This window comes from Miniopterus natalensis, chromosome 22, assembly GCF_054644295.1.
Source record: "Miniopterus natalensis isolate mMinNat1 chromosome 22, mMinNat1.hap1, whole genome shotgun sequence".
NCBI lineage: Eukaryota > Metazoa > Chordata > Mammalia > Chiroptera > Miniopteridae > Miniopterus > Miniopterus natalensis.
Window position 1 is genome coordinate 12,012,913 of NC_142102.1, and position 120,776 is coordinate 12,133,688.

Genomic DNA, 120,776 nt, shown 5'->3' on the forward strand with positions numbered 1-120,776 from the left:
GAGCAGCTGCCGGTGGTCCCGTGGGCCCTGGTCGCCCTCTGCAGGCTCTGGCATGGGGGACACAGTCACCCCGGGAGGAGGGGAGGTGTGCAGAGGAGCATGGAGCTCGGCCCTTCTTGCTCAGTGCAGGGGTCTCAGGGTTCAGTGACCGTGACCAGGAGATCTGGCTCCCAGGCCCTTCCCTGGGCATCCCCCGCTCAGCCCCACTGGCCTGGCCCGGTCTTCACAGTGTCCGGGGCCAAGCCTGAGACACACCGTCCCAAAGGCCCTGCATTTGAAACCTCTGGTCCCTTCCCCTTGGGTCTTTATCACGGAAGGATCTACCCTATGTCATTTCTTACAAATCCGGTGACTCCCGTGGCCAGGAGGCAACTCTGCGTCCTGTGTGTGTGCCCTGGGTGCCTCTGGTTTAGGAAATCCTGGGGCCTTAGGGTGAAGCATTGAATGCCCAGATTCCTTCTCTTGTCCCTTCCCTGTCAGGCTCCGCATCCCTGGTGGCCCCTCTCGCTCTCTCCCCCGGTGTTCAGGGACCTCTGGGGTTACCCTTGGGGTGCTCAGTCCAGACGGAGGCCTTGGGCCTTCCCCCCAGTCCTCATCTGCCTCTCCTCACAGGACCCCTCCGCCAGTCCCCCACCCGGTGCACTCCCCCCTTCCGTCCTGGCTGCCCCTCCTGCTCTCCCTGTCCACCTTCCACGCCTGTGCCTGGGGCCTGACCCCTTGCCCTGTCCCCCGGCCGCTCCTCACTTCAGCCTTGGATCTGGAGAGGACTTCAAAGTTCAATGAGGAAAAGAGTATGGAAGTTAGAGCTCAGAGCAGGGCCCACAGTAGGGCTGCAGCCAGGCAGGGCAGCGGGGCCTTGGGAGAGCTGCCCAGGCTCTCCCAGCCCCTCCCCAGTCCCCCCCCCAGGGTTTTAGCTGCCTCAGCTGTAGCCCCGAGCCCCTTAATCTGGTGATCAGCGTGGTGCTGGGGGGCGGGCTGGCAGCGGCTTTAGGAGGTGACAGGGGACCTGGGGAGTCGCACTCTGCTGACAGAGCGTCACGCAAAGCCAGGGAATCACATTCCAGGCGCGCTCCGGGCCTGAGGCTGGACCCTGCTCAGCGTGGGTGGTGCCGGCGGAGGGCTGGGGCCCCGGCAGCCCCCCTCACTGCTCTTTGTTCCCCCCGGAGGGACCTTCCCAAGACTGAGGCTCCCCAGCCCTGTCTGCTGGGCGAAGGGTTTAGTGCTGGGCCCGAAGCCTCGGGATGCCGGGGTTGGTGCTCAGCACAGGCCTGTTTCCTGCCTCCCTGGGCTCTGTCCAGGGCAGGGGAGGCTTTGGCATTTTCCTGGGGGCAAGGGGGGGGGTCACCTGCAGCTTATGCCAGTTTTCTTCTAACTGGGTAGGGAGCCAGAGGAGTTAGGGTGGGGAAGGGTGTGAGCGGACCCTAAAACCGTGAGGGACTAAGAGCCGGTGATGGCGGTTGGGATTGGGGCTCATCCTTGGCCCCCGGTTGGGGCAGATGTGGGAGGCAACTGATTCTCTCTCTCTCTGTCCCCTTTCCGTCACTCTCTCTAAAAAAAAAAAAAAAAAATCAATGGAAAAAATATCTTAGGGTGATAAAAAGAGAAGGTGTATTGGAAGGGAGGGCATCTAAGGCCCCCTTTAGCTCTGGCATTTTATAATCTGGAAGTTCTGCTTTCCCCCCCCCGTCTGTCACCTGCCAGGAACCCCCGCCCCGGCTCATGGGAAATACAACCGGCTTTGTGCCCGTCAAGCTGCCCCGGAAGGCAGGGAGGCCCCGTCCCCCGGAGGCTACAGAACTGAAAACCCAGCTCACTGCTGGCAGGTGCCACGAGGCTGGGACATGGGTCACCTGCCCAGAGAGCACAGGTCTTAGCTGACTTTGCTCCCGGCCTCTGATCTGGAACCTTCCCCTGGGTTCCCTTTTGCCCTGGTGGCTCTGTTTGCCACCAGGTGGCCCCCAGGGGGCATTGGCGGTGTTGTCCTCAGGACTTGCCCAGTCCCACTGCCCTGGGCTGGGGCCTTTAAGCTCCAGCTGTAAACCCCAAAAAGCAGTCCTGGCGTTGGGGGGTGGCGAGGGAGCTGCTTCTTGGCGCCCGGCCCCTCTCCCAGCACCCGGCCAGGTGGCTGTGCCTCAAAACAGCTGACATGAGTCCAGGCCAGGGAGTCAGGTGGACGTGGGCTCAGGTCCTCCTATGCCCAGCGCGACCTTGGGCCGACCCTTAGCCTCTCCGAGCTCCTATTTCCCTGTTTCTAGAATCAGGATATGCGCACCTGTCTCATAAAGCTGTGGCCAGGCGTAGAAGTAATACAGGAGAAGTAACTTGAACTTATGTGCTCGCTGACTCTCCCCTCCTCTCCCCAGCTGGACCCGGAGGCTCCGAAGGCCACAGACACGACCGGGCCTCCTGCCTTGGCCCCTGGGCCTGCTCTGCTGGGCAGGTACTGACACAGCCTCAGGTGAGCTCCTCCCCCCAGCTCCCCCTCTCCTTCCCCGGGGAGCAGAGATACCTACTTTCCGCCCTAAGAATACCTGAATGAGATTTGTAGGGCACCTCCCTCCCCAGAGTGCAGAGCTCCTCGTGTGTCCTTTCTCTTAAGATTGTCCTGGGAAGCGTGAGGGGACAGCCTCTCTTCCACGCCTCTGCAAATGGAGCCGGAGAGGCGCTGCGTGCGGGTCTCGCCAAGGGCACAGGATTGGAACACAGAGCCCTGCGGCCCCAGGACGCTGCAGGTCATCGCGAGGGAAGGGCTGTCGCTGTCCTGAGGCTCTGGGACTCGGCCGATGGCAGATGAGCACCTGGGCAGAGGGCAGCCTTCAAGCTCCGCTCCCATCCTACCCACCTGGAACTCAGCAGGCGACTGAGGGGAGCACCCCCAACCCATCCTAAGGGGGGCTCTGCACTTGGCCACCGTTTCTCCCCTTGACATGCCATGTGCCTGCTCTAGGCCCCAGGTGCCCTGGCCAGGCCTCTGGACCTGCAGCTCTTCCCCGGGCACATTTCCTCCCCAGGGGACCGGGCAGCACACTGGGAGGTGGCCAGAGCGAGGGGCCCCAGGCTGGAGGAGTTAAGGACGCCCCCTCCCCAGCTGTCGCCCCCCTGGTGCTCGGCTTCCTCCCTCCCCTGCCCGCAGCGGCAGGGCGGGGACCTGGGAGCAGGCTGTGCTGTTGCCAGGGGAGCGGGAGGCAGGCCTGAGCTATGCGGGGAAGGGCCGGCCTGTCAAAGTGTCTGAGACTATCCGCCGCGGTCCCCCTGCAGCTGGGCTGGGACGCGTCTCGGCCCTTGTTCTGTGCCTGAGAATAGTGGAGCCCAGTGAGGTTCAAGGGCAAACGCACCATTCATTACTCAGGGGTTCTTGACGTCCCCTCTCACCCAGGCATGGGTCCCCCCCCCTTCCTCTCTCTCTCTTCCTTGTGACACATTCCTGGGTTCCTTTGGTGAGGACTACACACCCTCCATTCCTCCTGCCCAACCCCCTCTCCAAAGGCCCCTGAGTAAACCCCCCAAGAAGACCAGGCAGGACAGAGACAATGGCCGCAGGAAACCATTCAGGCGGGACCCGGCCGTGCTGGCCTGCCCTCCCCTCCCCTCCCAGCGCCCCTGTGGGCCCCATGCACCTCTGACTAGGGCACCCCTGGGCCACCTGCCTTTGTGGGCCCGGATGGAGGAGACCACTGGGTGCTGCTCTCCAGCTACCAGGCCAGTCCAGTGCTGCCCTCAGGACTCCCTGATGCCTCCACGGCCTCTATGGCACCTGCTGGCCACCTTGGGGCCTTTCTCCATCATCATGTGTATTTTAAGACACTCAAACACTGTTGGTTGGAGACTGTGAATTATATCATATTTTCTGGAATGGAGCAATATCAAAATGATGAACGCACAGAAACTCGGTCACAAATTACACTGTGGTTCTTTGTGTAAAAGTCCCCAGAGACGTAGACAGGGGGATGCTCAGCAGAGCTTTTCTTTTTAAGGACATGAAGAAATGGAAGCGAAGCCGCGGTCCATTCCGAGTGTGGAGTACTATGCAGCCGTGAACATGGACGTGGCGGACCTCTCTCTAAGCTGTTGTGGAAGGTTGGCCAGTTATACTGTTGGGCGAATGGGCTAAATTGCAGAATGGGCTGTAGAGTATGGTCTCATTTGTGTGTGTTTAGAAGTCAGTTCTAAGTATACTGATATCTGAAGAGTTTCTGGGAAAGCATATTGGAAGGCTCTGGGAGTGCAGATGATGCTTTAGAGCTTCACGGACTGTGGGTGCCACTGGTGCACCCATTTTACAGATGAGGAAACTGAGGTCCTGAAAAGTTACATTACAGATGCCTAGTCACACGGCTGGTGAGTGCCAGAACCGAGATTCAAAACCAAGCCTCTTTGGAGTCTGTACTCCTAACCCCAAGGAGATCCTGTTTGGCTTGGCCACTTGAAGGAGGTCCCCACAGCTGCACCCCCTCCTCACAACCCCATGCATAGAGACAGCCCATCCTTTAAAAGGTCACCCCACATAGTCCCTTGCCTGGGGTCCTTCCTCGATGCACCTAATGCCATCAATCTCCTGCTCTGTGCCAGCTGGACTGGGCAGTGGAGGAAGGTGACAGAGCCTCTTACTGACTGGGGCCTCTCCTCCAGGGTTGTCCACATGGGCTTCTTCGGAGTGGTGGCCTGGAGACGGATGCAGCGCAGCTGATCCAGACAAGCCTGAGTGAACAGTGAAGAGCAGGGGGCCAGGTCCTGGGGAAGGCCTGGGTTTCCACCTGGTGGGAGGTGGGAGTGGGTGGGGTTTGAGGGTCTTGGAGGTCCCCTGGCTGCTGGTCACCTGCATTCCTGCAGACTCTGCTGCTGCTTTGGGGCTTGGCAAGAAGACAGGACACTCCTGGGCCTGCCCCAGCGCATCCCAGAGGCGGTCCGATTGACGGGGGCTCTGGGAAGACTGGCGCTGCAGACGCAGAAGTGGGAGAGCAGAGATCTCCCCAGGCCTCCTGAACCATCGGGACTCATCCAAGGCCAGTGGGTCCCCCCACCCCCAATGGTCCTGAGAGAGGGCAGGGCCGAGTTCTGGGACCCCACTGCTTCTCTCTCCCCAGCCCACAACAAATAAAGTTTCTTTGCAAAGCTATCCATGTGTCTCTCGTCGATTTTTCTGGGAAGACATGGGTGAAGGGAATGAGACTCAGCTGCTAGCAAATATAACTCATGGCGTGTCGACGTGGTGGGGACCCTGGCAAGGATGCGGAGGGTAGGAGAAGATGCCCCCCAAGGCCTTGGGAAGTCTGTCTCCCTGACCTGGACTAAGGTCCTTTGGGTAAGAGGCCGAGGGTCGCTGGCCGGGTGGCCTAAGGGCTACTTCTGGCCTTGAGGGTGACAGTCACAGGTGTCCTGCCCACAGCAGAGGGGCTCTGGAGGCTCTGGACTCTGGGGCAGCCCCCAAACCCCTCTTCAAGCTCCATTCAGCATCTTCTCGCTTAATCTTCCCAGCGACCTCATAAACCCTAGTCCCGTTTTACAGTCTAGGAACCGGAGGCTTGGAGAGGCTAAGACATAGCAAAGCCAGGGGGCTGGGGAGGTGGAGGTGGGCTCCAGCTGTCCCCTCTGACCAGGATGGGATGGGGGGTGGCGGCTAAATCTCCTGAAAGCGCCCGACAAGTTTTTTCATGTTGGTTCAAAAATCACAGCGTTGGTTCTCACGAGGCCCTGAGACACCCCCCACCGCGATTGATAATAAGCACTTTCTGGTGCCAGGCACTTCTAAGTGCTGGTTCCTGTCCTAAATCGTGGTTTAACCTTCAGGCATCCGAATGCGTAACTGGGCACTATTCGTACTTATAACCAACGGAGAGAGCAGGCCTGCGGGTGCGGGTGCGGGTGCGGGTGCGGGTGCGGGTGCAGGCGCGGGTGCAGCCAGGGTGCCAGCGCAGGCACGACTGTCCGGTCGCCAGGCACCTAAGCGCTGCCCACTGCGCCTCCCCGCGAGCCTCTCGCTGCCCCAGGACCCCCGCGAGAGGCCCCGCACCCCCGCCCCGCGGCGGTCAGGTGGCGTTTGGACACCCCCGGCCGGCAGGCGGCGCTGTCCGGGGCGCCCCGCTCCCCCCGCGGGCCGCGCTCCTCCTGGCAGCGCGCTCGGGCCCCAGGTCCCCGGCGGGAGAGAGAAGACCGAGGGGCGCGCGGCACAAAGAGCTTTTTATTTAAATTTGTTTAGAGTTTCGCGAATTTGCATGAAAAATGCGTGAGAAAAGCCAGCTCCGGTGACCTCATCCGCACCTGCCATTAACGTTCAATTAGCGGATGAATAGCGGCCGCCGGCGCGACGTGCAGAGAATCCGGGCGGCCCCGCGCAGCGCCCGGCCCGGGGTGGGTTGGGAGTGGGGGCTGGGGGCGCAGACCCCGCGGCTTCGGCAGCACCCAGACTCTTCGAGGGGCCGCGGGGACCCCAGAATCCTGCAGCCCAAAGCAGGCTGGTGCGCACTGGGGCCCCCCCACCCCGAGGATGCCCGGCTCCCTCCCCGCGCGCAGGCCCGTGCGCGCGGTCCCAGCGCCAAGGGGCGCCCTCGCCACCTTCGGGACAGTGTCAAGTACAAGTTCAAGTTCAGGGCCAGGCCCGGGAAGGGGGGGGGGAAGCGCCGAGCCTTCCCCAGCCGCCTTTGTTCTTCAAGATAATCGCTCCCCACTCCCCTCCGAGCGGCAGACGCCCCCGCCCCGCGCGCCCCGTGCGCCCCGCAGGAGCCGCCTCCTCCCGCCCGCGCGGCGCCCCCGCTCGGGGCCACCGAAGGGTCTGGGGGCTCCGGTGGAGGCCGGCGCGACCCGAGCCCGTGGGAGCCTCCCCAGCCCCGCAGTCCCAGCTGCAGACCCAGCTCGGCCGGTCGGACGGACGCTGGCGCCGAGGTAAGAGCTCTTGGCGGGTCCGCCCGCACCCCGGTGCCCCGCCCCGCCCCGCACGGCGCGACCTGGGGACTCGCGCGGAGGGCGGCGCGCTGCGCGGAGGCGGGGGGCTGGGCGGCCCCGCCGGGCCTCCGGGGGGCGCACTGCTGCTCGGCGCGTGGGGAGGAGCGCACGGGGCCGGGGCGCGCAGAGCTGAACGCGCCCAGGGCCGGCCTTCCCCGCGGGCGTCCTGCGCCCCCAGCTCTCGTCGGTGAGCCTCTGGGTCCCCACGTCTCTGTCGCTAGTGCTGGCTCTGCTCCAACTCCTTTTAAATTCTGGCTAGAGGGGTCCCCAAGTAAGAAAGCCGAGGAGAGCTGGAGGTGCGTGTGTGGCCGAGCTCTCAGGAACCTGAGCTATGGGGCATCCCCCGCCTGCCACCATCCCCGGCACCTCGGTTAAGGCCCTGGGATAACAGGGTGGTAGCTAAGGTAGGGTGGGGGCCTTAATGGGTCCCTGTTTCTGCCCACAGGGCCTCTGGCTGTTCCTTGAGGCCTGGTTTCCCCATTCTGTGTGGGGACAGGTGTGTTAGCTTGTATCTCACCCAACCAGCCCGCTGCCAGGCTGAAAGGGGGCACAGAGGGCTCCTTCCGAGTGGCCCCAGCCTTGTCCCCGTTCCCGTCTTTCACCTGAGTACGCCTGAGTTACACCCAGTTGTAAGATCCATGATATCTGGTTTCCAGATTCACCGCAGATTAGAAGGAGCAGGTTTGAAAGGGGGAGATGGCCTTTTTCCTGCAGCCACACTGCTCCCCTTTGTGTTCCTTCCCCTCTTCTTTCCCGTGTGGCCCCCGAATTTCTCTTTTTCTGGGGTTTTACTCATAATGAAGTTTCTGCCTTCAGGAATACACTCCTTCCCATCTCCACTTGGCCAAGCTTGGGCAAGCGTTTCCTCCTCCAGGAAGTCTGCCCAGATTCCCCCCACATCTCTCCCTCTCTTAACACTTTGAGCTGCACCGCCAAAAGTGCTCAGTAGACAATAAGTGAAATAGTTTCTGGATGAAGTAGTTTTTAAAAAATCAAACACACACATAACATTTCAAAACACTGAGGGGTTTTTTTTGTGTGTGTTTTTTTTTAAACATTGGCTGCAACTGAGCTAACATCTCCCAGGTGCTCCTCCCTCAGTTCCAGTATATGCAAGGTCTCATTTACAAGCAAGAACCAACAAGAAAAGGCTGGTTCCAAGATAAAAGAGAAAGGTCTGCTCTTGTAATTACTTTAAAATTTTTTAAAGAGAAAAAAAATGCCAGCAAAGAGGCCATCAGTCTCTCTGAGGCTACCCCTCAATCTGACGGGTTCCTCCGGGGTTCCTGGAGGGGCTGAGCTTTCAGGCACCGCATCAAACCTCGGGGTCCCCCCTGCCAGGCCTCAGCAGGGCCGCCAGGAAGTTGACTATAAGTGGAGACCGTGACCTACCTAGTGCTGCTTGTCTTTCCCCTGGAGATGATTCATCACTGACACGCTGATGTCACAGGAGCCCGGGAAGATGTTTCCATCTTTTTAAAAAGGGAAACCAACCGAAATGATTTTTTTTTTTTCCTGCAAAACCATCTGCAAAGGACGCTCTAGACCCTTCCCCTCCCTCGCGGGGAGATTCACCATAGGTTATTGTGACATCTTGGACAACCCACAGTTGTCCCCATAGCCACGGCTCCCAACTCACAGGTGGGTAGAAGGTCGAGGGATTTTAAGGCGGCAAAGGGCGGCGTGAACACCATTCTGTAATAGAGTGAGAGAGAAAAAATATCAATATCGATTTAGTCTTCCCAACGGGAGACAGATCTTGTCTTTAACTCCTTTTGCAGACATGGAAATGGGAGTGGAGGGGTTAAATCGGTGTCAGCGAGAAAGCGGTTCAGGGAGCTCTGACCTGGCTCTGGATATACCACACGCTGGCTTCTAGCTTCATCCCTAAGCCAGCGGTTGACGACACTTCCCAAATCCCATTTCCGGTGGCTCCTCTCGCTTTCCTTAGGGACAGAAAGAGGGAGAGGGTGGGGGTCGGCCAGCCCAGCCTTTGGATTCCTGGGCTCAAACCGTGGCCCCGTCCCTTACAAATCACACAGGGCTTTGGCCGAGCCTCATCTGTTAAATGGGCTTGCAGATCAGGTTCATGGGCTCGTCATGGCGATAAAGAAAGATGCGGTGCTCCACCCAGGGCCCGAGACCTTGTAGGGGATCCACGAGGGAATGCCATTATTATTTTTGTACCAGTGACTACCTCTAGGGACAATGTTGCTGTCGCTTTGCATTTTCAAAACACAAACACACAAACACCGCTCCCCCCTCCCTCAGAAAAGAAACACTGAACCCAGTTGGTCTCCACAGGCTTTATTGAACCAAGCACCTGGAGAGGTCGGGGCCTGAGCCGTGGAGAGATAGCAGCTCCATTTAGTAGGCAGATAACCCAACCCCCAGGAGGAACCACGGACCCCCAGGGTCCTCGGAGGTGATGGATTAAATGCAGGCTCTCGAAACCTTGTCCGTCCCAGAGCCTGACCACTTAGAGGCCTATGTGTGTGTGTGTGTGTGGGGGGGAGGTGGAAGAAAGACCCTGAAGCTAATTGAGAGCTAGAGGCTGGACGGCTCTATGAAGGAGAGAAATCAGAGATGTGTTGTGTTTGGTTTTTTTTTTTTAGCTCTAAAACCTGACCATCACCTTCTGATGAAAGTAAAGACTAGACGCGCTACAGGAGCAGAGCCGGTGAGTGGACGGCCTTCCTCCTTTCACAGTTAACGGTTGTTTACTGAATGCTCGTTCTGGGCCGGGCATCGTGGTTTTTTTAGGCGATGGGGGTACAGCAGAGAACAAAACAGAAAAGCCCCTGCTCTCAGGGGGGCTGCTGTGTGTGTGTTGACATCTGCGTGGACGCAGGAAGGAAACGAGACAGTCAGGAGCCCTGTGCCCTGTAGCCCTGCGGGCCTCTGAGCGGGATCCCTGGGGGTGGGGATGGATCAGGTGGAATTGAGGAGAGAGAAAGGGAGAGAGAGACGGACTCAGCTTCCTTCCATATGAGGAAATAAGGAAAGGGCTGAGGCAAAGAGATTCCTCAGGCAAAGTGCTTGCAAAACGCAGGCGGTGGGCCCTCCTCAGCGCCTTCCTGGGGTGCTGGGACCTAGGAGCCTGTGGGAGTCTCCTTGCTCTGTGCCCCCCCCCCACACACACACACTCCTTGGAGCGTCTGGTTAGAGATGTTAGGAATCTTCTTTTACAATCTTCCACCCTTGGCAGGTGAAGGTGGGGCTGGGCTTCCCCCAAGGTCATTGCCAAAGTGGACATCAGAACCACTGTCTCTCTTGGCAGAGCTCAGCACGCTCACTGCCACCTTGGGGCTGCGTGTCAGGGTCTTGGGGTGAAGAGCTGCTTCCCTCCCTGGACACCCCTCAAGGGTCCCGGGTTGGAGAAACCCCAGTCCTATCATCAGGGACCCAGAAAGAGGATCGGAGAGGATCAGGGAGGGGCGGGCTTCCTGTGAGTTCCCAGACGAGGCTGCACTTTGAGGGCCTGTCTTTGTGCTCTCTTTGGGGGTTGGGGTGACTTGCAGCAGCGAGGAGGAAGCTGGGGTGCAGGTGGGTCAACACAGGCCAGGCCAGACAGGCCAGGGAGCCAGGGAGCCAGGGAGCCCGCCCTCTGGTCAGAACTTGAATTTGCAGCGCCTGTTCTACCCGGCATTGGGCTGGCAGTGAGCAGGGTGCCAGGCTGAGAGTCTGTCACCTGAAATACGGGTGTAATAGCTGGAATAGCAGAACCCACTGGAGATCTCTGCCCCCACTCACTCCAAAACCAGATAAGGCTCTGGATGGGTGAAAGGAAGCTGCACCTGGTGGGTCTGAGGTCGGGATTAGGGGCACTGGGCTGCCTGAGGGGGGTGCACAAATCAGGGGCCCGGATGCCCGCAGGGGCCCAAAATGCATTTGCCCCAATGGCTTCCTTAGAAAAGTAAAACGTTTAGCCCCCGAAGCCCACCTGAGGAGCCCGGGGCCAGAGATCACACCCAGCCCGACCTGCTCTCCCAGGAATCGTATTTGTTATGTTTTTATGATTTATTCTAAATTTGTAACGCCACGAGAATCAATCGTGGGTGTTAGTACAGATGGCCCTCCTTGGCCGGACGTCCCCTGCCTCTTCTGGGTGTGCCTTACCGGTCCTGCGGGTGGGAACCAGGAAAACTGCTTTGTGATGAGTCTTTAGTGTACCCCCTACCCGGCCTGTTCCAACGTATCTTCCATTTCCTGCCTGAATTTGGGGCTCCATGATGGGCTGCGGGTGGGGACAGGGGAGCCTCACCCGGTCAGTTCCAGGCCCTCCGCGTGGTGCCCCTCCAGCGCCTGGCAGTCCCGGCTTTGCGCCTTTGGGGTGCGGGGATTGGTGAGACCCTGTCTCGCGCTCACTAACCTCCTGGTGACATTCCCCAAGGCCCCCTTGCTATGAGGCTATTTGCGGGGTGCTGGAAGCCCCCCCCGCAGTGCACCAGAGAGGGTGGCACCCGGCTTCTTGGGCCTCGGTGGGTAGCCACGTCCTGTGTCTTCTTGGAGCAGCTCCACCCTCCATCCCTAGCTCAGTTCCTGGGAGAAAACGCCAGGGGATGACTCGCTTCCCTGGCGATCTCTTTAAACTAATCTCCACCACCCGCACCTCCGGCGCCTGGACCCACCGGGCTGGGGGTGGTTGTGCGCCACACAAGCGGGTGGTGGGGCCAGGCCGTGGGCACTGGGCCGGGTTACCGCTTTGGATCCACGTTCACACCCCAGAATCCGGATTATTGTATCTACAGTTCACTCCAACCCCAAGGTTCCTAGACAATCTGTGAGTGCGGATATCTACAGTCTCCTAGTCGGTCCGCGTGGAGCAGGGGAACCCGCCGGGGTTTCGGTGGTGAAATGGAAAAGGCGCCTGGCGGTGGTGGGTCACTCCAGGTCCCTGCCCCTGGTAAACCGTCCTTCTCAAAGGATTTTCTCCCCAACGGGAGTCGCGCTTGTTTGAAACACAGATGTCTCCTCTCTGGTTCTGCGGACTGCAATGATCTTGGTCTGTTTTTTGAAACAATTTCAAAAGAGAGACAGACAGACAACCTGGGCAGACCACCCCCCCCCCAAAAAAAATAAATAAATAAAAAAATCAGGTGGGGAAAGGTTTCCCCGCCGGCTCCCAGGAAACCGTCCGCCAATGCACGTTCCTAGGCTCAGAGCAAGGCCCCTGTGCTGGGCCCCCCAAGGCCCCTGCGCTGGGCCCCCCCAAGGCCCCTGTGCTGGGCCCCCCAAGGCCCCTGCGCTCTCTCCGCACGCTCGCTTTCTCTCTCTCCGTGTACCCAGCCAAGGCAGCCGATCGATTGTGGGCTAAAGCTGGGGGTCCCTAGGGATTCTGGAGCCACTCCGAGGGCAAGATCTGGTTTGTCCCACGACCTTGGCCCCAGGAAGCCGTGGAAAGAGACAGACCCCAATTTTCTTCCCTCGGAGTCGAAACAAAACCTGAAAGCCCGAGGTTACCCGCACCGCCAGAGGTGGCGCCTCGACGGCGGGGGTGGGCAGCCCCGAGCCTCGTGCCCGCGCGGTTCCCAGGCCCGGTTCCGTTTCTTTCCTGGCCGATGAGTTAGTTACCTAGCTGGTTAGCTCATAGCCGGCTCACAGGCGGCGGTTACGCAAATGCCAGCAGGGTCTCACGCTCAGTCCCCGCGCCTGCCAGACCCGGAGTTGCCCGGCTGGGCTCCAGGAGGAAGGGGAATTCTCGGTCATTAGAGGGGAGGTTTCTCCCGGGACGCCCCTGGGTGAAGCGGTCTCGGTTTCCGAGGGGGAACAAAGGGCTAAGGTGCCTGCGAGCTGCCCAGCGCCCCCCAGGCCGGGCCCGGCCGCCTCCACGCCCCTCCCCGCGCCATCCCCGCCGCTGCTGCGGGCTTTGTGCGCTCCGGAGCCGCCCGCTGCACCTGCCCGGCTTCAAGTACCTCGGGGAGGCGGCTGTTCCAACCGCCGTCTCCAAAGTACCTGCTCATGAATAAACACCAGTCCCATTTATCAGGTACTTAGCGCGCATTGTGGAGGGGAAATTGGCCCTTTTCTGAAAGTGTCTGCCCTCAACCCATCTGCACAGTCGTGGATGCAGAATCCCCCCCCCCCCCAACACGCACACTTGGCCACACATGCTCACGCGCTGGGCTCCTCCAAGGCTAACATGAACTCGCTCTTTTCCCGATAAGCGCGTGATTGAACTGTGACCATAGACGGACGAGTGGAGGCCGCTGGATCAATAAACCCACGTCTCTCCCATTGATAGAAAAAGTCAGCAAGGAGAACACACGGTCTTCGGAAAGCCTTGCCCTGTGTCCCGGCCCCAGGGGTCTGTTGCACGCACTTGCACGAAGCCCCGTGGGTTCCCCCAAACACTGGACAAAAATACTGGAAACGGTGGCCCCTGGTGCCTGCCAACCGCCGCGGGGTAGGCCCCTGCCATCCAGCTGCACCCTCCATCCCAGCCCTGCCCTCTCCTGGGCCACCCTCTCTCTCCAGGTGGGTCCCACGTCTGGGCCTGACTCTTAAGGCGTGGGCATGCAGGATATAAGGATTGGGCAAGTCGATTTGCAAACCCTCAGGCCAGAGAAAGTGGCTCCTCCAGGTTCTGGCTGGGCTGAAAGGAGCTTTCCCAGGCAGAGACCCCACGCAGCTCCCCGGGGGTGGGGGTGGAGGGGGGAGGTGTTCACGTGTAAGTTTGTAGGTGCCAGTGAGTTTTAAAGGGGTTTGCGCCCTCGGGGCTCGCCTGTCCGCCCGCGACTCGCCATCCATTCCTTCCAAAAGACAAACAGGGGTGCGCATTTCCAGGGTCCCGTTCCCTGGGTAGGATTCACCCGGAAAGACTATCGATTTTCTAGAACTGAGTAGTCAGGGAGGGAGGGCCGCGGGCAGTTCTGGAAATGAAAACGTTGGCTACGTGTAGAGAAATGGCTTTGTTTCCATCGAGCTCTCCCGCTTGCTTGCGCCAGAAGCCCGGAGCCACGGCGAGAAGTCCGGCTCTGCGGCGCTCGGGCCCCTTGCAGGGCCCCTGGCGGTGGTGGCACAGGGATCCGGAATCCCAGATGTTTGGGGAATCGCTGCGTATTGGGGTTTCCTAGCCTCCCCCCTCTACAATGAAGGCAGCCGGCCTCAGAAAACCCAGCCTCCAGTCTTTTGCCAATGACCGGGTAGGACCTTTGGGGTCCTGCTGTATCTGGTGCCCGGCTGGCTTGTGCGGGCCCAGGAGGCCTTTGTGGGGACCCGGGTCCCTCCCGGAGACACTGGTGGGCGCAGGAAGCTGAGCGTGAGGACCCGAGACTGTTGCAGGGTAGCTGCGGGAACGCTGGGCTGCGGGTTCGCCAAAGAAATGCTGGTGGCCTGGAGGCCCCCCGTTTCCACACACATCTGCACCCCTTCCTCGCCACGGTGCAGGCGCCAGGCCCACGGAGATCCTTCCCGAGCCCCGACAGTGCCATTGTGCCCAAGAAAACAAGCTCAGCCCCGCTGGAATTCGCCCAGACATCACTGCTCTTTTTTGGGGAATATTCTAGGGGGGGGGAATCCCATTTTTCTTGGCGATGGAAGGGAAGTCATTGATGGGATGGGCCATTTGCATCAGGTCAGACGCTCGGGGATACACCAGTGTCAGGCTACACATCGGACTCCGCTGCTCCTGTGCTGGGAAAACCTGGGCACTTTTGCGTCCCGGCTCCTGGGCCTCCTGCAGCCCACATGGGCTCGTCTTGTGGCCCTGGAGTCAGCCGGGTGCCTTCCTCCCCCAGAGAGCGAGAGGGCACCAGGCCAGGGAGGGTTCCCTCCAGCCCCGCAGGGCACCCAACAAACCCCTCCTCCTCTGGCACCTACTCCCCAACTCAGGCTCTAGAGGCTCAGCGTCGCCTCCTGAAGCTTTATTTTATTTGGAGGAAATTCTAGAATTCGAGTTTGCTGCTCTTGTCCGCGTTGAATGAATGCCCTGGCAGCCTGGGCGTGTGCGTTTCCATGGGAATGTATGGATCTCATGGCGCTGGCGGGTCAGGGGTTCGAGGGACAGGGGCAGAGGGCGCCTAGGCATCCTGCCCAAGCACTGGGACCTGTCACCGAGGCACAGCTGGAGCTGGGCAGCATCAGTAAGGGCGTCTGTTCTCTCCAGGCGATGCCCCCCTTGGTTCAGTCCCTGCTGTCCCTCCGGCCCTGGGGCTGGCATGCTCACCCAAGGCCTGGATAGCCGTTTGGGAAACGCTGGGGACTCGGTGGGCGAGGCCCTCAAGGCTAGTCGGGTGTCCTCTCCACACAGCGTGGCTGGCCCCCAATTTCTTCTCCGCCCCCCCCATTTCATCTTGGTCCTTCCAGGGGTCTCTCTGTCCCTGTGGCAGGAGTGTGCAGGGTCCAGCGCAGATCAACCGGGAAAGGAAAGCTTGGTGGGGAGAGTCCGGCAGGTCTGGGGCTGGGGAGGGAGCCGGTTGAGGGCCTAGGTTAGAAGGGAGCGTTGAAGGCGCCCGAAGCCTGTTATTTTATCTCACAAGTAGCCTTCAGCGGACCCATCCCCCCCCCACCTCGGGAGTGCAAATGGCCCTTGGGTACTTTCACGTTGCAGATACCCCGGGCCCCTTGGATCTCCCCCACGCCGGTTTGTCTACAGAAACCTCTCATTCATTGAAACAACTCAGCCCACAGACACGCCTTCTTCGTCTTAAAGCCGTGGGCCTTTCGTCCCCCAGCTGTGCCCCCACGATGTGGGCCACCGGTCAGCGCGTCGGGGTGCCCAAGCCTCGAGGGTCGGGGGTTGCACTCCCTTCAGACCACTGCAGCTGGGGATCGTGCCTCCATCGGCAGCCCTGGCCTTGGCGCCACGGTCCAGGGACAAGGGTGGCATGTGGCCTTTGCTCACCCTGGGGCCCCCAGAGTGGTCTTCTGAGGATTTGGGGATCCCTGCCTTTTCTGCTTAGGGTGGGGTGCACGGTGAGGAAGGTTCCAGCCCTTGCTGGGGCTCTTTCTGGCACTTTTTCTGCCCACGGCACAGATGGAAACGCTGAGGCTGATTGGCTCAGGTTGGCCAGCAGCTGGTGTGAGCCCCTAGGTGTGCCCACCCTGACCCTGGCCCACACACGGTACCCACTGGCTGTCTGCAGGGTGCAGGAAGAGAAAGGTGTTCCTAGAGCCTGAGAGGGGGAAGGGACCGCGGCGAGGTGGTGCCTTGCTGTTCCCACACTCCCTCTGCCCAGTTTACACTCGCAGTCTCTGTTCCAGCCTGGCAGTGCGTCCCTGAGTCCCCCCCCCCCCCGCAGCTGAACCGAGCACCCCGGCTAGTAATTTCCACTGCGGGGATCTTTGGGGCAGGTCTGGGGTCACGTGGGTCAGATCTGAAGGTCAAGTGCATTCATTCCTCCGACCTCTGGAGGCACCTGTCGCCTGTTCCAGACCCGCCAGCAGGGGGAGCTCTGGGCCGGGTGCCTCTCCCGCACTGGGGAGCCACACTGTGGGGCTCAGTGGTTCACATCCACACCTGACTCCCCCGCGTCCCAAACCCAAAAAATCCAGCCGACAGAGCCACAGATGCACACGGCTTAAGGAGGGACACGGGGGCACCTGCAGCGGGAGCCGAGAGGGTTCAAGCCACCTGCGAACACGGGAGGAAATCAGCGTGTGCGCTGTGCAGTGCGCGTGTACACACGCCTGAGTGTGTAGAGGCAGGGAAGGGGCGGGGGGAGCCCCGGACCCCCGGCTCCTCATTTCTAAGCTGGAAAGGGTTTTCTCGAGCATTTAGTCCAAGCATCTCGTGTTAACAGTAGGAAACAGACTCAGGTGGGGAGACGGAGCCAGCCAGGGCCTGCAGCAGTTGGAGACGGGGCTGGCTCCCCGCAGACTTCTCAGCCTGTTTTCTTTGCGGTCAGATGTTGAAACTGCACTAGATCGGGGTTGTGGGGGGCACATCTGAAGGGTTACACGTCCGGGGAGGAACGTGTGGCCACGCGTGGGCGCCGGTGAAAGTGTGGGAGGCCTGTGCGTATTGGTCCATGGAGAGGTACGAGTGGGTCTGCAAATTTCGCGCCTACAGAAATGTGTGTGTGCGGGGGGGGGGGGGGTGCGGGAGGGAAGGGATATTTGTGTCTGTGGATGGGGGGGTGTGTACCTATAAAGGGGGTGAGTGTGGGTAATGGCACCTTCGCAGGAGGCGAGTGTGAGTGTGCGTGTGCTCATGCACCCTGGCACCCCTCCCCCCTGCACTGGAACCCCGAGGTCAGGCCCTGAAAAGGGAAGGAGGGGTGAGAAGGCCAAGGGACACAGGCTCCAGGGTGTGGCCCCGTCCCAGTGCCCAGCAGGCTGTAAGGGGTCGCAATTAGGCGATGCTTCTGGGCTGGAGCGGGGGAGGAGGAGTGTTATGGCAAATTCATTTCTATTTTCCAGCTCGCTAAGCCTGCAGTGTGTCCGGGTGTTAGCATGAGAATGGGCCCCGGGCTCCGTGCCCCCCTCCCGACCTTCCCGACCCCCTCCCCACCCCGCGAATGGCGGGGCTCCCGGCCTCTCCAACCACCTTCTGCAAAGCCACGACTCCTAATCAGGGTAATTTAATATATTTTAAGCCCCTGGTGGCTTTATTTTCCCTCCTCTTCGAGTTTGTTTTAGGCATTCACAGTTCTCACCCCGTCATTAGACGGCCTTATTTGACGGATGGAAGGAGCTGCTATGAGACCACAGCTCTTTGTGTCCCCCACATAAGCTGGGCTTCCCTGTAATTAGAATGGTATTCCCAGCCATTGAGGCTTTTCACGAGGCGGAACAAAAACTCCCCGAGATGAATATCTCCCAACTCTCAGCCCCCCTGGCTGAGAGAGGGGCTGCGAGTTAAAGGGACTCCTCTCGGGGGGAAGGCGGTTGGGAGCAAGGATAGCCCAGGCTCTGCCAGGGTGAGGGATTTAGAGGCCGTGGGGAGTGGGCGCCAGACAAAGGCTCTCGAGGTGGCCCGTCAACACCGGTGACTTACACACACTCCGCACACACGCTCAGCCAGCCCCAGGACGTGCCTGGGCTGGGCCTCTGTGGTCAGGGCACAGAAACATGCCCACGGGGGTCGGGGGACATGGAGCCAGGCTGGGGAGGGAGGTGCATGCGAAACCCGCGCGCACCCACCGAGTCATCAGGACCCTGACTCAGATGTGGCTTCTGGACAGACCAACACACCCTGTCACTCGCATCCAGCCTTGGTGTCACGCAGGCAGGCTCAGACGCGGGGCCACAGTGTCACAGAGCCAGGCCGGTGACCGCTCCATCAGTATGAGCCAAAGTGACTCATATCAAAAGTCCTCAGTAAATATTTGTTGGGTAAATGAGTGCATTTTTTTTTACCCCACTTTGTTTGCATTTCGGATAAAGTTATAGGAACATAAGATCTCCCGGGAAGCCTCTTGAGTTAACTTTGGCAGGAGGCGGGGATGGGGTCCGACTGGGCAGAGGAGAGGGTGTTTGGGGAGTCGCCTAGAGCTTAAAAAAACAAGCTTTCCAGCATTTCCGAGCGGGTCCTGGCTCAGGTCGCTACCCTGGGCGCCAGCAGGGGGAGCCCGAGTTGTCACAGCGAGGCCGCTCCCCCCAGCAGAGCAGGAGGAAATTAACACTTGACAGAGCACCTACTATGTGCAGTGCACATGCTGGGCAATGCGGCAGCACCCGCAGGAAATTGGGGGTGCAGGTGGAGCAGGCGGGTGCCCTGGGACCAGCGCAGACGTGGAAGCCAGACTTCTACAGCGGGAGGAGACCAGGTTTGGGGCCTGGGCTGGGGGAACCGGTTCCCAAAGGGTCACCCCGCACTCTGCTTCCCCGATGCACTCTCAGCACCCATCTGGGACCCACGGACTCAGACCTGCCCTGTCAATCAAAACTATACAAATTGCGTCTTCATTTGCATCTATGCTGACCAATCAGAGCTGCACTGTTCGGAAACCTCATTTACATGCACTGTGGGTGGGGAAATTTCTCTATAAAAGGCGGCCTCTCTTTTCCGTTTCTAAGGATGCCTCTTGTCTCCTTGGTTTGCAAACTGTTCCCACGACTAAAGCATCTCTGTTTTGTAACCCTCTTTGGGGAATTTTTTGTTGTTGACACTTGACAGAGCACCTACTATGTGCAGTGCACATGCTGGGAGTTTCTGAAATGGGGGGGCAAGGGAGGGAGGAGAGGCATTTAAAGTAACTGGCTGGGGGCCAACGCCCCTTTCCCCCAGGGTCTGGATCTGAGGCACTGAAGTGCGGAACCTGGCAGGGCAGGTCGCCTCGCTTTTCCCACCTGTGTAATGGGTGTGAACGTGTCCGCCCACCAAATCCTCAGTGGAGGTGGCCAGTTGCCCTGGCACAGACATTTGAATGCCATTTGACACAGGCTGTGGGAAGGTGCCAAGGCCTCCATCCTGGAGGGCAAAGGATGGGAAGGGAGAGGACCAGGCAGGGCAGGCGGGGTGGCCTGGGACCTGGGCAGCGGCCGGAACCCCAAACCTAAAGTCATCTTAGAGAAAGAAATCCCGCCTCTTGCGGGCCTCTCTGACCCAAGACCCTGCCTTCAGGAGCCTAAGGGGACACAGCAAGGTCCCTTCCTCCTGGGGGCCCCAATTCCAGGGGAAGGCGGGTTGTCCAAAGCTCCAAGTGAGAAAAAACAAACCAGTTCCTACCAGCTCCAGAGAAGCCAGATTTGGTTGGCTGCAGGAGGGCAGGGCCTGGCGGGGCCACCAGGGGGTGCTGAGCTCGAGCTCCAGCCACCCCTCCCCGGACAGACGGGGCAGGAATAACTGACACTGACTGTCCAGCTCTTGGAGAAGCTGCACCTTTCTCCAGAGATGTGACACGCAGGGGCCCTGCGACAGGGTCTGCGTGGGAAACACGTGGCCATTAGGTGCCAACAGCCCCTCCCCCCTGCGTGTTTAACTCTCCAAAGTCAGGGCCATAAAGTCAGAAACTGCGACAGCAACTATTTGAAGGGGGCAGCTCCGGGGCAGCCCCTCCCGTAGGTGTCCCCAAGCCCGAGGTGGCGGGCTCCTCCGCGCTCACAGCGGCCCCGTGTGGCGGCGCCTGGCATTGCCACCTGCCCTGGCGAGGGAGGCCACCGAGGTCTCCAAAGGGAGCGCGTGCGCCTCCTCCCGGCCAGACTGTGAAGGTGACAACGTGCGGAGCCCTCAGCACAGGGTCTCCTCTCACTGCTATTATCGCCGTCGATGTTGTTGTTATTGCCAGTCGCTCTCAGAATCTGAGAATGGGGAGGTGACGGGACAACTGGGGCTGGGAATTTTCTGCGCCATCACCTGCGTGCGCCAGGGGCCGTGTGACTGCCCCCGGGCTGGTGGGCAATTTCCTGGAGGAGCTGGTTAGGTGACTCCAATTCCAAGTTAATTAAAGACGGCCGCTAGGGGTCATTGCCATGGCGACAATTAGGCCAGGAAAGAGCCTCATGAAGGAGCAGTTTTCACAAGGCCTGTGGTTTTTGGCCACGCCACCCCGAGATCCATGCAGAGGAGGGGTTCTCCTTGGGGTAGCTTCCCATTCGCCCTTTGCTGCATTTTGGGTCCATTTCTAGGGAGGTGCTGCCCAGCCGGGGTGGCTCAGTGGTTGAACATAGACCCATGAACCAGGAGGTTATAGGTTCGATTCCCGGTCAGGGCACGTGCCCGGGTTGCGGGCTCCTTGATCCCCATTCGGGGGCATGCAGGAGGCAGCCGATCAATGACTCTCATCATTGATGTTTCTCTCTCTCTCGCCCTCCCTTCCTCTCTCTGAAATCAATAAACACATATTTTTTAAAATTAAAGAAATAAAATAAAATACATTTCATTTTCAAAATTGAGCTACCGGCTGTTAAAGTGTGTATACATCTTTAGGGGGATGGCCCTGTGCAAAAAGTACCTTTCTGTTTATACATAAAGTGGGATTCGATTCTAGGCTCAGATTTTTCCTAAAAAAGCATACAACAGAATGTCTGAGGCTGCCTTCCTAGTGATTGCCAGTCCTCCCAAAGTCCCCGCTAGCCCTGCAGCTGTCCACTGACACCCTCACACACACACTTGACTGTCAGGAGTGCACAGCAGCGACCAAGCTCTCTCCTGGTGACCTCGCTGGTTCACCCCTCACACGGAGCTGGGAATGTAAGTCCTTAGAGCAAATGGCCTTGGAGAACAGAGCACTGCAGTCCTGAGCCGGGCCCTGGGGACCCCTCTGCGCCCCTCCCCTGGCTTGTCAGTCACCTCTTTGGATCTCAGTTCCGTTACCTTCGCTCCTTCCTCCCTCCCTCCAAACGCAGCCCTTTGAGGGCTCAATGCGAGCCCCTTTCAAGGCCACAGGAAGAGCCCTGTGGAAGGTCTTCAGAGCCCCTCATGAATGGGTAGGGGGTGCAGTGGGGGCTGGAGGCGCTGAGCCAGGCCCTGGGATCAGAGGCAGGAGGGAGCGGGCCTGGCACCCGGCTGCCTGGGACACAGCGCCCAGTGTGTGGCTGCAATGGGCATTCAGAAGCCAGGGCCCTGGCAGGCTCTGCTCAGTGCTAGCAAAAGGGGGCATTATCCCAGCCTCCCCCCACCTCAGCCGATGGGGCCTTCCGTCTGCTGCTCGTGGGGGCCCTGCAGACTCCCTGCTCCCAGGGTGGGCTGGGACCCAGAGGTGCCCGCAGTCAGGGGCCAAGACCGGGCTCTGAGCTCAGAAGCCTTAGTCTGAGCACTGCTTTTGATGCTCAGACTAATTTAGAGCCAATGACACCCCACCCCACCCCCCCTGTTCAAACAGGGCCTGAGAGATGCAGCTGCAGTTTGTAGAGAGCACAACCTGTGTCAGGGGCCTGACGGCCACCGTCCCGCGTAAGGCCCATGGTTTCCATACAAGCGTCGCTTAGTGCTGAAGACACTGTAGCTTGGGGTGTCAGGAAGCTGCTGAGGTCACCCGGCCAGAGCTGTAGCACCCAAGCGTGCTGTCTCCCAAGTCTGGGCACTTCCTGGGTGCTTTCCACGGTGCCAGGTCCCTTGGGTGAGGTTCCATCTGGCATCTCAGTTGGCTAAGGACATGGATCTTGTTGATGTGATTGGCCAGTTGTGTGTATGGGGGGGATGCATCTAAGTTTCCTGAGCTGCCCCCTGTTTGGGGACCAGCCACCTCTTAGGAAGTCAGTCCCTCACCAGATAGATGCCTGAGGCCTTTGGGAAACCCGCCCTCATCTGCGGGCAGTTCCTTTTGCCCTCCTGGGAAATAAGAGAGCAGCATTCTAGCTCCCCCACCTGCCCCGGCCTGGGGGGGCTCTGCTGGTGCTTTCCGGGGGCCCGGGGGCCAGCTGGGGGGGTGTTCTCCCTGTTTTCATTAACTCTCAGCACAGCTGTCCAGGCCGGGAGTGGCTGCGGCCCAGCTGGCCCCTCGTGGCGGGGTGTTGAGAGGACGCCTGGGTGGGCGGCCAGGGGGAGCTGGCTTCCTGGGGCCTCCCCGGGTGCTGAGCAGCGTGGCCACTTCCGAAGGCCCCTTTGTCTGCCCCTTTATCCAGAAGAGCGGCTGCGATTGTGCAGGATACAAAGCCCCCCGTGGCCCTGACTTCCCACCCCCGCCTGTGGCCAGGCAGGGAGAGGGTTTCCCAGGCTCCCCAGGAACGCAGCCTCCGGCCCCTCCCAGGCAGCCAGAGACCCAGACCCTCCACTTCTTCTGGACCCGGGACCCGTTCATCCAGCCCACAGCTCCCCCGCCCCCCGGGGACCCGGCCATTCACACAGGCCACCGGCTCGCTGCTACTCCAGTGCCCATCCCTGGACACAGGGCAAGCGGCGTCCACACTAAATGCTGGGGGGAGACTCCGGGAAGGTGCCGTGTGCTCCATGCACCTGCTGCAAAGCATTTTTAGAGGATCTGCTGACATGCGGGCAGTTTAGGGAGCGCTGAGCGTGAGCCACCCTGAGAGGCAGCTGGAAAGCGGGGCAAGGCCAGGGAGTGGGCAGGAGGGCATGTCTGCAGGTCCTTGTGCCAAAGGAGGGAGGAGGGAAGAGATGCAGGGAGGGGCTCCTTCCCCCCCCCTTTAAGCCCTTTATATGCTACAGGTGTGCTCAGCCCTGTGCCCACATTATGGCTTTCAGTGTCACCACGTCCGACGGTGGAGAGAAGTCCATGACTTTCTCAAGGTCTCACGGTTCATACGTGGAATTCAAGACTTCTGGTCTCTGACCCCCAAGACCATGCTTCTAACCACCCTTCAGGAAAGAGGGCGGCAGACTTCGAGGCCAGGACCCTGCAGGGAGCATCCTGGGAGTGCACCAGTAGGGGGCCCGGAGCCTCCCCTCCCATCTGTCCGCCCACCCGGGAGCCCTCCCTCTGAGATGTCACATGAATTCAGCTTTGACAAAAGCCCGGGGCAGAGGTGGGAGTGCAGCCACAGCTGTGGGGATGAGGCAGGCAGGAGGGAGGCAGCCAGCCAGAGATGGCCCCAACCCCTGGCTGCCCCTAAATTCACACAAGACTGTCTAGGCCGGCAGCTGGGACGGACGCAGGCCTTGCTTGTCAGGAGAGAGGATGCTGGCACCCCAAACCTCCAGGGCCCCCTAAGGTTGGAGCACTTTCCCAGGCATGGGCATTCGGCAGGTCTCGAAGGCAGGCAGGGCAGGGTCTCCATCCCCTGCGGCCCATGAGGGACCTGGGTAGGTGACGTGCGTGGAGGTGTGGCCGGCGGCCAGGCCCTGGGCTGTGATCCGCAGTCACCTGCCGTCTGAGCACCACCTGCAGAGGTGGCTTCGGGTGCCGGGCCTTCCTCTCCACGCTCCAGCCCCACGTCTCGGTCTCCTGGGAAATGACAAACAGATAACAAAGTTCTCATTTTCATCACATTTGCCATTTCCTGGTCGAAGTAAAGAGTGTCAGGAGAGTGACAAGCTAAAAGCTGCTCATTACTGTGGCTCCAAGGCAGCCGCCAGTGAAAAGAGCCAGCACCAGAAATGATGTGGTCCAACCTGTTTTGGGTGCCTCACCCTGCAATTAATCGGCATTGGGGGGGCGGGACTGTGTGCTCCCCCCCCCCCCGGAAACTGGCAATTAAAGAGACAGACACCCTCTCCTCTCTGGGGGATGGTGGTGGGGGTGTGAGGATGCCTTGAGGCAGGGGCCAGAGGAGAGTCACCAGGAAATCAGCCTGGTTATTATTTTTTTTTTTATGTGTAATTTTTTTAATTGAGAGGAAGGGAGAGGGAGAGAGAGAAAAACATCAATGATGAGAATCATGGATCGTCTGCCTCTTGCTCGCCCCCTGCTGGGGATCTAGGAGCCTGCAACCGGGGCATGCGCCCTGACCTGGAATCGAACCGAGATCTGCTGGATCTTAGGTTGGTGCTCAACCACTGAGCCACACTGGCTATTTTGAATTCAAACCCATCTTGTGAGTCTGTGGCTTGGGTCTCCTCGCACCGTCCCCCAGAAATCCCTGGGATTACCCTTGAACTGATTTAGCCGCCTGCCCTCTGGAGGCCTGAATGTTAGAACAGAAGAGCCTGAGGCGTGCGCTCCCCCCCCCCACACACACACACAGAGGCATTTAATCCATCTGGCAGGAGGGACTGTTTATAGAAGGGATCTTATTTTGTTCCCAGCGTTAAGCAGGCTTGGCAGGGAACACACCTTTTCCCTCTGGGTTGGCTGGTAAATGCTTGTCTCAAGCCTTGGGCCGTAGCAGCAGCTCACACTGACCAGTTTGATTCATCCGAGTTATTGACTTGGATGGTGAGCGTGATGTCAGGCTCACTACCGTCTAGATCCGGGCTTCCTGCGTCCCCAAGGCCGGCCCTGCGCTCCTGGCGCCCCTGTGTTGCTGGGCTCTTTTCTGGGATTCGGGAGCTGCCAGCCAGGGCCCAGGAGGCGGCTGGGAGCCACAGATCGATTCCGGCCCGTGGGGCGGGCAGGGTGCCCTCCTCCGTGGCAGGATTGTGCCCAGGCCTCCAGGTGGAGGGAGGCCTCCAGATCTCTCACCACAGAAGCCTCTGAGGCCACAGGCTCTTGTTCTTTTGCCCCCAGGAGGATCAGTAAATTAATCCACTAAAGAGGGCTGGGCTTTTTTTGTTTGTTGTTGTTTTTTTTTTTTAATCTCACTCCTAACACTCCCCCACCCCTACCCCCGGTCCCCTTTGTACACCCTGGGGCCTGAGAGACTGGACAAGACTAAAACCCACAGAGGGGTCAGAGGGGAGGGCCTGGCAATTAACCCCACATCCTGAGCAGGGTGGGGTCAGGGGTCATTGGGATGGAGGGAGGAGCTGACCACCAGCTGCCAGGCCCAGGAGGAGGCCTCCAGGGGCACCCACAGGTGGGATTCCAACCAGGCCCAGAGCTGGGGAGAGAGAGGGCAACGAGTTCCTGCTCTGGCACCGCCTCCCTGCACCAGCCCCAGACCCCTGAGAAGCCTCCTTGTTGGTCCCCTCTAGCACCATGGCCAGCGCCCAATGTGCTCCTGCCCAGGCCTCTTCTGGGGTGGGACCCTGCCTTCCCCCCCATCTCTGAGCAGCAGCTGACTCTCCCCCTCCCATCTCCCCCCCCCCTCTACTTTTGGAAGCGAATAACCTGTGATAATTTTTTTTCTTCTTCTTTGTGGCAACTAATGGACTCCTTAAATAGCAAAAATTGCGGCCTGTAATTAAGATCTTGCTTTTTAAATGATTAATCATTGTAACCCCTTTGAGCAGCATCCTAGTTTCCACTCTTTGCACATTGAAATGCAGATCGCTGGCAAGGGAGGGAGGCAGCTCCCAAGCCACCGAGGAGCAATTAAACCTTCCCAGCTGTCACTCGTCCTCGGCTGCCTCCTGGCCTGTCCAGACGCCGGCGTGGAGAGAGAGACCAGGGCCCCTGCTCTGCGCCACACACTCGCCGGTGGCCTGGCCCCAGGGGCGGGGTGGGAGGGGCACCGGCGAGGCCCCTGGTTCTTGGAAACTCCTGGAAACACAGATAATGTTTGTCTGTTGAGCACTTTCTACGCACCCAGCACTTATAGTAATAAGATCTCTTTCCATGGCCACAGTAGCCACCTGGGGGGAAGTGTGCAGGAGCCTCATTTCTACAAAGGGGTGGACAGAAGGTGCAATTTCACAAAATGAGTGAGCGGGCCCAGCAGGATTTCAAAGAAGGTCGAGCTGATCCCAAACCCAGGCCCCACTGACTCCTACTTGGTGGGTGGGAGGCCCCGGGGCTGTCTGCTGGACACACAGGCGGGCACACGCACAGCTCCAGCCCGCAGCGGCCTCTGTGGCTCGATCGCCTTTAAGACATTCTTGCAGCCTGGCCGGTGTGGCTCAGCGGTTGAGCATCGACCTAGGATCCAGGAGGTCAGGGTTCGATTCCTGGTTAGGGCACAGGCCCAGGGTGCAGGCTCCACGATCCCCAGCAGGGGGCGAGCAGGAGGCAGCCGATCAATGACTCTCATGGTTGATGTTTCTCTCTCTCTCCCTCTCCCTTCCTCTCTCTGAAATCAATAAAGAAAAAAAGAGACATCCTTGCAAACAAGGGCCAGCATTTAGCAGCCCACAGCCGTGTTTCCAAGCCTCTCCTCCCTTGGATACAGACGCGGACTGGCAACATGATTTTGAAATAAGTCTGGTCAGAGCTAGGAGGGGTCTTGAAAACCCCCATGTCCGCACCCCTCTTCTTACTCTAGAGGACGCTAGGGCCCAGGGGTTTGGGGACTTGGCCAAGAAAACATATCCCATATCCACCACTTAGGCCAGGCCCATCTCGGGTGCTCAGATTCGTCCAACGAGCAAACCTGGGGAGACACGCGTACTCCTTCAGGGCCCCGCTCTGTGTTTCCAAACGGCTTTGAGTGTGTGTTCATGAGGTGGTGATGCTGGTCACAGGGAGCGTCCCCTTAGAAACTGTCCCAGAGGAAAAGGCAGGAGAGAGAAAACAGACCCAGGCGTGAACAGGGCCACCAGGTGCCCCAGGCTGGGCCACACCGAGACCTGTGTGGCCAACCAGGCCTGGGAAGGAGGCCTGGCTGATTCCGGGGGTCGAGTGGCTCCCGGATTGCCTCCTTCCCATCCCCATGCCTGGCCCAGCCTGGGGGAGAAGGGAAGGGAGGTGAGTCGCTCCTTTCTCTCACCTCCCAGCCCCCCCCCCGCATTCCTGGACAAAGGGGGGGGTGTCAGACCAACCCCACCCCTTCCCATCTTCCCCAGGAGTGATGAAAGCCAGGGCCCCTCATGGAGAGAGTCACAGTCACCCGAATTAGGCCACCAAAGGCATCCCAGGCCGGGCCTGGAAACACCTCCCCAGCTGAAAGGAGGCGCGTCTGGACCAAGCAGACGTCTTTATTCAGCTGTAATTGACGTTTCACAGACGTCTGTACCTCCGTCTGGAGGGACACAAAGCGCCCCATGCTCGCGGGGCCCCGGCCGGGCAGCCTCTTTATGGCATCACCCCCTTTCATCTGGCAGTCAAAGTGTACGAGCCGAGGAGCCGCCTGGGCTGTCCCCTGGGTCCCCAGGGCCCCAACAAAGGCTGCACACAGAGGCCTCCTGGTGGCCCTGTACCTCCCGGGGCGCCGCATGCTGATCCAGCGCCAGCCCGACCCCTCCTGCCAGCCTCGGGGGTGGGAGAGTCCAGCTCTCCCAGAGACAGGGTGGCCCTGGGCAGCCAGGTCTGAGCGGGTGGGACCCCCTGAACCCAGGCTCGGCTGATTGAGGCAGAAGAGGGAACCTTGGGGCCCAGGAGGGGCTCTTGGTCTGGGGCCCTTGGCCTCCAGGGGGAGGGCATGTGACTCTCGCATCACATGCAAATCCACGCCCAGGGCCTCTTTTCTAGGAGGAGGGTCCGCAGCTCTAGCCCCAGCCCCAGCCTCCCTGGGAGGGTTCTGGAAGGTTTACCTCCGTCACTCACAGAAACCCCCGTCAGTCCCCACATCGCTGATTGCTTTAGGCGTCAAAATGGGTGGCACCACAGCCCAGTTCTCTATTGATACCAAACCACCCCAACCCTTCAAAGCAGCACCAGCCATTTGTTTTGCTTGACAATCTGCAGTTGGGGCAGAAATGAGTGGGGACCCCTTGTCTCTGCTCCACGTGGTGTCACCGGGCAGCCCAAGTGGGGCTGGGGGTGCATTGCTAAGAGGGCTCGTGCACACGGCTGGGGGTGCCGGCTGGGGGCCCAGGGCCCCGTGGCTCCTTGCTTGGACATCCCCTGGCATGGCAGCTGGGTTCCTAGGGCAGGTGTCCCAAGAGACAGGAAGGAGAAGCTGTCAGTCTCCTAAGGGCCGGCAGCTCAGTGGGTTAGAGCATCTTCCCGATACGCCACGGTTGCGGGTTCAACCCGCGGTCAGGGCACATACAGGAATCAACCAGTGATGCATAACTAAGTGGAGCAACAGATTGATGTTTCTCTCTCTCTTCCAAAAAAATCAATTAAAAAAAAAAAAAGAGCCCAGCTGGTGTGGCTCAGTGGTTGAGCATTGACCTAGGATCCAGGAGATCGAGGTTCGATTCCCGGTCAGGGCACAGGCCCAGGTTGCGGCCTCCTCGATCCCCAGCAGGGGGCGTGCGGGAGGCAGCCGATCCATGACTCTCATCATTGATGTTTCTCTCTCTCTCTCCCTCTCCCTTCCTCTCTCTGAAATCAATAAAAATATACTTAAGAAGAAAGAAAGACTATCCCAAAAAGAATAAGCTTGACCCTTTGCAATTATGTTCTTAGTTTCATAAAATTCGGGGCGAGGAGGAGACCATTTTAATATCTCCTGCAGCGGTTGTATTTGGGATCATAGCAAAGCTTGCCTAAATTATACGTAATTATGCGAATTATACCTAAAACCCTGTAGCATTTCAATATTTGATGGGAAAACCCGACACTGTCAAGATGTCAATCCTTCCTAAATTAAAACACATAGCACAGTGCCATCGAGATGGAATTTAGGTGCCGATTCTAAAGTTTGTTGGAAAGAGCAAATGTGGAAAGTTAGCCAAGAAAATTTCGAGAGTGAAGACATGTTCTCACGGGGCTCAAACACACAGATAAAGGGACGTATGGTAGGGGACCTTTTTGGTTTGTTTGTTTATTTTTAAAATATTTTAATTTATTTTAGAAAGAGAGGAAGGGAGAGGGAGAGAAACGTCGATGTGAGAGAGAAACACCAACTGGTTGCCTCCCGTAACCACGGACTACAGGGGACCGAGCCCACAACCTGGGCCAGTTCCCTGATTGGGAATCGAACCGGTGACCTTTCGGTGCAGCCAACTGAGCCACACTGGCTACAAAAAATTGGAAACACGTAGAAAGTCCATCCCCAGGGGAATGGTTAAATAACTTAGAGGGGCGGGTCTCAAACTGGGTTGGGCCCAGGAGAGACTGCCAGCTCCGTGTCTGATCAGTAGGCAGGGGGAGGAAGGACCCCAGGATTGTGCATTTCTAACAAGTTGCCGAGTGATGGCAGTGCTCCCGGTCCTGACCACACTTTGAGAACCATCCATTTAGAGACTCTACTAGAAATACTCCGGGCCTCATACACACCTGGGTCGATGGTCGGGTCCCCGGTTGCTGCCTGGAGGAAGGGGTGGGCAGAAGGGGCAGGGGATCAGAGAGAGCTGGGCTCCCGTTTCTGCTCCTCGCCAGCGGCTGGCTGTGTGTCCTTGGGCAAGTCACTCGGCTCCTCTGAGCCTCACTTTCATCATCTGTGCAATTGAGAGGCCCAGGACCTGCCTCCCCGGGTTGCTGTCAGGTTTTGCAAGCTGCTTGCTGTGTACAAAGTCCAGTGTCGCAGGGGCTGGTGCCCACGGAGAGGCTCAGTAAACTGCTGAGAACTTTCTCCGGCCTCCGCACATCCCCGAGTCCCTGCAGGCTGTGACTCTCCCCTTCAGGACCCCATCACTTGGGCACCTCCCAGGCTGCTCCCAAATTGTTCAAACCTGGGGGGACCAGGCCTGGGGACAGAGAGCTGCTGTCTTCACTCTGAAGGAGTCTGTCCTCTCTTCCCATCCTTCATCTTGACAGGCCCCAAAGGACATCCCAGAGCACAACCCAAGCTGGAACTTTCTGGAAATCATGGGAAAAAAAGCCTTACACTGGGGGGAGGATTCCCCAGGCCCAGGCGCCCCACTCCCTGGCCTGCCTGCTCCAGGGAGAAGGGTCCCAGTACCTCTAGTTTTCCCAGCCGGGAGGCCTGCGGTTCTCACATTACCACATGAATGGGGCACCAGCCCCCCTGTCCACTCGAGCAAACAATTTGGCTAGCAAATTGACATAATTACGAGAGACAGAGAGGGAGGAGAGCAGCCCCCACCCCAGGGCCCCCCGGCGGGCTGCTCCCGCGGAGCTCCTCGCGGGCTTTGTGGGCCAGGCGCCCCGGGCTGATTAGAAAGTCTTGTGGCCTTTTCAAGAGCCCTAAGTGATTGGCCCCCTTAATCTGATTACAATTTGCAGAGCCCCTCCAGCCGGCTCTGAAGGGCCGTTCTCAAGCACCCTGCTGGATGGTGCGTGCACCAGAGTGAGTACACACACACACACACACACATACACACACATACACACGAGCACGCACAGCACCCACTGGGCCTGCAGCTGGAGGCTCCGCCTCTTTCCTCCACAAGCCAGGGACCTCTGAGTGGTCCTAGTCGCTGCCCTCAGGTCTCTCAACTTCAGACACATGCAGGGGGCCCCTAGCACCCTGGGTCACCTACCCTCAGAGTGTCCCACGGAGACCCACCACCCAGGCCAGGGGCACAGATTCACACCCACCCCCGTGGGCACACCTCCCCATCACCCAGCTGGCCTCAGAGCTGCCACTTGAGCATCCAGGCCCAGCCACCCCGCCCCATCTTGGGCAGCCCTCTCCCCACAACAGCCGTATTTTTTTGTACTTTTCTGGGGCTCCTCCGCCTGCAGCTCCCAGGGGATTAGGTCCGGCAGGCAACCTGGATGCAGCTCAGGCACATGCTGCTCGGGCCACCCCCCCCTGGGAACTCAGCTCCCGGGGGCCGCCATCAATGGCCTCAGCCATCTTCATCCACTTTGTAGCTCTTAATCCCCGGGGCTCAGCCGCAGTGGCCCCCTTTCCCATGCTCGCTTCTGGCTCTCAAGGGCCCCAGCCTGGCCTCCCACCCCGAATGAGCAGGGCCCTCCTGGGGAAAAGCTCAGGATGCCAGTGGGGCGGGGGGCAAGTCTGGGGCCAACACACAAGGGGGCAGAAGAGGGAGCTCTGCCCCTGCTAGCTAAGCACCCCCAGCCCAGGAGATGCAAGGGACCCCCAGCCTGCTGCACCCCCTGGAGGCCCTGAGGAGGGCTTCTGCACTTAGCAACCCACTCTTTTCGGCCTCAGGACCCCCCTCTCCTGGCTGGGCTGCAAACCAGAGAGCAGGGAGCAGGGAGCCCAGGTTCAGACGCTGGAATCAGAGGGGTCTGGGCTCCCCCTGGAGCCACCCCGAATAACACTGTGACCTCGGACTGTTATTTGTTTTCTCTGGGCCTGTGACATGAGTGCGTACGAATGCTCCGGCTCCCTCAGGCTGGCTGGGAGGTTCCGTCACCGGGCTGGTAAGGCGCTCAGCGTGGTACCCAGCACGTCCTCTGCGAGTCAGGGATACAGCCGTCCAGCATGCAGACGGGGGGGGGGACACACAGTCTCGGGTGCCCCCCTGCAGCCCTGCTGGCAACTCCAAGCTCTGCCAGGACCTCCGTGAGGACCTTTACAGCACGTTTGCCAAGACAAGCCTGCCAGTCGCTAGCATTTTCCAGATCTCAGCTCCCTGATCAAGCAGCCCAGAGAGAGTTTGGGCAACCGGGGCCCAGATCCGGGTCTCTCCCTCTGGAGGGCTTCCCAGGGCAGCCTCAACATTGCCCCCAGGGGTGATTACCCGGCTCCTGCCCTGGGTGCCCTCCTTGCACAGCCCCCCAAGACTCAGATCCTGTAATCATGTTGGAGGGGGGCTGTCCCTGTCCCAAAGCCTGGTCCTCGGCTGTGCCTAGTATTACTGCCTGGGGTGGGCCGGGGGAGGGGGCACTGCTGGCTGCCCTGGCATGCAGGCTTGGGGGACCTCGCCCACCCTGCACCCCTCCCACGCCCCCTCGGGTGGGCGAGGCCGGAGGCGCGTCGGCTGAAACGCAAATCAAAGCGCGGCCCCTCCCCGGCGCGCCCCCCGCGGCGCCCCGCGCGCCTCCTCTTTTGTCACAATGTTTTTCAATCCCCGAAGCAAACTGTCCAATTAGAGCCGGGGCCTCCGGCTTCCATCTTTGCCGACGTTTAATTAACATGCTCCTCTTGGCAGCTGCTGACAAGTTCCAGAAACAGGCTGTAAAGGGTTTTTGTCTTTACCCAGCATGGAAAATGACGGGTGTTCCCTGCGCGGGGAGCATGAATAGGTTGCATTTCAGCGCCTTTCTCCACCCCTCTCCTCCCGCGAGGGGCATGAAGGCCCGAGAGTGTGTGTGTGTGTGTGTGTGTGTGTGAATTGTGATGGGGGGGATTTGGAGGCAGGACAGGCCGTCTCCCCTTTCCATCACCCCTTCTTTCTCTGGAGTCTTTGCTCCTCAAAGGGTCTGCATTCCCATCCCGGGATCTCTGCCCATGCTGTCGCTTTGCCAGCCTTCTGGTAAACTCCTATTCAGCCTCCAAAACCCTACTCGCGTGACCCACTCTGGGAAGCCGCCTGGGCACTGAAGGCCTGTCTAGTTCAGGGTAGATACTGGGTGTCAGGTGGTCCCCCAGTTAGACTGCGAGTCCCCCGAGGGCAGGGACTGGGTGTTATTCTTCCCCGGGGTGGTGGCAGGACTCATTAAGTGATGGGAAATCTAAACTGATGAAGCCTTCCTCTACTGTGGAGGGAAAGCAGGGCTGGCTTGGCAGGGAGGAAGACAGGTATGGTAGGGGAAGGAGATTGGCCCCAAAGAGTCCTTCCTGCCTACTCCCCTGCACCCCCTAGTGCCCTTGAAGCTTGGGGTGGGAGGTCAGGACTGGGGCAGGAGCCAGGTGTCTTGGGTCCTGTTCTGCCTCCAACCATTGCAGTGTCCGCACCCGTTTTACAAAGAACAGCTAGAATGTTTATTCACAGAGGCTGCCGTCTGCATAAGGCACAGAGAGGTCTGGGGGACCAGGGAGCATGGGGCGTGCAGGCCGAGAGCCCAGCCGTTGGTGGCTGGCAGCCAAGTTGTCACCTAGGAGGCCTCGGGTCCACTTCCAGGCCCAGCCCCCGAGCCTGCCCGCTCTTCTTAGGATGAAGCCACTGAGACCCCCGGGGGCAGGCCTCCTGCAGCCAGAGCCCGGCCTGGATGCCCACTCTGCCTGCTGGCCTCCTCCATTCTCAGGCAGGCCCCCTGGGATGGAGGGGGAGGGAGGGTGGCGGCACCCTGGGCTCCGCCAGCAGGCGGGGTGCTGCTCCCCTTGCCCCTGGGTACCCAGCTCGGCCGGCACCGGCTCCTTCTGGAGCACCGGGGCCGTCTGTGGAGCCTGCAGGGAGAGAGCCGAGAGCAGGGGCCGCCGTCAGGTCCTGCTGCAGCCCCGTCGGGCATCTTTCCCTCTGGGTAGGGTGAGCGTTAGAAGCAACCGGTCACGGCCTCACTTTTCTCTCTCCTTAAGCCCCAATGTCCTCTCCTGCCACGTCATTCAGACTTTTGCCCCAGACACAGCTCTTTCCAAGCGCTGGCATCCTGGAGGTCAAACAGTGATGATGAAAGTAATGACAATGACCCAGAAAGATCCCAGTTCCTCCACTCGCCAGCTGTGGAACCTTGAAACCCCAAACCTCTCTGAGCCGTAATTCCCTGACCTATTAAAAGGAGGGACGTGCCCGGCCGGCGTGGCTCAGTGGTTGAGGGTCGACCTATGAACCAGGAGGTTGCAGGTTCGATTCCCTATCAGGACACATGCCCGGGTTGCAGGCTTCTCAATCCCCAGCAGGGGGCGTGCGGGAGGCAGCCCATCAATGACTCTCATCACAGATGTTTCTCTCTCTCTCTCTCCCTCTCCCTCCCTCTCTCTGAAATCAATAAAAAATATATTTAAAAAATAAATAGAGCGAGGGAAGTAATTGCACCTGTTTTGTAGGGGTCTCTGGAGGGTTAGATGCAGGAGGCATGGTGCATTCCCAGAGGGGCAAGGAAATGTGAGTTGACAGAAGAAAGGAAGGAAGGAAGGGTCTTGCTCGAGTTGATCAACTGAATAGAGCTGGCCCTGTCCTCTCCACTTTTATAAATGAGACTCAGTCCCTGGGGGGAAGAGATCCTCAAAGTCACTCGCTCGATCAGTAAGCAGTAAAGCCAGGTCACCTTCCGTCTAATGCCCGTGTCTGTCTGCCCAGCACGCACGCGGTCTGACTCTGAGCGTCTCCCCCACCAATGCCAGGCAGGAGGGGTGGAAGCTCACCCCCCTCATTCCTTCATGCTTTCTGTTTGCCCCTTTGCTGGTGGTATCTGACTCCCAAGGCTCGCTCCCCCCCATTGGGAGAACCTGCCCATGACCCCCCCCACACTGGCAAGCCATGCTCACGCTTACCTGCTTCGGACCTGCCTTGGGAGCTTTAAGGTTCTGGTGGCTTGAGGGTAGAGTCCTCAGGATGCGAGGCGTGGTTCTTCTCCTCCTCGGGCACCTGCAGAGAGAGGAGGTCACTCAGCTGGGAGGGCCCTGTCCCCTGTCCCCTGCCCCCTGCCTGGGGCTGGGCTGGTGTCCCTGGGCAAGTCGGGAGCCGCAAATGCTGTGTAGCGGGCGGCACCTAGTGGGCACCGTGCAGATCGCGCGCCTAGGAGCAGGGCAGTCCTTCAAACTGTGTCACCCGCCTGCTTCACGACCGCCACTGTCCAGGGTGCTGGGGCAATGCCAGGCCCAGGCAGAGCCCTTGCCCCACCAGAGGCAATGGGAGGGCATTCAGGTGTTGTAAACGCGCACAAGTGGCTGGTAACCCAGCCTGGGGGGATTCTGGTGCTGCTGAACCCACGTTTGAAAGGCGTGTAGTAAGTTGTGTGCCAGGTGAGAGGCAAGGGAGCGGGGTAAGCTCGTGGGGCTGCAGGCAGGTCCAAAAGTGGGGGGGGGAGGCGGGGGAGCAGTAGGCTGTGCTGAGTGGAGGGATCGAGGATCAGCCGGGCCTTGGCCTCAAGGCTTAGGTTTAATCCCAAAGGTTTGGCCTCACCCCCACCCTGTGGGAAGTCACCTTCCAGGTAAACCACCGAGAGGCGGGGGCGGGGAGGGGGGGACATGGACAGACAGACAAGGGACAGCCTGATGGTGGCTCGCTTCCTCCTGCACAGAATTATATTACTCAAAACAATGTGCTGCCGAAGGGCACAGAGCAGGGAAAAGGTGTGAACTCAGAATAAATTATACAGATCAAAACAGAACCTGGAGCGACCGTCTACGTAAGGGACTCACCTCCCAGTAAATGGCATCCTCAAAGCAGTTCTCATCAGCAGCTTGTCCCCAGATTGGTAATTTCAAAATGACTCCTAAAGAAAGTTGGAGGTGACAAGGGGTCAGGACCTACTTCCTCTCTGCCTGCCCAGCCCTTTCCCTCAGCTGGGACAGTCTCCAGTCCGAAGGCCTGGTGGGCAGAGAAAAAGGACCCCTGGTGGCCCCTGGCCCCGCCTTCTCCGCACCAGCCATTCCCACTTACCCACAATGACGCCGCCCACCAGAGCCATGGCCAGGGACACGAAGATGCCTGCGGCCTGGAAACAGCCCTGCAAGCTTGGGGACCAGTTACCGTTGAAACCTTCCACGTTAAAGGCATGAGCAAGCCTGGGGTGGAGACAAGGGGCAGGTCAGGGCCCCGCAGGAGGCCAAGAAGCCATTTGCTGCCACCCCACAAATGTGAGCAGGCACCAGTGTTTAACAAACCCTGGGCCTCAGCCTTGCCATCTGCAAAATGGGGGCGTTGGATACATCAGATGGCTTCAGACTCTTGTGAAAGGGCAGAGGCTGGGGAGAGAGTCCCATGAAAAAACAGTCCAGTTGGGGAAGGACCAGGTTAGAGACACAATCTTGGACCCCAGAGGAGCAGCGGGGAGGAGAGGGGAAGGAGGAAGGAGGGAACTCCCCTCCCAGCATCTCCTCCATACGTACCCTTCCTGTCCATAAATTTCACTGTTGGCGCAGGCCGCCGTCACGGCACCCACGATGCCACCGATGATGCCCGGGATCCCATGCAGGTTATGGATGCCACACGTGTCCTGGATCCGTAGGTGGGACTCCAGGAATGGCTGGAGAGGGGAGATGGGTGCTGCTAAGACTGGGGTGTGGGGAGGCCAGGATTCTGGAAGCCCCAAGTAGAGAGACCCAGGATTCTCCAGCCCTTAGTCTGGGGCTTGGGGCCTCACCGTCAGGTACACAAAGCCCAGGGTGGAGACGATGCCGCAGATGAAGCCGACAATGAGCGAGCCGTAGGGCATGAGCATCATCTCGGCGGCGGTGCCCACGGCCACCCCTCCGGCCAGCGTGGCGTTCTGGATGTGCACCTGGGCAGGGTGGGCAGAGCAGGCGGGGAGTCAGGCCTCCCACGGAGCAGGGGCCTGGAGGCACTGACCCGGAGCCCACGTGGACCCGCGGTGCATGGGCCTGGAGCTGGGGCTGGCTCAGGGAGCCCCTCAGCGAGAGACTACAGAGGGCTCCAGCCCGGGCCAGTCGCCCCTGTGCTCTCTGCACACGTGCCATGCACACCAGCACTCGGGGCATTTTCCGTGTGCACGGATCAGTGTACTTGTGTCCACGCTGGTGAGCCCTGTCGGCATATCCGCTCGTTCCCTTCATATCTGAGTGCCCTGTGTGTCGGGTTTGCGTGCCTGATGTTCAGCGCCCCAGGCTCATCTAGAACAACCTGCCTCATGGAATCTCCGAGCGTCTGGTTCTGGGCTCTGCTGAAAGCCAGCGATGCAAATGGGACGAATCATTTCTCACTGAGCCTCAGTTTTTTCACAGAGTTGCTGGCAGGGCATGGGGATTCATGCCCACTGGGCACAGACGGTCGTAGTTGTGCCTCTCCCCAGGTCCCCGCTGCCTCCTCCCCCCCCCCCCCCCGGCCCACTGCTCACCATGTCCAGCTTGCCCTTCTTGTGTAGGGCGCTGGACAGCGCCACCGCGGTCAGCACGCAGGCTGCCAGGGAGCAGTAGGTGTTGATGGCAGCTCGGTGCTGGGCATCTCCGTGACTGGACACGGCTGAGTTGAAGCTGGGCCAGTACATCCACAGGAAGAGGGTGCCTGGCAGGACCAAACAGGGTGGGGGGGCCCGGGAGAAGAGATGTTAGATGGGTCCCTTAGCGCCAGAGATGTTAAAGGACTCCCATGCCCAGCCGTTTCCCGCCCCGGTTACTCCATTCACACTGGGGCTCTTCCTTGAAGCCCTCCCGCCCCGCCTGGCTCACTCCCTCAGTCCCACTTACGCTCCCACCCGGCTCCCACAGCACCACCAGGGGGAGCCTTTCCCTCCACTGTAGGGAGGTTATCTGGTGGAGCTCCTCGAATGCAGAGCTAGGTTTTAAGAGACCAGAGTGAGTAGCTGATTTGTGTTTTCTGGAATGAATGGACGCAGGAAGTAGGATGGCACACACTGCCCTAGCCCCGGAATGGGTACCACTGTGTCTGCCCCTGGGCATCCTAGGGAGAACAGAGGGTGACCGACCAAGCATCAGGGATCCTGGAAGTTTCTCTGGGGAACCTCCCTCTGCCCTTCCCCCAAGGGGAACTGGGAGCCACCTACTGGACCACCTGGGGATCAGTGTGAGTGTGACCATCGTGGTGGCCTGAGCTCCTCATGATGACCCTCACCCATCACGGTGGCCCTCGGTCGCCATGGTAGCCCTCAACCCTTATAGCAGCTCTCACCGATCATGGCAAAGAGGTCCGAGTGGTACACAGGACTCTGCCTCTGCTTGCTCTGGTACAGGTTGGGTCGGTAGAGGATCCAGGCCACTGTGAGCCCAAAGTAGGCACCGAATGTGTGGATGGTCATGGAGCCCCCGGCGTCCTTCACCTTAGGCACAAGGGGGCCTGTCAGGCTCTGACACCGTCTCTCCCCCCACCCTCCATGCTACACACAGACAGTGTCCAGCTGTGTCTGACTTTATGGGCTATGGAACGGAGCCTGGGGCCTCCGCAGACCAATCCGCTGGGAAGGGTTGAAAATGGGGATCCCCGAACCCAGGCTGTAAGCCTGTGGGCAAAATGCCAGGTCACCCTCACCCAGCAGATGGGATCGAGCCCAGGTGGGGAAACCCAGGCTTGCAGAGCTAGAGTCCCCAGGGCAACACCCCATCTAGTTTGTCTCCCACTAGCTTCTACCATGTCTTAATTCCGGGGAGCTCTTCCCCTTCCCTCCGGTGTCCCCTCTGGGTGTCCCCTCATACATAGTACTCCTGCTCGACACCACCCATCCAGGCCGCGGTGACCCACATCCCTGCGTCCTGTCACACTCCTTGCCCTCCAGCTCCCAGCTAATGTCCCATGGCACCACGAGGGGGAGCCCCTTCCCCCCATCATCCTCTCCCCATTGCCCCCAAACTCAGAGGTCTCAAGAAGTGACCTAGCAGGGCTGTCTGGGGAATTAAACTAGACAGCTCGTATAAAGCATAGGACATGCAACAGGTGCCTGACTGATTTAGCTTTCCTCCCCTGTCCCCCCACATCCCTTCTCTTCGGCCCCCTCTTCCTCCCTCCACTCAGAACAATCTCTAGACGGGGGAAAATCAGCCAGAGCAGTAAACATGTCCTCGAAGGTCGTGGAGCTAGTTGTTGACACAACTGGTGGGTGCGGCCTCTACTAGCTGTGTGACCTTGGGTGAGCCCCCTAACCTCCCTGAGTCTCAGCTTTCTCATCTGTCAAATGGGGGTGATAATTGTGCCTCCCCCAGAGGTAAGCGGCCTGAAGCATGCCCAATAAACCGCGCCCCCCCTTAGAGATGAAGGGAGACACTGGGGTCCAGAAGGTTAAGAGACTTGCCACGGTGGAGCTGAATCCAGGTGGCATGTCTCCCCAGCCCTTTCTCCATCCCCCTGCTGACCCCCCCAAGCGTCCCCTCCACCTTCACCCCCATTCTGATCCCTGCTCACCTCAAGCAGGCTCAGCAGGATGAACTCATTCACCGAGAAGAGGGTCACTTGGAAGAGAGTCATGATGAGCAGCTGGACAGGGCTGACTTTGCCCAAACTTGCCCCAAAGGCCACGCAGACGGAGCCCACACAGAAGTCCGCGTTGATGAGGCTGTGGGGAGACAGGTCCGGGAGGGGCCCATGGGCTGCGGTCTCTCAGGGCAGTTTCCATGGGTCAGGATGGAGGACCCAGTCCTAGCCCCTGGAAAGGAGACACTGAGGTGTCCCTGCAGCCTCGGACTTAGGGGGAGGGAGGCCCTTGTCCCGCACGCGGACCGCGTGGGCATGGCTGGACCTCCCGTCCTGGAGGCTCGCTGATGGGGGAGCGGAGGGTGCGGGCGGGGCGCCCGTGATGTCCGTCACAGGCCCCGTGTCTCCTGGTTGGACGATGAAGAACGGGCTCCAAGCCCCAAAGCCCCAGCTCCGCCCTCGGGCCCGCCCCTTCGCTCAGGCCCCGCCCCCTGGACCAAGCCCCGCCCCTCACCCAGGCCGGGCCCGCCCACCACTCAGGCCCCGCCCTAGGTCCCACCCCTCAGTCAGGCCCCGCCCCTGACCTGCCCTCACTCAAGACCCACCTGGACCCGCCCCCTCGCCTAGGAGACACCTTGGACCCGCCCCCTCTCCAGAGCCTGCCCCAGGCCCCGCCCCTCAGTCAAACCTCCCCGGACCCGCCCCTTCTCCCAGGCCCCGCCCTCACTCTGACCCCGCCCCTTCGTCCAGTCCAGGCCCCGCCCTCACCTGGGCTCAGGCCCCGCCCCGACTCTGGCCCCGCCTCCAGACCCGCCCCTCACTCTGGCCCCGCCCTTCACCCAGGCCCCGCCCCTGACTCAGACCCCCGCCCAGGCCCCGCCCCCACCTGGGCTCAGACCCCGCCCTGGGCCCGCCCCCTCCGCCAGGCCCCGCCCCGCGCTCACTTCTCCACGCCCACGAGAATGTAGCCGTCGTGGAAGGAGTGAAACCAGCCCTGCATGAGCAGCGCCCACTGGATGCCGAAGGCCGCCAGCAGGAAGTTGAAGCCCACGGAGCTGTAGCCATAGCGCTGCAGGAAGGTCATGAGGAAGCCGAAGCCCACGAAGATCATCACGTGCACGTCCTGGAAGCCTGCGGGGAGAGGGCAGCCAGGGGAGAGGGCGGCTCCCCGTCTCCACCTCGCCCCGGGTGCAGGGCTCTGGGAACTGGGGCCGGGCTGTGGATTGCACCCCAGGTCCGGGGCCTTGCCCTCTCCGTCTGTTACTGCGGAGGCCTTGGGCTCACCTGGGCCAGGGGTCCTTGACCCCCCAAGCACACCTGGAGGAAGGAGGCCCGACTTCGCATCTCACCCCCACTCCCCGCAAGCGCAGCTCCCAGCCTCCCGACAACCTGAATCCGGACCCCACTCCTGCATCTGCCGGGTGGACGACTCTGGACAGTGACTGACCACCCTTGGGCCTCGGCACCTTCTTCTGCAGTGCGTGCAAACGCTGCCCAGATTCCCTGCAGGCGTGTAGGTCAAGCACCTAGCAAAGCGACTGTCCCATCACAGGTGCTCAGGTGTCATTGTTTGTTGTAACTCCAATTCTGAGCTCTGAGCCAACTCCCCTGCCAACGCGCAGTGTGGCCTTGACAAGCCACCTCCCCCTCCATGGTAAAACTAAAGGGAGGGAGCCGGAGTGATCTCAGCTGTCCCCCCAGAACTAACATTGTGTGGTTCTCGGTTTCCGGAAGGCAAAGAGCTTTGAGAAGGGAGGGAACCGGAGTGATCTCAGCTGTCCCCCCAGAACTAACATTGTGTGGTTCTCGGTTTCTGGAAAACAAAGAGCTTTGAGAAGGGAGGGAGCCGGAGTGATCTCAGCTGTCCCCCCAGAACTAACATTGTGTGGCTCTCGATTTCCGGAAGGCAAAGAGCTTTGAGAAGCAGAAAGTTACAAAAATACACAGCATGGCCGGGCAGATGTGGCTCAGTGGTTGAGCATCGGCCTACGAACCAGGCGATCGCGGTTTGATTCCCGGTCAGGGCACAGGCCCGGGTTGTGGGATGGATCCCCAGCAGGGGGCGTGCAGGAGGCAGCCGATCCATGACTCTCATCATTGATGTTTCTCTCTCCCTCTCCCTTCCTCTCTCTGAAATCAATTTAAAAAAAAATAAAAAGTACCCAGCCCTGAGCTCTGAGCATCTGTGTGGAGACCCTCGCGAGTTTACACCGACAGCAGGTCCGCTTGGGTGTCACAGCGGGTGTGGCTGATTCGTGTCTCACCGCGTTTCGTGATTTATCACGTTTCCGACTGTTGTGGGGACACGGAGCTAATGCATGGGAGCAGCAAGCTTGGCAGTGGTTATTCTTGGGAAGGAATTCTGCTGGGTGACAGACTGGAGGAGGGGTGTGAAACGGAGGGAGGTGACACATTCAGACTGTAATTCCAGAAGCAGGGAGGGGAGCTGGTGGGATGGCGGAGCTGTTGACAAACACAGGGACTCGGGAAGAGGTTGGGAGGGAGGTGCTGGGTCTAGAGCTGGCCCTGTGGGGGTTTGAGATGACCTGGGGCAGGAGTGGAGGGTGGGGGGCCAGCCGGGCTGCATGGGGGAGTGGAGGCGGGCTGTGCGGGTGGGAGCTGGGGTCTGAGGTGGGGCAGGCCTGCAAATCGAGCTGTGAGTCAGAGAGTAAAAACAATGAGGGGGAGTCAGAATGGGAGACCTGCCTGGGAGGTGGGAGGAACCCTGGGAAAAGGGCAGCCTCACAGAAGGCGGGAGGCCTTTGGAGGAGACGTCAGGTGTCAGCTATCTGGGGGCATGGAGCAACCATGGGGGCAGGAGCGAGGTTAGGAGGACTTGGGGGGGCACCCTGCTGGGGAAGTGTTTGCAGTTTCGGGGCTGCCTTGGTTCTCCCTGTAGCCTGAGAGCAGGAACAGGGAGCCCTCTCCTTCCCAGTGCCTCCCCCGCCTGTCCCCCTGTCGCCTGCCTTTCTCCCTGTCTCCGTGGGTACCCTCCCCTCTCTAGGGCTGTCTCTTCTCCCCCGCCCTCAGGCACACAGACACCAGCTCTCCCCCTGCCTTGGGCACCTCCCCAATTCATTCTCTTGCTCCCTTTATCTCCTAAACTGGTCCTAAAGTATAACTAACACGTACCAGTTTATTAATTTATGTTTCATAAAGTTTGCTGCTACCTAAATTGCTTTAAAAATAAATAAATAAATAAATAAATAAATAAATAAATAAATAAATATATATATATATATATATATATATATATATATATATATGTTTTTACTGATTTCAGAGAGAGGAAGAGAGAGAAATAGAAACATCCATGATGAGTCATGGATCGGCTGTCTCCTGCACTTCTCCTACTGGGTGGGGATGGAGCCTGAAACCTTGGCATGTGCCCTGACCGGGAACCCAACCGTGACCTCCTGGATCATAGGGAATCGAACCGTGACCTCCTGGATCATAGGTTGACGCTCAACCACTGAGCCATGCCAGCCGGGCCTCAAATGCTTTTAATAGTAATGGTGTGAAGGTCCAGACTGTACGACCTTCAAGGACACAACCTCTCTGATGTGCTGTGTCTTTGCCCGTGAAATGGGGAGTAGTGACCGAGCTCAAGTAGCACTGACCTTGCTCACCAGGCATGGGCCTGGCTCTTCAGCAACTGCTCGATCCTATTAGCTTACTGTTTTTCTTTTTCTCTTTCAGGACTGACCAGATTTGTTTGCTGAAGGTCAGCGGAAGTTGGTAAGACACGCCCTCCCTTCCCTCTCTTTCCCCAGCCTGGGGTGACTGGAGCGGCCCAGCCCAGAACCCACTCTGTCAACCTGCGGGCCCTGATGGGGCCGGGTGGCACGCTGGCTGCCATCCTGAGAGCTGCCAAAGGGGGCACCAGAGCACAGCTCTTGTCACTCCCACCATCCCCGCCCATTCCTAGCTCACTTTCCTCCCAGGATAATCCTCAGAAATCTCCAGAGTCTGAAGACAAAGTTTCCCACCCGGGTGGGCCGGGGAGGGTCCTTCCCTGCTGCTGCATGGGAACAGCCCAGCCTAAACTCTTTCCTTGGAGGACTGCTAGCCAAGGCTCTGTGCCCATCTCTCCCACAGCTTGGAGCTGTCCCCAGAACCAAGCCATCCCTGCAAAATCTCTTGGGGACATGGTCAGGGGCTAGTAATGCCACAGAGGCCTGGCAAAAGCAGGTAGGCTGTGGGGGAGGGGAGAGCATGGCTCCATCCCTGCAGGTGGCACTGACCAGCTGGGAACCTTGGGCAAATCTCTTACTCCCCTTCCCTGCACCACAACCTAGAAACAAATAAATGCCATGCCCGGCAGTATTTACAATGCAAAAAGCCCTTGTAAGTGGAGACGGCCCAAAGGAAGTGAAATGCTAGAAGAGTTGAAACTAATATCCAGGGAGATATGCCTTGGTCACTACATCTCTAAAGAGATGCTGAGCCTCCGCTTAAATACCTTCAGCGACGACGGAGCACTCACTCCCTTACGAGGAAAACCCGATACCGGCGTTTACTGTCCCCTCACTTCGCGCCATGAGATGTGCCCTGCCAGGCACCCGCCACCTCGCATCTTCCTAGAGAGCCTGCGCTTCAGATAACATCCCCGCTTCACAGATGAGCATACTGAGGCTCAGACTGGTTAAGGAGCTGGCTCACTCCAGTTAGTGATGGACCCAGGTCTGTTTAATTCCAAAGTCCAGGTTACACTGCCCTCTGCTGGTGGGAAAGCTTGACCAGGGGGCTCAGTTTGCCCAGCTCCTGAGTCCTAGGGCGACAGGGCTCAGTTTTGTGCCCTTGGATTGGTTTTCCAGTGAGCGTTCCATGCCCAGCACCGTCTCCCCCCAGCCTCACCCGTCCCCGGGGAAGGGAGGGAGGTCCAATTGGTTATTCTCATCCCGCAGGCGAGGACAGAGTTTCCACACGGGTGACATTTGCCTAAAGCCACCCACCCGGAGGATGGCAGAGCCACGACATGCTCTTTACCGCAGCATTTGGACACCTGAGAATCTGGGGGTGCTCCTGCTCCCTCCCCCAGCCCGAGAGGGTGGCGCCAAGGTCCCACACACACCTCTGCCCCTGCGGGAGGACTGGCATGCCTTGACATGGCATAGCTGGACAAGGGAGCCAGGGTCACCGGCGGGCTGGTGACTAGAGATGGGTCTTTGGAGGACATCACGCGGGAAGGGCTCCGGGACAGGGGGGCTGGGGGTCTCTGATGGCACCTGATGGGCTCACCCAGGGGAGGTTTCCCCTGGAGGCTTTTTCCTCTGGGGCGGGGAAAGGGAGTTTGCGGGCATCTGGCCATTTCTGCAGCGGGATTCCCCAGACACTGGCGAGTGCCTGAGCGGGGCAGGGCAGAGGCTGTGGGTGGCATCTCCACCTCCCTGGCTCGCCAAGGCGAGGGGACCGGCCGGGATGGGCCGCGGGGGGGCCTGCGGGGCTGGCGGCGGGACTTACTGGGGTAGCGGTAGTAGAACTCATTGTCCAGGTCGCTGGAGAGGTTCCTGCGTTTCAGATCCTCGGCCCAGTGGGGGTCGGCGTCGGGCTGGTAGCGCACGAACACGCCGAAGAGGACCACCATGGCCACCTGCAGGAGCAGGCAGGCCAGCGGCAGGCGCCAGCGCAGGTTGGTGTTCCAGGCCATGCCTCGGGGGCCGCGGGGCTGCGGGGCTGCGGGCGGGGCGCGCTGCGGCCGCGATCCCGCGCTCCCGGGCCGACGGGCTTATAAGACCCGGGCAGGGGCGGGGCGGGGCGGCGGGCGGCGGGCGCGGAGAGGCTGACCCGGGTGCGCCCCAGCGCGCGCGCGCGCGCCCTACCGGCCGGGGGGACCCGCAGCCCGGCTCCCGCTCCATCCAGGCGCCCCCCACCTCGTCCTGCGCCCCCAACCCCCCCCCCCCCCCCAGGCGCCGGCTTTGGGAAAGGGGTTGGCAACCAGGGCGGGAGCGAGGAGCCCGAGGGGCAGTGAGTGAGTGGGTGGGGGCCAAGGCGCGCGGACCTGTGCGCAGGGACCTCCCACCGGAATCAACAGCAAAAACCCAAAAAACCGAAGCAGTTTCATAAATCATCATCATCATCATCGTCGTCGCAGTCACGACGATGTCACCCTTGTTTTTTCTGGTTATACAATTCACACGGGGAGGGGAGGGGAGGGGGTCCATGCAACACCAGGGGAGCTTGGGGACCTGCCCCAGACCAGAGAGGAGGCGTCTGTCTCCATGGGGGGGGGGGTACCCAGGTTGCTTCCCTGAACAGGGGGAGGGTGTCAGTGGGAAATGGGGTGAAATCCAAACAAAAGCTGAAGTTCAGTTGGTAGTGATGTGCCCACCACCTGGGTTTCTCAGTTGTGACTGATACAGGCCGGTTATGTTAACAGTAGAGGAAACTGGGTGTATGTATGTGTGTGTGTGTAGGGGGGGATAGTAGAGTCCCTATATTATCTTTGCAACTTTTCCATAAACCTAAAATTATCCCCAGAGATAAGGGTATCAAGGGGAAATTGCATAAAAGATTTTAAGAAGCTTTTAATAAGAGTTTTGTGTGAGTTCCTTGAGCTGTGATCCAGAATTAGCTAGTGGTGAATGTGTATGATTTTTTTTTTTTTTTTAATGTTTCTATTGAATGGAGAGAGAGAGAGGAAGGGAGAGGGAGAGGGAGAGAAACATCAATGATGAGAATCATGGACCGGCTGCCTCCTGCTGGGGATCGAGCCCGAAACCCCGAGCGTGTGCCCTGACCGGGAATCTCCTGGATCCTAGTTCGATGCTCAATGGCTGAGCTGCGCTGGCCGGGCTGTGGCTGGACTCTTTAAATATAGTCTAATGGTCAACAACCTTTGCAAGGTGGATATTGGTGCCCATCCTACAGATGAAGAAACTGAGTTCTCAGAGGCCAGGGATGTCCAGTGCTGGGCTGTCCAATCTCACTACACCGTGCGTGGCCCCTCCACGGGGAGCCAGAAGGAAGGTCTGACTTCAGGTTCGTGCACGTTCATCCAGAGAAAGACACCTAAGCGCACAGTGAGGGGAGCGAATGGAGGGCAGGGAGGGAAGGGCTGCGACCTTTGGGGATGAAGCGGGTGGTGGCACACAGGCCTCTGGAGTCACCCATTCCCATGGGGGCCAGGAACTCCTAGAGGATGGGGTGATGTCTGATTTGTAACTCTCTCCCCTGCCCACTGCACAGTGCAGGCGAGGAGCAGGCCATTAGGGTGGGTTTGGGTAGGATGAAGGAAGGGGTGAGTGGTGTTCTTTGAGCACCTACTATGTGCCAGGCACTGTTCTGGGTGCTGGGATGTACCAGTGAGCAAAAAAAGGCAAAATGCCTGTCCTCGTGGAATTTGCGTTCGTTTGAGGCGGAAGGAAGGTGACAAAAAGCAAGCAAGTGGGTAAGTTAAGTTTGTAGTATTTTAGAGGGTGACAAGTACCAAAAGAAAAAATGATCCCCCTGCCCCAGCTTGTCCTATACAGGAGAAGCCTTAAGTAATTTCTCCAGTGGCGAATGCAGAAGCTAGCACTTCCCTAGGTAGTTGAGAGCTTGGGGGGCACTGGGTGATCAGGGTGGGCTTCACGGAGGAGGTGAGCTGACCTAGGATTTGCAGAGCGGTTAAGAGGTAGACCTTTCCCTTCTGCCCTCTGGCTTTTCTGGTCTCATCCAGCTACCACTAGAGGATTCTAGGTCACCTCTCCACCCCAGCTGCATAATTCTGCTGAACATTAGAAGGCTGGAATTCTGGGTTTGTACTCTGAGACCAGGGTTCAAGAAACCGGTTACCCAGGTTGACAGGGCTGGGCAGGGATTTCCCCCAGAAGCCAGCCATTTCCTCCCAAGCGTGGGTGCCTGGATGAGCAGAGATGACAGAGAAGGTGACTGGGACAGGGTGGTTCTTGCCCTCTCCAGGGGGCAGAGGCAGGGTACCGCAGACATATTGGAAGGCAAGGGGGTGGGGGTGGGGTGCTGTGGGTTGAGAGTCAAGGTGATTCAAATTGTCCTGCTGTGAGGCGGGCTCTCCCTGCTCCAGGCCTTGTGGCCACAGCGAGGGAGGCGTGCAGGGACAGAGCCCGCGCCCTCCTTCCCTCTGCCCATCCCTCTTGGCAGATCACCATCAGCACACTCGGCCTCCTTGGCTGCCACCCCGTGGGCAGCCTGAGGTTGTGACAAGGTCACTAGGCGAGGGCTCAGAAGCTCCTGGGGCTGGTCCCAGGTCTGCAGATTTGGTCAGAACGCAGAACCTCTGCAGGCTTTATTCCTTCTGCCTGCAAATGACCATCTCTGGTGGGCCCTGCCCACTGCCCTGACCCGGCCGAGAGGCTCCAAGGACAACACAGAGCCTGGTACGTAGCACCTGGGCACCGAGGTTCTCAGGGGCCGGGGTTCGAGTCCCAGCTTTGCTGCTTCCCAGCTGGGCGACCTTGGGCATGCTGCTTAATGTATCTGGGCCTCCATTCCCCATTCAGACCATGGGGTGACATAGCATCTGCCCCCCGGGAGGGGGGTGAGAACCAGATGACGCTAAGGCAGCTCACAGATGTCACCGTGGGAATGGGTGACTCCACCTGTCTCACTTCCCGGGTAGCTCGGATGTGCACGCGGAAATGAAAGACGGAAATGAATGAATGGGAAAGTCTTTTTGTAAAGTGCCGGGAGTGTAACTGGGCTTGTTTCCATGATGTACAGGAATTTTCAACAGGTGTGTCGCAAGAATTTTTAAGCCATGCATTAATACCTGACTCTCTTAGTCAGAGGCACTGACCTCTTTTTTTCCAGAGACTGTCAAATAAAAAAGTGTCAACAGCCACAATAGCTGTACGGTGTGAAATGAATCCAAATTATACCTTTTTTTTTTTTTTTTTTTTGGTGAGATTGACAAAAAAATGGAATATATTTTTTGGTAATTAGTTTATGTGCTATGAGATGAAAAGGTTGAAAATTGCTGATGTAGACAATGGCACTCTTTTTTTTTTCAATCCTTACCTGAGGACATTTTTTCCATTGGTTTTTAGAGAGAGTGGAAGGGAGGGAGGGAGAGGGAGAGAGAGAGATATCAATTAATTGCCTCCCACACATGCCCCGACTGGGGCCAGGGATCCAACCTGCAATCAAGGAATATGCCCTTGACCTGGAATCGAACCTGAGACTCCGGTGCTAGGACTGGCTCTCTAACCGCTGAGCCACACTGGCCAGGGCGACAATGGCATTTTTAAGGTAGAGCTCAGGAGTAGAGCCCCAGGCCCTCCCCAAGACCTGTGTGGCTGGCCTGTGGGGTGAGGGGAGAGGACACAGGTCTCTAGGGCAGCTCATGCCCACCCCAGTGGGAACCAGGAGGCTTAGTAGTACCTTGGTGAGTTCCGGCCATGAGCTGTGTGAACATTTTCCCTGATCCTGCGAGAGTGACATCCGCATCCCAGCGAGTGTGACAAGTGGAAACGCAGTTGCAGGTTATGATGTTATGTGTCCCAAACATCACCCAGCGAGTAAGTGCAGATTAAAGGGGGAGAGAGGGAGAAGGCAGGGTGATAGGTGGTGGTGACATCAGCTGAGCGCCCCCGTGCACTGCGGACACAGGGTGCAGGTCCTGGAGGAAGAACTAGCAGAATGTGGGGTCCCCAGGGGCCATGGAGTTAAAGCTGCTAGGGAGGAGCCCCGCCAGGGTGGCTCAATGGTTGAGCATCGACCTATGAACCAGGAGATCTCGGTTCAATTCCCAGTCAGGGTACAGGCCCCGGTTGCAGGCTTCTGGATCCCCAGCAGGGGGCGAGCAGGAGGCAGCTGATCCATGACTCTCATCATTGATGTTTCTCTCTCTCTCTTTTCTCCCTTCCTCTCTTTGAAATCAATAAAAACATATTTTTAAAAAAAAAAGCTGCTAGGGAAGGAGCAGTGCCCTCACCAACCTATGGAGACCCCAGGGACCCAGGTCTCACATTCATTAACCCCCCACTAGAAGGGGCCCGTCTGATCCAGCCCCTCCCATTGAGACGACACGCCTGCAGCGCAGAGGACGTGCCTGAGGCCCCCGGTGGGGCACCGGTTGAGACAGGGGTTCATGCTCTCGCCTCCTAGACCAGCTCTCGCTCAGAGTCACCTTCTTTTGGTTCTGGGGATCAAACCTGGGCTATAACCAGAGTGACCCTTTAATGTACCATCCAGGCCAGAGTGAGAGGGGGCATTATTAATAATTACACCAGGACAGCAGGTGCAAACAGGACTGCCCTGGGCTAATGGGACATATGGTCACTCTAGCATGACAGCTGAATGCCACCCACCTGCCCCCTGGGAAAGCCTCTCGGTGGCGGAAGGGACCTGAGAACTTGTCAGCACCCTCCAGACCCAGCGAGGGGCCAGGGGACCAAGCAGCCTTGAGGGTCCAGCCTCCCCGGGGGTTTTCAGGGTGCCCAGAACCGGCTGCTCTGTACCTGGCCTCCCTCCCTCCCCACCTGGAGCTGTATGCACACAAACAGAGGCCCAAGTGTATTGTCCCAACCTGTCAGAGGACACGTGTCCAGCCCAGCCCGGCAGAGCTCCGGTTTTGGGTGCTTCCCTCTGGGTGGTAACCACTGAACCGAAGCTGTCCCCAGCACAGAGCTGTGACATGGGCCTGCTGTGGGCCACAGGGCAGTGGGTCTCTCTGGCCCGGTAGCCAGGTCCTACTAGAAACTTCTAGGATGCAAGGAGCACACCTGAGCCTGGGGGATTAGCTGTGCCATTTGCTCCCCCCTCTCACACGTCTGCCCTCCCCCTGATAGCCAGGAGCTCCTTGGACTTCACTGTGCATGGGTGCCCCGGGGATCTTGTTAAACTGCAAATTCAGCTTCTGCAGGCCTGGAGAGGGGCCCCCGGTCTGCCTCTCTGACAGGTCCCAGGCAACACCCAGTGGCCACTTTGACTCACCTGTCCTCATGGCTGTCCTCAGAGAGGCCTTCCCTGAGCACCACCCAAAGGAAGCTCATTGCCCTCACAGCACCCTGCTCACATCTTTCAGGGCGGTCACCGTAACTTGTCACTGGCTTCTTCTGAGTTTGCTACCGACAGTGGGGGATGTTACAGTCCGCCCCCAACTGAGTTTTTCAGAGAGAATGGGAGGGGGAGAGAGAGAGAGAGAAACCTCGATGCGAGAGAGACATCGATTGGTTGCCTCCCGCATGAGCCCCCGACCGAGGTACGTGCCCTTGGCCGGAATCGAACCCGGGACCCTCCAGTCTGAGAGCCGATGCTCTAACCACTGAGCGAAACAGGCCAGGGTGTAGTTACACTTGTTCATGCTTTCACTGGTTGATTCTTGTATGTGCCCTGACCGGAGATTGAACCCACAACCTTGGTTTTTTTTGGGACAAACACTCTAACCAACTCAGCGTCTTGGCCAGGGCCAAGACACCCCATTTTCAAAAGCTCCATTGTTCTGTGCCCTGTCAAAACCGAACCCGGGGATCCCTCCCCCCTCCTGCTCCCGCCTCTGCCCTCCTCCTGTCTCCCCAGGTATTGGTTTCATCTTGATCTCCTCTCCCCACTCTTGGCCGAACTGTCGCTGGGATCCCTTCCTGGCTGGGGACAGGGTTGCCAGTGTTTTTAATATTTACGTATATGCCTGTCACAAACCCAACACTGCAGTGCAGGGTACGTATGTAGTCACACGCTCCTAGAAGGAAAGGATGATCTTAGAGAGTATCTGGTCCGGTCATGCCCTTTCCGGTTGAGGAAACTGAAGCCTGGAAAGACGACGTGACTAGGCCAAGGTTCTCGAATGAGCCTGGGACCAAACCCTCCTCTTCTGGCCCGAAGCCCGTGGTCCTTCCCTCTCCCCATTTCCCTCTGACTTGGTCCCCCCCCACCTCCTGGCGTGGAAAGTGGCCTGGTAGCCAGGCAAGGACCTGGTTCTTTAAAACCTGCCCCCATGCCCAGGCAAGGCAGAAGGGGGCCTGTGCAGTGAGCAAGCACTGGAACCAACCCTCTGGAGGTGACCTTGGGGGTGGGGGGGTGTGGCAACAGAGATCGATGGCCCTAGATAAGGGAGATCTGCGAGGGAGGGGAGGCAGCCAATTGAGACGATCGCTGGGGAGAGCAGCCAGCCCTGTTCCCAACCACCCACCCACCTGAGGGGGGTAGAGAGAGGAGGGTGAGTGGGGTGGGAGGGAAGGGGAAGGCAGGGGGCAGGGACCAGCAAATAAGGAGCCCCCTTCCCACAGCAGGACACCCTCCCCCAGCTGACAGAGAAAGATCACAGTGAAGGTGACCACGTGAAATCACAGTGCTTCCCGGTCCTGGCTCCCTCCCCACTGCCCCCCTGAATTACACCACTGCCTTCCCACGATGCCTGGTGGCCAAGCTGGGCCACGTCCTGCCATTTACTGCAGTAATTCTGAGACTTGAGCGTGTGAGATTCCGATTCCGATTTGGCAGGTGTGGGGTGGGGCCTGATGTTCTGCATTTATCACGATTTCAGGCTGTGCCCATGCTGCTGGCCCGAGGACCACATTCGGGGCGGCATCATCTGGGAAACCATATATGGAGCCCCTGAGATATGCCAGGTACCATGCTAGCTAGCTTCTGTACCTTTCCCAGCGTCATCGTGACAACCACCCTCTGAAATGGAACTTACATTTCGTATTTTTCAGCATAGGGAGGAACTGAGAGTCAGGGAGATGGGTTCTCCTTCACACTTGGTTAAAAGTAGCAGAGCTGGGCTTTGAACTTGGAGCTGGGTCTGTTTGACCCTACAGCTCATACTGGGCCTCCTGGTCCAGAGGGGCTGCTATGGACTGAATTGTGTCCCTCTTCAGCCCCAAATTCATATATTGAAGCCCTAACTCTCTCTGTAGCTGTATTTGGAGTAAGGAAGTAATTAAAGTTAAGTGAGGTAATAAGGGTGGCTCCCTGATCCAGTACTATTAGTGTCCCTATAAGAGGAGACATCAGAGAGCTCTGTCTGTCTCTCATGGGGCTCTGCGAAGATTTGGGGGTGAGCCAAATATTCTTGATCTTAAAAGAAACACTTTTTATTATGAAAAACTTCAAACGTACAGTCCATACAGCAGAATCAGGTTCTTTGCAGCTTCAGAGAAAGAGTTTGATCTTATCAGGAGTAACAGCCCCCGTCAGTGGCTGGGGCCCTCATCTGCCTTAGTTCCAGCTCCTGATGGGCTTCCTCAAGGAGCCTGGGCTGCCTCCCTGGGGGACCTTCCTTTCACCCTTGGGTGCCCACATTAGTGAATGGACCCAGTGTTCCAGACCATTTCCACAGGACCGAGGTGAGGGGTTTCTGGGCTCTGTACAGCCCTGATAAGGCAGGCCTGGGCCATGCCTCACTGGCTTCAGCCACAGCATGGCTCCCCCAGACAGAAAAGGGAGGGCTCTGGGATTGCTCTGGCCGGCCTTCAGACACTATTTGTCTGGGGAGCACTGCTGGTGGGAGTCAAGTGGGGTGGGGACAGGAGAGTAGGCTCCTAGGCCTCAGGCTAGCAGGGTCCGAGACATGACGGGGCAGGAAGGAGGCGAGCACCACCCAGGTTTTTACCTGCATTCAGTCCCTGACTCTGAACCAAGCAAGCCCTGCCCCTCGGTAAGCAGAGGGATGTGCAGCAACTGACTTAACCTTTCTAAGCTGTAAAAATGGGGATTAAAACAAACAAAATACAAAAAACCAGCCTGGCCGGTGTAACTCAGTGGTTGAGCTTCAACCCATGAACCAGGAGGTCACGGTTCGATTCCCAGTCAGGGCACATGCCCAGGTTTTGGGCTCGATCCCTAGTAGGGGGCGTGCAGGAGGCAGCCAATCCATGACTCATCATTGAAGTTTCTATCTCTCCTTTCCTCTCTCTGAAATCAATTTTAAAAAAGTATTTAAAAAATAGATTTTTAGAGAGAGAGAGAGGAAGGGAGAGAGGGGAAGAGAGAAAACCATCGATATAAAAGCAGAGCATCATCCATGGGCTACCTCCTTGAAAGAAACTCCTATGCGTTAACTTGGGCACAGGGAGTGAACTTTTATATTTTAATAACTTTACTTAAATAACACACAAAGTCCTCGCCTCTGATTCTACTCCATAGACACTCTAGGGTGGCTTCCACCCAGTTGCACTCAAACCCTCCCACATTCCCTCCCCGTGCAGTTTCCCTGGGGAATTGGTAAACATCTCCTATCCGCCCACCGCGGCCCTACGCACCATATCCTTCGCGGGCCCGGAAATTGACAGACACCGCCCTCGCGCCGCCTCTTTAAATTTTAAAACGAAGCCTCCCGGCCAATCAACGTTCAGTATTTCCAAGCGCACAGGGGCCCGCCCACAGGCACGCCCTCCACCAATCAAGCAGAGGCGGTAGTTTTTTTGTGTGTTGTTTGTTTGTTTCCGCCCCCACAACCCAACTCCCTTCCAATCAGCGCCGAGCGGGGGCGGGCAGACGCTCACGTAAAGTTACGTAAGGCGAGGGACCAATAGGAGCTGGGGTTGGGAGCCGGCTCGGCCAATGGTAGTGCTTTCTGGGGAGCGCGGGAGCCTTTCGAGCAGGATCCCTGGGAGACGCGAATGGCGCCGCTTCCCTGAAGCTGGGGGTCTAGCGGGGGAGCCCGAGCCCCCCGGCAGCGGCGGCGGAGGCGGCGGCGGCGGACATGGCCTGTTGTTGTCGCCACGTGGTGCTGCTGCTGGACACGGCGGGCGGCGCGGCCGGCCGGAGCCCGGTGCGGCGGGCGGCCCTGCGCCTCCTCCTCTACCTCAGCGGCCGGTTCGGCCTGGCGAGGGTCCGCTGGGCCTTCCGGTTCTTCGACTCGCGCGGGGCGCGCGGCCGGCCGTCCCGCGGGGCCGACTTCCGCGAGCTGGGCGCCCGCTCCTGGGAGGACTTGGAGGAGGAGCTGGAGGCGCGGCTCGGGGAGGCGGCGGCCGGCGCCCCCCTGCCGGGCCCGGCGCCGCGGGCCGCGCACCTGCACGGCGCGCTCATGGAGACGCTGCTGGACTTCCCGTGGGACCGGCCGGAGATCACGTCGCCCGCCAAGCCCGTCCTGCGCTCCAGCGCCCGGAGGCGGCTCCTGGACGTGGAGGGCGAGCCCGGGGAGGCCGAGGCGGCGGCTGCGCTCGGGGGCTCCGGCAACGCCGTCTTCCTGCTCGGCCCGTGTCCCCACTCGCAGCGGGAGCTGCTGCGGTTCGTGTCCGGCTGCGAGGCCCAGGCGCGGAGCCCGCCGCCCGCCGCCAAGCAGCTGATGGAGAAGCTGCTACCCAGGAGGGTCCACGAGGTCATGGGCACCCGGAAAGTCGCCTGGTACTGGGTGGATACCACCGACAGGGCGAAGGTAAGGCTCCGGGGCGCCGTGTCCTCTTGGTTAAGCGGGCGTGGCAGCGTCTGCGGGGGGCTCGGGGAGGATCGGGGGGACCCGTCTATACAGTGAAATAAATCGGTAGGTCCTCGGTACCTCCCAAGTCAAAGCGTTGGCGCCCAGAGAGCGGGCACCGGGTGTCATACGCGTGGGGTCAGACCTGGGCCTTGGTTCAGCTGTATTCTGAATGCCTGCTTTATTTTTATTTTTATTTTTAAAAGTACATCTTTATTGATTTCAGAGAGAGGAAGCGAGAGGGAGAGAGAGAAACATCAATGATGAGAGTCATTGATCGGCTGCCCCCCGACTGAGGATCCAGCCCACAACCCCGGCATGCGCCCTGACCGGGAATCCAACAGCGATCTCTTGGATCCTAGGTCGATGCTCAACCGCTGAGCCCCCCCCCCCCCCCCCCCCCCCCCGCGGGGCTATTTTTATTTTTTAAAAATATTGCAAAGAGAAGAAGGGAGAGGGAGCACGAGAGAAACATCCATGATGAGAGAGTCGTGGATCGGCTGCCTCCTGCACCCCCCTTGCTGGGGATTGAGCCCAAAACCCCAGGCACGTGCCCTGACCAAGGATGGAACCCTGATCTCCTGGATCCTAGGTCGGTGCCCAACGGCTGGGCCACCCCCACCAGCCTGAATGCCTACTTTAGAATAACTCGAGGTTCTCCCTCATCTCCTTTTAGCTGTGGGAGTCCCCAGACCACATTGGGTACTGGACTGTCTGTGACCTGCTCCGGCAGGTGGGAGGCACCGTCCTGCCACCGGAGGCTTTGAGCCTGGAGGCTGCGAAAGCTGGGGAGACGCTGCTGTCACGTGAGCCACACCTCTCTTCGTGGCTTTCGGCTCTGCCAACCGATTCCATTTTAAACTGTTTGCTATATAACGCTCCCAAATACAGAGCCTCGTTTCCACGGATGGAAGGGACGTTATTTCTCCCCGTTGAAGGTAAGCAAATAATGTTTGGGTGGTGTACGGTGGGGGGGGTCTCAGCTATATTCATTCCTTCAAGGAATGAAGGTTTCAGCTTCTTTAGAATTAAAATATGTCCAGGCCAAGTCAGAAGTGCCTCAGGAAAATACAGCACAGCTGTACTGAATCCTTATGGTTCATGCAGAAGTAATACTATACAGAGGTGTGGACATAAAACTGATACACTATGTGCAGTCTAAGGAGATTTCAGGAGTAGTTTTGTGTAAACCATTTCGTCTTCAAAATTTAATCTCCTTGTAAGATGTGCCATGCACTGTGTTTATGGATTTAAGAAGCGGTGTCCTATTTTTTTGTACATAGTGAGCATTGCTTGAATGTTTACTTTGAAGTCATCATTGCCGAGAAGCTCTGATCTCCAGTCGTGCTCTTGAAATTCTGTGTGTGCACAGCTTTTCCTGTAGAGCTGCGTGAAACTGCTGTTGGCAGTGGGATGAGGGTCGGGTGTGAACTAAGTGGTGATACTAGTACCTCAACTGGCAGTCTAAATTTTTTTTTTACTATTAAGGCTATTTTTAGTAACCGTCTACTACACTAGAATTTTAATATTCTTTATGTCTAACAGGCAAAGAGATTCAAGAGACATGGACGGTCATCCTTGAGCCCTTGGCCATGCATCAGAGACATTTCCAGAAACCAGTCAGGATCTTTCTAAAAGGCACAGCCACCCAGTGGTCCCTCCCAATGAGCGGCACTCTGGGCACCGATAGCTGGATGCTCCAGAGTCCAGAGGAGAATACGTCAGCTCACAGGATGTTATTTCAGCAGCTGGTAAACAGGCTGATTGCCGAAGAATTGCATCTGGTACGTGTCTTCCCCACGCTCAGTAATAACACACCTATAAAGGGAAATAAGTGTGTTTATGAAACGCCAAGGATTGTCCTCCATAGTATAGTCTCAGTGAAACATGATGTTTTTGTACAGGGCTCTTCCATAGTTTTTTATATTAAAAATCAGCTGGGGAAACTGTCACTGCCTTTTTACTGAGCTATGCTCTTCTTGACACATACGCCAGCAGTATTCTCAGCTAACTAGAACTTCTCATGTAGGTTGCCAGTGTGGACCCTGGCGACGGCTGGCCCCCCATCACAGGAGTTATTTCCCCTCTCTCTACCAACGCTACGATTCTCACTGTGTTCCGCACCGAGGAGGCTGAGTTTCAAAGACATTTTCTCCAAACAGCTGTGGCAGAGGACCCCCAGGACACAGCGTCCCTTTGTTCCGATGTTATGGGCATCGTTTTGAGTCAGACACACAGTTTACTGGAAGACGCTGCTCCCTCCAGTAAGTTCGGAACCAACAGCTGACACACTCCAGGGCAGTGGGTTGCAGTGGTTTCCAGGATCAGGGTTTTTTTTTCCACTCTGCTCTCAGTAGAGCCCCAGTATCTGTTATTAAACAGGTAAAAGCAAACTGTAGTACTTCAATTTAAATCATTATTTATAGAAATCCCAAAGCATTCTGAGGAGGCCCAAGGCTCTGTGAAACCTGGTTTTTAACGTTTTTCTTAAAGACTAAATGTAAAACTGTCTTGATTCTGCCTGCTTTCCAGTTTGTGGCATTGCTGTTATGCTACGTCGATGACAGAGAAATTAATTTAGTAGTTCTTCCATTTGTTCATTTATTCAAGAGACTTAGTGCCCGCTATATGCCAGGCAGCGTTCTAAGTACTGGGAATACATCAGTGACATTAGTGATCAAAACAGACAATGGCCTCTGTCCTCATGGAGTTTACCATTTAGTCAGGAGATAGGACAGTGAGCTAAATAAGGGAATTATATAGTAAATTTGAAAGCAATAAGTGCTATATAATAAACAGGAAAGAGGGAATGGGGCATTTAAGGGGTGGGAAAGGTGCGATTTTAAACAGGCCTTGTTGAAAAAGTGGTGTTTGAACACAGACTTGAAGGAAGGAAGTGGCAGGGAGAGAACGCTCCTGAGAGAGGCGCTGGGACTCTGCCTGCTGTGTTTGAGGAGCAGCGAGGAAGCAGTTTTCATAGACACAGGCCCCTCACAGTTGGTGTAGATGGAGTGTAGTTCATGTTGCCGCTTTGCATGTCCTTGGCGAGAAGGCGGTTGGAGCAAGTGCGGGATCTCCGCTTTGGTTCTCATGCCCTTCTTCCTCCCCTCTCTGCCCTGTCCCTGTAGCTCCTCCTGGTCCAGAGTGGGCCCAGCAGGAGCTCGGCCGCACTGCGCCCTGGAGAGCCGCTGTTGCCGAGAGCTGGTTTCCCTGCTCCAACCTCAGTGGCGCCAGTTCAAATCTGATGGAGTCATTTTGGTAAACCTGTTTTTATCTCTCTGGGTATTCATAATTGGAATCAGCTCTCAGTTATCTGAATGTGGGTGCGTGTTTTTTAACAGACCACATTTTATGAGTACAGTTCAATATTAAAAACGAATTTCATAACCATGTATGGTGTCAGATGGGTACTAGATTAATCAGGGGGATCACTTCATAAATTATATAAATGTCTATCCACTATGATGTGCACCTGAAACTAATATAAAATAACATTGAAGGTCAACTGTAATTGGAAGGAAAAAAAAGAATTCTGAGAAGCAAATTTAAAATCAGTAGGATCATATTAAAAACCACTTCTACTGAAATTAAGTGAATTTCAGTTAAAAAATAAATAAATAAAAACTCCAAATGGAGGGTATTGTTTAATGAGTATACAGTGTCAGTTTTACGAGATCAAGAGCGTTCTGGAGATGGCTGGGGCTGACGGTAGCACAGCATGGTGAGTGTGCTTAATACCGTGAACTGTATACTTAAAAGTGGTGAAAATGATGTGTGCATTTTACCACATTAAAAAAATGGAATAAATTAATTACAAAAATAAAATGTTTTCTTATATTATGGGTGAGAGAAAATACTTAGTATTAAATCTCTATGAAAAGTAGCAAACTTGTATAATGCAGCTAAATTTATACTTAAAACTTATAGACTTAAACTCTCTTTTAAAGAAGAAAAATTAAAAACCAATTTAGCTAAATGTCCAACACAGAAAATAATACAAGAGAGTAAACCCCCAAAATAAAGAAGGCAGGCACTAGGAGAGATAAGAAAAAGCTGCCAGAATGAGACAAGTGCCCAGGATGTGGAGATCTGGTTAATAAAAGTCTCTACTGTGGGTGTATATTTGTGGTCCTGTGAACTGGTAGCTTCGGCCGTGAGTTTGTTCAGATCAAGAGGGACCGTTTCCCTCCTGAGAAGGAAGAGTTTTCAAAGGCATCTCGCGGAGACGTCTTTGGTTAGCTCATCAAAAGAGAATGAAGTTTGCTCTCGTTGCCGTTTTGTCTTTAAAGCATTTTGGAAACTCGGAATTTCCGCCTCATTTAGACACCTCGCCTTGCCCACAGGTTGCTGCAGGCTGCCTCCCCGAACCAGGAGGAGTCCTCCAAGACCGAAAGTGAGGTCACGTGCTGCCTGTCCGAGCTCTACGTGAGGAAGTGTCGCGAGGAATCCGCTGTGTCCACCCAGGCGGACGGCAAAAGGAAAAGTAAGCTCGCGAGAGGGAGGCTTCCCAGCAGCCTTTCCTGAGACTGGGCTTTAAAAGCTCAACATCCCTTAAAACGAGGTGGAAATGCTACCTGCACAAACAAGGACAAGTTCTGACATTTCAGGTCTGAAAGTAATGACATCAGTGCAATAGGGTTTAGAAAATCAGCCGCAATCCCGCCTTCTCAACGCACAAACCATTTTCAAATTCAGTTATGACAGAAATTTAAGCGGTTTTGTGTGCCGCCTACAGAATTATTTGTTCACCTGCCGCCTTGCCTTTTCAGTTACTCTTCCACCTCACTGCTTACCAAACGTAGACAGTCCGTATGTTGTTGAGCATTTAGGTTGGTATTTTTATCAGTATAAATAATACTTAGTGTGCGTCATGCATGTGACTTGTTCTTTGGTGATTTCCTCAGCATAAGCTTCCAGGAGGAGTTACCACATCATAAAGTGGGAAAAGTAGCTCTTGGTGCAGAATTAAAGTAGTGGGTCTGTGTGAGTGGTAACTAAGGTAGTTCTTGGATCCACAGGGTAAATTTATTTTGCTTTTCTTCCCATGATCGGGTAGGAGGCATCCACTGCACTCCAGTGAGGCAGAAGATGAAGACCATGTGCCGCTCCTTAAAGATGCTGAATGTCGCGAGGCTGAACGTCAAGGCTCAGAAGCTGCATCCAGATGGCAGCCCGGAGGCCGCTGGGGACAGGGGGACCCAACAGACGGCCGGTGGGAGGACGGGAGGTAGACTGGAAAACAGAGCAAGGACACGAAGGAGTTCTAAACCTAAAGGTACGCCTCACTTCCCCAGCACTGGGAGTCTGAGTCCAGCTGTGCCCTTTTATACCCTCATATTTTTATAAGTTTCAGTGCTGGCCGGTTTGGCTCAGTGGTTAGAGCGTCAGCCCCCAGACTGAAGGGTCCCGGGCTTGATTCTGGCCAAGGGCACATGCCTCTGTTGCAGGCTCGATCCCCTGCCCCAGTTGGGGTGTGAGCAGGGTGTGATGTGTCTCTCTCACATCAATGTTTCTCTCTCTCTCTAAAAGAAAAAAACTTCAGTCATATCCCTCAGTTAACAAACATTTATTGAATATTCTGTGCCCACAAGTGTGTTATGGGGAACACGGTAACTTAGTAAGGTAATATCCTCTCGTTAGATTTATGGCCCAGCTGCAAAGACCAGTAATAAGCAGGTATATATTGGTTATATATGTGATGAACTAATAACACTAATACATGAGAGCCAAGAGTCCACAGCAGAAAAGACTTGCTCATTGGGGAAGTAAAGAGATAATGGAGTCGAGAGAGGGTAGGTGGCGGGAAGGGAAAGGAGTCTCCAGTGGCTCCAGTGTGTTCTATATCATTGTAATTTTGGTGTGGCTGTGGGAGGGGCAAGCACAGCCTTTACCTACTCTGCCATCTTGATCAGAAGTCCTCAATTTAACTTCTCCCCCCCACACAGATTTGAAAACAGAAGAGGAGCTACAGTCTTACATGTGCGAAAGCTACCGAAGGGCTGTGGCCACAGAAGAGACCGTGTTGTGCTCGTGTGCTCAGAACATGATCTCCACCATTAGAGCTTTCCTCAAGGCCAGAGCCCCCCGGGACGCAGAGGTGAGGGAGCCCCGAGGGCACGTCATAAACGCCTTCATTGCTTGTTGGTGGGTTTGGTTCGTGTGTTTATCGTGCAGAGACGGGGAGGAGAGCAGGGAGGGGAGCTCGAGTCCAGATCCTGGAAGTTGAGCCTAGAGACCTAATAATGCAGAAATGAATGGAAGCATCTGTATATTAAAAAGGTTCTTAAGCACAAGCGATACTGCAAAGCACTGTGTAGACCAGTATTGCTTCTGATCGTGGCGAGTGCAGCCAGGCTCCTTTCAGCAAACACGAGGTGTTTGGTCCTTAGACATGTCGGTCGCTGCTGCATGGGATCTTCCTTCTAGAAAGGTCCAATCTGCAGGCTTGTGCATCCATGCCCACGTCCTGTGGTTAACCATGCTCATTTTAGAGGTCAGAAAGGACATTCATTGCACCATTTCTCATTCAAATGCAGGAAGGGGGAATGGGCGAGGGAGTGTCCCTCCATTCTTAGGGCGTTCGTCAGTTGTGAAGAAATTAGAAATGACAGAGAGGAATGTCACAGTCTCCTATGTGGTACTTTTGTATTTTCAGATGAACTGCCTGCGTCACGTCAAAAATAACCTCTTAAAAACTAGCAAAAGTCTTAGGCAGAATACAGGAGAAAACCTGGATAAAGAAGACAAAGTCCGAGAGTAAGGAACTGTTTTTGTTTTTTTAACCATCGCTCCTAAACAAAGCTCTGGGATTTGCTGGTATCTGTTTAGAATAGACGGCAAGTTGCTGGAAGAGGCTTCTGTAGCTGGTTCTTTATGGTCTAATACCCAGTTTGAGTCACCTGTTCACCTGACAGGCATATCGTGATGTAGAGAAGGCAGTGGCTCTCCTTTCTGCTGTTTTGCATATAAGTAGGTCCACGACTGAGGAAGGAGCTTGTTCAGCGGGATGAAAAGCAGCCATAACCAAGTCTTTCTTCTCTCAAGGTGCCAGCTTCAGGTGTTTCTCCGTCTGGAGGTGTGTCTGCAGTGCCCCTCGATACAGGACAGTGTAGATGATGCGGAGCAGCTGGTGGAGGAGGCAAGTACCCTGCGCAGTGTCGCCTGGATTGTGCGCGGACGGTCCCCTGCAGAGGCACGTGGTCATTTTGTACAGTCTCTTCCAGGTGGCGGACTTGCTGCGTGTGGTGTGTTTGGCTGAGGATTCCGCATACCTGGCCACGTTTCTGGAAGAAATTTTGGCATTGTAAGTTCGACGACTGCTAGCCTGACTTTAAAAGTGTTTTACCAAGAACTGCGTATTGCTGCAGAGTCAGGGAATTGGAAGGACCGCTCCCCATGCTGGGCGAGGGAGCGAATGGAGGGGGGCCGTGGTGCCGGACTCTTCCAAATGTAGTTCATCTGCCCCGCAGGTACATGGACTCCATCCCAGAGACTCTCGGAAAGCTGTACCACAGTCTGGGCTTTGAGATTCCTCAGAAGCTGGCCAGTGTCCTCCCGACAGACTTTTTCAGCGATGACTCAGTGACACAGGAGAGCACGTCACCACTGACTTCCGTGCCCCTTACAGCAGGTGCTTGCAGGCCGGCGTCGGGTGGCGCTGACTCCGACCAGCTGGAGGAGCTGCGCACCCGCTCAGCTAAGAAGAGAAGGTAGGAGCCCGGGGAAGGGAAGGGGCTCCTGGCCTGTGATAGTTCTGACGGGCAGGTTTGAACCGCAGTCTAGGCGTCTTTCTTTGTAATTCATTGAGTCCACTGTGCCCTCCTGTCAGAACCACAGAGGCCAGTCACTGGGGCTCCTGCTCCATATTCCTGGGTGTTAGGAAGAGAGTCAGGAGCAGGTGGCACCATCATCCAGGGAACGCACAGTGTTTGCCACCTGGTCCACAGTGCCCTTGGTGTCCATGGGTCTCTAGGAACCAAGATCACTGACCTTTATTTAGATGATGTTTTATTTTATACTAGTCCCAGTCCAGCTTAATTACGCGTAACCACTATTGAGTGTATATTGATTGTTTCTATTTTCAAAAGGAAACACGCACTGATAAGACACAAAAGCATTGCGGACGTCTCACAGAATCTTCGACAAATTGAAATCCCCAAAGTGTCCAAGAGAGCTGCAAAAAACGTAAGTCACTTCCTAGGGACAGGAAATGGCGCTGGCAGAGCTGTTCCCTCTGTGTGAGCCACACAGTGTCTCACGTGTGGGGAAGGAGCACTGGAGCTCATAGAAGTAACGCCAAATGTCTCTGTGCGTGTGTACAACTGTAATCCACGGAATAAAGATGTATACACGTGATAAAGATTCACCCTCTTACCCAAAAGTGTGACAGTCAGAGGCAAGCCAAAGTTAGGAATGGGTAGGCTAATTAAAAATCTTTAATGTACCTAAGAATGTTCATAAAATGATGACTGACACAAGCAAAGAGGTCACTGGAAAGTAGTGTACACTCATTATAGGACTTGGGCTGTGTACCAAAAGGTACTTTTCAGTATGTGTATGTTTTATTTCCATCACAAGTTTAAAAAATGGGTGGGGGCAGGGCCTCTGTTGTCATGAAGCCAGATGGTAACTTTTTATATGTTTTTATTGATTTCAGAGAGAGGAAGGGAGAGGGAGAGAAACATCAATGATGAGAGTCATTGATGGGCTGCCTCCTGCGCGCCCCCTGCTGGGGATCGAGCCCCCAACCCAGGCATGTGCCCAACCTCCTGGTTCATAGGCGGATTCTCAACCACTGAGCCACGCTGGCCGGGCTGTGGACGTTTTTTTTTATTTAGTATAGACAGGTCCTCCTTTATTTTTACAGACCTTCCTAATTCTTTTAGTGTCTGTATTGGATGGATGAGCCATAACTTATTTGCTTCTCTATGGATTTTAGGGTGTTTCTTAGTTTGTGTTATTACAGTGCAGCCTTCAGGGTCCTTGGAACATGTATCTATTTTTGTTTCTGTTGTGGATCCTTCTAAGAGAACTGCAAGGGTCAAAGGTTTCAGGTGGAATTTTATTTTATTTGAAATGCATGCCTCTCTTCTTACTGGGGCCTCTCTTTCAGGAGAACTCTCACCCCCCCCTCCCGCAGCCTCCACGCCCAGGGAAAGACGCAGTACAAGGTACGCTTGGTGCTCTCGGCACCTGTACGCTGACTGGAGGGACACAGGGATTCGGCTGCATGTATTTAAGCAGCTGCCTAGTTTGGGGTACTTATTGGTTAATGAGATCTGTCCAGATGCTTAATGTGGTAGGAAAATACAGGGTTCACGTGGTCTCCAAACTCTGCAGAACAGCTGGCCTGAAGTATTTTTAGAAAACACCGTCATTGTGAACGCCAGGAAATTAAAGGGCACAGTGAGACTGGTTTCTGTGACAGGAGTTGTGGTGTGGCAGTGAAATGCACGCCACAGGCCCTGCTCGGATCTTAAATTCAGGAGGAAAACAGACCACAAAGAATACAGAGACAGTGAGGGAGATTTGAGAGTGGGTGAGGCCTGTGCTCCTAGGAGACAGGTGCCGAAGTTGCGGCCGAGGAGCCGTGGCATCCGCAGCTTCCTCTGCTGGGGGGTGGGAAATTGTGCAAATCGCGGGGAGCACAGCACTGACAGTACATGAATCTGAGCGACGGCTCTGCTTAGTGTGTTAACCTTTGACATTTTCTGTAGGTATTAAACTTTTCCAACACTAGGGAGAAACAGAAAGTAACACATCCAGGTTAGCCGTCAGGCCATGAATCGGGCTCCTAGTCTAAGGCAGGTAGCAGGGCTCTCACCTGGAGGTACAGGAACGTTTCTGTACCTTCGGGTGTTGTTGGTGTCCTTCCATTAATGTGTGTGTCACTGATGGGAAGACAGAAGGGCTCCTCCAGTGAGTGGGTCCCGCTTTCTTTGGTTTTCTTTCCATGCTTGGCTCTGAGAAGAACTGGCAGCAGGTGAATTTTTTAGTAGCCCCCACTGGGCCATTTTAAGAGGAAGATGCCGTTTTCCTCGCTTTGTCAAGTCTTTCTTGACCCTTCAGCTCCCCCTACCCCCAACTTTGAGTCTAGATGGTCACAGCTTTCATGCTCTTGAGTCAGGAAGAGAATTTAAAATAACCCAAAAAACTAGTACAATAAGATTAAAATCTTTGGATTGGAAAGAACAGCTTCCCTCTAAGTGTCACTATAGTAGTCAGTCTGCAAAACAGTTTCCTTAAGTGGCTCCTCTCGGTTTTGGGTAACTTTTCCCAGATGTGGCCTTTGTTAGTGATGACATTTGCTTTCTATTTATTTATTTATTGTTTTCATGCTTCCAGAAGTGACCAAAGTTCGGAGAAACCTCTTCACCCAGGAAATCTCTCCAATGAAGTCAGCGAAGCGGGGGCTGCCGAGGAGCCACTCGGTGTCGGCTGTGGAAGGCGTGGGGTGTAATCCGGCCGTCGGCAGGACCAAAGGTACGCTTCCCCGTAGCTGAGAGAAGGGCGGCTCGGGCCCAGACCCATCCCCAGGCTCGCTCTGTTGCTGCAGTGAATCACTCATCTGCCTTCCTCTCTGCGGCCACCTTCTGTTTATTTTCCCCTCGCTGCTGTCAGCACCGGCTCATACTGTATTTTATTTAGTCGTAAATACAAGAGCCACCAACTAGGTGCACAGGTGTGTAAGCCCTAATAGGTGAGCGCTGTTCATTCTCAGGACTGCTGATTGGACAAAGGTTTCGTGGGATTTTACATTGTAACCTCCGATAGGCCTCAGGCCACAGACCCTGAGGTCCCCTCTGGCTGAGTAAAAGCCGTGTGTGGGGTCCCGCTGCTCCCCTTGCAGGTCTCCCCAGACTGCTGACCAGGAGCGTGGCGGAGACCCCAGAGCACAAGCAAATCTCCCGGCGGCTGCTGCACAGACAGATCAAGGGCAGGTGAGTGGCTCCCTGGCCGGCGCTTCACACACCACACAGCTCTCCTACCTCCCCACGTGCTTCAGGACTCAGATCTCAACTGTTTCTTACAACCAGAGCTCACCCTTTCATCCTGAGGGCTGAGAACCTGCGGGAGGTGCTGTGTCTGGCGGCGCTCACCTGGTGCAGTTGTTTTGAGATTGACCCATGTGGTTGATGTGTCCGGAGCTCATCTCTTTCTGTTACTGAGCAATATTCTGTTGAATGGATCTTCCACAATTTGAAAATCCATTTGTGTGCTGACACGGGGAGGAGGGGTCTGCGCGTTAGCCAGGCAGGGCTGGGGTCTGGGACCCCTGCTTCCTGGTTTCCTGGGGGCAGTTGTTGCACCTCTTGGTGTATTCAGGTTGTCAGCTTCTCCGGCACCCATGGGACCTATGAGGCAAAGAGAAAATCCTGGGAGCTCACCACCCTGTCTCTCGGGTCCTGAGTCCCAGCCTGGCAGCCTCTGCTCTCACCTCTGAGAGTCTTCCCGACATTTGCCACGTGTAATGACCAGGGAGACAGTGTGTATGCTTAACAGGAAGACGGGAGCACGCCCATGTGTCCTGTCATTACTGGTGTCTGTGTTCTACACACTGTGCAAGCTTGTCTACAGGGTAAATTGTAGGAAGTCAGGTCTGTGGGTATTAGAAGGTATTTTAATCTCCATGTTGCAAGGTGACTTTCCAAGAAAATTAAAAAATATATATATATCTTTATTGATTTCAGAGAGAGGAAAAGATAGGGAGAGAGAGAGAGATAGAAACATCACTGATGAGAGAGTCGTTGATCAGCTGCCTCCTGCACACCCCCGACTGGGGATCAAGCCCGCAACCTGGGCATGTGCCCGACCGGGAATCGAACCCCGATCTCCTGGATCCTAGGTTGATGCTCAACCGCTGAGCCACGCCCGGCCGGGCCAAGAAGATGTTTTAACTCTGGCAGTAACGTGAGAAAGCTGCCGCCACCAGTGCTAGCGAGCACTGTGGTCCCTGTTACCCTGTGGGGCGAGAAGCTGGCTCTTTAGTGTGTTGATTGTGATTATCAGTGACTCTGAATAACCCTTGTGCTCTTTGTCCCCCCAAGGTCCTCGGATCCTGGTCCTGACGTGGCTGTGGTGGACGAGTCCCCAGAGAAAGGTACCTTTCTTTGGGTTTGTTTTGGGGTTTGCGTGTTTCACCTGCTTTCTGGGAAACCCTCCTGTCCTGGTGTCGCTCAGCCTGTCACCCCAAGTTGCCCACAGGCACGTGACAGCTCGGCTCCCAGCCCACACCAGTAACCTTGAGTGGTGAGTGGCCTTTTTAAAAAGTATATATGATGGAGTTTCACAAAATAACTTTAATAAAGAAATTTACTTGTAGAAAAATCAGAATAGAGAAGCCAAGATTTTAATGGTCACTTGGTGGTCCCATAACTCAGAAATACTGTCAACATTTAGCTCTAGTAATACTCTTATAGGCATTACTTCTATACAAATATACGTAATATACACATGAAAACTGCAATTTTTAAATGTAAAGTATTTTAGAAGGATCACTAGGCAGTGGCCGGGCATGACACTGTCTGCAGGTGACAGTCTAGCGGGTCCCTATTTTTGTACCTCCGGTCTCTGCTACAGCAGCGGAGTGGTCTCAGCCAGGAGCCTGTCACACTTCTGTCTTGTCTTTGGTCTCACGTCAGCCTTGCTCATCTCCTACAAGGGAAGTGGCCACCTGGCATTTCTCCCTGTCTACTGACTGCTTCTGGTTTTGTAGAAATCAGTTTGAGGAGAAGTCCTCGAGTCAAGTTGTCACTCAGCAGGACAAGTTCTGGTCCCTTCTGTTCTGCGTCTCAGCCAAAGTCCCGAAGTGTGCAAAGAGTTCACTCGTTTCAGCTAAACCAGCTGGGTGACGTCCCTGCTGGTCGTCCACACCGTTCCTGTAAGTCACACATGCATGGGACAGGAGTTTACCTGGGGTTCCCAGCACAGGTCCATATCCCACCCACACGCGTCCCAGGTGGAAGGCGGTACCTGTTGTCTTTTTTGCTTGGACTGGCTGTTCTGTTACTGTTGGGAGGGCAGAAGCTGAAAAAGAATTAAACGTTCTGTTTGACTTGCAGACCAAAGAGGAAATTCTCCCGCCCAGAGCGTTCGGTCTCCTAAGACGCTGCTTTTTGGGGCCGTGTCCGAGATGGTCAGTCCCTCAGTGAAGGGTGCGGCTCGAAGTAAAAGGCCTTCGGGAAACACAGAGGATTCCGAGATGCCTGCAGCTTATCGGGTAGGACATTTCTGCCGTGTTTAAAATAGTCTTGCACAACACACACACGTGGCCGGGGCAACCCACTGAGCAGTAACCAGTTGAAAATGGAAATTCCGAAAGGCAGTGTTGGGTTGGCAAAACTTGGCAGGACAGAGAGAGATGAGCTATTCCTATATTTATGCTCACAGTTCCCAGTGTCCCACTTCCAACCCTTTTCCCGTCACCTGCTGCTGCATGTTCCCCTCCCGCCCCCTGGCCTCCGGCTTTTACTGGTGTAACAGCGCGCATTCCTGGTGTCCCCATTGCCACACACACTCCTGCCACTGTATTGTCCACACGTGTTACCCTGTCCATCCCCCAGCGAGCATGAACCTGAGCACGAAGGACACCAGGCAGTGTTCTCCTGACAGGGTCTCATAAGGGTCATGTAACACCGGTGGCAGCTGTGAGGCGTGGGCTCCTTACCTGGAGGCAGCGCTTCTGCACAGAGGAGGGGACGTCTCTCATCAGGGATGTTTCTCGTAGTGCCCTCTATATGTGTGTCCCACACTCCCCACCCTGTGCATGTGTGTGCACACTCTGTCATCGCACATGCGTGTGGGTGAGTGGTGGCTGGTCTAACACCCAAAGCTGCTTCCAGCAAGGTCAGAAACAGTGTCATGAAGGGAAGGGCAGCTGGGCGGCTGCCGAGGGAAACAGTTAGAGGCCCAGCGTCGCTGCCTTATGCAAGTTATTTAAATTACCCGTCTTAGGGAAACAGGCTGCACATGTGCTTGCTGCTAGAAAAAGTGGCCACGTTGCACCAAGTCCTGCTTTGGACATGGACATGTGTCACTGTTGAGATGAGGCCTTGGGCAGCCAGCAGCCTCCCACTTGCCCTCTCATCCTAGAGTGTGGGTTATGATGTTCAAGCCCTGAAATGAGTTTTCTTTATAGACGCCTAAAAAGAGCTCCTGGAGATCGCCTGGCTCTACCAGAGCTACGCCCAGACGGCTCCCGCGTGCCCTGCAGACCCCATTGTGCACCCCTGAGAGGCAGCAGAAGCCCCCTGCGGCCCAGACAGATGCCCAGCAGGGGCTGTGTCAGTCCTGTAAAGACTCATCGCACGGCCTGTACTCACCTTCTCCACCATCCATCACTCCACAGAAAGGACGCCCCCTCCTAGGAGGGACCTCCCCCCTTGGGGAGATCCCCAGGACCCCCAACAGGCCCAGTGGCCAGCCCCTTGAGTTTCTGCAGACTTCTACCCGGCTCCGTTCAGTGAAGTCCAGTCCAGCCTCGTTGTCACCAGGCTCCTGGCCCAGTGGTGGGTGTCTGAGTCCTGGCAGACACACTGTTGGATCTGTGGGAGCGGCAGCCTCAGGGGTGCCCAGAGAAGCAGCCTGCGTGGGCACAGCTCCAAGTCAGACACTCCAGCATCCCCACCCCCTTGGAGCCTCTCAGGGTGAGAAGCCAGCACAGCAATGGAGGGTTAAACCTTCCGGAACCCCAACGCGACCCAGGGACACAGCCACGGTGGCTTCCCACCCCGTTTCTCCAAAGGAACCTTTCCCCTCTCCTGTCGGCCAAGTCTCCGAGAGTCCCCTTAGGACAGCAGCAGCCGAGTCCCCACCCCCCGAAGAACTGGATGGGAAGGAGCCCCTGAGATCACCTTGCAGAGCCCTGTCTCGCTCCTGTCCTGCTCCTTCAGCGCCTCCCAGGACCCCAGAGAGCGCCAAGTCTGACGTTATTCCCCGACCACCCCCTTCTGAAGTTGGGACAAGGCACAGAAACACCTCCAGTCCTGGGAGAGGCTCCCTGGAGGGCCAGCCCTACACCACCGCAGGCCCTGCTGCCAGCACAGCTGCCAAAGAGCAGCAGCAGCAGGAAGGGGACCCCTCCCCTCGGTCCTCTGCAGGGCACAGCGACCCTGGGCCTGACTTCAGGAGTGACTGGCACATGGCCTCCCCTTTGCTGATTGTAAGTGACACGGAGCCTCTCCCTGTCCTGGGTGAAGCCGAGGACGAGAACAGCCAGGCTTCTGTGGGAGGAGGCGAGGGGTTAAGGCCGGTGGGTGCTGGTGAGAAGCCTGTTCTGTCTGACCCTGGGACTCCTCCATCGCGTTCTTCCTCTGGGCCTGGCTCTCCCCCGATACCCTCCGCCTCCCTGCGCTGTGCGGCCCACAGAAGGCAGCTCAAGAGCCTGCCCGCATCTCCTCGGCTTTCAGAGGCCCCTGCCCAGCTACAGGCCTACGAGGTGGAGCTGGAGATGCGAGCCTGTGGCCTGCCTAAGCTTCGAATCAAAAAGGTGGACACCAGCCCACAGCCAGAACCTGAGCCCCTGAGAAGGGATCAGAGTGTGCCCCCTTGCCTGGGCGCGCCTAGGGGCAGCAGGTCCTCTGGGAGACCCGACACCTCCTACCTGTCCCCCCCGTGCCTTCGCCCTGCACACGGCAGCCCCAGCAAGGGCGGCGGACAGACCTACATCTGTCGGTCCTGCACCCCCACCCACTGCCCCTCCAGCACCCCCAGTCCGTTCCAGACGGATGTTGGGGTTCCTTGGACACCATCTCCCAAGCACAGCGGGAAGACAACCCCTGACACGATCAAGGACTGGCCGCGGAGGAAGCGGGCCGTGGACGGGAGCTTGGGCGTCGCCATGGGCACAGACCTTGCTGCCTGTGGGTCGCTGCTCCGGCCAGAGGGCAAGGAGCCAGGCCTCAGCAGGACTCCCGTCTTGGGGGACTTTGAGCTTGAGGGAGTGTGCCAGCTGCCAGACCAGTCCCCTCCGGGTGACAGTGTGTCCGAGGCCGAGGAATTCTGGGCGCAGCCTGCGTGGGCCTCCAGGAAGAGGCTCCTCTCTGGCGAGGAGGAAGCACAGTGTGAAGCCAAGAGAGTCTGTGACCAGCAGAGGGAGGACTCAGGAGTTCCGAGCGAGGCCAGGTCTCCAGCTGCGGGCGCGTGGCAGCTCCTGTCCTCGGGGGAGGACGAGGCAGGCGCTCCAGGTGAGTGGTGACCGTGCCTGGCCTGCCCGGGCCTCCGTCGGGCTCTGCTGGGCCGTGCTGACCGTGTCGTTCCTGCAGGTTCCACGCCGCCTCCCGGCCACACCGTGCGGAGCTGCCTCTCTGCCCGTGGGCTCCAGGCTCTGACCCAGTCTCCTCTGCTGTTCCGAGGGAGGACACCCTCCTCTCAGGGCAGGGACGCCACAGGTATGTCCTGGAGGGTCCTGGAGATGCACCCACATCGGACCTGTGTCCTTCCGGCGACTCCCCGGAGTTAGCTCAGGTGCCAGGCAGTCGGAGTAGGGGGGACTGTTCAGCTGTGGGACAGGACGTGTGCTGTGCTGCGCCCCCCTCTGGAAATGCCCTGTTAGAACAGAAACCCCACAAAACCCTACCAAAACACTTGAGGTTCCTGAAGAGGTGACAGGTGGGCACTCGGTGTGGTCCCTGGGGTCGGAGCAGTTCCCTCCATGTGACAGGAGCGGCTGTTGCCGTCAGCCTCTGACTCTGGGCCCCCTCCCTCGTCCCGCAGGCAGAGGACCAGGCTGAGCCTGAGCTGCTCGGGTTAGAGGGTTTCCTTCCTCGAGATCGGAGGGCAGTGCAGGAGGCGGCCCTTCGGTGGGTCTGTCCCCTGGAGGCCATGACAGAGAGCACCCAAAATAGCCTGAACCCCACAGGTCTGAGACAGAACGAAGGCGCAGGTGGTGAAGGGCGGCAGGTGCTTTCCTTGGTGCGGGCGACGTTCGCAGGAGATCATGCAGCCCTGCGGTCCGGGCCCCGGCCTCTGCTGCCCCCTCAGCTGCCCCCTCTGTCTGCCTCTAGATGAGGAGGGGGATGTGTTTTCCCCCGCGGCCGAGGACTCTCCTTTCAGCCGAGCATTTTCCCGGACTCGCCCCGTCAGCAGGACTTACTCACGGAAGAAACTGATCAGCTAGCGGGATGGACCGGACGGGACTTCCAACCGCAAACACTACAGAGCCTGTCCGCAGCCCCTGCTGCCAGACAGTGCCCGGGGCTGTGCCCTGGGCGTGGCGGGCACAGCAGACGCCTGCCTCCCTTAGGGATTCCCAGCGGCTCGTGAGCCAGGGCCCGCTGCACGGGAACAGGGATAGCTGGGGCCTAATGGAACTGGGCAAGTTCAAAGGTGAAGGTAAGGGCACCGGTCCCGAGCCTCCACCCACCCAGGCCCTGGCCCTTGTTGGGAGGTGGGGCACCTAGTGCGGTACCAGGGCAGCCTGGGCCAGGAGCCCACCCCAGCCCCACCCTGACTGGGACCAGGCCTCCTCCCTTGTGCAGCTGCTCTAAGGCTGGGCCCCGAGGCTGACGCGTGGCAGGCGGCAGGGCGAACCTGAACCTTTCCCTTTCCCAATAAAGTTTCTTCTGGCTGCTTGGAGTCTGCACGTTTCTGTGTCGTGTTCTCGCCTGAGGTTCACTGTGGCCCTGCCCGGCTCTGCTTCCTGGGGAGCTGCGCCTCAGGGTCTGCCCAGGAGCCAGCCCCGGGCACCGTCCTCGCGGGGCGGGGGAGACTCACCTAGTCGGTCTTGGCCAGGCCTGAGCCACAGCTGTCCCGTGGCCTCTGAAGAACCCTCAAGCCTGCTGTGTTCCCAGGTCTGGCCCCTACTACTGTCAAAGTGAAAATTCCCACTTGTCATTTATTATAAAAAAGTTTTACAAAATTTTAAAAATGTGATGTTTCCCAATTCCCGCCATGTACACGACCCCATAAACCACAGGCTGTATTATGAGCAGCCTGGGCCGAGCCCCAGGACTCAGGCACACACAGAGACCAGAGCTGTCCTGAAACAAGCCAGGGGTGCCCGTGGGCACCTCCGCTTAACGGAAGCGAGTGGTGGGGGGTCTGCTTTAAAAAAAAAAACACAAAAAACAGTCCAGTTCATGTGGGTTGACCGGTCGTGTGAAGCTGGCCTGGAGTGGGGCGAGGTGAGGACTCCCTCGCAGAATGGACGCGCACCGTCCCTCGGGGGGCTCTGCCCGGCTAGAGGGGGTTTCTCCTGACGTCGATCATGCCCGGGCTGGGCCTCCGCAGCTCCCGCCGGGGCCTGGTCACAGGCGCGGACCCGAGGTTCCAGGGCAGACCCGCCTCCCCCACAGACAGCACTCGCCCTGCGGGAGGCTCCTCCGGGGAGCCCTGCTCCTCGCCGCCCAGGCTGGAGCGCTTCCACGTCTGCGGGAGCGGGGCGTGCACCAGGTCCCGCACCTCCTCCCGGGCACGGGGGGCGCCCTCGGCCTGGGGCGGCTGCCAGAGCGGCTCGGGTGCTGCGTGGAGCTCCTCGTTTCCGGGGGGCTGTCTGCTCTCCGGGCACAGGGGCTTCTCCCCGCCTGCCAAAGGGAAGGGACGCCCGGGTCAGCAAGGGAGGCGGCAGCCCCCTCCCGGGCCCCAGCACAGTGAGCAGCGAGGGAAGTGACCCAGGAAGGGCCTCTCCCCACACAAGGCCAGGGAGCCCGAGCCCAGCCAGGCGGGCAGGCACCCGGGGGTGCGGGAGCACTTACCCCTGCCCGCACCCGGGGCGCTCGGCCCGCCCAGCCTCTGCCGCAGCTCCTGGTTCACCCGCACGGCGCGGCCCAGCTCGCGCTCCAGGGCCTGGATCCTGCTCTCGTACTGCCTCCTGCTGTCGGCCAGCCCCTCGCCCAGGTGGTCTAGACGGGAGGGAGAGGAGGGCGGCGAGGGGGGGCCTGCGAGCGCGCACAACCGGGCGCCGGGGCAGAGCGCGGGGCGGGCCCGGCCTCACCTCGGCTCTGCTGCAGCAGCAGCTGCACGTTCTGCTCGTGCTCCTTCTGCTGCAGCGTCAGCTGCCGGTCCATCTCCAGGCGCTGCCGCTCCAGCGCCGCCTCCAGCCAGAACGCCAGGCGCTGCTGCTCCTCCAGCTGCATCTCCAGCTCCGAGAAGGCCACCTGCTGCTGGTGCTGCTCCTCCCGCAGCGTCACCACCTGCGTGCAGGTCGCAGGCTTAGGCCTGGCTCCGCATCCCTCTGCCTGGGAGCCCGCACTCGGGCCACCACTGCCCGCCCCATGCCAGACGTCGCCAGGAAAAACGGGGGCCCTCAGACGCCTTCTCAGGGGCGTCCAGGCGGCGATTTCCTGGGGCTCCGTGGAGGCCCAGGCTTCTCGGCCTCCACACTGACGGCCTGGGCCTGTCCTGTGCGTGGTAGGATGTGGAGAAGCATCGCCGGCCTCTGCCCCTGCCGTTGTGACAACCCAAAGTATCTCCAGACACGGCCACATGTACCCCGGGCCAGCACACTCATCCCTGCTGAGAACCACCGATGGGGACAAGGGCCACCCTGGAGGTGCCAATCAGCCCGGAAGGCGTGGTGGACATGGTCTTAGCTTTGCCGAGTAGAAAAGGCTTCCAAGAGAGACCGAGGCGGCCCTGGAGCTCAGGGAGGAGGTGGCAGGGCTGGGGGGGGCGGTGACACAGACACACCTTGTCGAAGTACTTGCAGAGCAGGGCTCTGGTCTCCGAGGACGACAGGTAGCTGAGCTTGGCCATGAGGTTCATCTCGCACTGGGACAGCAAGGAGGCCGAGGCCCGCAGCACCCGCTGGCGGCAGGTGATGGCCTCGTTTTTGTACTCGATGGCAGCGTCCAGGGCCTCGATGGCCTCGTCCAGCTGGAACAGCGTCCGCTCCTCCTGCGGGGCACGCACGGGGGTCACGGGTTCCATTTTCCTGAATGACTAAGTCCTAGGCCCACAGCCACAGTTGACCCCTAAGTGTCCCCTCGTCCTGGGCTGTCACAGCCCAACCCCGGGGGGTTGGGGGGAGGCGGGGGCTCTGCTAACAGGCTGCTCTCTGCCCCTAGAGGAGCTCAGAATACCCTACACTGAAGGGAGGGCCAGGCGGGACCCCCGGGGAAGAGACACAGGTGTGGTCCCCACACTCAGTCCCACACTGGAGCCGAGATGCTGGGCCGGGGTCAGAGCAGCACAGGTCAGGGTCCGACTCCAGCTGGAGGGGAACCAGGCCCAGCCCGTGCGTCCCAGACAAGAGGCCAGAGCAGGGGCCCGCCCAGCGCGCGCTCCAGCCCCAGCCCCCCCTCTGCGGGCGCACCTCGGGGGACAGCAGGCTGCCCTGCCGCAGCTTGCCATCAATGTCCAGGCGCTGCTTCAGCAACGAGTCCTTCTCGTGGCGCAGGGCGTCGATCTCTCTGCGGATCTGCTGCTGGCTCTGGGCACTGCCCTGGCGCAGCTGCCCGCTCTTCTCGGACAGCTCCTTCTCCAGGTGCTCCAGCCGGCTGGACACCCGCACGATGTCCTCGGTGAGGGCCTGGGGCAGCACCCAGGGCGTTAGGGGAGGGCAGGCCCCGTCCTGGGGTGTATGTAGCCCCGACCCAGGGGGCGGCCCCCACCTGGCTGGACCGCAGGCGCTTGCTCTCCAGCCCCGTCTTCTCCTGCATCAGGGCCTCCTTCTTGGCCAGGATGGCCTCGCGCTTGCGCAGCTCCTCCCCCAGCTCCTCCAGCGCGCGCCGCTGCTGCAGGACCTTCTCCATCTCCTGGTCCAGCCACTTCTTCTGCTCCTCGATCTTCTGAGGGGAAGCGGGGGCAGGCGGGCGGGTGCTCAGCGCTCAGCCCCGCTGGGTGGGCAGCCCCACCGGGCGGGCGGTGGGTGTCCCTGGGGTGCCCACCTGCTGCTGCTCCAGGCTGAACACGGAGCCGCTGCTGCCGCTGCGCCGCTTCCTCTGGAACGCGGCGATCTCCTCGGTCTTGATCCGCAGGATCTTCTGCTGCTGCTCGTGCTTGAGCTCCAGCTCCTGGGGGCGCGCAGGGGAGAGGCTCAGGGGCCGGGGGCCGCAGGGGAGAGGAGCAGGGGCCGGGGGCGCGCAGGGGAGAGGCTCAGGGGCCGGGGGCGCACAGGGGAGAGGCTCAGGGGCCGGGGGCGCGCAGGGGAGAGGAGCGGGGGCCGGGGGCGCGCAGGGGAGAGGAGCAGGGGCCGGGGGCGCGCAGAGGAGAGGAGCAGGGGCCGGGGGCGCGCAGAGGAGAGGAGCAGGGGCCGGGGGCGCGCAGGGGAGAGGAGCAGGGGCCGGGGGCGCGCAGAGGAGAGGAGCAGGGGCCGGGGGCGCGCAGGGGAGAGGAGCAGGGGCCGGGGGCGCGCAGGGGAGAGGCTCAGGGGCCGGGGCGCGCAGGGGAGAGGAGCAGGGGCCGGGGGCGCGCAGAGGAGAGGAGCAGGGGCCGGGGTCGCGCAGAGGAGAGGAGCAGGGGCCGGGGGCGCGCAGAGGAGAGGAGCAGGGGCCGGGGGCGCGCAGAGGAGAGGAGCAGGGGCCGGGGTCGCGCAAGGGAGAGGAGCGGGGGCCGGGGGCGCGCAGGGGAGAGGAGCAGGGGCCGGGGACGCGCAGGGGAGAGGAGCAGGGGCCGGGGGCGCGCAGGGGAGAGGAGCGGGGGCCGGGGGCGCGCAGGGGAGAGGAGCGGGGGCCGGGGGCGCGCAGAGGAGAGGAGCAGGGGCCGGGTGTGCGCCGGGGAAAGGTGCAAGGACCTGGGGCGCGCCGGGAAGAGACGCAGGGGCCGGGGGCGCGCAGAGATGTGCAGGGGCCGGGGGCGCGCAGAGGAGAGGAGCAGGGGCCGGGTGTGCGCCGGGGAAAGGTGCAAGGACCTGGGGCGCGCCGGGAAGAGACTCAGGGGCCGGGGGCGCGCAGAGATGTGCAGGGGCCGGGGGCGCGCCGTGAAGAGGCACAGGGGCCGGGGGCGCACAGAGGAGAGGCTCGGGGACAAAGGGGCTAACAGGGGAGAGGTTCAGGGCTCTGGGGGCACGCAGAGGAGAGGCGCAGGGGCTGGGGATTTGCAAGGGAGATGCGCAGGTCCCGGGCCGCGCAAGGGAGAGACTCAGGGGCTGGAGGCGCGCAGAGGAGAGGCGCAGGGGCTGGGGGCGCCCCGGGAAGAGGCGCAGGGGCCGGGGGCGTGCAGAGGGGAGGCACAGGGACAAAGGGGCGCGCAGGGGAGGGGCACGGGGACCGGGGGCGCGCAGGGGCGGAGCCGTGCGCTCCAGCGTCTCCCCAGAGCCTGGGTGCGCCTGCCCCTCCAACACAGCCCTGCACAGTGTCCCCAGCCTCACATTCCCCCCCCCCCCGCGTCGCGCTGGGGACCAGCGACGGGAAGCAAACAGCGATCCGGCTCCTACAGGAGGCGGTGCCCGTCCCCTCATCGGGTTCCCGGCTCTGGCCTTGGCGCTGCTATAACCACCCTCATCTACAGGCGAGAAACACTCGGGGAGGCCAAGGGGCTGCTGGGGACGGTCCGCGGGGGCGCAGGGCTGCCCGCCGGCCGGGGCCCGACCTTGACGCGGTGCTGCCTCTTGCTCATCTCGGTCTCCAGGCGCCGCTTCTGCTCCGTCTCCTCGCGAAGCCGCCTCTGCAGCTGCGCCTGCTGCTGGCGCATCACCTGCACGTTCCGCTCCAGCTCCCGCAGCCGCTTCTCGCTCTGCGCCGCCAGCGCCGCCAGCCGCTCGGTCGCCTGCTGCTTCTCCTTCAGCACCTGCGACGGCACAGCCCCCGCTGGGCCCACGGTCCAGGGACCAATAGAAACATCAGGAGGGCCCGGCCCGTGTGGCTCAGTGGTTGAGGGTCGACCTAGGAACCAGGAGGTCGCCGGTTCGATTCCCGGCCAGGGCACAGGCCCGGGGTGCAGGCTCCTCGATCCCCAGCAGGGGGCGCGCGGGAGGCAGCTGGTCCACGTTTCTATCCCTCCCCCCCTTTCTCTCTCTCTCTCTCTTCCTCTCCCTCCTTCTCTCTCTAAAATCAATAAAAACATTAAAAAAAAAACAACATCAGGATGCTAATGGGACTGCTACCCTGCCATCTGCTGCATACCAGGCTCCACACCAGGTGCTCTGCGAATGTTCAATGACCCCAACAGTCCTAGCGGAAAGGATGACGACTCTCAGCCCCGGTTAACAGGTGAAACCGCGGCACAGAGAGGTTAGGAAACTTGACCGAGGACACACAGCTAGCAAATGGCAGAGCTGGGATTCAAACCCAAACAGTCCGGGCCCAGAGCCCGTGCCCTTCCCCGCTCGGCTGTCTTGCGTCCTGGACGCCTGACCTGAGCGAGGAAGGAAGGAAGGAATGGTGGATGGACAGTGGCAGAGATGGGACGGACAGACAGGGTGGGTGGACAGAAAAGGGGATGGGATTGTGGAAAAATAAAGAGCAGGGTGCACAGGTGACGCGTGGGTCGATAAAGGGGGCCAGACGGACGAACGGACAGCTGGTCACAGCAGCTGATAAGCAGGTGGATGGATCAGAGGGACACAGGCTGACCGGGAGGCAGACGGAGGGAGGATGGGCGGAGAGGAAAGTGAATGGGCGTTGGAAGGACAGACGGATGGGTGAGGTCAGGGAGGCTGCATGGGGAAGGGTCGATGTGCTTTCCCTGCCCACCCCTCCCCCTCCCTGTGGGCTCCTAGGGGGGCTTCAGCAGCACGGGCCTCCCCTCCCCGCCTGGGCCACAGCGAGCTCGTCCCTAGAGCCCCCGCTTGGGTGGCCACATCTGCCACCCCAGGGTCCCGACACGGACCTGCACCTGGCTCTGGGCGGCGGCCACCCTCCTGCGGAACTCCTGCAGCTGGGACCGCTCCCCCGCATCCTGGGGCTCCCTGCCCTCGAGTTCCCGCAGCTGCCTCTGGCCCTCGCTCAGCTCGGCCCGCACGCGCTCGGCCTCCTGCTCCAGCTCCCGGATGCGCTGGCTGTGCTGCCGATTCAGGGCCTGGGCTGCCTTCCCTGGAGAAGGGGGGTCCCCCTCGTCAGCACAGGCCGCTGTCCCCAACGAGGACAATCCACTCGATTCCGATGGCTTCACCAGTGAATTCCGCCAAACGTTCCGAGATTAAAAACCTGTCCTTCCTAGACTCCTCCAAAAAACTGAAGGAGGGGCGACGCTTCCTAACACACTTTATGAGGCCACCATAACCCTGATTCCAAACCCGGCGAGGAGAACACACAGGAAACTCCAGACCAATATCTCTGATGACTACAGATATGAAAATCCTAAACGAAATACCAGCAAGTCACATCCAGCAGTCCGTCAAAAAAATAATACGTCACGATCGAGTGGGGCCCATTCCAGGGGCACAGGGATGTTTCAACATGGGCAAATCAATCAGTGAAACACACCACACCAACAAAAGAAAGGGTAGAAATCATATGACCTCATCAATAGATTACTATCCCCGTTTTAGGAATGAGGAAACCGAGGCACAGAGAGGTTGTTCTACCTGCTCAAGGTCACACAGCTGGGTATCAAAAACCTAGGTCATCTGGCCCTGGCCCCTAACCACCGTCTGCGGGAGGCCACCGCGCTGGGCTCCTCACCTGTGCGGACCAGCTCGCCAATGAGCTCCTCCTTCATGCGGATGTTGATGGCCAGTTCCCGAATCTTCTGCTGGGCCTGGGCCAGCCGCCACTCGGAGGCTGTGGCAGCGGGGGCCTGGCGGCGCCGAGCCTGGGCCTTGCTCCCATGAACCACTGTACAAGGCCAGCTGTCAAGGCCACGGACCCCCTGACAGTGCGGGAGGCAGGGGGGAAGGGGGCAGGCAGGGGAGTGCATGGGGGGGCAGGCAGGGGAGTGCATGGGGGGGCAGGCAGGGGAGTGCATGGGGGGGCAGGCAGGGGAGTGCATGGGGGGGCATGCCAGGGATGATGCGTGGAATGTCCAGGGTGGCCAGTCAGGACCAAGGAAAGAGGAGGGAGGGGTCAGGGTCCTCTCTGCATCCCACCCAGCTCGCCTTTGGGCTCCAGGGTGGCTGCACCCATCTCCTCGAGGTGAAGCTCTGGGCCCTTCCTGCTGGGTGGACTCCCTGGTCCGGCCTCCACCCTCTGGCCGCACTTGCTGATCCCGTTTCTGGAGGCCGGAAGCTGGCATCAGCGCTGTACCCATTCCCTGCCGCAGCCCAGCCACCGCCCAGGCCAGAGGCAGGAAGACGGGGCACTGGCCTCCCATCCCATCATCAACAGAACCTGTCCGCCCAGCAGAACCCTGAGGCAGGGGCCAAGCTTGGGGGGTGCAGGGGAGCTGGGGTGCCAAGGACCTCCTTGGAGGCTAAGAACCGGGCGCCTGCCCACCCCCGCAGGGACTTGGTTCAGAGCCCCAGCTCCTGTCTGCTCTCTCCCGAGGGCTGGCAGGGGCGATGTAGGTCAGGGCACCCTGAGATCACAGGGTCCCCAGCCTGGGCCCCGAGCGGGTCCCTGTCAGGTGCACAGCGGGGGCCCACTCACCTGCGCAGGTGCAGGGCCTGCCGGGGCGGCCACTGCTCCTCCCCCTCCTCCGGCTCCCCCTCTTCCTGCTCCTCTGATGCAGCTGAAGAGCCATTTTCCAGCCTGTCTTCTTCCAGCAACGTGGCCCCCGCCTCCCTGCCATCGGCCACCTGCCAGGGGCAGGGCAGGGTTTCAGGTGAGGCGGCCTCCAGGGCTCCCTCTATGGGCCGCCTCCGTCACTGCATCTTCGCTCCCACCCACCCCCTGGCCTGTGTGCCCACCCACATCTCTGCCTCAAGCCCTGCCTTACCTTCAAGATCCAGCTCAGCTGACACCAGGGGGAGGGCCTTCCAAACCCAAGTCAGAGCAGGAGCTCCCCCCCCATATCCCCCCCCCCCCGCCCCATCCACCCCCCCCCTCCCCCCCGGCTCCCAAAGTACCTGACACTCTCAAGTGACCACCTGCCAGTTCTGTCTGGTATACAGGACACTGGCACCCAAGTCTTATCTCCCTAACAACACCCGGCCAGGGTGGCAGCTGCGTAACAGGCTTCCGCCAGACCCACGGCCTCCCTCTCCTCAGGCCCCCAGGACTGGAGAGCTGAGGACCCAGAGCCTCTGTCCCAAGGGCCCCACGTGACAGGACCAGAAGCAAGAGACGAGGCTCAGGGAGATCAGGGCTCATGGGAAAGTGAACTTCCAAAGAGAGGCATCCAAAGACAGAGGGGGTGGCCTCAGAGGTGATGAGCTCCCTGTCTCTGGAGGTGTGCAAGCTTCCCCGTCCAGTGCTGGAACCCAGGACGCCCTCTGCAACCCCCAAGCAATCTCTGCCCTTCTAAGAGGGCCCACAGTCACCCAAACCTTGGCCCTTCCTCTAAGGACACAAAAAGGGGCATCCCACAGCTGGTCTTATGAAAGCTGGGGTGAGGGATACTCTGTCCAGCATCCCCCAGTCCAACAGGCCCAGCGGCCTCGCCACCTCCTCACCTCTCCCCAGTTCTCAGGGCCAGCTCCATCTCCAGGAAGGCCCGCGGGGGGCACCATGCCCAGCACATGGGGCCGGGCGCCCGCCAGGGGGGCTGTGTGAGGCCGGGGCACAAACGACCCAGGAGGCAGGCCCCGCAGGAGCCCCGGGGCCCCCCAGCCCGGCCGCACCAGCTCTAGCCGCAGCCGCAGCTCTTCCATCTCCTCCTGCTGCTCACGCAGGCGGTCGCTCTGCAAGACATGGTCCTGGCGCTGAGGGGCGCGCGGGTGGGGGCCGTGCCACAGGGATGCCGACAGGAAGGAGCGCGCGTGGGACACCGAAGGAGGGGCCTGAGGCCACCTGCTCCCTGTGGGCTGGCCCTGAGGAGGGCCAAGGAGCTCTGGCCACCTCTTGAGGTCCCCTGACCCCTACAACACCCTGCCAGATCTCCGCGTCCGTGCCAGGCGCGGCCACCAGGTGGCAGCAGGCGCAACACTGACCCAGTCACCTCGGGACAAGAGGGAGGGTCTGGCTCCCCGGCCCCGCCCCATCCTGCTGCGCCTCGGGTCCCCCGGCCACCCAGGCTCGCAACCACCCCGCACGCCCACGCGCGCTGCTCCGTTCCTCGTCTCCACGCACCTGCTCCTTTGCACATGCCCCCATCTCTACCTGCCCTGGCTGATTTCCTCCCCTCCGCCCCCCCCCTTGGCTCACTTGCACCCCGTCCGTGGACGTGGCGGCCCCACCTGCAGCTTGTACTGCTCCATGGCGTCCTCCAGGGCAGCCAGAAAGTCTCGGTTCTCTTCCTCCAGCCGGGCCACCTGGCTCTGCAGGGCCAGCAGCGCACCCTCGTCTCCCTGTGGGGCAGGGAGACGGCGCTCTGGTCATAGACGGAGGCGGGGGGCGGGCGCACAGCGGGCTGGCCGAGGACCTTCTCCTTCTCCGGACCCCCCCCCCCCCAGGGCCACACCTGGTCCTTGGCCACCTTCCTGCCGCCGGGCCCCTGCGTGGCCCGCTCCTCGGCGGCGGAGGCGCTGTCGATGCCGCTGTCGGGGCCCGAGGCGGAGCTCAGGGCGCTGCGCTCGCCCTCGACGGCGCACAGCCAGTCGCGCACCTTGCGGGCGGCGGCGCAGGGCAGCCCGGGCTCGGCCTGCAGCTCGCGCAGGAGGCTGTAGGCGGCGTCGGTGCGCGCCCGGTAACGCGCGCACTCGGCGCCCAGGCGCGCGGCGGCCACGGCGGGGGCGGCGGGGGGCCCCGGGCCGCGCCGGCCTCGGTGGATGATGCGCGTCTCCGAGCGGTGCCGCGGGGGGGGCCCGCGCGCCGCCCGCCCCGTCCTCGGGCGCCCGCTCGGCCTCGGGCCGCCAGTTGACCGTGGCGCGGTTGCAGATGTTCTGCGCGCGGCTGGCGTAGTTGAGGGTGTTGAGGGTCTCGTCGAAGTCCGAGGACGAGGGGCTGACGCAGGCGATCATCACCGTCTTGGCGTTTCCGCCCAGCGAGTCCTTGAGGATCCTGGGGACGCCAGGCGGGCGCGTCAGGGACCCCCCTCCCCCTGCGCGCCAGGGCCCCTGGTCTGAGGCTCAGACTGCACGGCTGCGCGCCCCAGAAGCCGACGGGGGGCGCACCCCCTGCACTGGCCTCCCCTAGCTCCACCCAGAGGCCACCTGGGAGGCGCGACAGAGGAGTGGCCCTCGCGCGCCCCGCGGGCTCACCGGGTGATCTTGGAGTCCCGGTAGGGGATGTGGCTGCCCCGGCGCTGGGGGTCGCCCAGGGCGCTGATGACGTTGCCCAGGGCCAGGAGGCTGCTGTTGATCTGGATGCTCTCCTTGAGGCGCTCGCCGGTGCTCCCCGTCTTGAGCACCCTCTCCGAGCCCGCCAGGTCCACGAAGTGGAACTTGGAGACGAGCAGCTGGCCCGCGGCGGGGCGGGGCAGGCGGCTGGGGGCGCGCCCGCGCTGCTCCAGGGTCACGGTGAAGACCGTGTGCGAGCGGCTGGACAGGCGGTTGAGGTGAGTGGCCCCCGTGTGCCGCGCCGCGTTGCCCATCTCCAGGACGCTCAGCACCTCGTCCAGGCCCTCGACGGCCACTTCCTTCACCCCGCACAGCACTGCGGGGTGCGAGGCAGTGAGCCCGGGGCGGCTCTTCCTGGCCCGGGGGCCCCTTTCCCTTCCCCGGGGCCCCTGCCCACCCTGATTTGGGCTGGAGGGGCTCCGGCTTCCCCCATGCCCGCCTCAAAGCCCCTCTTGGGGTGCACAGTATACACCCAGAGTCGGGGAGACAGGGGAGAGCAAAGCAAAGCTTTCCAGAGCTTGGGTTGCCCAGGCCGGTGTCCCTCCCAGACAGGCAGCCAACCTCCAGCCGGAGAAGCGTCCCCAAGCCGGGTGGCCCCTCCGCTCCCCGGGGGACGGCCTGGGGTGTCCTCACCGACATTGCCACGATCGTCTTCCCGAAGCTGGATGTCGCGGCTGGCGGTGCCCACCTCGAGCAGGTCTCGGAACTCTTCCTTGTAAACCTCCAGGTAGGACACGTGCACGAGGCAGTCGAGCAGGTCGTTCTCATCGATGAGCTTGAAGGCCTCGGCCATGACCCGCGGGATGATGCCCTGCTCGTCCTCGTGAAGGGAGGCTAGGGAGACACGGCACCCCCAGCTGGAGATCCAAGGCCCCGGATCCCCTGCCAGCAGCTGGAGGACGGGGCTCCAGGATAGAGGAGGCCGCCGCGGAAGCCGGGATGGGTCGTCAGGCAGAGCCATAAAATCTCAGAGTTGGAAGCAACCTCTCGTGGCTCAAGCAACCCCTTTTGTGATATAAACATCCCCCCACGACATTCCTGCCAGATCCCCAGATACTCTTGGCTTGATTACCCCCCGGGGTACGGGGAGCTCATTACCATAGTCTATGCTGTTATCTAAAGGACCTCCTAAATTTATCCCAAAGAAGTAATAAGAGGATGTTCAGAGCAGCCCTCCTCCTCATAACTACAAACAAACATCCTAAGCATCCACCCCAAGACCCAACAGGGAGATCTGCTTAAATAAATTATCTTATACTCACAATGGAATGCCAGGGGGCCGTGAAAAAAATTAAATTGAAGAGTATTTCATGACATAGAGGCATGTGTATGATATATTGTTCAGAAAATAAAACAGGGTACAAAAAATTGGGTACAACATTTTCTTAAAAATTACAGGACTTTCCGAAGAGAAAGAAACTGGAACCCTAACAAGCTGCGTGATTTCCAAATGGCAGCTTTATTTCTGTGTGCTTTTCTGTATTTTTCTAATTTTTTATGACAAACACTTACACTTTTATAACCCAAGAGAAAACATTCATACCATTTAAAATGGGGCAGTTCCCTCAATTGGCCCGAAGTCTCTCTCTCCCAAAAGTCTGCTCCAGAGCCTCCTGGAACCAGCCCGCGGCCCTACTATGTGGCAGCCGGAGCACATCTCTTCCAGGACAGTCCCTGCTCTGACACCCTGACTAGATCATGGATTCCTGACCGTCCTGACAACCTGCAGAGACCAGCCAACTCCCGCCGAGGTCCCCAAAACCAGACAGCGTGGCCCTGCCTCTGTGCAGTTGACAAGGCCCCTTCCTCCCGGCCCTGCCCAGCCCACTGACATGCACGGTCCCACCCCGGGCTGCCGATCTGTTCAGGAAACTGCTCCCCCTCCCCCAGCATCCCCACTTTCAACCGGGATCGGTAGCAAGAGGGCGGGGGCACAAAGGCAGGAGCCACTGAGGCCCCTCCAGGCGGGCACGGGGCAGGGCCACTCACCCACGCTGGCCTCCCCCATGGTGTACGTCTTCCCGGAGCCCGTCTGCCCGTAGGCGAAGACCGTGGCATTGAAGCCTTCAAAGAACGCCTCCAGGAGGGGCTGCACGCAGGCCTGGTACACGGCCTCCTGCCCCGAGTCTTCGTGCAGCACCACATGGAATCCAAAGTGGCGATCCCGGCCCAGGGTGACCCGGCCGAGCTCCGGCTCCACCCTCAGGCAGCTCTGGTGGCCATGCAGCAGCTCCTTGGGCAGCAGCGGGCGGACTCGCAGGGCCACCCTCACCGGGGCATCCTCAGCCCCTGGCAGCCTCTGCGCCTCCAGCCCCATGTTGAGGGAGGGCTGCTCCAGGCCCTGTGGAGAGGAACAGGGCCCCCCGCCATCAGCACCTGTGCTCCAGGGGCTGGACTCACCCTGCAGGTGACCTGGAGCCCGATCCTGCAGCTCCTGACCTTGGAGGGATGGAGGTCAAAGTTCAGAGCCTTCTCTGTACCCCAGGGACTGGAGCCCAAATGCTGCGAGGGCCACCCTACAGTCCTATACAGCCACATGTCACAGCTCTCATCACCGGCAAAATAAGGGCCTAACTCCTTCCCTTGCCACCCAAGGGCTTGTGTGCCAGCGGCACCCTTCCCCTGTGCCCCCGCCTCCTGGAAGACACCCCGTCCCCACTGGGTTTTCCAGTCTCTGCCTCTGTCACATCACACTCCCTTTCTTCAAAAAAAGTCAACAGATCCCTCGGTTCGTTGCGAGACCCCCAGCGGACGCCAGAAACCAGGGACAGTACCGAACCCTGGATCTACTGTATCTCCCTTTGCATACATACCTGTGATAATTTACAAACTAAGCACAGTAAGAGGTTAGCAACAGTACAATAGACCATTTTAACCATATATTGCAATAAAAGTGATGTGCGCCCGGCCAGTGTGGCTGGGTGGTTGAGCATCGGCCTATGAACCAAGAGGCCACGGTTGGATTCCTGGTCAGGACACATGCCGGGGTTGTGGGCTCCTGGGTCCCCAGCAGGGGGCGCGCAGGAGGCAGCCGAGCAGTGACTCTTTTATCATCGATGTTTCTCTCTCTCTCTCTCTCTCTCTGAAATCAATAAAAACATATTTTTAAAAAAGTTACATCTATGTGGTCAATCCGCTCAGGGGGTCCCTGGCTGAAGTCCTTCTCCAGGCCCAACAAGTTGCCTCCATGGGGGTTTTCATTCGTGTCTCCCACGCACCCACTCGGTGCCTTTTCCACCCTAAGGCGCGCTCCTCGCGCACCGTGGCCGAAACTACCAAACTCCTTTTTCCTTCCCAATTTCACGGAAGATTCGAGATGACTGCACACCTCCCACCTAAAGCATTCCATTTTCATTTTATTTTATTTTTTCCTGTGCCGTCGGGGGCGTGTGTGAGGCTCGCGCTCCTGTCTTGAGCTTCTCTCCGCGCCTGCAGCGGTTTTCTGGTTCATGAAATCACTCCGTCCCCGCGGGGTGCCCGCAGCTGGGGGGCACAGCGGTCCCGGCCCCGCTCACTCTGAACTTTTTTTTCAGCTCCTTGGGGGTCCCCGCTTCTCTGCGCCCCGAACCGTGCGCCCGGCACCGAAGGCCGGGGCTCCGGGAAGTTCGGAAAAGTGGCCACAAAGGCAGAGCCTCGCCTCGCAGCCCGGCCAGGCCCGGGGTGTCGGCCCCCCGACTCCCCAACTTAGGGAAGGGGGGCTCCCCGCGCGCCGGGAAGGGCCCCCTGGAGGCTGGGAAGCGAGGATGGGCTCCCCTGGGGCGCCGGCTCCCAGCGCTCGGCCCGCGCACCCTCCCGGGCCCCCCACTCACCTGCAGGGGTGCGGGCGCAGCCCCCCGCCCCGCAGCCAGCCTCCGAGCCCCAAGGCCGCGCGCTCTGATGCCGTCAGCGGGACCCCCGCCCCCTAAACAATCCCGCCTTTCCCCGCAGCCCCGCCCGCCGGGCTTTGGGGGGGTTGAGGCAGCGGCGGGGCGGCGCCGGCGAGTCTGTCCGCGGGCGGGCGGGGCGAGCGCGCGCCCGGGGCGGGGCCACGTGTCCCGGGCACCCCCAGGGTCGCTCGCGGGGTGCGCTGATCTCAGCGCGGGCTCGGCCAACTATGGGGGCGCCACGGCCGACCCCAGAGGCCGGCCTGATTCCCCGAGGTGGGGAAGCCCGCTGCCCGCGGCCGGGACGCCGAGCTCTGGCCATGGCCAGGCGGCCAAGCTGAACCAGGGCCCTTTCGGGCTGCGGGGGGAGGGCGGGCTTCCCGGCTCCGGACTCTGGGAACGCGGACGCAGGGGGGCTCCTCTGCGCTGGTCGGTTCCTTCGTTTTTTTAGGGTGCGAACCTTCCCTCCCCCCCCCCCGCCAGGGCATCGCCCCCCCCCTCTCTGCACTCCCCGCGCCCCCTCCAAGCTCAGCTTCCCTTCTGTGACCTCCAATGGATGGGGTTGAATTTTAATGAAAATCCAGAAACGTATCTGCCGCTGAAAAAGTCTTAATGAAAACCGGACTCTGATGTCAACAGTGTGATCTCATGGTGTCCACGGGCGATTTCTACAGGAAGGCTGTCTAAATGGCCAGGACTCTGGCTGCCTCCGTGGGAGGAAACCCTCACCCTGGAGGGACAGAACTCACAAGGCCAGGCGGCTTGAACCAGGTGGTCATGTGTCACCTCAGCTAGCAGAGGGACCAGAGGGAGGGGGCCCCGGGGCAGGCTGACAGCGGCAATGGGACAGCGGGCCTGGCCTCTCCCCTTCTCTGCCATCACCTTCGGATAGAAAAGGCAGAGGTGCCGCTGCAGACGGATATCGTAAGGACACAGCCCTGTTTGGAAGCCTGCTCGGCTTTACGTGACGATTTAGACGCAGATACGCTTATGCCCATCAAGTGACAGTTCCAAGTGATAAGGTCACCCCATGGATATATCCACACACGTACACGAGCCGTTCTGTGTAAGGACATTTATTGTGGTACTGTTTGCAGTAGCAAAAAAAAAAAAAAAGAGCCCCTGGTTGGGGGACTGGTCAACTCAGTTACATGATGAGGCACTTGCTAGGTGGCCACTGAAAGGAGCGAGGACTCTGGGTGCCTAAGGTGCGCTGTGAGGGCCGAGCGGGAAGTACCTGCACGCACGTGTGCACATGCACAGCCTGGAGCTGGACCCCGGCACAGGAGACTGGCACCCTGGTTGTTTGGGTGAAGGGGAACCGGGACCTCAAGGGGGAAGACACGCACCCTCTTGCAGTGTTTGAACTTTAAATTATAGGTATACATTTCTGAGATTTACTGAATATTAGCATTTTCAAAAATAGAGCTTGGGGTGCTCTAAGTAGTGTAGACTTTCTAGGGCACACACCAGGATGCCAGCTTTCCAAAGGGTTGAAAGGCAGCTGAAGGCACAGGTGGAGGTGAGGCAGGAAGGGTGCCAATGGATGTGCTGAGCCAGGAGGTGGCGCTATGAGCACGGCCGGGACCCAGCCGGTGAAGACGCGCGGTACTGGGTACGCACAAAGTGACGCCGGTATTTCACATAAACACGAGAGAGCTTTTACACCCGACGGCTGTTCCTTCAAAGTAGCCCCCCGAGAAGCTGCACACTCAGGGACCTCTGAGCTTAAAAATATGTCCACAACTCCTGCTCGGTGGGACCTTCAGGTTAGCAACACGTAACTCTTTGGTGGCAAGTATTTGTCTACGAGGGTGGATCTAAACCTTGGAAACAGTCAAATGTCACTTGGCCACAAGTCTGATTAAAGAAGTGAGGCATCAAGTCAAGCAATTAATCTTTTAGTAAAAAAAAAAACACGGGACAATCAAAGCAGGGTGCTGCTCTTATTTTTCTTAAAAATTGGCTGCAGGCTTAGCCCCAAAAAGATACTCAAAAGATGACGTGCGAGGCTCAGGGTGCCCAGGGGGCTACTCTGACGAAGTCAACTCTCTCGGATGCGTAGCTTCTTACTTGCTGGCGCCACAGGCCCTGGCTCCCTGGGCGCGGCGCTGGGCAGCGCACCGGGCGCTGGGCGCTCAGCTCTTCTTGCGCAGCTGGCTGTACTGCGCGCGGCCCAGGATGGGCTCCATGACGCTGGGCCGGAAGAAGCTGTCGCTGACCCTGCGCGCCGGCTTCTCGCGGGGCCCGCCCGGGAAAGACGAGCGCAGCGCGGCGGGCAGGTCCCCTCGGTCCTCCAGGCCTGGCCCCCTCATGCTGCGCAGGCTGCCTCGGTGCTGCGCCCAGCGCGATGTGGCCTCCGGGCCGGCTGGCGGCGCTGCAGACGCCCTGCGCTCGGTCTCGATGTTCTGGAACTCGCTCTCGGGCTCCATCAGTGACAACCTGGGGAGCTGAGGGCCAGGCAGCCCTTCAGGGCCGGGTTTCATCTGCCTTGAGCCTCCCGCCCACCACCCCCGAGTCCCCGCCTCCCAGGAGCAGCCATTAGCAGGGCACAGGGCCTCTGGCACAGGGGGATGGGGCGCGCAGGGGAGACGGGAGTCCAAAGCCCAAGGCAAGGCCGGCCCTCCCAAAAAGATTCTGGACCCCTGGTGCCTCCTTCAGGGGTCTTTCAGCGGGAGCTCAGTGGCTACCTGACCCGTCCTGGGGCCTAAGCTGTGGGCTAAGAGCAGCCCCCACACTGCCCCAGCCAAGGCCTCAGCAGATCAGCCTGCTCCTCAGCCCTGAGGATCACAGGATCCCCAGGAGATGGGGACAGCGGCAGCCCCACAGGGAATCTGCTTTCTGACCTGTCCAGGCCCCAGGGGAGGAGGAGGGGGGCGGATACTCACCGGCACATAGTTCACCACTGTGTCCACCACGTTGTCTGTGACCCCCTTCAGGGCTTCTGACAGGGACATGGCCCTCCCCTTGGTCGAGGAGATGGCGGGGGCCGGTGTGAGGTGCAGCACCCTCCCTGCAGTGCCCAGCACAGCTTTAGGTGCCCACAGCACAGCCGAGATGGTGCCCCGGACAGCCTTCTGCAGGGTGTGCACCGTGCTGCCCAGGATGCCCTGCGGGCGGGGCGGGGCTGCTACCTGGGGGCCAGAGCAAGGTCAGCGCCTCCTGCAGCAATTCCCTGGCCCCTCCTTTTCCCTCCCCTCCATCCCCAGACCTAGAGGGGAAAGAGCGTGGGCACCTGGCTCTGCTGCTAGCTGTATGGCCTTGGGCAGGTCACTCCCCCTCTCTGAACCTGTCTCGTCTTCTGCAGTGGGGACAACAGTCTCTGCCCTGTCTACGTGACGGCTGGTGTGAGGGTCAGCTGAGACAATGGCGTGCAGTGCTGTTGGCCGGGCCTCTGCTCCTGACCTCTGGGCTGTGGGACGCGGTCAGCTGGGCTCTCACCTCGCTGAACTGCTCCGCAGCCTCCTCCTCCTGTTCGTCTTCCTTGGTCTCCTCTGCCTCGCTGTCTGTCTGGTCATCCTGGGCTTCCTCGTAGGCGGTGGCCAGGTTGTGCAGCCAGGGCACCCGCACCTCGCTCTCCCGCCGCCGGGACACCACCTGCATGGCCGCTGACGCACTCCACTGGGCCAGGCTGTTCTGAGGAGCCAAGGAGGTGGCCTCTGGCTTTACGGCCCAGCAGCCAAAGTGCCTCAGCCTCAGCCCCAGGGCCAGGGGTGGGGGGACAGGGCCTAGCCCCAGTGGACGGTGCTTGAAACTCCTCATTGAACGAGTGGCAAGTGACACCAAGTGCACACACCTGAGTAACCAGCACAGGTCAAGACCGAGACCACTTTCAACCATGCAAGAGCCACCTGTGCCGGGCCGTCAGTACCCCAACGGTGACCACCTTCTGGCCTGACGATGGCTGAAACGTGTTGCTGACCTTCATGCTCTAACACTGACCTTAGTTTCTTACTAAAGTTCCTTATGAAAAAATCCCGCCCCTCTCTGCTGAAATACACAGAGACAAGGGAGGAGAGAAGGCACCCCTCCCTGAGCCTGGGACAGGCAGCTCTACCTCCAGTGCAGAGGGATGCAACTTAGAAGCCTCCAGAAGGGAAACTGGAAACTTGGAGGCAATTAGGGACACTGTCCAGCTGGGGGCCTCTCCCCAGAATGGATTCATGCCTTGTTTATTTCCAGGTGACACTCCCTAGTGCTGGACAGCAGCTGGGGAGGGGGTCTCTGCTCCCTGACAGGTAGGAGGTCCCCCAGCGAGAGGCCCAACTGGGGAAATGAAGAGGGATGGGACCCAGTGGGAGAATGGGAGAGACAGAAATGGGGGGGGAGGACCACCCTGGCAAGGCAGGCCTGCCCTCAGCTCACATCCTGGACTTTCTCCCCCTGCAGCCTGGAAGACTGGCCCTGCGAGTCCTCTTGTCCTCAGACCTGAAGTCCCAGCCCAGGCTGGGGTTCAGCCTGAGCTCAGGGCACTCACCAGGGGTGCCACACCTGGGATCCACATGGCCAGGGCGTGGCCCTGCTTCAGCACCTGCGCTGTGGTCTGGAGCGTGTGTCGAGAGAGGGTGTTGGCCAGGTTCCCAACCCTGCTCACAAGGCTTGGCTTGGTCTTGGGGGATTTCTGGGCCTGCTGGCATCCTGGAGCAGGGGCTGGGTTGAAGTTGGGGGGAGAGGAGGGAGAGCAGGTCAGAGGAGCAGGGAAACTGGGCTGTGTCTAGGGCTGGACAGCTGTTGCCCCAGCTCCACCGGGCTCATGGTGATTCTCTACTTACAAATGGGGAGAGGGGCTGAGTGAGGACGGGTGCGTCTGAAAACCCCCTGGATCCCCCTGCTCCCGAGCAGTGGCTGGACGAGCCCTCACCCATTTTGCTAATTCCCAGGGGCCCACTCGCTCCCCAGGGTGGGTCCAGCAGCCCCTACGGGCATATACCTGACTCTTCCTTGTCTGGAGGGAGGAGGTACTCAACCACCTTCTCCACACCACCCAGGGCCAGGTCGGCCCCTCCAGAGGCCAGCCGGCCGGCTCGGGTGTTGGCAGCATACTCGGCAGTGTCTTTGGCCACCCCCCAGGCGAGCTCGCAGCTGGCCAGAGCAGCCCCCAGGACCTTGTCGGAAGTACTGGCGATGGGCACACTGATGCTGTTCCGGGCGCTGCGCAGGCGGGTGGAGATGGTGCCCTTCAGCTCCGAGGCAATCTGGGGGAGTGGGGGGAGGGTCAGACACGTTTAAAGGCCAGGGGGACTGGCACCAATATCTGGGCACCTGGATTAATGGACAAGGTCAGAGACTTACTCCCCAAAAGCACCTGACCTGCTGTTACCACAGCAAACACCCAATGACCATGTATCCAGGTGAAGTGACTTTTTATGGGTTCATGGTCCCATAAAGGGTTGGATCTTGAGGACATGAGACTGCAGTCCTGGGGTCTACAAGTGTGACCAGGATCTCAGGTGCCTACAGTCACCACTTGGTACCACACAGGCCCACAGGGTGTCTCAAGGAGGGGGTGTCAGGAATGGGGGGCCCATCTGGTACCTGCTGGTGCCACAAGCCTGCCTTCATTTGGCTCCACAGGGAGCGGGAGAAGCATGCTGTGTGGCCTAAGGGGCAGGCAGCTGCCACCAGGCCCGGAGAGCGCTCGCCCCAGAAACGAAAGCCCCCGGGCCACAGCATCCACAGCCCGCACCCTCCCCTCCCAAGAGGCAGAGACCACAGGGTGTGAAAGAAGAGAGGGCTCACCTTTTCAGGAGGGTACTGCAGGGCTGGGATCTTCTCCTCCAGGTGGTCCAGGCCCCGGCAGGCCAGCTCATTGGCAGCTGTGACTGGAAGCAAAGGGCCATGGTGGGGTGAGCCCTCCCCACACTGCGAGAACCCAGCAGTGCCGAGGAAGGCCCCCGGAGCCCTCAGACCCCCCAGCCCTGCTTTCTCCGGAGCATCACGAGCCTGAGGCCCAAGGCCACCTCCAGCCCCCTGTCTGCTGGGACTGCTGGAGACCAGGCTGGCTTCTGCCATTTGTGTGGGAACTGGACTCAGGCAGACCTGCACCCAGCCCCGGGACCACATCTACAGTGTGTGGCTCCAGGTGAGTCACAGCCTGCCTACCTCGCTGTCAAGTGTGGATTAACGGTGCCTGGAAAAAGTGACAGAAGCTATGTGTATCAGCAACAAACACAAGGTGGAGCAGAGGTGGGAGAGGAGGGGCAGCAGGGCCCTGGGCTGGGCCGCCGTGGGACCAGTTCCAGTGGTGACAGACTCCCAGCCACAGCCAGCACAGGCCCCGGACCGTCCATGGCATTTCCTTTACCCTCCAGGAGTGAGGATGGTCAACACTGGGCAGAGGGTCACAGGGCAGAGAAAGGAGAGGTGCTCAGAGGCTGTGGGGACAAGCTCTGCAGCCGTGATCCTGGGGATTAGTTTTAGAGGCTATTTATATATACTCTTTCCTATATACATATATATATATCTCCAGGTATCTTAGTTTTCTTCACAAAGGTTTTAGTAGAGCCCAGATGACGTGGCCGTCTTCTAATTGGGCAAAAAGAGACCCGGAAAATATCTGAGGGGCGTGTAGGCAGGGAGGCGGCCCAGGGCCTGTGCCCCCCTCACACCTGTCCTCTCCTGTTGGCTGTGCGGACTCCTCAGACCCCCATGACTCTCTAATCAGGATGGTGGAAAGCCCTGGACTCTTGGTGCTGCTGGAATCTCCCTCAACCCTGTTCAGAGCTGGGCCTTGGAGACCACGTTTTCAAATGGGGGCAGAACAATTTGATAGCGGCAGGTCTGAAAAGCCTGCAGGGAGGATTGTCCTGCCCCTCCAGGGCCCTGGCTGATAGCTCTCTGCTGCCCCTGCCTGTCACGAGCTGGCACCATCTGCCGCTGGGCCCAGAGGGCATCCCTGGCCCTCCATTCCCCCAGCCCTGTTGCCTGCTGCCCCTGCCTCTGTGCCGGACTCTGCTACTTCGTGCAGCTGGGTTGGGAGCTGAAGTGGGCGTCTGACCTGCCATGGGCCCCACTCCCTTGCATTGTGCACACAGCTCTGCCCATCCCTCCTGCCCACCAGTTATCTTGCAAGATACCAGCTGGGCATCTACAGGTGAGAGAAGATCTACATCTACATCTGCGTCTCTATAGTTCCATCAGCCACATCTGCAGATGAGAAGACTGCAATGAGTCAGACAGGCACGTAAGCAGACAAGCAAGCTATCAGATGATCAGACAGACTGACAGGTGGACACACGAGCTGGCAGGCAGGCAGTGAGCACATGGAACAGGCGGCGACCTCCGATGGCCACAAGGACTCACACTGCGTGGACAGCCTGCGGACCACCGGCTCCATGCTCCAGGCGGCCAGGCTGCTGGCGCCCTGCACGCCCTTCTCGTAGGCATTGCACACAGAGGCCACCAACGGGTGGGCCTCCTTGGTGCTGGTGTAGGTCTTCTGGACGCACTCGCAGGTGCCACTCACCACGGGCAGCTGCAGGACCCGCTGCAGCACGTTCTCCTGCTCCTGGCAGGGGATGAAGGTGTTTGAGTTGTCCCACCTTCCTCTCCCAGCCCCCCGGAAGGCTGCCCCATGGCCACAGAGCCCACTGGTGGGGCCAGCCTGGGTCCAAGGGACCTAGGAGGAAGCCAGGCCTCAGTGGTCTCTGGACTTCCCCCAGAGAAACAGGAGCCAGCCTGTGGGCTCCTCTGGTCACAACCCAGCTCTGCAGGGCTGCCGAGGCTGCTGCTGTCCCCCAGGCTCCAGCCCACCCCACTTACGCCGGCTGATACAGAGTTTCTGTCCATATTAGTTTGGAGACTTTATGTAAACATTTCTCTGGTCCCGCCTGTCATGCTGGCCCCACAGCCTGGGATGCCCCCCATGCACCTGCTGTCAGATTCCCAGGGCAAAGGGCAGTTAAAGCTAACGTGGGACAGGGGGAGTGTTGCGCGGGTTCACAGTTGGAACCGTGTCTAAACCAGAGGGGCCTTGTCGGGAGGTTATCAGGGACATCCAACATGTCAAACCATCCAGGTCCCATGGAAACCGGGCCGACACACAGCACTGGACACGCTGCCCCTCACCCGCCCCGCGTGCAGTAGTGCAGGCAGAGCGCTGTGTGCCTGCGAGGCGCCACTGTCCCGCACCACGCCACGAACAGCCTGGGTCGCAGCACACAGCGGCTCTGCACCTGGGTTTGGAATACAGCAGCTCCTGTCTCCTCTCCCTCCCAGCCGGCATTCCAGTTCTTTCCAAAGGCCTTAGTTTTTAACAGGCATCTTCCTCCCCCCACCCACCCCACCAGGTCCTCTAAAAGTCCCCTGCAAAACAGTGAGGGTGAGAGTAACTAAGACCTAACGGTGAATGAACTTTAGTGTCCTCTAGACATGTCCTGCTCCAGGCCCCGAGCCTCCCCTCCCGGCTGCTTCCTCGGCCCATGCCCTCTCCCACCTCACTTACACCCACATTACTTACAGGGCAGTCTCCATCCGGCAAGGCGGGGCCCTTGTTAACTGCCATCGTAGCTCCTCAAGCTGCAAAGCAGAAGGCCCCGGCCAGTGAGCAAACCTCAGCCTCAGACGCACAGGGCCAGTCTCTACCCCTCGTGGCCTCCAAACGGGCCCAGGCTGCCTGGGAGCTCAGTGCCTGGAACAGGAGGCATTAGGCTAGGTTTCAGGTTTAGTCTTTTTTTTCTTTGAATGAAAAAGCTCTGGCCCTGGCCGGTGTGGCTCAGTTGGTTGGGCATCGTCCTGTACACCGAAAGGGCGCTGGTTAATTCCCGGGCAGGGCACATGCCTGGGTTGCGGGCTCAATCCCCTGGTAGGGGGTGTGAGGCAGCTGATCAATGACTCCCTCATCATTGATGTTCCATCTCTCCCTCTCCCTTCCTCTCTCTCTAAAATCAATAAAAACATATATATATTTTTTTAAAGATAAAGTTCTGCATTAATTCCTCCTTTTAAGCAAGCATCTCTGCCAGTACTTCCTTCTATGCTCAACTGAGCGAGAAAGCAGTCCCTCTTAAAACCAGCTATTCTGGCTGTGCTCTGGAAAAGCGAGTGGCCCCAGACTATCGACTCAGAACTCTTGCCGGTCTCTTTGTCCATAGTAAAAATTCCCAGGAGACCCTGACCCTCAACGTCTTTTCCTTTCTCTCTCAGAAACCAACCAGGTAAGGCAGGTGTCCCAGGACCCCCGCACTCACTCTAGCTGATGCCTCCGTCCCAGAGCCTGGGCTGCAGAGTGTCTCCTCCGGCAGAAACGATCCCAGCTGCTCCGAGGAGTCTTGGGCAATGCTATGAACACCTCCCAGCTAGAGGAGGGCAGAGGAGAAGAGAAAGCTTAGTCAGTCGATTGTCATGGTTATTTGACCCAGGGTCCCCCGGGCATATCCCAACTTCTGGAAGACTGAGCCAACTGGGAGGGAGGTAGATGGCAGAGCTGAAGGGGATTCAGGCTCAGAGGAGTCATTATTCCAGAATCATGAAATATTGGTTCTATAGCGTGTTTCTGGCCCCCAGTTCTCAAAACCCTGTTTTCTAGAAGGAAGGTGCTGGGATATATACCACTAAACTCGGAAGCTCTATAACCTTTGGCTCCTCTTTCAGAGGGTCCTGTGGGGCTGTTTTCAACCCATTTTCCCCCTTCCCTCATGTACTGTCAGGAGCGGATTTTGAACAGTGATAGCTAATCCCACACAGGAACCAGAGTTCACCTGGATGTGCCCCTCTGGTTACGAGGAGAGGCTGCTCGGTGAGGGAGAGAGCCAGAGCTTGGGTCGGCTCCCTGCCAGTCTAGCCTTGGAGGGGGCAATTTCAATCCTGTCAATTCTTAGACTTCAAGGAAGCTTACTGAACTCCACCTGGCCTAAGCTGCCACCAGAATATGCCACTGGAGAGCCAGCTGGACGTGGTCGAGTCTGGAAAAGCGAGCACTGACCAAGATCCTGCTACTGGTCAACAACCAAGAACTGTTGCCTCGCACGCCTTCTTTAGCAATGGGTCAGGCCGGGCCCGAGGTCCAGTTCCTGCCCACAAAGGATGGAGGGAGGACTGTGGTGTAAGCCATGGTGTCCAGACCGACTGAGAAGGGCCTTTCAGTTAAAATGGGCAGGAGCAGACAACACTCACTTCCCTCGTTGTTGGTAGAACTGTGTCCATTGTTGACTCTCTGAGTTGTACGCTGTGGGCAATGGAGAGAGAGGCAGAGGGTGGGGGGAAACTGAGCTCCGCGATAGGTCCTTGGTCATCAAGCCTGTACCTGTGACACAATAAAGCAGGGACTGAGTCAGGAGAGGGAGAGTCCAGCAGGGAGTAGTATCTGATGTGTTTAATACTTATGGGTCCAACTGGACTTCAGACATGAAAGGCAGCAAGGGAGAGGAGGGGAGGTAGCTAGAGCGGCCTCTGCCCTCGCTGCGAAGTTCAGGGTGGATTAGCCAAGGGGCTGTGTCTGGAGAGCAAACCTGGGCCAAAGGGCAGCTTGCAGCCTCTGGAGAGGTGGCTGCGGGCCAGAGGGAGGAGAGGGCCCGGTGCCTGGGAGCTCTGCTGACAGAGCTGGTCCTCTGGCCGCGGTGCCACGAGGCCAGGATGTGGGTGAGAGGTGAGCGAGGTGAAAGGCCCGGGAGTCCCTTGAGAAGTGTCTGCTTTCCATGAGCAGCTTCAAGGACATAGTTCCCTTCTCCCTATCTGCCTGCCACCCCCCTCCACTGCCACCAGCACCACAGGAGCACAGGGGCTTTGTCATCTGTGCACAGTGGACCCCAAAACTAAGCAAGGCTCTCAAACGCTGAATGAGTTAAGTTCTCAGGGAACGGGGCCTGTTGCGAATGGCCTGCTTGTACATCCATCAGGAACATCTTGGTTTTTGAACTGCTCGTGAATGTGGAGGCTTGAGGTGGGGGGGGTGTTAGTTAAAAAGGAGAGAGATGCACGGAGAGGGAAGTACCGGGGCACATGCATCCTAGCTTTTCACAAATTCTAGAAGTGGCGCATTCCCCAAACTCCCACGGCCCACCGTAACTCAGAAAGGACAAAGGTCCTACCACGGATACCACAAAACATGCCTCCAGGCAGAAGCCAAAACCCCACTGGTGGGGCTGAGAGGACCCCCTCTGGGTAGCAGCCTCGATGAGATCTCAGGGGCCTATTTCAACCCAGGCGTCCTACGTCTAAACCCCCTCTGCCCTCCTCCTCAGCAGGGGTCTTCCAGGGGAGAGCTCATGCACCAGCTCACCCCACCCACCGTGACAGCTCTGCTTAAGGTCCTCCCCGTCGCCTTCCTGGGAACTCTCCTCCAGGCCCAGAACACAGTCACAGAAACGCGAGTCCATTTTGTCTAGAAATTTAATCAGATGTACTTAACCTATTATGGTACAGGACCTACACAAGGTAAAAAGAGTTGTTTAAACGACTTATTTGCCCTGATCTAGTAGCTTACATCTCTCTCCAAATTACCAAAATGTTCTTCGTCAAATCCTGTATTTTGATCACTTTGAAAACAGAGTCGGGGACCTGAGTCTAGTTTCCACAAAGCTCAACTGCATTTAGGGGAAATTTATTTAGTGCATACGTCTTCTCTCTGCCACTCAACGCGACAGCTTCATGGGCAGGGCTGAGGTTGCCCCCCTTCTCTACGTCACCTCCCGCAGGTTAGAGGGTCTGTAATCACAGAGAAGAACCCTACACCCAAGACAGGAAGCAGGGGCATGCGTAAGCAGCCGCCACTCAATATTCCAGTGTCCCCTTCACCAGCCCCTACACCTCCCAGCCACCCTACACATATGAAGTCTGACTGGTCATAGAAAACTGCAAACCTCCTATGTTCAGAATATTCATGAAACTTAACTGCATAAATTTTGATAAAAATTAACGTGGAAATGCCCAAATTGTCATATGGCTTTAAATAAAACAATCTAGCTGGTAAGTCTAAATATGGCTTTAATTTTTGTAGAAAAGAGGAACCACTGACCAACACAGGTTCTCAAAGAGGCTTCCTGCACAGGGTTCTGGACAGTCTCCACTCCCCCTCCACCAGGACACAGTGGAATGTCATGGAAAGAACAGTGGACTGAGAATCAGAGGAATGGGGCTCTGGCCTCAGCATTTTTAAACCTGTCCCCTCATCTGTCACAGGTGACCTACAGGTCCCCCCTGGGAACGTCCACATTCCTTTTACAAGTTCCTTCTACTGCTTCTGACTTTCTGCTGAGTCACTGCACCACCTAAAGACACAACATATACCTTGGAGGTTCCTGATGCGTTTCTGGTTCTACTTCCAGACAGAGGACAGGACAGGAGTGCAGTGATGTCAGGGCGAGCAGTTTCACAGGCTACAGGCCCAGCTGCCCCATCCTGCCATGGGCCTCTGTGGAGGAAGGGGCCTGCCCTGAGCTGAGGGCTGGGAATCAGACCTGCCGTGGTTGTGCAAGAGCAGTGAGGCACGCAGCTCAAATGTTACTGTATATTAGTGTTCACTTATTAGTTGGGCCTTTTAAAGATTTGTTTTCTTTCCATTTTTATTCATTCAGCAAACACTAAGCTCTTACTATGTGCATGAGAGGCTCAATGAATGCTAGACGAAGGGAAAATACTCAGAAATTCAGAAGTCACCGCAGCACTCCAGAAAACATATGCAAATCTTCATGTTCTCCCCTCTCCATTCTTGGCCCAGCCTCTGCTCACATACCAGGCGGCTAAATGCTCTTGTGAACAAGCCTTCAAGCACAGGCTGACATGGTCTGTGCCCCACACAAATGTCCATTCCACCAAGGGGTCTGAGCCTGCAGCCTGGAATGGCCTCAGTGGATCTTCAGCTTCAGGTGAGGCCAGGCCACGGTGATGATGCCGGCCACAGAGGACACAAGACCCCCGAGTCCAATGACGCCAGCGTTGGACTTGTAGATCCCCAACTGGTCCAAAGGGTTCAGGATGTCACAGAGGTTCTTCACCGTGTCCAGCAGCAGGGGAGGGTGCTTCCTCAGAGAGCGGAACAAGAGCAGGAGGAAGGACTGGAGCCATTCCGTTTCCTCATCAGCCACATTGTACCCCAGAGGATCCTGGGATGGTGACGTCTCCTTCTTTGCCCTGTCCTGTGCGACCTGCTCCATCTGCAGGGAGATTTCATACAGATCCCTGGCCAGGCTCAGTAGGAGAGAGTAGTAGTAATGGCGCGCAGCCAACACCCGCCATTTCTCTTTGTTGATGCCAGAGGCAAGTCCCACGCTCCTCACCCAGAGGACGGTGTCGCAGATGAAGTAAACCACACGGTTCAGGTTGGCGAGTGTCAGACACAGGCGGGGCACCAGGTCCGTGGCGTGAATGCTCTGCTGAGTGGCCTGTACGGCGTGCACCACATTTCCCAGTCTGAACCCTGCAAGGAGAATCCATGACAGTAACCGGTTATTGAACCACTACGACAGGAATGCAGGGTCCCTGCATCGGGGGGTAGGCCAGCACCAGTCTTTAACAACAAACTGTCACTTGAGGCTCAGACCTTGCTCAGGAAAGGAAAAAGACTTTACAGTATGTTTGGGACACCTAACATGACCCTGGAAGGCACAGACAGTGGCTCTTTGACTTGACTGCCCCTGTCAAGTGCACACTTAGCACTGCCTATGACACATGTCAGCACTGTTCCACCTGACTGCTACCAGCCTCTACCTCTTTACACAGAAGCTACTATGGTAACGTGGACCCCAGAGGCAACATTCTCTTGGAGAGTCTGATCCCTTTTATTTGCTTTCCAGATAAAAGGTTGCTTTAAAAAAAACAACACCATTATCGACTTGCCATTTCTCTGGTCCAAACCCCCCCTGGCTCCTACTGTCGAGAAGACTACACAAGAAGTGAAGGTAGTAGGATCTAGTGGACACAACAACTAATAATATTGTCTTATGTGACTCCTGGTTGAATTAAAGCAACCATTGCAAGGCAAGTTCTTATCTGAGCATGTAATTCAATTAATCAGAGATGTATCAACCAAATATTTATGGATCAGTCAGATACTCAGAATGAGTTACCGTCCTAAACTTTCCTTAAAGGACTGTACCTTAGACTCAGCAAATGCTCTGAAGTAGCTGCCTTCAGGAAACTTATAATCTCAGAAGAATGTTTGGTATTATTTTATCAAAAATAACGCAGAACAAAATATGCATTGAATGAATAATCCTGGGTTCCAGTTCTGGCTCTTGCACTAACTGGACTTGAAGGACTGGTGACCTCTAAAGGACCTCTGAGCTCCAACACGCTAAAGAATCTGAGAGCTTCTATTCTTGGTCCTCAAAGCATCCAGAAAAGCTCACCCCACCCTGCTTGACAACTTAAGTCTTCTCTCGCCAAACTAGTTTTCTCACTGATCCTCCACAGGACTGTTTGCCCTGGGCCTTTGCTAGAGGAAACCACCCTTCTAGAGCGCTCCTCTTCGTCCTCTCACTAGCCACGCCTCTAGGTCCACCTCCTCCAGAATGCCTTTCCTTCCCCCTACCAACATATCTGGCGCTAAATCTAGTAGCATTATTTGTACCACGTGATCTCAGTGCTCCCACAAAGTCCAGGACCATGCCTGCATGAAGCAGGTGCTCACAAATAATTGCTCAATACCTGATTTCTACATTCCCCCTGACGTCTGCTTACCTGCTGTAGCCTGGTTCTTCTCAACCAACCAGGAGTTGGGCACACAATTGTTACTAGAATCACAGGATTTCCCAGTACACCTTACTGGTGAAGTGAATTAAATGAGCATAAAACACTGACTTCACTTTTTGCCCTTAACACGAAACCACGCCACAAACCGTCTAAGGCAATGTATCCATCCATTGGCCCCAGCAATCCCTCAAGAGAAGGGGAGAGGCAGGGAGTCCAGGATACAGCTATTCTGTTCTAGGGGTCACAAAGCATTCCCAGGAGCCAGGAGCTCACGCTGTGATTCTGAGAACTACAGGTGAACTGACACGACGTGTGTCCCACGGGTTATGATTAACCAGAAAGATACGGGGCAGCAACGAATGTGAACACAGCAGGTATTTGTGAGTGACGTGAACAAAATCAGTCAACTTTTCAGACCTGTCGCTCCGTGAGGGCAGACAGACTGGTCGACTTCATCAGTGAACCTGAATGTCTAGAAATGAATGTTCTAGAAAGTATTCTGTGAACTGCAGAGTCTGAGGATCCACGGCAGGAGCCACTGTCCCTCAAGAGACAGGGTACTTACATTTGCGGCCAGTGCTCACACTAGACTCCAGCTTCTTGAGCTTCGTTACCACCTTCTCTTTGTCAGCTTTAGGCTCTAACAAATATCTAAGCAACATGCATGTGTACTGAGTGGCTCTGAAATGGAAAAAGAAAAAGAAAAAATAAGGAGCGATTTACACGCCAAATAAAACTTGATTCATGATGTGAGGGGAGGAGAAACGTGTCTTGCCAAAGGCAGGGTTTCCAAGGCCATTTCTCATGCAAGCAGCTCTTACGAGAGCGAGATTCTGCAACAGTCACTCCACAGGGCCAAAGGGTAGAGCCCACGATGGAAATGAACACAAAGGTAACAAAGGCGAGCTCGCGACGACACAGAGAACAGCCCCTCGAAGGGCCTTAGGCTGGCATGGAGAAGTGGGTACAGTGATGGCGGTAAACTGCACAGAAACCCCCCTCGTGCTAGGCCTGCAAAGATCCACCGTCGTTACCTTCTCGAGTGCAGAATGATTCTCCCGATTTCTGAAATGAACTTTTTGCCCATAGACTTGACCAAGTACTTATGTGGCAGGAGACACGCTCAAAGTAGAACCCAATGAGAAGTCCACAGTTTGGACATTGCCTAATTTTTATTTTTATAAGGACCAAAAACACACCAATACACAACTACGTTTGCCTACTGGCCTTTCAAAGCTAATTACTATTTTATATGAAATACAGGCCCCCGTTTCACACTAAATGTCCAATAAAGCGATGACCGTCACGACTGCAAATAACGATGCCTTACTAACAGAAACATGACAAATGAGAACTTTTACACCCCACGACCGAACATCTAAATGCACTTGGGCCCGGCCGGGCGTGGCTCAGCGGTTGAGCATCGACCTAGGATCCAGGAGATCGGGGTTCGATTCCCGGGCGGGTCACATGCCTGGGTTGTGGGCTAGGCAGCCGATCAATGACTCTCTCATCATTGATGTCTCTCTCTCTCCCTCTCCTTTCCTCTCTCTGAAATCAATAAAGATATATTTAAAAAAAAAAAATGCACTTGGCAGTCTACTGATAGAGCAGGTCTGTGTCCACGGATTGGAGGCTTCTGCGTGTGTGTGTGTGTATATATATAAAAAGGAACCATTCTTTAAATCTTTCCAATTAACAAGAAGGGTGCTGTCTACTGATAGAGCAGGTCTGTGTCCACGGATTGGAGGCTTCTGCATATATATATATATATATATATATATACACACACATACATATACATATGTGTGTGTGTATACATATATATATATATAAAGGAACCATTCTTTAAATCTTTCCAATTAATGAGAAGGGTGCAGTCTACCGATAGAGCAGGTCTGTGTCCACGGATTGGAGGCTTCTGCGTACATATATATATACGTGTGTGTGTATATATATGTGTGTGTATACATCTATATGTGTGAGTGTGTGTGTGTGTGTGTATATATATATGTACATATAATGCCACCAAATCTTCCCAATCAACGCGGAGGGCGCTCTGGCTCGGTAGGGAGACTGGAGCGGGTGTGGAAGCTGGAGCCTCGCAGCTCCGCCCTCGCCCCGCGGGTCCCCCTCCGTGAGCCGGGGGGTGAAGCACCCGCGGGTCCCGCTCCGTGAGCCGGGGGGGGGGGGGGGGGGGGGGGGGGCGAGGGGGTGCGCGGGCCCCGACCCGCCCGCACAGCGCCCCGGGGCCTCGCCGGCCCGTTCGCAGCGCCTTTCACACCCAGCGGGGTAGGAAGAGCCGCTCGACCCACGCGCAGCCCTAACTCGGGTGTTTGCTTGGACTGAGCCCCAACTGCCGCTGTCACTACGGTTTTTTGTGGGTTTTTTTTTAACGAGCGGACATCGCCCGGGGCCCTAAAGGACGCGGGGCTGAGGAGCGCGCCGCCGCCGGCCCGGCCTCAGCCCGAGACTCTGCGGCGGCAGGCGGCGCGGGCCCCGGGCCCCGGGCCCGGCCGGGAGAGGGGGCGCCGGCCGCGGGCTCGCCCCGCCGAGGCCGCGGTGCAGCGCGCGGGGGGCGGCGGCCGGGCTCCCTCCTGCCGGGCGCGCCCGCCTCACCTGAAGAGCCGGTCGCGGCCCTGCGTCTGGTTGGTGAAGCGCGTGAAGGCCTCCATGGCGCCCATGCGCCGCCCATGCGCCGCCCCTGCCCTGCCCGGCCCGACCGCGAGTGGCCCGGGCCCGCGGGTCCCGCGGGAGGAGCACCGGCCGCGCCGCCCGAGGGGCTGGGCTCCCGGACGCAGGCGGGCGTCCGGGGAGCGACTCCGCGGGCTTCCGGTCGGCGCCGGAAGTCGTGGTTACTAAGGCGACGCCAAGCCGCCGGCCGGGTGAGCGGAATCCCTCGCTTCCGCTCTGCGGGGCCGGCGCTTCCCACGTGGGTCTGGACTTTCCCCCGGCGCCCGGGTCCCCCTGGAGGGGCTCTTGGGGAGCGTCTCCCGGCCTCGGGCGGGTCGCGGGCCCCCAGGAGCCCCAGGAGCCCCAGCGAGGGCCCGGGTGGAGAGTCCCCTGACTCTCAGATCCGCCCCTCGGGCAACAGCAGCCCCAGGTCCCGGGCGCACGTGCTTAGGACGGGAGAAGCCGACTGGGGGGGGGGGGGTGTCTGTACTTCCAGCCTGGGGGCCGGTGGAGCGGGAGGCGCGCTGTTGGGGTTGGGGAGCAAGGGATAGAGGCTGCTGCTGCTGCCCGAGATCCTGAGACGCTTAACGGGAAGATGCGGGGGGGCAGCCGCGGGCCCCCACGGAGTCCTGCGCGCCCCTCCTGCGGGGCTTGAAGCGGCCATTAAATAAATGATGTTTTGGGTTTTGTTTTAAATATATCTTTATTGATCTCAGAGAGAGGAAGGGAGAGGGAGAGAGAGAAACATCAATGATGAGTCATTGGTCGGCTGCCTCCCGCTCGCCCCCTGCTGGGGATCGAGGAGCCTGCACGCCACGCCTGTGCCCTGACCGGGAATCCAACCGAGACCTCCTGGGTTCATAGACCGATGCTCAACTGCTGAGCCACCCTGGCCGGGCTAAATCATGTTTTAATTTTTGGGTTTGAGAGACTGAGAAGGGGGGGGAGAGGGGAACCTCGACCCCTCGTTCCACCCATCTCGGCATCTTCTCAAAGTCCTTCGCTTCCTTCCTCATCAGCCCTCCAGAGTTTCACAGCCGTCCCCCGGGGCCACCTTCTGGGATGTCGTCCCCCAGTGCAAGTCGGGCCCAGAAGATGAGGCTGCCCTTGTTTACGCAAAAGGGGCAGCTGGAGGTGCCGTCCCCGACCGAGAAGGACTGGCTGAAAGATGACGACGAGGGTTATGTCTTCAAGGACCCAGACCAGGAGCTGGATTCTCTGCCTCAGCCCTATCGAATGATCAACAAGCTGGTGAACTCCCTGTTTGACCGGTCGTGGGAAGTTATCGAGGACAGGGACAGGCTGAGGGAAGCGGAGCTCAGCCGGATCAAGCCCACCGTCTACCTTCCAGTTTTTGAAAACAAGGTATGGAGCCGCTGACCGGGGATCCCTGTTTCTCCCGAGTGTTAATAAAATGGAAAACACCTGATCCCGGGGAGGATTTCCTAACCGGGAACCTTCATTCAATGAGACGGCTGCATTTTTTGGAAGATTCTAGGCATGCCGATGCTGATAGAAATGCATCCCTAGTCACTGTCTGGAGAAATGGGTGCTCTGGCTAATCAAGGATTACACAGGTCTTTTATATTCAGCCTCTGTTGGTTTAAAATCTTTCTGAATGTAGTAATCGCCCTGTTGCCTCAGCGATAGCTCTTTCCGCAGCCATTAGAGATGAATGAAGAACAGGGAATGGGGCCGCTTGTCCACACCTCACAGTGCCCAGGCCCACACTCAGTGTAGTGCCAATGCATTTACCTCCACTTCTTCGTTTTCTCTGGCCCCTTTCCCCTAAAAGCAAAGTGCTATGACCTCCTGACACGTGGGCGGATACGTAGAGGAGCCCTGTCCTTGGGGATGGTATCATGTCTAGGAAGGGCCCACTTCCCTCTTTGAAATGTTAATGTTGTATTACTTGCAGATGGTGACAGCTGTTAAATCATTCCTTTCTTCTCTGCTCGTTTTCCCAGCTCAGCAAAATGCCAAAATGTATGGCTATTTCTCAAGACTATGCGTTTATTGCAGAAGACAAAGGATTCGCCATCTATAACCTGTACAGTGCACAACAAATATACGAATGCGAGAAACTTAAGGTCGATGTCGTGTCCATCTGGGCCACAGATTTGGGGAGCGAGACTCTTATTGCTCCTTTGGATGAAATGGGTACTTGTCCTTCATCTTCGTTTTAGCCTGATTTACGCCTACCTGTAGAGTGCCCTTCGATTTCATTTCCTTCCCAGGTCTGGATGGGGCCAGGCACTGGCACGTTCTCCCTGGTCACGTAGTAGCGACACACACCCACAGAACAGAGAAATGTGCCAGGCACTCTCCCAACATTTCACATACGTAGCTCATTTAACCCTTACGACAGCCCTGGGAGGTTAAGATTTTCAGAAGAGGCAACCGAGGCATGGAGGTTAAGTAATGTACTTGAGGTAACACGGGACATAAAGGGCGCAGGCAGGATTCGAACCAGGGGGTGTGACCCCAGAGTCCACCGCCTGTGGGCACTGGGCAATCCTGCCGCCCACATAAACCAGGGCTTGCTTTCCCCCCTCGGCCTCAGGACGAGCCAGGCCCTCACGGGCAGTGGGGGCCCGGGAGGAGGCCCGAAAATGCAGGAGTGACCACGCCAACCTCAGGAAGTCTGAGGGAAAGTCCCAGGTCTCCTCTGGCTCACCTGTCTGCCTTACATTCCTCCTGATTTTCCCGTTCCAGGTATCATTAGGCTGTTTTATCTTTGTAAGGATGGTCTTTTCTTCATCAAAACCATCAATGAAGTGGTAAGTGCCTAGAGCTGGGCCACGCGCTGTAGCCGATCAAGTTTACTTTTAAGAGGGAGGCGGTGACAGCTGTCCCAGAACAGCAAGACGCAGACACCCCCCTGGTCAGACAGACTTCTCCAAAACAGACCATCAAAAATCCCCAACCATCAGAGGGTAATGCTAAATAAAAACATATATATGTGTATATCAGAGTATATAAAGAACTCCAAATCAATAACGAAAAGACAACTCAATAAAAAATAGGCAATAGGCAAAAGACTTGAACTGACACTTTACAAAAGAAGATATCAAGTAACCAACTCTTTTAAAGTGCATAATACTGACCGGCTCACGTGGCTCAGCGGTTGAGCACTGACCTATGAACCAGGAGGTCTCCGTTCAATTCCCGATCAGGGCACATGCCCGTGTTGCAGGCTCCTCGACCCCCAGCAGGGGGCGTGCAGGAGGCAGCCGATCCATGACTCATCATTGATGTTTCTCTCCCTCTCCTTCCCTCTCAATGAATAAAAACATTTAAAAAAATAATAAAAGTTCCTAATAAGATTAGTTAACAGAAAAATGCAAAATTAAATCACGAGATACCACTGCACTCCTGCTGCAATGCTCACAGTGGGAAAGACAGGGCATGCCGACAGCCGATGGAGACGTGTCGCTGGTCAGAGTGTGAGGTGGCCCACCTGCTTTGAAAAGCCCGTAGTTTCTGATAAAGTTGAACCGATGGCTCATCAACTGCATTCCTAGGCATTTACCCAAGAGAAATAAAAACACGTGTCCACAAAGAGGCGTCTTTTCATGCCCCAAGCTCTGAAAGGGTTTATGTAAAACCGGGGTGAGAGCCACGCCAGCCCTGACATGCACCCCCCTCTCCTTTCCAGGAGGACGCCAGCAAGCAGACCCCCTGTGTGAAGATGGAGATCTCTCACGGAGGGGACTTTGCAGCCTTCCTCCTACAAGGCAAGATTAACCGGGGGCTGTTAAAAAAAGCCCAGATTTGCAGTGTCTGCTAGATAATCACTTTTTCCCCCAAGCCTCTTATTTATTTTTAAATGTTTTTGTGGGTTTTTAAAATTGACTTCAGAGAGAGAGAGAGAGAGAGAGGGAAACATCAGTGATGAGTCATTGATCGGCTGCCTCCTGCTCGCCCCCTACTGGGGAGCCAGAAGCCTGCAACCCCGGCATGTGCCCCGACCGGGAATTGAACCGCGATCTCCAGGTTCATAGGTCAATGCTCAACCGCTGAGCCACGCCAGCCGGGTCCAAGCCTCTTACTTAGAAGTAACTTACAGGAGAATTGCAGAGTCCCCTATACCCTTCCCCTGCTTCCCCGGGACCCACGTTTCGCATAACCACCATGCATTTCTCAAACTCAAACCAGTAACATTGGTCTCATGCTATTAATTACGGATTTTTTTTTTTTTCTGATTTCACCAGTTTCCCACTAATCCAATCTTTTTGCTCCAAAATTCAATCCAGGACCACCACCACATTGCGTTTAGTCATCCCATCTCCTCAGTCCACTCCTAACTGGGACAGTCTAGCTCTCCAGGAGCGAGGACCCCACTGTTTGGGGGGGGGGGGTGCTGGTCTCCGTGTCAGGGGTTCCGAGGAGATAGGCCGTTGCTCAGAGGACACTTGGCGCCTGCCTGCTGTTGCTCAACGGGCCCTTGGTTTCCTAACGCAGGAGCTGGAGACACTTGGCTGGATGTGTACAAGTTGCCCAAGGAGTCTTGGCTCAAGGAAGTGGAGCACCCCCAACTCCCTACCAATCCAAAGAAAAAAGTCAGACAGCCGCAAATGGTAGGGAGACATCTGTCTTTAACGGCTGCGTTCCTCCCTCCCCTGGTCCCACATCCAGCCAAACCCTCCTCGGAATTTCAAGATGAGCAGGGCCTTCTGGAGGCCGGCCTTCTGGAAGCCGTAAGAGAGGAGAGCGGGGACACTGGCCCATGTCTCCCAAACCCATTCGCTCTGTTCGAAATCAGATGTTAACGAGCAGAGTGTCTTCCGAAGCAGGAGTCTCAGTATGTCCCGTGTCTGGGTGTCGCCTCTCCACCCGGGACTCCCAGGCATTTCTCTGGGAGGAGGGCCATTCATCCTGCCTCCTGCCTCCTGCCTCCAAGTAATTTCCCTTCCCCTTGGGGCTGAAATAACCCCCTCATGCCTCGCATCCGCCTGCATCCTTACGGCTCTCCCTTCCCCATCCTCACTGTACTCACACCGATTTTCTGTCTACTTAGTCTATCAGTGATTGAAAGATGGGTGCCGGAATCTCTAAGACTGTGGATTTCTCTGTTTCTGTCACTTCTAGGAGTCTTTGCTTCGTGCACTTTGAAGTTCTCTCACTAGGTGCACAAACATTTAGAGTGCTACGTCCCCTCGATGCATTAACTATCTTTGTTCAACGGCCTTCTGATCCCTGGTCATATTTTTTGCTCTGAAATCTGGAGTGTCGGGTATTGACGGAGCCACCCCAGCTGTCCTCTGATTCGTTTTACAAGATGTTATCTATTTCTATATTTTTAATGTATTTGTGTCTCCACATCTAAATGAGTTTCTTTTTGACAGCATATACTTGGGTCTTGCCTTTTTATACACTCCGACAAGCTCTGTCTTTTACTTGGGGCATTTAGGCCATTTACATTTAATGTGGTTAGTGACATGTTTGGGTTTAAATCTACCACTTCCCTGCTGACTCTCTATCGACCCACCTGTTTTCCCTCCTTCTCTGCCGTCTTTGGAATGACCCTGTTTTGTATCCTCTGCTGTCTTATCTCCTCTGCCTTTTCCTTACAGCAGGACGTAAGCATTAATTTTAAAGGAGACGTGAAATTGAGTCTTCCAGTTCACGTAATGAAGATCAAACCCCCCAGAGCGATCACAGGTCAGCACGATTCGACGAACACTCTCTTTCGTTGATCGCTCAATGTCTCTGTCTTTGCCTTTTCCCACATTTCCCATCTTTTCCACTTATTATCAGCAATATCTAAACTACAAGTACAGTTCTGAGGAGGAAACGTGTTTTTAAGTCGTACACTCTGGGACCTAAGGACAAAAATGACAAATGTCAGGGATACAGTTCACTAGTAAGAGCTGGGAGGTCAGGAAAGAGACACATCTCTCCTGAGCGCCGGCTGGAGTTCACTCGTTCCCACGCTCCTGGGGTAGTTCATTCACCAGCACAGCAAGTCCTTACTCAGTGTTGCCGGCAGGCTCTGCAAACGTAAGCGGAACGGTGTGTCGCGAAGTCAGCTTGGCCCTACGCGAGTCCATATAAGCAAGAGTTAAGTTCCTACAGCACCTTGTCAGCGTTACAAGGAAACGACGCTTAATAAAACAACGTTATCTGAGGACCTGCTGTATTTGCTGAGTGCCGATAATGCACCACACACAACGATGAGTGGGGAGACTGCGAGGAAATCACCACAGCGGGATGTGGCCGGCGCAGCAATAGGAGCATCCAGGACATGAAAACCCAGAGGCGGGAGTGACCAGCTCTGCCCCGGGAAAGGCAAAGGCTTCTCAGAGGGAGGGACGTCTGGGGAGGTTGTTAAGAACCAAGGGGAGCTGGTCAGGAGGAGCAGAGGGGAGTCCACTGTGGGCAGCGGGTCCACAGTGCATCCTTTCCGCACCCACACGACCTCAGAGACGGAGCTACGAGAATGCTCCCTGCAGCGTTGTTCATGGAGGCAGAAGGCGGGTTAGGTAACGTCGGGCACACGCATACAGAGGAACGCTTTGCAGCCATTAAAAACCAGCTGGGGGGCCCAGAAGGCCAAGAAGAGCCAACTCACGCTTGTGAAAGACCCTGACAATGCGACTGGCTCCATCAATATTTATTATAAAGCTACAAATATATATATTTATGCAGATCGAGTGATCAAGAGAGACAGAGCTGCAGTAATTAAGATATAACGACAGGTGTGGGGGGGGGCCAGGAGCGAGGCCCGGAAAAGCCTGGGCTCCAGGACGGGTTTCAGGGCGAGGCCGGATTTCTGGGGAGGAGGGATTCTGCAGGAAGCTGGGGAGCATGGAGGGAGGAGGGGAGACTCGGGAAGGGGGAGCCCGATGGTCCGACCGATTCTGGAGTCTTTTCAACCCAGGTACCGCATTCAAGAGCCCCCTGGAAGTCTTCGCGAAGATCGAGGGCTGCTACGGGCTGGGCTCGGGGCAGAACCACTTCATCAAGGACAGCCAGTGGGAGCAGCAGGCCGCCCTCTTCAACGCCACCTACAAGAAGTACCTGGACGGGGACTGGGAGGAGGAGCCGCACAGGTGAGCCCCGCACCCGCTCCCGGGACTCCCCCCCCCAGGTTCTCCCAACGACCTGAATTAATCCGGGGTCTAAAAGCTCCTTCCAGGTGGGGGCATTTTTCCGGGAACCGCAGCAGGTCACAGTCTTAGGGCTGAGCCCCAACAGCGGCCAGCTGTGCCCTGGGCGGGAACCAGCAAGGCCCCGGGGTGCGCTGCCCAGCAGGCCAGCCGTCAAACCGCTGGTCCCTGCCCGTCGTGAGAGCGCTCACGGCATAAAAAGCTACAGGCCCTGTAAGTCAGGAAACTGGGGCTTTCGTTAAAAAAAAAAAAAGCCAATTTTTTTCAGCACACTGCTGGCTGCACTGCCCCCAAGATGAGAGAGCATTTGTGCACATGGCCCAAGTCTGGTCATGAAGGGTCTTCCCAAGGTCAGAGGCCGCTCTGCCCAGCACTGGGCACTGTCCCCGGCCTGGAGAGGCTCCGGCAGCTGTGCCCGCCCTGCCCTCACCGGCTCCCAGGGTCTGCACCCACCAGGCCCGGCACACAGAGTGCAATTTGCCTGGTGGCTCTGGACCCCGGGAAGGTCCATCCTGACGACCCATTTCCGGTCTGGTACCGAGACCGCCAGCCTGGCTCCCTGCCCAGGGCTCTGAGGCATGTCCCCTTCTCTCCCAGCCTGGCCACGTTCCACTTCCTCCTCCCCAGCTGCATCACCACGGTGCCCACAGAGGTCAAGATGCCCTCAGGTGAGTGAACACGAGGCAGGCGGCTGTCCTGGGCACCTGGCTAGCCGCCTTGGGGACACGGCTCGGCAAGCCCTCCTGCAGGCGCTCCCCACAGCGAGCCCGGCGTGGGGTGGGGGGTCGACAAGGTGGAAGGCGGTGAAGCCATAGCCGCGCTGCTCCCGGCTGGACCGAGGTCCCGGTGCCCTGAGAAGGGGCTGGCACTGTCTTCGGGGAGCAGCCTGCCTCAGGAGGGTGCGAGCACGCAGCTCGCCAGGCCACTCTGGATGTGAATTCGCTTTGTACAAGATGCTGTTTGAAATACGGACAGCCAGGTGGACACGAACGCCCTAGGGGCTGTGAGCACCGTCCCTTCCCCGGAGGGCGAGCTGGCCCGGGACAGCCCTCCTGGGGGTGCCCAGCCCCTCCTCCCCCCGTGTGGGGTGCTGCCCATGAGGACAAACCACTTCCGATCTCAAACCTGCTTCCTCTTGGGCAAACGCTGTCCACACCCACCAAAGGCCACCCAGACTCCTGCGTGACCCCCTCCTCTCCTCTCTCCCCCCAGGGGTGCCCTGCGTCCTCGGCGTACACTGGACGGGCCGCCACAACTTCTTCCTCTACTCACTGAACAAAACCCTGAAGGATAAACTTGGTGCCTGGCTGGGCCGGAAGGCAGCCCCCTCGGGGGGCGCGGGGGCGGTGCCGTGGCCCCCTTAGGGCTGCCCCTGAACTGACCTGCTGCTTAAAGACAACGCACAGGTCCCCAGGGACAAAGCCCAGTCAGGTCCCCGGGCTCCTAGGCCTTGACCTCAGGAAGCCAGAGCCAGTCCCGCCCGGCTGCCTGCGAGCTGTGTAGGCTCCGGCCAGTCGCCGGACGCCCCCCGCCCCCCACTTCTCCCCTGAAACACAGAGCTGATCACCGCACCATCCTACCTACTGCTCGCGTTGGCCGCGAACAGCAAAGCGCCAAGCTCCCGAGTGGGCAGGGAAGCTCTTCACCATGGAAAGGCCCTTAGGCGGCCGGCTGCTGGGTTCTCGCGAACCTGCGAAGGCGGTTCCACCAGCAGGTTCCCTTGGAGATAACTCCTTGGGCGCCAGGCTTACGTTGCAGCTGAGAGCCAAGTCCCAGAGTAACCCCTACGCAACCACAAAGGCAGGGTCCCTCCTTGCAAGGCAGCCAGGCTCCCAGTCTGGCCTCGGGTCCTGCCTGCCCGCGCGAGCCTGGGCAAAGCGGTCCCTTCTCCGCCTCAGCCTCCTCGCCTGTACAATGGGCCCGCCTCACGGGAGCCTTGTGGGAGTTAAAGCGAAGGAGCGCGAGGTGCTTCCCGCAGCGTCAGCACGCCAGCAGGCGCGAGGCCTGTCCTGTCACCCAGGGGAAGGAGATGGCGCCCCACGGGCAGGGAGAGGGGGCGAGTCAGACAGGGGCTCTGCCCACGCCCCAGGCGGGCACCCGTCTGGGTCTCAGCTTGAGCCAGTGGAGGCGATGGCGGGTGTGGGGTCCGGGGGGTGGGGGGGCAGCCCGGTGAGCGCGTTCTCCCCGCTAGACCCCGAGGGCGTGTGGCCCTGTGCGGCGCCCATTGCTGTGTCTCAGCTCAGCGACTGCGGCTCCTACCTGGTGCTGGCCTGCGAGGACGGGGTGCTCACGCTGTGGGACCTGGCCGAAGGTGAGCCCCGGCCCTGCCCAGCACCGGGGTGCATCTCCGGCTACCGAGACTCGGGGGGGGCTCCGAGCTCCCGCAGGCTCTGGGCCTCCTGTCAGCGCCTCTGCTCTGAAGGGCCCCTCGGGGGGCTGGCCCTGCTCTCCCCTCACTCATCCACTCCACAGACATTCGTATGGGTTCCCCCGAGGCCCTGTGGTCAGTGGCGAGCCCTCCTCACCTGGGCTGTTTACGTCTGAGGGACTTGGGGGTGGTTTCAAGCAGGGAGACGCTCTCCCCGCGGTGCTGAAGGCCCCCCTGAATTTTACTGACGGCACCCACGGCGGCAGCATCCTAGCGAGAGCCATTTCGAGGGCAGGGGAGTGGTCACAACCTCACCCCCCTTCCCGATAGCTTGCTTCCCTTTCTGGATACTGATAAATTCTTGACTCGGGCCCCCCAAGGGCTCGGTTCTACCCAGCCAGCTCCCCCCACTTAGAGGGAGTCCCTGGAGAAGCGCCCCGCTCACCGCGTGACTGTCCTCCCGTCCCCCCCTCCTGACCTGCACGCGCGGCTCCCCCCTCCAGGGTTCCCCCTTGGGGTCGTCGATCTGCCTGAGGGGTGCTCCTGCCAAAGCATCCACTTCCTGAAATACTTCCTGGTCCACGAGGGGCGCAACGTGTACCCCGAGGGCCCGGTGAAATCCCAGATGGCGTGCGTGGTGCTGTGCACGGACGCGTCCCTCCACCTGGTGACGGCCAGGGGAGCCCAGGGACCCGCTGTCAGCGTGCTTGTGGAGAGGTCGGTGGCTCGCGGGCGAGACGGGAAAGCCTTCGTCCCCGGGGAGGGTGGGATTACTTGCGCACCCTCCCACCCGCAGACGGGTGCGCTGCTCCCAGGGTCTGCTGCTGCGGACAGTCCTTGGCATATCTCCTGACGCTTACGTACAAGGCCTTACCCAGGACGTACGCCCGGGGAGGGGAGCAGAGCCGCAAAACCGCGAGGATGAGCGTCCGTGTGTCCCGTCTCCCACAGGCCCGTCAAGCACCCAGAAGAGGCTGTGTGCGCGGTGGCCCCCGTCCCCACCTTACCCGGCACCGTAGGTCCCCCGGCCCTCCCCTCCCTCCCCCTCAGCGACCGTTCACGCCTCCTGCAAACATCTGCTCAGGGCCTGTCGTGGCCCATGTGCTAGACTGGCCCCGGTGTCCGCAGATAGAAAGACAAAGCCCCTGCCCTCGCGGAGCCCGCAGTTGGGTGGAGAAGGCGCTGCCCTGAGTGGGCTGGGGGCCGCGTGCCCGAGAGCACCCGAGCGCTCCCCGTTTTCCGGTCCCTTCCCTGCTCGGGGCTCCACGCCGGGAGAGGGCTGGCAGGGACGTGCCCGTGGGTCCCCCCTCTGCTCCCAGGTGCTGACCTTCTCCAGGGCGGGCGCCGTGCACCTGCTGGACGTGACCCATCTTCACATCGTCTGTGCCTTTGAGCTCCCCAGGCCCTACCGCCTGGCGGAGCCCAGGAGGCCCCTGTTTGTCGCGTCTCGGCACCACCCCTACCTCCTGCTCAGAGGTACAGACGGACCGGGGACCACGAGGGCACTGCCCAGACCTGGCTGTCCCCTGTTCTTTCCCTCCCTTCCTCAGTCCCCACCCAACGGCTCCCCACTCTCGGTCCCGGGCCACCGCAGCCCCCAAAGCCCCCATGAGACGCTCAGGTGAGAGCCAGGCAGGTCTCCTGTTCCTCCAGGCCCCGGGAGCCCCTCCCGGCTCAGCCCCGACGACCCGGACTTGACAAGCAGAGAGTGGACCCCGGGCCCGAGCGGGCCGGAGGCCACAGGGAAAGTAACACGTCCACGGGCGCGTGCCCTTGTCTTGCCTCAGGAGACCGTCCAGACAGGGCCAGCGACACCCAAAGCTCCGTCTTCTACTTTCATTTCGAGTCCTACCCGCTCCTGGAGAGCATCTCCAGAAGGTGCAAGATCTCCCAGGCCGACCTGGACGCCGCGTGCTTCCCGCAGGCCCTGCCCTTGGAGAAAAGATGCGAGAACTTCCTCCGGAAGAGGTAGGGCCCGTGCCTGGGCCTGGCCCGGGAGAGGAACAGCGGGGCTGGTTTGAGGGCGAGGCGCTTCGGGCGTTGAAACCCTCCCCTCGCACTCCGATCCCGGTCCGGTGGGCAGGAAAGGAGGGCTGGGTTCAGGCTGATGGGTAAGCAGGGGGCCCAGTCTGCGCTTTTGGGTCGTTAGGCGCAATCGGGGCCAGAGAGCCAGGGCCTGGGGGCCAAATTCAGCCCACAGCCGTCTGGGCGAGTGAAGGGAGCTTCCCCGGGACACGCAGTCGGGCCGCCCCATCCACACGGCGCCTCTGGCTGCTCGTGAACAGTCAGAGCAGAGACCACAGGACCCAGAGAGCCCAGGGTCCCAGACCCCTTCCCTTTGCCCACCATCTGGACGCCACCCTGGGTGCCGGGCGTTCTGCCTCCTCCTGCCCCTTCCCGCGCCCCGGACCTGGGTCCTCGGCGGGCGCAGCAGCCCCAGCTGGCAGGAACCGTCACTGGGATCTAATCATGGCCCCTGTGTCGGCCCATCTCCTGAACTGGTCCCTGCGACGAGCTGGGAAACACCGCGACCTAACGACGACTTTCCTGCCCTGCGTGCTCTGGGTTACCCGGGGCTCCCCCACCCCGCTTTATTACGAACACTTTCAAACATACAGCAGCTTTGAGAAGAATTTCGGTGAACACCCCGCCTACTGACAACCCGGGCCCGTCCCTAGCGTTTCACTCTCGCTGTTAACCACACGTATCCCTGCGCATCCGAGGGAGTTTAATCCTGCCTTATTGTTTTCCATTTATAGCTTGTGTCTGAAAGTTTCCACGGGCCCCTAAAACTAGGCGAAACTTTAAGTCAATGGGCTCATGTGGCAATCGAGTCGGAGTTTCAGACCTGCAACAGTCTGCCCAAACTGTTGTTACGAAATGTGCCCCCGGGACTTTCGTCAACCGCAGCGCGGAACGGAGCCCGCCTCGGGGCTCTGAAAGGAGGCCAGTCCGTGCCCCGTGTGCCAACAGCCTCCCACCGCGCCCCCAGCCCTGGCCTCCGGGGCACCGTTTCCCTCTGGTCCCACTCCCTGTCTGTCCTAGTGTCTGCCACCTCCGGCCAGGTCAGACTTTTGACCACGAGAGAGAAATCTGGGGACACCAGGAAGCAGACGGAAACAGAGTCTGTCTGTCTCTCCCCCTTAATTGCCTGTGGAACGCAGGCCGGGCATGGCCCAGGTTCTACCCACCCAGCTTTCTGCCATAAGTGGGCTTCTGGGGTGACCCAACAGACCCAGGGCCCACAGGCACACGGCTTCTTTGGTGGGGGGCTGGGCAGGCCCTGTGTGGACACCGGGTGACACTGAGGTGGGAGGAGGGGGTCAGGGATGGTGTTCGCACCCCCTTTATTCCTACCCTTGGGGAGGAAAGGGTGGGCCCAGCCCAACTTTCCTTGGCCGTCCTCGAGAAACAGAGGGACGACTCCCTGGAAAATGATCTATAGACGCACAGACCCCAAACGTGCCGACAGGCTCCTCGAAGTCGAGGGTTTTGCAAGGGACTGCAGGTGCCCCACGCACTCGAAATGCACAGGAACATGCACTTATTTACTATTAAAAGAAAACGCACAAAAACCCACCCTCTTATTTGCTTGAAAGACCAACTCAAACCCTTCATCTCCTGGGAGCGCTGCCCAGCGGGCCGGTCTCCTCCTCCCCTCGGTGGCGCGCAGATGCCTCCTGCCCCAAGTGCTCTTTCACTCTGTCACCCTCACTCCCTGGGGACAGGGATGGGCCACTGTGGCCACTGTGGCCTCCCCAGCACTTGCACCAGTGTCTGTCACTGGCAGATGCGCAAGAAACGCTTACGAAACGGCACATTGGCATCCGGACGTGTCTAACACTGGCCCGTGGGCACAGACTCCAGGTCCCGAGTTCGCTGTGCCCTCTGTCACTGTCCACCTTGTGGTCTGGAAGCCCCCCCTTGTCCACTTAGTACAGGTGTTTCCGGTGCCCGAGTCCCGAGGGCACAGAGACGACAGACGTGTGTCCTTGACAGAGTTCCTGATTTTTTTTTTCTAAATATATTGATTTCAGAGAAAGGAAGGGAGAGGGAGAGAGAGAGAAACATCCATGATGAGAGTCATCGATGGGCTGCCTCCTGCACGTCCCCTGCTGGGGATCGAGCCCACAACCTGGGCCTGGGCCCTGACCGGGAATCGAACTGCGATCTCCTGGATCCCAGGTCAAGGCTCAGCTGCTGAGCCACGCCCCGCCGGGCCAGAGTTCCTAATTTTAGCACAGCGTGCTCACGGTCCACCGAGGGGACCTGGGGGCTGGGGGCAAGGCACAAAGTGGGTCCTTCTCATCTCCAGCCGTGTGGCTTCTGGTCTCCAGGTTTCAGAAGCTGGAGAACAAGGTGAAGGAGCAGGAGCACTGGACCCGGCTGCGGAGGTACTCCCTGCTTCTCCAGAAAGAGGCCGTCAAGAAGTGACCGCCACCGCCCGGGCTCCCTGGAGAGGTGTCGCGGCAGGCAGGCCCGCTTCCCCGGGAGGCCCCGAGGTGAAGGACACGGCGGCAAAGGGCTGCGGCTCAGTCCGAGGGGCCTGAACTCGCAGTGTGTGGCCTCCAGAGCCAGAACCGGGAGAGGGACTATTTTGGGGGGTTCAATCACTATGCTGCTTGTCAGAGCCCTCAGGAGGACAGATTTGTCACCCAAATAAACGGAGAGATTGTTTCCAGACTCCAGAGTGGCTGTGGGGTGTTCCCACCCTGTCCCCACCGGGCAGGGCGCAGGCCTCGTGAAGACCACCCACCTGCGGGGCCCAGGACAGCCACGTGGCTCAGATGAGCAAGACACCCAGCCGGCCCGGGCACCGGGAGGCCCCCCCCTTCTTTTCCCTGCTCGCTTTGGAGATACAGAGGCTGGGCTCAGAGTGGCTGAGTGGCTGCCGGAGGTCACACAGCTGTGAGGGGCAAAGGTGCAGGTCGAGGGGGGTCGGGGCAGCTCCAGGGCGTCGCCGCCTCTCTGAGGACACCGCGTGGTGCCTGTGAGAACTGCGGGGGGCTCCGAGTCCCAGGCCCCAGGATGAACTGCCCCCCGCAGGCTGCATGCCGGGTCGCAGGGTCGGTGACGCCCGTTCTCCTGTGTCCCCACCCACCTCCTCCCCGGGTCACACACTTGCTCCTGGCTGGCGGGACAAGGCGCTGGTACTGACTAGCTGAGCGTCCCCTGATGAAGGGGTCCCCAGCCCAATGCTCCCCTTCCTCTGCCTCCCCCACCAGGCCCACAGTGTGAGGCCGGCGTGTCCTTGAGTACGATCGACGGGCTTAGCTGCCCCTCCTCAGAACACCGGCCCACACGCAGTCGGCGCCCAGCAGCACAGTTCCTGCCCCTGTGCACGAGAAGCTCTACTTTACACCAGAGACGCACGCACACCTGCCTGCGGGGGCCGTCCCAAAGACCGGATTTGTCACCTACCACCCACACGTGTCCCCACCCCAAAAGCCATGTACTAGTCTCGTGAAAGATCCCCCCACCTTCCACGTCCTGATCTACGCAATAGCACACGCCCACCTGCCTTACCCTGGCGCCGAGGCTAAAAGGACTGGAAATCAGACGGCGGATCTAATGTCCAACACACAGAGCCTGGCCCTGGAAATGTCTAGAAATGTCTGCTTCTCCCTCACTGGAGTTCGAACCCATCAGGCTGTGCAAGCGCTGTGACCGGTGGTGACCAGAGTCAGCAGGCCGGCCCACCCAGCCCGGCCGGCCCGGCGGGCACCCGTGCTGATGTGGTCACTCTCACTCCCACCTTCCATACCCCGCTCTGGCCCAGGGCACGCTGCCAGGGCCCCAGGTGAGGGGAGACACCCGCCAGCCAGCACCCTCCGTCCTTGAGACAGGCTGGTGCTCGGCTGTTACCGAGGCAACGCGCCAGGACGACCCAGGCTCTGGAGTCACATCTGGGGCCCAATCCCAAGGCTGCCGCGGAACACCTGTAAGGGCACCGTGCCAGCTACCCTCTTCCTGGCTGTACCCTGCCATCCTTGCCAGGGCCCCCTTAGCTGGGGCTCACCTCCCAGGTCAGCTGAGCAAGGAGAGCGGGGAGGATGGCCCGCCTGCCTGGATGCTGGGGGCTGTCCCGTCCCTCTGAACCAGTATGCGGTGTGGCTGGCCCAGGAAGGGGTGGGGACGGCAAGCGGTGGGAGGTGGCCCTTCTCATCTCTAGTCCTCCGACTCGTTAGCAGAGACCTGTTAATGAAAATCACACCTGGGTGCTAATAAAGGGAGGGAGGCCCCCAGTTCTGAGAGGTGGGAGAGGCCCTCCCGGGGCAGGGGTTGGCCAACAAGCCCCACTTATCTGTGAAAAGACTTGCTAATAACTTTAATTCCCCCCTCTACACCCTGGGGCCTTTGCCATGCAAATAGATTTTCTAAACAGGGTTGGGTTCTTGGAGGAAAAAAAGTCCCCCCTACCCAGCTTAGGGCCCTAGGAGGGAAGAGTGGCCCGGGTGTGGGGGTGCGGGGAAAGGGGGGGATCAGTGAGGGTGCGAGGCCCCCTGCTGCAGGGCCTCTGCTTGGCCGCCGCGCTCTCTGGAGCCTCCCGACTGCCCCCGGCCTCGGGAGGGGACGGCGGGGGCTTCGCGTCCACCGCGCAAAGGCAGAGAAACTGCCCCGGCCGCCAGCAGCTTATTCCCTCCTGCCACGGCCGTCGCGGGGGTCCTGGGGACGCGCTCCCCCCGCCCGCGGCCGGGAGGGGGCGTCGGGAGGGGCCCCCCAAGGTGCTGAGGCCAAAGGGCCGCGCGGCCCGCGGTCGTTCCCGCCGCTCGGGCCTCAGGCGGGGCCCCCAGGGGCGCGGGGCGCGGGGTGCGGCCAGGTCTCCCGCCCCGACGGCCCGTGGCCGGGGAGGAGCTGGGGGGCGACGTGACCCGCGGCGCGCGCGGCGCCCCTTGGGGCCCCTGACCCCCGGCGGGGGGGGCGGGGCTGAGCCCGGGCCGGGCCGCGCCTGCGTGAGCGTCTGCGCCTGCGCGGGGCCGCCGTCGGGGAGGACGGGGGGGGGGGGGTACCGCGCGTGGGGCCGGCGGGGCGCTGCAGGCTGACCCCCCGGGGCCCGCGCGGCCGACAGGGGCCGGCGCAGCGAGTCACCCGGCGAGGCCCCGGCCCGCCCACCGACGGCGGCGGGGCGCGGGCCACGTGCGCGCAGCTTCTCCCGCCGCCGGCTGCCCGGGCTCGGGGCTGGGGGCGCGGGGGGCTCGGGGCGCGGGGCGCTCGGGGCGCAGGGGCTCGCTCGCGGGGCGCAGGGCCGGGCCGCGGGGAGGCCCCGGGCGCGCAGAGGGGCGCGGGCTGGGCCGCGGCGTCTCGGGCCGGCGGCCGCTTTATCCGGGGCGCGGGGTGCGAAGGGGCCCCCTCCGGGCCTCATCAGCACTTCAAAGCGGGCTCGGGGCCCGGAGGGGCGGGGCCTGGACCCTTGAACCGACGGGGGCGAAGGTGCCGGCCCCACCTGGGCCGTCGGGGGCATCAGACCCGGCGCTCGGCCTCCTGCCCGCGCCCAGCCCCGGGTGTGGGGCCGGCTCAGCAGGTGAAGGAAGCAGATCACAGGCCTGCAAGCCCAGTACCTAGGTCTGGGCTGTCTTCCCCTGTTGGGGACCTTATGCAAATAAATGAATTTTCTGGCACCTTCGTTTCTAATTTGTATAATGGGATCCTAGGGACTTGCTTGCTGCCTCCAGGTCTGCAGAATCAGCGAGGGACCATGCGTGAGGCCCTGATTCCCGCTGGAGGGGAGGGGAACAATGATCCATCCCTCCTCTGAGGCGGGCTGGGCCTGGACCACCCTTCCAGGGTGCTGGT

The 120,776-nt window shown here is 58.7% G+C and overlaps 6 protein-coding genes and 1 long non-coding RNA gene across 8 annotated transcripts; 3 read left to right on the plus strand and 4 right to left on the minus strand.

Annotated features, from left to right (window-relative positions):
• The first annotated feature begins 6,823 nt into the window (after nt 1–6,823).
• LOC148090723 (uncharacterized) lies at nt 6,824–42,656 on the plus strand. The gene is made up of 3 exons (XR_015716380.1): nt 6,824–6,879; nt 9,555–9,619; nt 42,587–42,656. It is a non-coding gene; the product is annotated as an uncharacterized LOC148090723 (long non-coding RNA).
• RHCG (Rh family C glycoprotein) lies at nt 34,364–44,537 on the minus strand. Its single transcript, XM_016197749.2, has 10 exons — nt 44,351–44,537; nt 39,832–40,018; nt 38,879–39,029; nt 37,655–37,802; nt 36,864–37,030; nt 36,153–36,290; nt 35,899–36,035; nt 35,450–35,574; nt 35,209–35,282; nt 34,364–34,432 (listed from the first exon to the last, which is right to left on the minus strand). Exons 1-10 carry the CDS (start codon nt 44,535–44,537, stop codon nt 34,364–34,366), a joined length of 1,383 nt encoding a protein of 460 aa, XP_016053235.2.
• Nucleotides 44,538–53,492: 8,955 nt separating this feature from the next.
• TICRR (TOPBP1 interacting checkpoint and replication regulator) lies at nt 53,493–71,708 on the plus strand. Its single transcript, XM_087829258.1, has 22 exons — nt 53,493–54,167; nt 54,883–55,144; nt 55,752–55,990; nt 56,236–56,470; nt 57,335–57,464; nt 58,550–58,689; nt 59,263–59,481; nt 60,152–60,303; nt 60,862–60,962; nt 61,251–61,344; nt 61,430–61,509; nt 61,676–61,915; nt 62,294–62,390; nt 63,319–63,376; nt 64,551–64,688; nt 65,056–65,146; nt 66,254–66,306; nt 66,922–67,086; nt 67,268–67,425; nt 68,344–70,390; nt 70,469–70,594; nt 71,210–71,708. The coding sequence occupies exons 1-22, from the start codon at nt 53,493–53,495 to the stop codon at nt 71,320–71,322; spliced, it is 5,613 nt and encodes a 1,870-aa protein (XP_087685384.1). The 3' UTR covers nt 71,323–71,708.
• A 317-nt stretch (nt 71,709–72,025) lies between these two features.
• On the minus strand, nt 72,026–84,943 carry KIF7 (kinesin family member 7). The gene is given in 19 exon segments (XM_087829077.1): nt 72,026–72,727; nt 72,899–73,045; nt 73,138–73,336; nt 73,833–74,039; nt 74,458–74,673; nt 74,756–74,932; nt 75,032–75,157; nt 76,674–76,871; nt 77,913–78,115; nt 78,707–78,859; nt 79,120–79,235; nt 79,610–79,758; nt 80,575–80,802; nt 81,298–81,408; nt 81,522–81,860; nt 81,862–82,060; nt 82,261–82,654; nt 82,972–83,172; nt 84,328–84,943. Coding segments are annotated over 19 exon segments (4,035 nt in total). The 5' UTR covers nt 84,656–84,943; the 3' UTR covers nt 72,026–72,383.
• A 3,143-nt stretch (nt 84,944–88,086) lies between these two features.
• Nucleotides 88,087–98,469, minus strand: PLIN1 (perilipin 1). Its single transcript, XM_016217170.2, has 11 exons — nt 98,427–98,469; nt 96,315–96,366; nt 95,390–95,497; nt 94,660–94,718; nt 93,504–93,708; nt 91,941–92,023; nt 91,132–91,396; nt 90,679–90,851; nt 89,643–89,837; nt 89,090–89,335; nt 88,087–88,651 (listed from the first exon to the last, which is right to left on the minus strand). Exons 4-11 carry the CDS (start codon nt 94,702–94,704, stop codon nt 88,340–88,342), a joined length of 1,524 nt encoding a protein of 507 aa, XP_016072656.2. The 5' UTR covers nt 94,705–94,718; nt 95,390–95,497; nt 96,315–96,366; nt 98,427–98,469; the 3' UTR covers nt 88,087–88,339.
• Nucleotides 98,427–103,508, minus strand: PEX11A (peroxisomal biogenesis factor 11 alpha). 2 transcript variants are annotated; one of them, XM_087829253.1, is made up of 4 exons: nt 103,449–103,505; nt 101,651–101,840; nt 101,395–101,510; nt 98,427–99,555 (listed from the first exon to the last, which is right to left on the minus strand). In XM_087829253.1, the coding sequence occupies exons 3-4, from the start codon at nt 101,489–101,491 to the stop codon at nt 98,984–98,986; spliced, it is 669 nt and encodes a 222-aa protein (XP_087685379.1). In that variant the 5' UTR covers nt 101,492–101,510; nt 101,651–101,840; nt 103,449–103,505; the 3' UTR covers nt 98,427–98,983. The 2 variants fall into 2 exon arrangements, with proteins under 2 accessions (XP_087685379.1, XP_087685378.1); XM_087829252.1 differs by lacking the exon at nt 101,651–101,840 and having other exon boundaries at nt 103,449–103,508.
• A 1,056-nt stretch (nt 103,509–104,564) lies between these two features.
• On the plus strand, nt 104,565–117,416 carry WDR93 (WD repeat domain 93). The gene is made up of 16 exons (XM_087829259.1): nt 104,565–104,867; nt 105,470–105,662; nt 106,218–106,282; nt 107,161–107,239; nt 107,967–108,082; nt 108,141–108,202; nt 108,916–109,166; nt 110,386–110,557; nt 111,212–111,282; nt 111,827–111,913; nt 112,806–112,925; nt 113,486–113,699; nt 113,934–113,997; nt 114,302–114,458; nt 114,770–114,950; nt 117,320–117,416. The coding sequence occupies exons 1-16, from the start codon at nt 104,565–104,567 to the stop codon at nt 117,414–117,416; spliced, it is 2,232 nt and encodes a 743-aa protein (XP_087685385.1).
• Nucleotides 117,417–120,776: the final 3,360 nt, after the last annotated feature.

What these genes read in the sequence shown, in the direction of transcription:
- RHCG (XM_016197749.2), bottom strand. Translation starts at nt 44,537, where the DNA reads ATGGCCTGGAACACCAACCTGCGCTGGCGCCTGCCGCTGGCCTGCCTG. An exon ending in GTTCTACTACCGCTACCCCA is followed by an intron (nt 40,019 to 44,350) that starts GTAAGTCCCGCC and finishes CTCTCCCCGCAG; the next exon opens with GCTTCCAGGACGTGCACGTG. An exon ending in GGTGGGCGGCGTCATTGTGG is followed by an intron (nt 35,283 to 35,449) that starts GTAAGTGGGAAT and finishes AACTTTCTTTAG; the next exon opens with GAGTCATTTTGAAATTACCA.
- TICRR (XM_087829258.1), top strand. Translation starts at nt 53,493, where the DNA reads ATGGCCTGTTGTTGTCGCCACGTGGTGCTGCTGCTGGACACGGCGGGC. An exon ending in GAGCCCCCCGGGACGCAGAG is followed by an intron (nt 60,304 to 60,861) that starts GTGAGGGAGCCC and finishes TTGTATTTTCAG; the next exon opens with ATGAACTGCCTGCGTCACGT. An exon ending in CCAAGAGAGCTGCAAAAAAC is followed by an intron (nt 62,391 to 63,318) that starts GTAAGTCACTTC and finishes CCTCTCTTTCAG; the next exon opens with GAGAACTCTCACCCCCCCCT.
- PLIN1 (XM_016217170.2), bottom strand. Translation starts at nt 94,704, where the DNA reads ATGGCAGTTAACAAGGGCCCCGCCTTGCCGGATGGAGACTGCCCT. An exon ending in CCGCAGGCTGTCCACGCAGT is followed by an intron (nt 92,024 to 93,503) that starts GTGAGTCCTTGT and finishes CTTTGCTTCCAG; the next exon opens with TCACAGCTGCCAATGAGCTG. An exon ending in TGCAGTACCCTCCTGAAAAG is followed by an intron (nt 91,397 to 91,940) that starts GTGAGCCCTCTC and finishes CCACTCCCCCAG; the next exon opens with ATTGCCTCGGAGCTGAAGGG.
- PEX11A (XM_087829252.1), bottom strand. Translation starts at nt 103,504, where the DNA reads ATGGAGGCCTTCACGCGCTTCACCAACCAGACGCAGGGCCGCGACCGG. An exon ending in GGCCGCGACCGGCTCTTCAG is followed by an intron (nt 101,511 to 103,448) that starts GTGAGGCGGGCG and finishes TTTCCATTTCAG; the next exon opens with AGCCACTCAGTACACATGCA. An exon ending in TGTGAGCACTGGCCGCAAAT is followed by an intron (nt 99,556 to 101,394) that starts GTAAGTACCCTG and finishes TTCTCCTTGCAG; the next exon opens with GGTTCAGACTGGGAAATGTG.
- WDR93 (XM_087829259.1), top strand. Translation starts at nt 104,565, where the DNA reads ATGTCGTCCCCCAGTGCAAGTCGGGCCCAGAAGATGAGGCTGCCCTTG. An exon ending in TGGGAGGAGGAGCCGCACAG is followed by an intron (nt 110,558 to 111,211) that starts GTGAGCCCCGCA and finishes CTTCTCTCCCAG; the next exon opens with CCTGGCCACGTTCCACTTCC. An exon ending in CCCCTACCTCCTGCTCAGAG is followed by an intron (nt 114,459 to 114,769) that starts GTACAGACGGAC and finishes GTCTTGCCTCAG; the next exon opens with GAGACCGTCCAGACAGGGCC.